Source organism: Oryctolagus cuniculus, chromosome 18, assembly GCF_051225735.1.
Source record: "Oryctolagus cuniculus isolate XC-2025 breed Fujian yellow rabbit chromosome 18, ASM5122573v1, whole genome shotgun sequence".
NCBI lineage: Eukaryota > Metazoa > Chordata > Mammalia > Lagomorpha > Leporidae > Oryctolagus > Oryctolagus cuniculus.
The window spans coordinates 49,241,465-49,384,541 of record NC_142884.1 but is presented as its reverse complement, the minus strand read 5'-3'; the positions used below and the strand labels follow the sequence as shown (position 1 = coordinate 49,384,541).

The following is a 143,077-nucleotide window of genomic DNA, read 5'->3' as shown; positions in this document are numbered from 1 at the left end:
AACCAAGCTTATACCTACATAGCGATCTCAGATCGACACACGCGGAACAGAAGACCACGTGACCTGACAAAGTAATTACTGTTGTTCCTCTTAACAGACTTGAGGGTTGTGATGTCTGTTCAGACTCAGGGTGCATTTTCCTATTACGCAGATGTAAAGTAGAATGTCAAATGACAAAGGAGAGGCAGGCTGGACAGGCGGGGGCCAGACCCCAGCACAATGCCACTCAGGGAATGACCATGCACATCACACAGGCCTGGAGTTGGGAGGCTGTGAAGCTGGCCCACAGCTGCCCAGCTCAGTACACCAATTCCTGAAAAGCCTGCCCCACAGTGGCCCCGCACACACGATGAGTTCTCTGGGACTCAGGCCAAGACCAGGACCGCCACAACCATCTTGACCCTGAGTGACCTTGGAAACATACCCTCCACTCCAGTGTACCCAGATCAAACTCTGGGCACCCTCAGCAAAGGGCAGTTTCTCCACTTTTACAAGCAAGATATGAACCAGGGCTGGCAACTCAGAATTCCTGCAGAAGGCTTTCCTGGCCTGGTCCCACCCTCAAAAGATGATTGACAACACTGAATGAAAACTTCGTTGTCAAGACAGGGTGGGGTATAGGGTTGGCATCGAGGCTCAGCAGGTTAAGCCCCCACCTGCCATGCTACCATCGCATACGGGTGTCAGTTTGAGTCCCAGCGGCTCCATTCCTGATCCAGCTCCCTGCTGATGCACTGGGAAAGCAGTAGTAGATGGCTCAACTGCTTGAGACCCTGCAGCCACGTGGGAAGTCGGATGGAATTCCTGGCTCCTGGCTTCTGTCTGGCCCAGCCCTGGGTGTTGAGGTCATTTGGGGAGTGAACCAGCAGAAGGAAGATCAATTCTCTCTCCCTCTCCTCTCTCTCCCTCTCTCCTTTCTCCCTCTCTCTTCTCTCCCTCTCTCCCTCTCTCCCTCTCTCCTTTCTCCCTCTCTCCCTCTCTCTTCTCTCCCTCTCTCCTTTCTCCCTCTCTCCCTCTCTCTTCTCTCCCTCTCTCCCTCTCTCTTCTCTCCCTCTCTCCCTCTCTCTTCTCTCCCTCTCTCCCTCTCTCCTTTCTCCCTCTCTCCCTCTCTCTTCTCTCCCTCTCTCCCTCTCTCTTCTCTCCCTCTCTCCCTCTCTCTTCTCTCCCTCTCTCTCCTCTCTCCCTCTCTCCCTCTCTCCATCTCTCCCTCTCTCCCTCTCTCCATCTCTCCCTCTCTCCCTCATTCTGCCTTTCAAATATATAAATGAACAATTTTTAAAAAGAAAGAAAAGTGGAGCAGAAATGTGCACCTTGTTCCTCTGGTTCAAAACCTCGGCTGAAGGTCACATCGCACATCGTTCTGCATTCTTGACATTGGAGGTCTTGTCAGCTACTCATCCCTAAGAGAAAGTCTAAGTCTTCCACCTGGCCCACAAGGCTCCTTCCAGCCAGGGCCCTGGCTGTCTTCCAGGTGCTCTGTCACCCTCTCCTCTGCTCACAGCCCAGCTGTAGCCACACAGGTTCTCCTAATTCCTCCCCCATGCATGAGTGGCGGCCTCTACCTGCAAGGCTCTTTCTCTTCCTCTTTGCTTGGAGAAATCTGCTTGCTCAGCTCTCAATGCTGGTACCTCTGACCTTACAGCCCCAGCAGGAACCCCTGGTACATGCTTCCCATTCCAGTCCCGGCGTCATTCCTGCCTCTCCATATCCCCTGCTGGACTCTAAGCTGCTAACGCCCTAGGCCAGGTCTTGCACACCAGCCTCTGGGTGACTGGCTGGGCATTCGGGTCTCACCAGAAAAGATCCCAGGGGTTACCTTGATTCCCCTGCATGGTTCCCAGTGCCCTGAGAGGTAAAGGCCCCCACTTCTCTGGCAGGTGTTTGGGGGTCTGGGAGCCTGGAGGGCTGCGGCTGAAGCTGCCTCAGCTCTGTGTTGGAGAACATTAACAGAAAGCACTGTAGTCACTTCCTAAGGCTGTCTTGCTGTGCCTGAGCAAGGGCCGACAGAGCAGCGCCACACACTGATACATTTTAGAACCCTTTACTGCCAGCGGATGAGAGTGGGCTCATGCCCCAAAGAACTCTCGACTCCGAGGTCCAAAGCAACAGGGTTTATAAAGGCAAAGGCCGCAAAATCGGGAGGGGAATACATTGTTTCTAGGATCAGGGGGAATACATGGATACCAGGGTCAGGCTAACCTAAAGCCTATGCGAAACTAACATCAATTATAAATTCACAATACCAGATACAATCTTAACTATTTCAATTATAATCTTGACATTAACCTGGGTATTGGTTTAAATCATATGTAGGACATAGACAAATTACATTTGTATCATTAACTCAGGTGCAGCCTATCGGCTTCCAAGCTTGAGCGATCATGCTAGGGGGTTTCTATGCTTTGCCAGGTATGATGTAGTGGACTGCTATTGTCTGAGTGTTTAGATCATAGTTTCAGATCAGAGTCTCATGATTAGGGTGGGGAAGAATTGTCTTCCCAGAATGGAGACTCAAGTGCTCCAAAATGGAGTCCCTATTGTCAAGGTGTAACTTCAGCCTGACGAAGGACCTCAAACGTTTGGCTTCAATCTACTGAAGTGTGTTCTCTTACATTACCAGAGGCAAGGTGTGAGGTCAGGCTGTCGACAGGGCCCTGCTCCCTCTGCAAGCCGTCAGGGAGCCCCTCCTCTCTTCTCCCAGCTCCGGGTCTAAAGGCAATCCCTGGCATCCCCTGGTTTGCTGGAGCATTGCTCTGGCCTTGGCCACTGTCATCACAGTCATCCTCACTCCGGGCAAGGCTGTGTCCTAACTCCTGTCTTCCTAGAAGGACACTGGGCAGGTTGCATTACAGCCCACCTCATCTCACATGAGCTCATTACATCTACAAAGACCTTGTTTGTTTTCTTTTAGATTTATTTATTTAGTCACACAGAGAGAGGAGAGGCAGAGAGAGAGAGAGAGAGAGGTCTTCCATGAGATGGTTCACTCCCCAACTGGCTGCAATGGCTGGAGCTGCACTGATCCAAAGCCTGGAGCCAGGAGCTTCTTCGAGGTCTCCCACGCGGGTGCAGGGGCCCAAGGACTTGGGCCATCTTCTACTGCTTTCCCAGGCCATAGCAGAGAGCTGGATTGGAAGTGGAGCAGCCAAGTCTCAAACCAGCGCCCATATGGGATGCTGGCTTCAGGCCAGGGCACCAACCTGCTGCACCACAGCAGCAGACACTGTTCAGCCCACAAGTACCAAGATTCTTTTTACATCCAGCCATGGCCTCTTCCACGCTGAGAAATGACCCCAGAGACAAAACTGATGAAGATGCCATCACGAGTGGCCCAAATCCAAGAAGGTTCTTTGGCCAACCCTGGTCAACCCAGATGCCCAATAAGGGACAAATGTAAACGCAACAGGCTGCTCGCCCGTGTCTGAGTATTTCCTGTCTAACGCTGTTCTAGCATCCCAAGTACACCAGACACTCCCGTCCTATCTGCAAGTGGGTGGGTATTTATTAGCTCAGGCCCCAAGAGCTGTCATTTTCTCTCTCTCTCTTTTTTTTTTTTTTTTTTTTTTTTTGACAGGCAGAGTTAGACAGTGAGAGAGAGAGAGAGAGAGAAAGGTCTTCTTTCCGTTGGTTCACCCCCTAAATGGCCACTACAGCCGGCACTGCACTGATCTGAAGCCAGGAGCCAGGTGCTTCTCCTGGTCTCCCATGCGGGTGAAGGGCCCAAGCACTTGGGCCATCCTCCACTGCACTCCCTGGCCACAGCAGAGAGCTGGACAGGAAGAGGAGCAACCAGGACAGAATCCGGTGCCCCAACTGGGACTAGAACCCGGGGTGCCGGCGCCGCAGGCGGAGGATTAGCCAAGTGATCCGCGGTGCCGGCCTTCTCTTTTCTGAAGAAGAATACCTATAGTGAGCTGCTCCAGATGTGGGCCCAAAGCTTTCTGGTGGCTTACTGGGCTGAGATAAAAGACCCTTGTCCCCTGGTGGTGTCACAGTTGGGTGTGATCTTTTCTGATGGGGTACAGCCCCGCCCTAAGACCAATCCATTCAGCTCAGAGAATAGAATAATATTAGATACTTTTTTCTACTGCATTAATTATGATAAAGAGGAAATAGTAGATTTCTGTTGGAACAGACTTCTGAGTGGATGCTGGGGACAGTGAGAAGCTGCAACTCAGCTTTCCTTTATCATTCAAGGGGAAACAAAAGTAACCTATTTGATTCAAGTTTTAGAAGATAGGTTACTGTCTAACTCTGCCTGTCAAAAAAAAAATAGGCTTATACCCCCCCCCCCCAGTTCATTAAGGGATCCCATTTGACAAGACTGAAATGCACGATTGTTCTGAAAGAGGCAATGAATGCACACCAGGAGTTGTCACCAGGACCACCAGCACCCAGCACCTAGCGAGCACTCACTGCAGCCCATCCCCCACCCACCTGCCACTCACGCTGCACGAAGAGCCTCACTGGCCCATGCCCCGAACCAGCCAGGGAGCTTCTGTGCATCTCTCCTGGGCTGTTCAATGGAGGTGGGTGAGCACAGCTTCTCTCCCAACCTCCCTGTCCCAGCTCTGCCCCTCTCCACACATCTTTAAAACCAGTATCCCAGGATATCAGGAGAATCCAGGCAAGAAGCCCACGGAGCTCAGAGATCCTCGGGAGAAGAACGTACATGACACCCATCCAAGTCTCTGGATGTTCTAAAGCTCAGCTAATAGTGTCAGCCTTAAAGGAAATACACTTGTCGAGGATGTAACACTTCCCAGGGTTTTCTTACTATACACTCTCAGTCTCTCCCTGCCTTACATGTACACTCGCTCACACAGAGAGAGAGAGAGAGGGGAGGGAGAGAGGGAGAGAATAGCTGGATCTGGGGTGACCCTCACAAATGTTGGTGAGATAATTTTCCCAATTCTCAGATGAGGAAACTGGGCCTGGGGAGGGTGCGAAAGGTGGCAGTGATGACAGTGAAGGGTGAACGCTGAGACGGGGACCCAAGGAGCCTCTCTTTACAAGCCGGCCTGGAGGAAGGTGAGTGGAGACAAAATGGGCTGTGGGACGGGGCCCTGCCTCCCGGAGTCCTTCCGGTGCCCCTGCCCTCTGCAGCCTCTTCTGGGCACAACCTCCCACCCCCAAAATGCTCAGACGTCCTGGCCCCACGCCTGGTGATCAAGCTCCCTGGGAATAAACAAGGCTCTTCCTCCCACCCCTGGAACACTCCATCTCCCCTCTCTATCTCTCGGTGCCAGCCCCACCCCAGGGCGCCCTGCGTCAGAGCTGCCAGGCACTGGGGCTGGCTGACCTCCGCAGGAACTCATCCATAAATGCACAAACAATGGCTCAGGAAGTGTGGGCTTTGATGTGGCTCGAGGGCGGGGGCTCCATCCAAGGTCACATCGCCCCCTGCGTGCTCACTGGTTCAGCAGCCTCTCCTAGCTCCTCTCCTCTCTGCAAGCCCCTGTGCAGCGGGCAAAGCCTTGAGGAGAGTTTCCTCTTGGGGATGCAGGAGCTGAGGTTTAGGACAGGTAGGCGAGGATGAGAGCTGACCTGGGCATTAGGGGAGTCGTACGCCTAGGCTGGCCCTGCCCCAGAGCCGGAAGCAAGTGGTCACTGGGTCTCACAGGCCCTCACCGGCCTCACTTCCTCATTTGTAAAGAGGACTCTTGCTTCTTTAAGGCAAGTCTAGGTCCAAAATGGTAACTTCTTTTGGATGGTACTTTGAGAACCATAAAACACACACACACACACACACACACACACACCACACACACAGAACAGGAGATGGCATTGGGTGCAGCACCCAAGCTCCCACTTGGAAATGCACACATTGCACATGGGAGCGAGTGGGTGCCTAGGTTCGAGTCTCAGCTCAGCTCCTGGTTCCAGCCTCCTGCTAATGTGCACCGGGAGGCAGAAGGTGAAGGCTTAAGTAGTTGAATCTCTACCACCCACACAGGAGACCTGGAGTAAGTTCCCTGCTCCTGACCCAGCCTGGCCAAGTTCCAGCCATCACAGGCATACAAGGAGTGAGCCAGATGATAGGAACGATCTCTCTCTTAAATAAATTAAAAAAAAAAAAAAAAACCTGAAGGGCTGATGCTGTGGCATAGTAGGCTAAGCCTCCGCCTGAAGTGCTGGCATCCTACAGGGCCTCTGGTTAGTGTCCTGGCTGATCCTCTTCCAATCCATCTCTCTGCTAATGGCCTGGGAAAGAAGCAGAAGATGGCCCAAGTGCCTGGGCCCTTGCACCCACGTGGGAGACCTGGCAGAAGCTCCTGGCTCCTGGCTTTGGATCAGCCCAGCTCCAGCTATTGAGGCCATTTGAGGAGTGAACCAGCAGATGGAAGATCTCTCTGTCTCTCTCTGTCTTTCCCTCTCTCTGCCTATAACTCTGTCTCTCAAACAAATACATAACTCTTTAAAAATAAATAAAAATGGAAACAAAACATTTTGGCCTCATTATTTGATGACCTAGTAAATCAAAGAGTGAATGAATGAAGACGAAGCTTGGATATGTTTACGAGTGCACCTGAGCTAGAAAACAAAGCCGTTCCCCAGAAGGTCCTCTGTGGCCCAGGAGCCATCGTGCAGACAGCACCCATTGTCTGGGTCCTCTCCTCTGAGCCACTTCTGGACGGCGTTGAAGTCCGCTTCTGACCTTGTTAGCAAGGTGCCTGGCGCAGGCACAGCAGGGTGAGGATGGGGAGAAGTGGTCTTGGCACTTTTGCAGGCAGCTTTCCCATAGCTTGGGATTCTGCTTAAACAAAGAACCATATTGCCTTTGGGAAAAGCGATAGCAATTCCTTTGCAGCATTTTCTGCCGTTCGATTTTTCACCAAGAAGCTTTGGAGTCGGCAGTGCCGAGTGATTCATTTGCCCAGAAACATCACGGCAAGGGCGGGTAGGTAAAGAGAGGCCTGCAAACATGGCAGAATTTAGGTGAAAAGGGACGCGCCACCTGTAAAAACAAACCAACGCAGGAGGATGGGGCGGGCGGGTGATGAAACAAATGTTGCATTTTATTTCAGATCGAATCTATTTTCTGAGAAAACACAAGAAATTATCTGTACCAGAAATCTGATTTTGCCTTCCAAACTTTTTCCTGTCCATTTTATTTCAACTTTGGCAAATGACTTGTTTTCCTCCAGCCTGTGAGTCTGAAAGTGACCCCAAAGAGAGCGAAATGACTTCAGGACACCCCATCAGTATGAGGCACAAGGCCTGTGTTCACCTCGCAACAGAAGTGGCTTTTCTCTAAGAATTATGCTCAGCTCAGAGATTTTGCTGCACTGATCTCCATATAATTTGGAGTAGCTTCCAGCTTGAAACACTGACAACAGATAGATGAGTCCAAGAAATTTAGGAGGAAAAATGTGCAGTTTTTATTACGAATGCTTCTTCCACTGAAGCAAATTTTGTGTGGAATATATTGAGGGGAAACTTCTCCTATAGAGAAGCGGACTAAAATTCAGCCGCGCTGATGCAAGGAGATGACCAGAAAAGGCTCACTGCCCCAGCTCCTCACGTTATTCCTCAGTTCACCCGCTTTCCGCCTCCCTCTCAGACGCACTCACCCTGACTGGCTGCCCGGCGGAGGAGGGGCCAGCAGGTAACGAGGCCAGCGTCTGGGTAAGTCAGCGCCAGCAGTGCATCCTGGGGTGGGAGGATGCACGGCAGGTGCGTTCTGGGCCGGAGGGGCTCTGGTTCTTCATCGGCGCAGCGGGCCTTGCGTTCACTTTTCATTCCCACTCTCGGCTGTGGGGAACAGTCAGGAGACTTCTTCCGCCTCCTCTTTACTCTCCCACTCTCTAACCCACTGACACAACAGGCCGAAGCTTGGTGTACTGTGGACAAGGCTGTCCCTGCTAGCTGGAACCGCCAAGGGCAGGAAGCACTACTTTCTATCTTTTTGGTTTTCTTTAATCATTACCTATGCCAGTGTGTTGAAGTGTTCCCTATATTTCCTCCTAGAAGAGTCTTAGTTTCAAGTTTTTCCTCTTTCTAGGGGCTGGTGCTATGGCGTAGTAGGCTAAGCCTCTGCCTGCGGCACCAGAATCCCATATGGGCACTGGTTCATGTCCCTGATGATCCTCTTCTGGTTCAGCTCTCTGCTATGGTCTGGGAAAGCAGTGGAAGATGGTCCAAATGCTTGGGCCCCTGCGCCCATGGGGGAGACCCAGAATAAGTTCCTGGCTCCTGGCTTTGGACTGGCTCAGCTGCAGCTGTTGTGGCCATTTGGAGAGTGAACCAGTGGATAGAAAACCTTTCTGTCTCTCCTTCTCTCTGTCTGTAACTCCATCTCTCAAATAAAGAAATAAAAACTTTATTTATTTTCTAGTAATTTAAAAAGCAGAGCGAGAGAAAGAGAGAGATCTTCCATCCACTGGTTCACTCCCCAAATGGCCACAATGGCCAGAACTGGGCTAGGCTGAAGCCAGGAGCCAGGAGCCAGGAGCATTGCCTGGGTCTCCCATGTGGGTGCAGAAGCCCAAGCACTTAGACCATCTTCAGCTGCTTTCCTAGGTGCACATTGCGCTGCTTTCCTGGGTGCATCAGCAGGGAGCTGGATCGGAAGTGGAGCAGCTGGGACATGAACCAGTGCTCACGTGGGATGTGGGTGTTGCAGGCAGAGGCTTTGCTCACTGCACCACACACCAGCCCCCAGGAGGCAGAGCTTTCTCCCACACTCACTCTGTGATGCTTGAAACTGGGTGAAAAGCTGCCTTGTGAGTCTTCCAACCACAGAAAACAAGTAGACACAGGTACTGAATTTATAGGAAATGGAAGGAGAATGAAGAAGATAATTGTTAGATTAGGTTCAACACTTCTCATGGTGTTGTAGAAAGAGGTTAGCACTGAAACACTGAAGGGATCAAGAATAGGGCCTCTCACAACAGGTAAAAGGGTGCAAGGAAAGGACACTGTTTCAGGGCATCTAATTGGCTGCCTTGTTCAAGAGAGCAGTTTATTAATCTTTAGGCCTTTCTGAGACAATAGGACTTATGTGGTTTTTCTGCTATTAAATTAGGCAAATTTCCTGTTTTCCTGGAAATGTTACCAACTGCAATATATTTCAGAATCCAAGCATTAAATATCACTCTGCTTGGGTTCTGAGTTACAACCACTAACCACAGTTCACAAGGCCCTCCCCACGCTTAGCTCTCCCTCACTCCTAGGCTCTCTCTGACTTGGTCAGGCTGAAGTGTGTATAGTACCTAGACCACTAGGCCCCCTTGGCTCTCACTTCTGCTTTAACCTTGCTACTGCAGGCTTTCAGACTCAGCTGGGATTTTGCTTCTTTTAGGAAAAATTTCCAGGCCTCTCTCATGAGATTTAGTAAACTGTGTGTCCCTGGAGCACTCAAAGCATGCTGGGAATGACCTGAATTCTAAGGATGAAGGAAAGAGCACAGTCATATTAAGCTAATTTGAGGAGGGATTCATAAAGGGTCTACCTCACCAAGGTGTGTGCCTGATATAGGGACACGACATGGGGTAGTACAGTCCTCTGGGGTAAGTACCAGTGAAGGCCACTACCACCCTTAGGCCCTAAGGGATAAGGAGAGAAAGCAGTTATCAGAATCTTGGTAGGAGAGTCGGGGGCGGGGGGGAAAGAGAGAAAGAGTGAGAGGGAGAAAGAGAGAGAGAGAGAGAGAGATTCCTTGAAAGGAGCAGTGGTTTTGAACAAAGGGATATAATCAGCCTGAGAAGAACACTACAGAGAGGAAGCTAGTGGGAAAAATATTTGGACTTCATGCTCCTCCCTCCCTCTGGTCTCCCGGTTCTGCACACTGACTGGACCCAACAGGACATAGGAGGGCAAGGGGCATATCCTCTACACAGGTCAACCTCCCAGGGCAGAGAACAATTCAAGTAGAAAGACAGATTACATACAGGGAAGCTAGAGTGCACATGACAACTAACTTCTTTTGCAAAACAATGGAGGCAGGAAGACAATGGAAATGATATGTTTAAAGTTGTGCAAAAAACTGTCAGCCCAGAAGTTTATAGTCAGTGAAGCTATATCTCAAAACTGATGGCCAAATAGATTTTTACATCGACAAAGAGAATTTTTCACAAGCAGAACTGCATTAAAAGGATTGCTAAATGAACGCAGCTTGGGAGGAAATGACACCATATGGAAGTGCGTAGCTACAGGAAGGATAAATATGCAGGCAAGTATTCAAATGAATACAGAAATATGCACTTATAGTTTTCCTCTATTTATTCAAAGGCATAAGATTATTTTATGTTGTTGAAGTAGAAATTGATCTCTTTATTGGCAACATAGTGTTTGAGGAAGCTCCAGGTTTAGAAACTTTAGAGACATAGAAGATCGGGTGCCAAAATGCAAATGGAATTCCAGGCCAATATTACACAAAGAACAAGGGTGACTCAAGTGTGATCAACAAGGCAGACAACAAGATGGACTCTAGGCCAGTTCTAGATTCCAAACTAAATAGTAATGACAATTAAAAATCACTCACAAAGTCCTAATCAAGATCAGGAGTAAGGGAGATGGGCATTTGTCCCAGTGGTTTAGACACCCATGTCCCACATCAGAGTGCCCAGCTTCTCCTGGTTATACCTTCTGCTAATGTGAGGGTCCTGGGAGGCAGCAGTGGTGGCTCAAGTAGTTGTGTTCCCACCACTCATGTGGGAGACCTGGACTGTGTTTGTGGCTCTAGGCCTTGACCTCCAACCTATGACAACTGCAGGCATTTGGAGAGAAAAACAAAGGAAGATCAGGAGTGCATCTAGTATGCAATGAGATTCCCAGTCCAGTCTGGGCAGACACTCATGAGGACCCCAGGGCAGTTAGGGTTTCTACATTGAACAGGTAGTGCATGACACATGATTCTTCAGCACAAGCATCATAAAAGGAGCTGCTGGACTTACAATAATACAGAGGCAATATCAGTATAATGCACAGAAAGTGGGAGGTGTGGAATTATGTTAAAATAACATTCTAAATGGAACTATAAAGTTTAAAATTCCTACAGTGCCACATAAATTTTGGTAAGTTGTGGAACGCAAGCCCTTCAGCAACTGCCAAAAAATAATGCAAAGAAATAATAAAAATTCAATTGATGGAGCAAAATGAAATCCTAAAAAGATACTAATTTAATCTAAAAGAAGACAGAATACAAAGAAAACTGGCAAAAGTGGAACTAAATCCAAGTATGTCAATAATTATACTACATGCAAAGGGACTAACTAGTCAAATGAAAAGACAGAGAATGTCAGAATGAGTAAGAAAACAAGATCCAATTATATATCTATAAGACACATACCTTAAATACAAAGACATGGAGGACCAGCATTGTGGCATAGTGGATAAAATTACTACCTGCAATGCTGAAATCCCATATGGACACCAGTTCGTTCCCTGGTTGTGCCCCTTCCAATTGAACTCCTTGCTAATGGCCTGAGGAAGCAGTGGGAGATGATCCAAGTGCTTGGGGTCCCGTCACCCACATGGGAGAGCTAGAAGAAGCTCCTGGCTCCTGGCTTCTGCATGGCCCAGTCCCAGCCATTCCAGCCATCAAGGGAGTGAACCTGATGGCTGATAGAAGACAGACAGAAGATAGATGAGAGATAGAAGATAGTTCTCTCTTTCTCTCTCTCTCTCTTTCTGTCCCACTATCTCTTGCTGTAATTCTGCCTTTCAAATAAATAACTAAATATTTTTAAAAGTATTAATTAAACAGATACAGAGGCATATATAGGCTAAATGATGGGAAAACATTTACAATGCAATAAATAATCAACAGTAATCCAAAGTGGCTGTGTTAGTATCAGGAAAAGATAGCCTTATGGTGGGCACTTGGCACAGTGGTTAAGATGCCCACAATCCCATGGGGCCACCGCTGTGGCATAGCGGGTAAAAGCTGCCGCCTGCAGCACCGGCATCCCAATATGGGCGCTGATTCGTGACCCAGCTGCCTCACTTCTGATCCAGCTCTCTGCTATGGCCTGGGAAAGCAGTAGAAGATGGTCCAAGGGCCGTACCAGCATAGGAGACCCCAGAAGAAGCCCCACGGAAGAAGCTCCTGGCTCCTGGCTTCAGATCCGCCTAGCTCTGACTGTTACAGCCATCTGGGGAGTGAATCAGTGGAGGAAGACCTCTCTCTCTCTCTCTCTGCCTCTCTCTCTCTGCCTCTCTGTAACTCTGCCTTTCAAATAAATTAATAAATCTTAAAGAAACAAAAAGAGCTGCCCACATCCCATATGCTAGTGCCTGGGTTCAAGTCTTGGCTCCCTTCTGATTCCAGATTCCTGCTTATGTGCACTCTGGAGGCAGCAGGTGACAGCTAAAGTGGTTGGGAGTCCTGCCACTCACAGGGGAGGCTTGGAATGGGTTCTGGGCTCCTGGCTTCAGCTTCAGCTTTTGAGGGTATTTAGGGAGTGAACCAGTGAATGGAAGCTCGATCTCCCTCTCCCTCTTTCTCTTCCATTTAAATAAACATAATTAAATAAGTACATAATTTGAATATATATAGACTTGAAGAAGAAAAGTATTCCCAGAAGAGAAATTAGAAAACACTGGATTCACAGTACCAGCTGGAAAGGACCCAGTGGACTTGAGTTGACAATAATCATGACGTCCCTTGGCTTTAATCCTTACAAAGAAAGAGACCTGAAGCCACGTGGTGTTAGCCAATTTGCTTTTCTATTATTCTGTTCTTTGTTCCTGCTCAAGCTACCTTCTAAAAACTGGCTGTGCTGTTACTCCCAACAGAGAAGCTTCCTTTTTGTGTGTATATATACACAAATGGCTAATAAAAGCCAGTTGGATCTTTAAGCTTATTTGGTTGAAATTTTGTCTTGGACAGAAATGAAGGAAGGTTTAAAAATCAGTGATGTAGGAAATCATGTAAAGCACCTAGAAAAAGTATAAGCAAACAAAAACCTTAACCAGAAAAAAGATAATAAAGAATGCAAATCAAATTAAAAAATAAGCAGCAATTAACAAAGTCAAGATAAATAAAGCTGTTAATCTCGTCAATTTAAAAAAACTATTACATATTTAATAAAAATAACCTAGCAAGACTGATAAACATTGAGGATGCGATTTATCAATATTAGGATTAAGAGAGAAGCTACCACCTAGGCTGTACACACATCAAATGAATTACACTGGGATAATATGAACAACTTTACTGCAGTAAATGCACCAACTTCGATGAAATCAACAATTTCCTTCAAAATGTAATTAAAAATATTGATACCTCTGAGTGTTAGCAAGACCATTAAGCCATCAGAGGTGCTAGCCATTGCTGATGGTGACATAAGTTGGTACAGCTACTTTGGGGAAAAGTTTTGTAATTTCCTATTAAGCTAAACCTGCAGGTACTCCATGGACTAGCCTTTCTGTTTCCAGACATTTTCTCAAGAAATAAAAATATACACCCACTGAAAGACTTGTACATATAAAAGATTTATTCATTTGAAAGGCAGAGTACCTCTTGTTTTCCTTTTATGGAACTTCAGCACCTATGTCATTACTGCTTTAAAAAAGTTTGTCTTGGGCCAGTGCTGTGGCATAGCGGGTAAAGCCGACACCTGCAGTGCCGGCATCCCATGTGGGCGCCGGTTAGAGTCCCAGCTGCTTCTCTTCCGATCCAGCTCTCTCTGCTATGGCCTGGGAAAGCAGTGGAAGATGGCCCAAGTCCTTGGGCCCCTGCACCTACGTGAGAGACCCAGAAGAAGCTCCTGGCTCCTGGCTTCGGATTGGTGCAGCTCCAGCTGTTATGGCCATCTGGGGAGTGAACTAGCGGATAGAAGACCTCTCTGTCTCTGCCTCTCCTTCTCTCTTTGTGTAACTCTTTCAAATAAAATAAATAAATCTTTGAAAAAAAAAGTTTGTCTTTTCCACTAGCCATGTGGCCCTGAGGATAAGGACTGCTAGCCGTGTCCCCCACAGTACCCCTGGTACCCACAGCCAGGACTTGCGCCAAGTAGGTGACCCGCAAACACTTGCTGATGAATTTAGACAAATGAAGAAGGTAAGCAGAGTAAAATGGGACCCTTTTGGTGAGCTTGTTGCTAGTCTATTGATCTGCTTCCTTATCCTTGTGTGATTTTATTCTCTATTACTATGACTTTGTAGTAAGCTATTGTATCTGATGTGGCAAATTCCCCTATACTGAACACATGAAACTTGTCATTTTCTCGGAACCTCTTGACCATTATCAGTCTTTTGATACGCACTTGAAAGTTTCTGAGCTTCTTTTTCCAAAGATTTATTTATTCATTTATTTAAAAGTCAGAGAGACAGAGAGAGAGGAAGAGACAGAGGTCTTCCACCCACTGGTTCACTCCCTAGATAGCCACAGCAGTCAGGTCTGGGCCAGGCCAAAGCCAAGAGCCAGGAACTCCAACCTTGGCTCCCGTGTGGCTGGCAGGAGCCCAAGCACTGGAGCCATCTCCCGCTGCTTTGCCAGGCCTGTCAGTAAGGAGCTGAATCAGAAGCACAGTAGCCCAGACTCAGACCAGCACTCCTGTATGGGATTCCGCCATCACAAACGGCACCTTAACCTGAGCTGGCTGGCTGGGCCACGATCTATCTGCTCATGGTTTCTTAGAATCTGCATATCGGCTCTATACCCGCCCCACCCAGCCACCCACACCCATGGCGCACACCACAGCAGGGTTATTATAATTGCCTGGAATTTATGTAACTACTGAGGGGGAAATTTATGTGTTTATCATATGAAGTCAGCCTATAAATTCAATCTGTTCTCCCTATTCTTTCTTCTTAGTCATTATTGGATATATTTTGAGTTTCATAATTTTGTCAGTAAAATTTTGTGAATCTATTTGAGACTTATTCTCATGTGTCTTTCTTCGTTTAAAAAAAAGTTTATTTATTTAGTTTTAAAAGGACCTGTTCCTGAACACGTGGCTCTCTTTCTCCCTGACCCCGTCTCTGTCTCTCTATCTCTCTCTTACACTCTCCTTCTTCCTCTTTTCCTTCTTCGCCCCTTCCCTCCAGTCTGTCGGGTTTCCCCCAATAAATTCTTTCCCTTAAAAAAAAAGATTTATTTATTTATTTGAAAGGTAGGGTTACAGAGAGGTAGAAGCAGAGAGAGAGAGAGGTCTTCCATCCACTGGTTCACTCCCTAGATGGCTGCAATGGCAGGAGCTGCGCCGATCCAAAGCCAGGAGCCAAGAGCTTCTTCGAAGTCTCCCAGGTGAGTGCAGGGGCCCAAGGACTTGCGCCATCTTCCACTATTTTCCCAGGCCATAGCGAGAGCATGGATCAAAAGTGGAGCAGCTGGGACTCGAAACGGCACCCATACGGGATGCCAGCACCAGAGGCGGTGTGGCTTTATTCCCTACACCACAGTGCCAGCCCCCACGTGTCTTTCTTTTAAACACTTCATTTTCCAGTGGTTGATTACCAGTGTGTAGGAAGGCAATTTATAAATAGCAATCTTGCAACTTCGCTAATTCATTCCCACACTTTTTCTGTAGGTTCTCAGGTTGGGTTTGAACCTTTTATTTTCCTTCTCCCACCCCTGATAGTTCTTGTCTTCTTGTGCCTGCTAAGACTTCTGCTATAGTGGTGACTGGGAACAGGAACGACAGACCGTCTTGTCTTCTTTTGGGAGTGACACTTTCCTTCCAGACTTGTGAATCTTAAACACTCAATATAGAACCGCATCAGCATCACAGTATCTGATTAAATCATAAGAAATAATTTAAAAACTCTGAAGGAGAAGGAAGTCTACCACAGTTACTCTTCATTTACTGTCTTCTTCTCTTCATGTCCCAAACTTTCTTTGTAATTGTTTTCTTTTTTTAACTTTTATTTAATAAATATAAATTTCCAAAGTACAGCTTTTGATTACAGTGGCTTCCCCCCATAACTTCCCTCCCACTCGTGACCCTCCCATAATCCCGCTCTCTCTCCCATTCCATGCATGCACATCAAGATTCATTTTTAATTATCTTTATACACAGAAGATCAATTTAGTATATATTAAGTAAAGATTTCAACAGTTTGCACCCACACAGAAATCCAAAGTGTAAAGTACTAGTTTGAGTACTAGTTATAGCATTAATTTACATTGTACAGCACACTAAGGACAAAGATCCTACATGAGGAATAAGTGCACAGTGACTCCTGTTGATGACTTAACAAATTGACGCTCTTGTTTATGGCGTCAGTAATCACCCTAGGCTCTTGTCATGTTTGAGTTTGCCAACTTATTGCTTTCTTTATGTTTAGAGAACTTCCATTAGCCACTCTTTTAGGGAAGGTGTGCTAAGAATAAATCCTTAGTTTTCCCCTACCTGAAAGCACCCTGATCTCCCCTCCTTCGCAGAGGACATCCTGTTTGGATTTAGAGTGTGAGTTGATGGTTCTATTCTCTCAGTGCTTGAAGAACTTGTCGCTTCCTTTTGCCCTTCATGGTTCTCATGAGAAAATCACAATTATCTGAATTGTCCTCTCCGAGCCCATAAGTAAGGTAGCACTTTCTTCTTGCTGCTTCTAAGATTTTTCTTTTGTGTCTAGACACAGACGTTTGGCTGTTATATCTCGATATATATTTCTTTGTTTTTTTGTTTTTTTGTTTTTTTTTTTGAGGAGGGGGGATGGTTTATCAAGCTTCTTGAATCCGTATTTCCCCCCATATTTGGGAAGTTCTCGGTCATTATTTCTTAGAGAACTTTTATGGCATCATCCTCCTTCTCGGCTCTGTCTGGGGCATGATCAGTGTTAGAGGTTGTGCTGTTCCTCCTTAGGTCCACGCTTCTCTGATGAGCCAGTTGCTATCATCTATCTTCCAACTTGCTGGCTCCTTCCTCTGTCCCTGCCAATCACTGAGCTTTTGATTTTTGTTACTGTAATTTTCAGTTCTAAAATTTCCATTTGCTTCTTCTATTTTTTTTGCTTAGGCTTTTTTTATTTTTTATTTGTTTCAAATATATCTGTAATTTTCCCTTGCAGCATTTTTATGATGGTTGCTTTAAACATTTGCCAGATAATTCTGACACCTTTGTCATCTTGGTGTCTCTCCGTCGGTTTGCTGTCGTTCTGGTTCTTGGCACGGTGGGTGATTGTCTCCTAAAGCCTACCTGTTGTCTCATTCATTTCTGTCCTGGTCTTTGTCCATTTTCCTGCTTTATTTGGGTTGATTAAGTTATCTCTTCTTTCTCAATTTGGATGTTTATCTTATTACTATTTGACCTTCCTTAGTTGAACATAAACAACAAAAAAATTGTAATAAATTCTGAATCCAAGAGATTCATATCTATCAGCTCTAGGACATTGTTACCAATTAGTGCTTCAAATAACGTCTTTCCAGGCCCAGTAGAATGTACTTGAAATATCCTCATCCCATTCTATTTTTTACTTTCTTTTTTTTTTACATTTTTTTCTCTTTGTATGAATCTTTCTGGATAGTTTTTCAAAAATTTGTTATCAGTTTTCCAAATCTTTTTTTTTTAAAGATTTATTTACTTGAGAGGCAGAGTTACAGACAGAGGGAGAGACAGAGAGAAAGGTCTTCTATCCACTGGTTCACTCCCCAGACAGCTGCAACAGCCAGAGCTGGGCCTATCCAAAGTCAGGAGCCAGAAGTTTCTTCCAGGTCTCCCACCCAGGTGCAGGGGCCCAAACACTTAGGCCATCTTCCACTGCTTTCCCAGGCCATCAGCAGGAAGCTGAATTGGAAGTGGAGCAGCTGGGACTTGAACTGGTGCCTAAATGGGATGCCAGCGCCGTAGGCAGACACTTAACCTATTACACTACAGCACCAGCCCCCCAATTTTTTTTAAAGCTGTGTCAATATTTACAGTATTTAGTATAACATATTGTTTAATATTTGAAGCTCTATTTCTTTTTCTTTTTTTTACGATTTTATTTATTTATTTGACAGGTAGAGTTATAGACAGTGAGAGAGAGAGAGAGAGACAGAGAGAAAGGTCTTCCTTCCATTGGTTCACTCCCTAAATGGTCGCAATGGCCGGAGCTGCGCTGATCCGAAGCCAGGAGCCAGGTGCTTCTTCCTGGTCTCCCATGAGGGCACAGGGACCCAAGTACTTGGGCAACCTTCTACTGCTTTCTCAGGCCATAGCAGAAAGCTGGACCGGGAAGAGGTGCAACCGGGACTAGAACTGGCGCCCATGTGGGATGCCGGCGCTGCAGGTGGAGGATTAACCTAGTGCACCATGGTGCCAGTCCCTGAAGCTCTATTTTTAAAAATTGTTTCAAATATGCTTTTTCTATGGTGTTATGTCCATTTCTCGTATTTTCATCTTTTATTTCCTTAAACATGTAAAATTTTGTTTCAATGTTTATATCTAAGAATTCTGTAATCCAAATATTCTCTTCCTGTTGTTTGTTTATGTTGATTCTCATTTTAATTTTATTTATTCATTTACTTGAGAAGCGAAGAGACAGAGAGGGGGAGTCCCAGCCACCTGTAACAGCCAGGGCTGGGTCAGGCCAATGTTGGGAGCTAGGAACCCAATCCAAGTCTCCCATATGGGTGGGGGACACAGCCACTTGAGCCATCACCTGCTGCCTTCCAGGGCGAGTTTTAGCAAGCAGCTAGAACCAGGAACAGAGCTGAGACTTGAACCTCAGCACTTTGGAGTGGGATGAGGGCATCCCAGTCTGCATCTTGACCACCACGCCAGAGCTTTGGCTTGGCTAGGCTTTACTGGGTAACCCAGCATAAGTCAGGTTGAAGATAAGTCCCACCAGAGAAAAAGCACATGTGCTTTTCTTTTTTGTAGAATATCCCCATTAATTTTGTTTTTAGCTCTCATTGTGGGGTTCCAGACCTTGTCAAACTTCAAAGACCATGGAAGCCAAGTCTGTGACCTAACATACTTGAATATATGTGAGTGTGTGTGTTAGGGGTGGTTACAGCTCTTCCTTCTACCTAGGATGGAATCACTAATACTGGACTGGCCCTCCTGCCATCAAATACTATTGAAATGAACAAAATACACAAAACAACTATTCTCAGACTTTGAGGCAATAGGTAACACAAGACTTGGATCCTAAGAGAAGGCAACCGGATGAGGTGAGCCAATGACCACTCTGGCTTTCTGTTTAACAGAGAAGCTTCCAGACTGTTTTGTAGGGTGGTACAGCCCAGGGAGAACACAGAAGGTCACTGTGCTAAGGAGACAGAGACTGGGACCTGGGGAGGCTGAGCTGGTTGGAAGGGTGGGGAATGAAAAAGAAAGTTGTTTACAGAAAGAGATATAGAACCCCTGAAGTCTTGGTTGACTCTTGTGTTAGATTGAACTGTGTCTCCTTCCCTAATCCCCACAGAGTAATTTGTTGAAACTCTAACCCTGAATGACTGTATTTGGAGTTAGGTCCTGTAGGGCAGTAATTAAGGTCAAATAAGTTCATAAAGACCAGAGCACTAATGAGATAGGTCTGATGTCTTCAGAGTAAGAGGAAGACTCCAGCAAGTTCTCCCCCAACATCCACCTCTCTCGTGCTTTCTACACACACACACACACACACACACACACGGAGGACACAATGAAAGAGAGGACACAATGAAAAGGCAGTCGGTCGTCCACACAACTTCAGAAGGATCCACCTCTGATGGCACAGCACTCTGGGCCTCCTAGTTGCGCACTGTGAGACAACACGTGTTGCTTGCTTAGGCCACCAGCTCTACGGTATTTCGTTATGGCAGACCAAGCAAATGCAACTGCTAAACTGCACGTGCTCAGGGCAAGACTGCATGAGGCCAAATAAAGGACATCTAATGAGGAAGGGGAAAAACTCCTGAAGAAAGAAAGAACAAGTACAGGAAACATTGTGAGCTGAAAAACTCGTGGAGGAGTCACAAGACTGGGGCAGCTGTGATTTCTGAACAACCAGGGAGACCTTGGTGAATAACCAGGACATTCAAAAGAGACCCAAAAAAAGGCCACATTTTAGACATAATGGTTATCTAAACCAAGAGTAAAGAACACTGTAGACCCTTTATTTTCTTTTTTTTTTATTTGACAGGTTGAGTAGACAAGGAGAGAGAGAGACAGAGAGAAAGGTCTTCCTTCCGTTGGCTCCCTTCCCAAATGGCTGCCACAGCCGGCGCTGCGCCGATCCAAAGCCAGGAGCCGGCAGCTTCTTCCTGGTCTCCTGTGTGGGTGCAGGGGCCCAAGCATTTGGGCCATCCTCCACTGCCCTCCCAGGCCACAGCAGAGAGCTGGACTAGAAGAGGAGCAGCCGGGACCAGAACCTGGCACCCATATGCGATGCTGGCGACGCAGGGGGAGGATTAACCAAGTGAGCCACAGTGCTGGCCCAGACCCTTGCAAACAGTGATAACAATAATTCAAAACAAGCCTCAAAAGAACCAGGCTGATTTGCAAGTAAATTAACCACCTGGCAAAATAAAACTCACCACTTTATAATGCTGACAGTCAAATCTAGACACTAAATAAAATAATATCTAACTCCAGTACACCAAGCAAAATCGTTGGATCTCTGAAAGAAATATGAGCCATAACCAGGAGAAAAGTCAGTTGATACAAATAGAAATGAGAGTTTATGAAACAGGAAGCAAAGATTTTAAAAGTACAATCACAAATATACAACAGAAATTTAAGGTATCTGGGAATATACAAGGAAGCAATAGGGATCCTCATTAGCTGAAGAGGAACTGTGAGCAGCACCAAGTGAAAACTCTAGAAGCACAAGACAGAATTTGAAGTGAAGCATTTATACTGTAAAAGCAACAATCTGTGGGCTTGATGAAGGAACAGTGGAATTGATCAAATCTGGAGTACACAGAGAAATGAAATTTGAAAAAGATGAACAGCTGGGGCCAGTACTGTGGTAAAGCCACTGTCTGCACTGCCAGCAACCCATATGGATGCCTGTTCAAGTCCCAGCTGCTCCACTTCCCATTCAGCTCTCTGCTGTGGCCTGGGAAAGCAGTGGAAGGTGGCCCAAGTCCTTGGGCCCTCGAACCCATGTGAGAGACCCGGAAGAAGCTCCTTGTTCCTTGCTTGGGATCAGCTCAGCTCTGGCCATTGCAGCCATTTGGAGAGTGAACCAGTGGATGGAAAACTTTTCCCTCTCTCTTTCTTCCTCTGCCTCTGTCTCTCTGTAACTCTTACAAGTAAACAAATAAAACATTTTTTTAAAAGAAAAAGATGTACAGAGACTTAGTGACCTATGGGACATCCATGTGGTCTAAGATATATTTAATGAAAGGGAGAAATAGGAAAGATTAGGAGCAGAAAAGCTACATGGAGAAATAATGGCTGAAAATTTTCCAAATTTGGTGGAAATGCTAAACCTACTGATTCAAAAAATTCCATAAAGCCTGAAAGGATAACTATAAAGAAAATCACACCAAGAAAATCTAACAAAATTTCTCAAGATCAACAATAAAAATAAAAATGTTCAAATATAAATGATAAAGATGTATGATATACAAGAGAATTCTGAGAACTATTGCTGACTTCTCATCAGAGACAATAAAAGAAAGAAGACAATGGAATCTTCAAAGTACTGAAAAGAAAAACAAACCTAGAATTCTTATAAAGCAAAAATATTCTTCAAAAATTAAGGCAAAAATAAAGATATATTTAGACAGAAGAAAGTTGGACAATTTATTTTCAGGAGACTTATACTATACAAATTGTTCAATTAAGTTCTTTAGAAGGGAGAAAATTAATGGAAAAAAGAAATGAAGAGCACCAGGAGCAGTAAATATGCAGATAAATATAAAATACCTTTTTTCCTGAAATTCTTACTTTCTCTTAAAGGTAAATGACTATTAAAGCAAAACTGATCAACATGTCTTGTGAAGTTTAAACACACATGATTATGACAATAACATAAATAATGGGTTGAGGTAAAATCAAAGTATATTGTAAGGGTCACATGTATAAAAAGTATACATGTATAAAAAGTATACATGTGGCTGGTGCCGTGGCTCACTAGGCTAATCCTCCGCCTTGTGGCGCCGGCACACCGGGTTCTAGTCCCGGTTGGGGCGCCGGATTCTGTCCCGGTTGCCCCTCTTCCAGGCCAGCTCTCTGCTGTGGCCAGGGAGTGCAGTGGAAGATGGCCCAGGTGCTTGGGCCTTGCACCCCATGGGAGACCAGGAGAAGCACCTGGCTCCTGGCTCCTGCCATCGGATCAGCGTGGTGCGCCGGCCGCAGCGCGCCGGCCGCAGCGGCCATTGGAGGGTGAACCAACGGCAAAGGAAGACCTTTCTCTCGTCTCTCTCTCTCACTGTCCACTCTGCCTGTCAAAAAATAAAAAAAAATAAAAAAAGTATACACGTACATTTTTATACACATACATTTTTATACACGTACCTTTTTTATACATGTATAAAAAGTATACTATAATTTGAAGGTAGGCTGTATTAAGTTAAAGATAAACATTATAAGCTCTAGACTAGCCATTAAAAACAAATATATTAGAGCTAATAAGCTAAAAAATATGAAATAGCATTTTTAGAAATTGGTCTATCAAAAAAATTCAGAAAAAAGTTCAGACATGGAACATAAAATGAAACTCAAGGTGGTAGACTCAAACCCTACCAAATCTATCAATCATTACAGTAAATTGAACAGGAATAGGAGTTCTAGTTAAAAGACACTTTCACACCTCATAAAAAAATCAGTGTCCAAAAAAAAAAATCAATGTCCAAATGGCATACAAATGTTCATCTTAGATACATAGTCCAGCTCTCTGCTGTGGCCCAGGAAGGCAGTGGAGGATGGTCCAAGTCCTTGGGCCCTGCACCTGCATGGGAGACCAGGAGAAGCACCTGGCTCCTGGCTTTGGATTGGCATAGTTCCGGCCACAGCAGCCATTTGGGGGTGAACCAACGGAAGGAAGACCTTTCTCTCGGTCTCTTTCTCACTGTCCACTCTGCCTGTCAAAAATAAATTAAAAAAAAGAAAGAAAAGAAAGACAGAGATTTAAAGGAAAAAGATGCAAAAAGATTAACCATAGAAATGTTAATCATAAGAAAATGGCATTGAGTGGCTACATTAATAACAGGATAAGGAATGTTACTAAAACTAAAGAGGAATATTTTAACGATTCAAGGGTCCATCCACAAGATTGTATAAAAAGTATAAATGGTTGCAGTATAAATGTCAGAGTGTCAAACTGACAGCTGATCAAACACACTTACAGTTGGGAATGCCAAAATCCCTCTTCCAATAATCATAGCACTATTTCACCAAAAACAAACAAAAATAATAAGGAAGGGTATGGAGGAGTTACATAGCACTACTAACCAACTGGAACTAACATACATGAACAGAACCTTACACATCCTCTTCAAGGGTACACATTCACCAGGCCACAAAACGAACTGCAAGACATTTAAAATAACTGAAACAAAAAAAGAAATTATGGGAAATTTCCCCACCCAACCTAAAATCCAAGGAAGACAAAAAAAATTTCCTTGTTGTCTTTGCCAGAGATGGATTTTTCCAGTTCACTCTGAGGGTGTAGCCCTTCTAAAGTCTGCCTTTTCTCCCCTGAGATCCTGGTTTGGACTCCCACTTTATACAAAAGCCCCGTCTCCCGTCTCCCCTAGCTGCCTCTTCGTCGCCGAGATGGACAGGCGTGACGGACGCCCCCACAGTCCAGCTGTGCCGCTCGCTTTTCACTCTTGGCCATTGGTGAGCTCCCTCAGTCCCTCGCCGCTCATCCGTGCTTTTCAAAATGCGTTTTTGATTCTGTGCTCAGCATTCTGGGGGTTTTGTGGTCAGAGGGTTCTCAGCTGATCCAGTTGCCATGATTCTGGAACTTTACGTCTGTCATATAATTCTTTGGTTATTTTACGGGTTCAAGTTACACCGGCCTAATAAAGTTCCCTTATTTGGAGCCCGATAGCCTTGGGTTTGAATTGCAGCCCTACTGTTCGCCGGTTATATAACTCTGCATGAGTGATAACACATAGAAATTCTCTGAGTCTGGGCTTGTGGATGAGGTTTAGGGATCAGGATTCCAGGTTTTGCAGTTTGCTATAAAGATTATTTCTAGTCTTACATGAGAGAAGGCATGATCAGCAAAAGATAATGTTATCGTTATCCACGCACTCATCAACTACTGAGTGCTCATTTTGTGTTGGGAACACAACACTAGGAACAACAACAAATATAGGAGCAAGCAGCAAACGTCAGCTAAGTTTAAGTGCAACGGCAAGGCGGGGAGTGCATTGAGAGCGTCTGTAGAAACACAGTGGGACTTTCTGCTTGGGGATGGGAATTTCTGTTTGTTGATGTGACAGTTGATTTAACATCTGAAGGAAACTGAAAATGTTCTAAAATTAGACTGTGTGGCTGGCGCTGCGGCTCACTAGGCTAATCCTCTGCCTTGCGGTGCCGGCACACCGGGTTCTAGTCCCGGTCGGGGCACTGGATTCTGTCCCAGTTGCCCCTCTTCCAGGCCAGCTCTCTGCTGTGGCCAGGGAGTGCAGTGGAAGATGGCCCAAGTGCTTGGGCCCTGCACCCCATGGGAGACCAGGAGAAGTACCTGGCTCCTGCCATCGGATCAGCGCGATGCGCCGGCCGCAGCAGCCATTGGAGGGTGAACCAACGGCAAAAAAGGAAGACCTTTCTCTCTATCTCTCTCACTGTCCACTCTGCCTGTCAAAAAATATATAAAAATAAAATAAAATTAGACTGTGGTGCTGCTTATCCAACTCTGCGACACTGGAAGTGAGTGAACTGTACGTATGTGAATTCTATCTCCATGAAGGTGTTTTTTAACAAGTCTGAATGAAGAAGAGAAAGTCCAGTGAAAAGCACGGGGTAAAAATTTCTAGCGCAGGGAAGGCAGTGCGAGGACTCCGAGGCTGGACCGGGCTTCGGTGAGTGTGAGGAGGAGCAAGCTGCGATGCTGGGGCTCCGCGCCGGGCGGGCTGTGCACGGGCCAGGTCCAGACCCGCGGGAGCCCCAGCACGCAGCACTCTGTCGGCCATCTTGAATAGTTTTGATTTTATCCCAATTGCAATGGGTGGCCTTTGAAAAAATCCAATTGCAGAAGTGATATCTGGCTTCTGATTTGATCACCATGCTTCCTGTCAGGCAAGGGAATTACCAGAAAGGGAGAGGAGCAAATGAGCCATTCCATAATAGCCGGAAGCATGGTCGGACGGATTTCAATTCTGACTCGGCCCGCAGTTTCCTCAAAATCTACCTTATTGAATACACTCGTTTGCTTATCTGAGACGAGATGCGGCTGAAAGGCCACCGCAGCAGAGGGACCCACGAGAAGTAGAGTTCATTGTCCGTCACTAGCCACAGAAGAAAAACGCATCGGAAGTTCATCTCACTGTTGCTTTTCAGACCCTCTGGTTAAGGAGAGGGGAAGGTTTCCGTGCCTTCAGCCAGCCTACCGCTGGCCACCAGGCGTGTCACCTTCACTGGACTGTGGCTCGCCCAGCCTCCCCACCTCAGTCAACTCAGAGCTTTCCTGAAGCACCTGTGTCTCTGTCGCACGTCAAGCATCAAGTCAAAACGTGATCTCTAGAACCCACAAGCAGGAAAACACAGGGCAGTTATATAAATGATTAAAAGTCTGGGCTTTTTGGAATTAGACACAATTTGGTTTAATTCTAAACTTTGATATTTCATGACTGACTTTAGGACAGCCCTACCTTTTGTTCAGTTAAATTAGGGACAAAAATAGGTGTGTTTCATTGAGTGGTCAAGTCGATGCCTGCAAATCACTTAGCACCAATGCCTGATACTATAAGCACTCTAAATAGGCAGGGATTTTTATGATTGTTGCTTATTCTAATAATAAACTCATTACTTTTACAAAGGGAAAAGTAAGTATTTTTAAACGTTGAAATCTATTTACGTTTAAATGACATGAACCTGTTAACCACTACATGAAGTTAAAATTACCATATTCTATATAATCTAGGGTATCAATTTTTTTCTGTAATAAAATTAGTTAAAAACAAATTTAATATGTATATAGTCTTTAAGGAGTTTTTAACCTGAAACTCAGAAAGTATAAATAAGTCTTTTAGCAAACTATTCCTAACCATGAAGTACTACAGAGTATTGAGTTGGATATTTTTTTTTTTTTTGACAGGACAGTGAGAGAGAGAAACAGAGAGAAAGGTCTTCCTTTTTTGCCATTGGTTCACCCTCCAATGGCCGCCGTGGCAGGTGTGCTGCGGCCGGCGCACCGCGCTGATCCAATGGCAGGAGCCAGGTACTTATCCTGGTTTCCCATGGTGTGCAGGGCCCAAATACTTGGGCCATCCTCCACTGTACTCCCTGGCCACAGCAGAGAGCTGGCCTGGAAGAGGGGCAACTGGGACAGAATCCAGTGCCCCGGCCGGGACTAGAACCCGGTGTGCCGGCGCCGCAAGGCGGAGGATTAGCCTAGTGAGCCGTGGCGCCGGCCTGAGTTGGATGTTTTTAAGAGTCCCAAAATGGGGGCTGGTGCTATGGTGTAGCGGGTAAAGCTGCCACCTATAGTGCCAGCATCCCATATGGGCACTGGTTCAAGTCCCAGATGTTACACTTCTGATCCAGTTCTCTGCCATGGCCTGGGAAAGCAGTAGATGGCCCAAGTCCTTGGGCCCCTGCACCTGCATGGGAGACCCTGTGGAAGCTCCTGGCTTCCTATCACAGCAGCTCCGGCCATTGCGGCCAACTGGGGAGTGAAACAGAAAGACCTCTCTCTCTCTCTGCTTCTCATCCTCTGTGTAACTCTTTCAAATAAATAAATAAATCTTTAAAAAAAAAGAGTCCCAAAATGAAAATAAGCTCTTATGTACAATATTAGAAGGATGACTACACATAGCATGTTTTAGGTACATTTTTAAAAATTTCCACTCATGACAGAATGTAATATATAACATATAATGTAATAATATAATTATAATATTATACTATACTCAAGTATATCTCAAGTATTATATAATATATGATAATATAATATAATAATAATGTATATTGGAAGACATTAAAGTGAAAAATTAGGATACAAAAGTACATGTACAAGCACACTGTTATTTCAAAAATAATACCTACAAAAAGGTAATGACAGCTGATTTGGGATGGCAGAAGTAAACATGATTTTCTTTTGTTTGCTCTCTTCTCTACTTTTTATGTTCTTTTGCATGCATAGATTCTTTTATAATAATGATAAGGAAATGATAAAGTTAACACGCTATTAAAAACTGCAAGCTAAGTGTCAAAATGCAATGGAGACAATTTGTTAGAACCTCAGTAATCCTTACACAGACACTTGGAAAGTTTCCTGAGAATAATGGTTATACAGAAACCAGAGTTACCTTAAGTGGGGTTATTACCAGGTTATTTACCAAAGTTTGGGATAAGAAGATTGGCTGTGTATCAAGAACTCTGTGAGGGCCTTTGCCTCTCTCAAGCCATCACTTAGCACTTACTTATTCCTCTGATATTACAATTTAACTGGTCAACTGGAAGTTTCACCCAAGTAAGCAGAAAAGGGAAAACAATCCAACCAAGATCATGTATGCCTGCTTTCTTGGGGAATGGCTCTTTATTAGTATCTTTCTTTTTTTTTTTTTTTTTAATATTTCCTTTGTTTTTTTGAGAGGCAGAGTTAACAGAAAGAGGCAGAGACAGAGAGAGAAAGAGAGATCTTCCATGTGCTGGTTCACTCCCCAGACGGCCACAATGGCCAGAGCTGGGCCAATCTGAAACGAGGAGCCATGAGCTTTATCAGGGTCTCCTACGTAGGTGCAGGGCCCCAAGCACTTGAGCCGCCTTCCACTGCTTTCCCAGGCCATAGCAGAGAGCTGGATCGGAAGTGGAGCAGACAGGACAAAAACCAGTGCCCATACAGGATACAGGCGCCCATATAGGATGCCGGTGCCGCGGGCAGAGACTTAGCCCAGTACACCACAGCGCCAGCCCCTTTGTTAGTATCTTTCGATCCTCTAGTGACTGTGAAATACAGTCCATCTGTTCCAACACAGGCAGTGCCTCTGCACTGGAGCAACCACTGGTTGCCTTCAATTGGCCACCTTGCGTTTGGAATACTCTCAAGTGTTTGGAATACTCTCAAGTATTTGGAACACTCCTGAGTCTGGGGCCCACATAGCTTGACTGTTGTGCCTCCTACCGAGAGCACACCATGTGTCTTCTCCCTGGAAGGCAGTCTCCTTTAAAGCCCCATCAGAGGCTGTCACTCAGTCTTCCCATAGAGAATTCAACACACACTCATCATGTCGGTATCCTTCTGCTTTGATGGAAATTTGTATGGCTTATAGGTTTTAGGACCTAGTATTTCTCACTTCAAAGAGTAACCCTTAGGGCCAGCAGTGTGGCATAGTGGGTAAAAGCCACTGCCTGCAGTGCTGGTAACCCACATGGATGCCGGTTCAAATCTTGGTTGTTCCACTTCCAATGCAGCTCCCTGCTAATGCATCTGGGGAATCAGTGGAAGATGGCCCAAGCACTCGGGTCCCTACTACCCCTGAGGGAGACCCAGATGGTGTTTCTGGCCTCTGGTTTGGCCTGGCCAAGCCCTCACCATTTGGGGCCATTTGGGGAGTGAACCAGCAGATGGAAGGTCTCTCTGTCTCTCTCTGTCTCTCTGTGTGTGTATGCCTCTGTTTCTCTGTAACTTTGCCTTTCAAAAAAATATTTTTTTTAAAAAAAAAGAGTAACTCTTTTCCAAAATCATTATATAAAAACACATTGCTTTTAACTGATTTAATGAAATTGGATTCCTTACTTTAAATCTTAAAAGGATAAAATCTTTGAAAGAGATCTTTGCTAGCGGGCTATGTAAGCAGAGACCTAGTCTATAGTTAATATTAATGATCATGATTTTTGAAACCAGTCCAGAGTTAAATCCTTTAAGAATAATAATTATGGCTATTTTGGTTAAAATCTGAGTTTTTCATTAGAGTCAAATCATGTCTGACATTTCATAAAGCTAAAATGCAAACAAAAAATGATGAATCATGTTCATAAATATGCAAACTTTTACTCACGCCATGATATTAAAAAGGTAGATTATATCTGAGACTGAATGGCAAAACAGGAATTTTTTAATTGCCAAGAATTTTATGTAGCAAGTTTGTTTATTTGGTAACATAAACATAAAATAGGAATCCTACATTTACAGAAGTGGAATTACAGAATATAAAATATTATTTTACAACAGGAAAACAATGGGATCATTTTCAACAGTCTCATAGAGAGCCTTTAATTTGCAATGCTACTCTCTCATGATTAACAGGATTAATATGTGGGTTTTCTGTGATTAAAAATAAGTCAAGGTACCTGAGTTTCACATACATTCACCACACATGGTAGACAGTGTAATAAAGATATGCTGTCCGAGTTACTGAAGTTCCTGTTTTAGCTCATTTTACCCTTTACCTAAATAGCTTGTAGATATATAAAACAGCCACTAACTACATTAACTTAGAGATGAACTTCTCTGGTGTTCAATTATCCAAACGCACATGCACCTATTCAATGAGAAAACAAGAGTGCTTACTGCGTAAGACTAACTGGGAGTCATGACTTTGGACAAAATATAAATTCTAACACCTCTCATGAGACTTGTCAACTTTAAAACCCTAACTCATGGGGGATCATCAATAAATACACTGAGAAACACAGCCAAAACAGTTTGGTTTCAGTCTGAATTCAGAATGTGAACCAACTTTTTTTTTTTTTCTTTTTGGTACATTACATGAACCAATCGGTTCTCTGTCCAAAATCTCAAATATGAATGATATTAATAACTTGAATGTGTGAGATTCAATAAAAATGGCACTTCAGGGAAATTATTGCTTGACCTAAAGGGAAAATGTTGCTGTTGTGACTCACTGGGCATAAAGCTTGGTTTTATATGAATAAGGCGGGTTATTTGCGGTCTTAGCTTTCGGTGATATTTTACAACCTTTTGTATTTTCCATGCAGATCCTTCAGACAATCTCTAAAATTAGAGAGGACACTTAACAGAATAAAACCTCCACCTGAATGGTAAAATATATTAATTCGACTATTATATAAATAGAACAAATCTGATTCACTTATTGGGCAAGCGCTACCTTCTGAGCCATGTAACTCAAATTAGATTCAACTCGGTGGCAAACAATTCATTTTCTCATTAGGCAATCAGTGTTACCTTCAATAAGGCAATTCCCATTTAGCCTCCGGCCACAGCTGTTGTCCTTAAATCAAAATTCTAAAACTTTAGATCATGGAAAGGACATGATTGCCCCAGCGGGTGGTTAAAGGAATCCACGCTAGAGGTACATGCTAATGGCGACAGGAGTTCTTAAGAAGTCCCAGCTGATTAACAGAGCTCTCTCTTCCCAGATTCAGGGACCCAAGACATTGAAATTTACATGGGCAAGTGCAACTGTGAAGTAAAGGTGTAAAAGTTCCACAACCCTCCTCAACTCTTCATTCGTACTTCTAGAATGGGGAGGCACTGGAAATAACAGAATATCATTGTTTCTAGGACAGTAGGTAAAGAAGCATGTATATATTTTTAAATCCTTTCGAGTATTGATTAATGCTCACCAATACTAAGACCCTTGTATTCTTTTGGATATGCAAATTAAACTTGCAAACCCATAAAAACATCCAGCAGTTATCACTAGTATGTTCATCAGTAAAGCACAATGTAATACCAAAGAAAGGGAATATGACTGGATTTATGCACATTAATATAAAGGTATCTTTGGTAAGAAAGTCTATGGTTTTTATATAAAAAAGCTTTTCCATTTTACCCATCACTACCCAGTAAGCACATTAAAAACACCACCAGTGAGTCCTGCACAGCGCCCGGGGACAGCCAGGACAGCTCCCCTCCTGGGGACTGAGCTGCGTTCAGTCCTCCTTCTTGTCCGAGGCACTCTCCGCGCGGTCTTCAGGGCTGACTCTATTACTTGCCATGGAGGGAGCTGTCTGGGCTTCTTTGGGTAAGGAGAACACATGGCACGTCTGGAGGTCCAGGTATGTGGTAAATATCTTAGCATATTCTGGGTGCTTCAGGGCAAAACTTTTAAACTCCTCTAGAAAGGCAGAAAAAAAAATTGAGGTGAATCTTCTTTCGGCATAATGTACATAAACAAATAAGCTTAATACAATTATTGTGGGATCAGAGCAGTCAGTGGCTTAGTGGGTAAAGCCACCGCCTGTGGCACCAGTATCCCATATGGGCACCAGTTCAAGTCCCGGCTGCTCCATTCCATTCTAGCTCCCTGCTAATGCACCTGGAAAAGCAGAGGATGGCCCAAGTGCTTGGGACCCTGCACCCATGTACGTGGAAGACCTGGAAGAAGCTCCTGGTGCCTGGGTATGGACTGGCTCCTGGCTTTGGATCAGTCCAGCTCCAGCTGTTGTGGCCATTTGGGGAGTGAACCAGCAGACAGAAGATTCTCTCTCTCCCCGTAACTCTGTCTTTCACATAAATAAAAAATAAATCTTTAAAAAGTAATAATAATATAATTATTGCAAAATTCTGTAAATCAACTCACAAACATTGCTGGTGAGTCTATAAATTGTACAGCACTTTAGAAGACAGCTTTCCCATTATTTAATTCACTTGAAGAGATGTATATTTTATGGCTTATTAATTCTATTTCGAGCTAGTTATCCTAGCGAAATCTGTGCATGTGGTGTTCTATAAGACATGTATGAGAACGTTCATGGCAACATTATTCATAATTAGTAAAAAAAAAAAAGGAACTCCGAAGTGTATCACCAATAGAAGTGAATTAAATAAATTGTAGCACATTCGTGGACATAATGCTGTATAGCAATGAAAATGAAGAAAGCCATTTGGCAATCATGTGAATGAATCTTAAAGTCATAATGGTGAGTGAAAAATCTAGATACAAAAGAACACGTCATGTAAGTTCAAAAGCTTAGACACACCAAAATACAATATTTAAAGGTATATAATCTTGTGGTGGAATGTAAAGCAATGCCAGGCAGTGATTCCTCTTCATTTTGATTTTTCTAACAGGTGCATGTCTTTCTTTGGAAGGTCTACTGACAGAGAGGGAGAAGGAAGGGGAGGAGAAGGGAGATGGGAAAGCTTCAGTCCTCAAATGCCGGCTGCAGCGGGGGCTGGGCCAGGCCGAAGCCAGATGCCTCTGCAGTGCATTAGCTGAAAGTAGGTGGGCAGTGTGGTAACCAGGACGTACACCAGGCACTCTGACGTGGGCTGCAGTGGCTTAACTCACTGTGCCAGAGATCCTGCTGAAGGCTCCCCCTCCTCTGAGAGCGAGGAAGGGGTCCCAGCTGGGAAGGGCCACGCAGGGCTCTTTGGGCTTCTGAAAAGCTCTCTTCCCTGACCTCAAGGATAATTACATAGGTGCTCATTTCATCAAACTGCACTGTGCTGTGTGTTTATGTATTGTTGTTCTTCAGTAACTAAAAATGGTGTAAAAGAAAATTCTATTACCCAGGACTTTCTATTACTGGCTTTTAAGCCTATGGGGAAACGCAGCCTGGAAAAGCCGAGACCTGACCTACAATCAGCAACAGCCAGGAAAGTGTACAATATCCAGCAATCAGGTCACAAGAGCTCTGGATAGAGGACTTCTTTTTACCTATAGTGGTTTTCTTCCTTTTATTTATTTATTTTCATTTCTTTGAAAGTCAGAGAGAGAGAGAGAGAGATTTTATTTGCTGGTTCACTCCCCAATGCCTACAACAGTCAGGACTGGGCCAGGCTGAAGCCAGGAGCCTAGAACTCAATTCGGGTCTCCCATGTGGGTGGTGTGGGTGGCAGGGACCCAAGTACCTGATCTATCATTTGCTGCCTCCCAGAGTGTGCATTAACAGGAACCTAAAGTTGGGGGCAGAGCCAGGATTCAGACCCAGGCACTCCAATATGGGGTGTGGCCATTTTAACTACTAGGCCAAATGCCCATTCATATCTGTACTTTTAAAACAATCCTGCATAACCAACAGTCTGCTTCACAGAACATTACCCAAACCAACAACTCTGGCAAATAAACACAGGTCTTAGTGATGACCTAGTCAGGATTGAGCCTGAATCACTCCTTTCAACCATGACTATTTTAAGGATGGGGACACAGCATGTGTAAGGGACTTCTAAGAGCCAGGAGCGGCCGGCGCCGCGGCTCACTAGGCTAATCCTCCGCCTAGCAGCGCCGGCACACCGGGTTCTAGTCCCGGTCGGGGCGCCGGATTCTGTCCTGGTTGCCCCTCTTCCAGGCCAGCTCTCTGCTGTAGCCAGGGAGTGCAGTGGAGGATGGCCCAAGTGCTTGGGCCCTGCACCCCATGGGAGACCAGGATAAGTACCTGGCTCCTGCCATCGGATCAGCGCAGTGCGCCGGCCGCAGCAGCCATTGGAGGGTGAACCAACGGCAAAAGGAAGACCTTTCTCTCTGTCTCTCTCTCTCTCACTGTCCACTCTGCCTGCAAAAAAAAAAAAAAAAAAAGAGCCAGGAGCATAGAGCTGATCCACTGAGGCCAAGAACTTCGATGCCAGCACGTGCACTTGCTCCAGAAGATCGTGACCCTCTGTGGGGATGTCAGTGGAATCAGAGAGGACCTTGTTTCCAGAAGTGCCGTGAATTGACTAGAAGTGGAATTGGGGCATTACATTTGCTAATGAAAAACCAAGAAAGAGAACAACTTAAGGATCGCATTTAAACAATGTAAACAGTCATAGTCGTGACACATGTCAGAGCATGTTTTTAAAATGCAATTACACTTCAACATTCCTGCAAAAAAATAAAGCGAAGGTTACAACATTGAGGAAGGGGAGACAGCCTGTGCTATAAAGAAAAGGATTGAGCTCAAAAACAAAGCAGGGATCACTAAAAATTACTTACGTTAACAGGTGAGATTATGGCCACCTACCAATCATTTTTAGCACTAGTTTCCATTAAAACGGTTGTTATAAGTAGTTTTTCAAAATGTGATAGTTCAGAGTAACAGAAGTCTCACTTATGAAAGGAAATGGTTAGAGAAGAATTAGTGCACATGGGTTCAAGACCTGCAAGTTTGATCCCAGTATATACATGCGTAGTTCCCCATTTGATCCTTTCTATTTATTTTTTTCAAAGATAAACTCAATAGATGAGGGCCTTAGGCACTCAATTATCTAAGACAGAATAGAAGGCAGCCAAGACTATAGTAATTAAAAACATAGAGTAAGAGAAATATGTGATCTACTTTCTCTGTCCCAGGAAAGTCAACACACTCAAACACTTTGAACACCATAAGGAAAAAGTAATTAAAGAGGAAGCCCTCTCCAGCCTGGGGGAAAGACTGGGGAAGATAAGCCAGCCTGATGTCTAGGACCACATCAAAACTATGGCAGGGAACAATTACCTAGGCCTCTCCACGGAGATGTGTTTCTAATGGCTGCTCCATGAAACACAGGGACACCAATCTGCCAGCCTGCAGTACTGTGCAATACTGCTTTACTGTGTGGGTTCCAGCTATGAGGAGAGAGGACGATCACAGCTGGGAGGCCCTGCCACTCTGCAGGAGGGCTCCATCCATGGTTGTCCCTATCACACAGGGCTTGCTACCAAGATGGCAGGAGACCATGAGTGTGGACACTAACATAGGCCACTAACAGTACACATTAATAGATGGGCTAGCAGCTATTACTGTGGGGACCTTGGTTCATGTTTCTCAATTGGTGCTACAACCCGGCTTGTTCCACCTGCTCAGATGTGCCTGGCTACATGGAGAACAGGAAGAAAAAGGCCCTCACAGAGGGACCAGCAGACATGAGAGGCACTGAGGTACAGCCTCTCAGCCCAACTGTCTTGCATTTGAACCTGACTCTGATATTATTTAGCTGGATGGTCTTAGGAAGTTATTTAAGTTCTCTGTATCTCAGAAAAATAATAATAATTAAGAACATTGATTAAATAGGTTTGTTGTGCAGAATAAATGAGTTAATATCGTTAACATGTTCAGAAGAGTACCCAGCAAATAAGTCCTTCATATTGGCTTCATGTACTAGTACTATTACACTACTGTTATTAGGCTCATTTACACTACTTCTATTTTTAATGTAATTAGTCAAGGAAAATAACTATTTTCTAGGAGAGTCAAGCCACATTCCTTTTAGACTGATTCAAGGTCAAGTTGCCTACTCACCATAGGAAATAGAATCTCCATGGGCAATTTCCTTGAAGAGACCAGAAACATCCAGGTCAGGCACTCCAAGAGAAGCCTGGAGAATGGTGGAAAATTCTTCCTCTGTTATGTAGCCATCTTCATCAACATCAAAGAGCTGTTGGATAAAACACACGTATAATTAGCCTCCTTGGGGCAACAATGGTCCGGGATATTCTTAGGGGAAAAAAAAACTCTTTAATAATTCGAATTTGTTTAAGATTTTATTTATTTATTTATTTGAGAGGTAGAGTTATTGACAGAGAGAGGGAGAGACAGACAGACAGACAGACACACACACACACACACAGAGAGAGAGCGCGCGCGTAATCTTCCATCTGCTGGTTCATTCCCCAAATGGCCGCAATGGCCAGAGCTGGGCCAACCTGAAGTCAAGAGCCAGGAGCTTCTTCTGGGTCTCCCATGTGGGTGCAGGGTCCCAAGGACTTGGGCCATCTTTTACTGCTATCCCAATCCATAGCAGAGAGCTGGATCAGAAGAAGACACAAACAGGCGCCCATATGGGATGCTGGTGCAGCAAGCAGAGGCTTAGCCCACTAACCCACAGCACTGGCCCCAATAATTCAAACATTTGCTATGCCTGAGGCTGGGGATATACAGTTAAAGAAATTTTGGTTTCTGCTACTCTTACCACACTGAAATTTTAGTGATGGAAAGAGACATAATTAAAACAGGGGCTTTCAGTCCCAAAGGGACAAATGCCATATGTTATCCCTGATCTGTAATAACTAACAGAGCACCTAAAAGGAAACATGTAAAAGTGAAATTGACATTTTGAAAAGCAATGACTTGAACAGCCCTTGTCCTCTCTGATGAGGAACAGTTTTATTATTATTATTATTATTTCTTTCTTGATACCATTCGTTGAACTCTTTACCTAACATAGAATTAATCATATTGTATAAAGTCAAATGAAAAATAGATCTTGGTTAAAAATAAGAGTGGGAATAAGAGAGGGAGGAGGAAGTTTATAATTGTAAAATCGCATAATTCTGCATATGTTTCTATGGACTTACTACTAAGTGTAAAGTTTAAAAACTTACCAGGGGACCCCAATTCCATTCAGCTGGGCAGTAAAAATGCCACCTTAAGTGTTAAAGTGATCATGTATATAGGATTAAGTGTTAAAGGGATCATATAAATAAGATCAAGTGTCTGGTAATAATAATAGATAGAATTAAGCCGGCGCCGTGGCTCAATAGGCTAATCCTCCGCCTAGCAGCGCCGGCACACTGGGTTCTAGTCCCGGTCGGGGTGCCGGATTCTTTCCCAGTTGCCCCTTTCCAGGCCAGCTCTCTGCTGTGGCCCGGGAAGGCAGTGGAGGATGGCCCAAGTCCTTGGGCCCTGTACCCCATGGGAGACCAGGAGAAGCACCTGGCTCCTGTCTTCAGATCAGCGCGGTGTGCCTGCCGTGGCGCGCCAGCCGTGGCGGCCATTGGAGGGTGAAACAATGGCAAAAGGAAGACCTTTCTCTCTGTCTCTCTCTCACTATCCACTCTGTCTGTCAAAAAAAAAAAAAAAAAAAAAAAAAAAAAAAAAAAAAAAAAGAATTAAAAAGGAGACAATGATCCAACATGGGAAGCAGTCCACACAGCAGACTCATAGAATGACAATCCTTTAAAAGCACTCTGACCTCTGAATCAGCCATTAAGGCATTCTGGTCTGGCTGAAGAGCCCATGGGAACATTTCAGGTATGGAAAGCCAGGATACTGTGGAGAAAAAAAAATCCTACATGAAGGATCTCCGTGAGACTCCAGTAGCAAGAAGAGGCCATCAAAGAAGGGTGTACTTTTCTCTGAAGGGAGGAGAGAACTTCCACTTTGCTTATGGCCTTGCCTAAAAACTGACAGAGACTGTGGACTCAAAACACTTCCATTGCCTGGGCAGTTCATGTCAAGAACCTCGGGTGATCACTGACGTCATACATAAGAGTGCTAATAGTTAAATTAACAGCAGGAGTCACTGTGCACTTACTTCCCATGCAGAACTTCTGTCCTAAATGAGTTGTATTGAGAAATTTAACTGTAAAACTTGCTCTCAAACAGTTTTTATACTTTGTGTGTGCAGGTGTGCCAACAGTTGTAATCTTTACTTAGTATAGAGTTGGTCTTCTGTGTACAAAGTTAATTGAAAACGAGTCTTAATGGAGAGTGGGACTGAGAATGGGAGAGGGAGGAGGAGGTGGGGAGGGTGTGGAGGTGGGAGGGTGAGTATGGTGGGAAGAATAACTATATTCCTAAAGATATACTCATGAAATTTATATTCATTAAATACAAGGTTAAAAAATACAATAGCTGAGAAGGTGGACTTAAGATTCTTCAGGGGCAACTATGCGATCATTAAGTATACTGAAAACAGATTTTGTAAAAGTTAGGAGTGGGAAAGCAAGAGGGAGGGGGAGGAAGGTTTGGAGCATGGACAGGAGGGAGGGGAGGAAGTGCCACTGTGTTCCAAGTCTGTATATATGACCTTATGTATACAGACTTATATAACCTTATGTAACTTAAATAAAAATTAAAATAAAATAAAACAGGGGCTTTAACATAGTAATTTCGCAGGGACATGAGGGCAGAGTGAGGAATCCTACCCAGCGAGGTCAGAGAAGCTGACATTTGAGTTGGGTGGTGGAACGTGAAGCTATGTTCTCAGAATATACAAGGAGTGGCAGGTGATTGCCTGGGTTCAAGTTAGGACAGTAAGGGATAAGCAGATATCAGACCATGGGAGAGACACAAGGGTATCTCAGAAAACTCATGAAAAATGGAATGAAAAATAAGCTCCGGGCTGGGCACTTAGCTTAATAAGTAAGATGCCGGCTTCCCACACCTGGGTGCTTAGGTTCAGTTCCTGACTTTAGCTCCCAGCCAATACAGACCATAGCGGGCAGCAGTGCTGGCTTAAGTAACTGGATTCCTGCCACCCATGGGAGAGACCTGGGCTGTGTTCCTGGCTCCTGGCTTCAGTCCCAGCCCAGCCCCAGTCCACTCTTGGCCCTGGCTGTTGTATTTGGGGCATAAACCAGCAGATGGGAGTGCTGTCTCTCTCTCCCTCTTTCTCTCTCCCTCTGCCTTTCAAATTAAAAAGGATAAGAGTAATAAAAGATGTTCTTTCTTCTTCCCCTAGGGAGTGTCTAGTTTCACGTATTTTAAAAAAACAGCTTATTTTGGCATAGGAACTTTTTAACATCCATGCATAGTTTTTCCGTCATATACACCACGGACTCCTTAAAGTCTCTCATACAATGCCTCACTTAGTCCTGTAAGATAATGTGGGGGGTAGCGTGATCATACATGAAGTCAGGGAATCCTCTGAAGCAGTGTTGAGGAGGAGGTTTGGGGGAGGAGGCTGATAAGATGAAAGGCAGGAAAATCAGTTGAGAGTCTGGAGTAGAGAAGCAGGAAGGACAAAAAGTTGCAGAATTTATAAGCAAGCGAAGACAGGACTTACATAAGAGGAAACAAAGTGATGGAAAGGAGGAAGCCAAGAGACTGGGGTTCTCTAGCTTGGACGAGTGGGGGAAAGCCGGGCATGTTAACCAAGAATGGGAAAACAGAATGAGATCATGACCTGGACTTGGATGGGTTAATCTGAGTGACAGGTGCCAGCAGGAAGGGATTCAGGTATCCGTTTGGGAGGCTGGTGGGGCCCGAGATAAGAGGCTGGTAAGAATGGAAGCTGTGCATGTCTTTGAGCTCATCAGTAAAGAATGTACCAAGGAAGGCGAAGCCCTGGGAACAGCGAGAGTGGGACAGGACAGGAGCAAGGAACCGGCAGAAGACAGGAGCCGCAGGAAAAAATAGCATGCATCTTGGAAACCGAGGGAGGGTTTTCAGGAAAGACAAGGAGATTCTGAAGGTGATAACGGGCAAGGAATGAAATGCCAGAGCAGGGCGACAAGAAGGAAAACGGTGTGCTGGGTCTTGACGACCTCGGTAAACAGCCCCAGGCAGCCGGAAGCCAGCTGACAGCACAGGCCCGGCCTCTGTATGTGCCTCGGACTTCCGACAGTGGCAGCCAGGGCCCCGTCACACCTTCAGGGCTGCGTCTGGGGCTTTGGTGGCTCTCACTTCTGTATGAGCTCCTTCCGCCTGGTCCATCCTGCAGGCTTTCATCTCCTCTCCTTTGCCACAGCCGCCTGCCCCACATCACCCCTCTCACCAGACTCCCCAGTCTCCCCCACTTCCTCATCACTCCAACAGTCCCCTGCTTACAGAGCTCCCGGTTCAGAGGAAAACCTCACCATCTGGGCTCTGGCACAAAGTGCAACACCCCCTCTCCTCTGGGGGATGGTATCTCCTCACTGCACAGAACAACGCGGGACCCTCGATCAAAACACCCTGCCTTCCCCATCAAGTGCATGGCCCAGGACGTGTGGACTGACCCTGGCAGCTGAATTGTGAACACAGTCAGAGTTTTCTCAACTGCGGGGCCCAAGGGGAAATACAGGGCAGCTCCTGCAGCCAGGCCCCCTGGAGCTGCCTGGGGTCCTAGTCTCCCCTTGAGCCTCCCGCCCAGCCTTACAACCAATTCCACTTTGCTGTCAGTTGACCAGAGTTGGCCCTATGGCTCTCAACTCTAATAGTCCACCTCTAAAAGGCAGAAATGAGATAAAAGAGGAAGTCCTGGGCCGGCGCTGGGGCTCACTGGGTTAATCCTCTGCCTGTGGCGCCGGCATCCCATATGGGCACTGGGTTCTAGTCCCGGTTGCTCCTCTTCCAGTCCAGATCTCTGCTGTGGCCTGGGAAGGCAGTGGAGGATGGCCCAAGTGCTTGGGCCCCTGCACCTGCATGGGAGACCAGGAGGAAGCTCCTGGCTTCGGATGGCGCAGTGCACCAGCCGTAGCGGCCATTTCAGGGGTGAACCAATGGAAGGAAGACCTTTCTCTCTGTCTCTCTCTCTCTCACTGTCTATATCTCTACCTGTCAAATTAAAAAAAAAAAAAAAAAAAAAGGAAGAGGAAGTGCTACCCAGATAAAAGGCTCTGAAAAGGATGCTATGTGTAAAAGGCCTCTGTTAAATGAAAAACAAAAGTATGGAAAAATATTTAAAACGTAAAACACCTGAAAGGAGGGGTAAAAAATAGCTAATATGAAGCCTGGCCCTTGCCTTACCAAAAACAGAGCTAATTATAGGCTTAAGTCCTCCTTCCTTCCCTCTTCCATCCCCAGACCAAGGTCTAGGCCAGATAAAAATCTCAGGATTTCTCTAAAAACAGCAATTACTGTGATTAAGGGAGAAATTTTCTATCAGGTCTTTCATTGGTAAACCCAAAGTGAGCGTTTCTCCAAGTAAGCTTGTAATTACACATAGGATCCCAAAGCAGCAACAGAAGTATCTGGATTGGAATGAGTTAGCTATGTGTGTAATTTTTGGTTTTATGATGAGTGAGTCTATGAAAGCTGCAAGTTTTCAGCTTTGGTAAAACTTCTGACCTTGCCTTGTGACCATCTGCTAAGCATCAACCACTTGGGTTCTTTCTAGGCCCAGCAGTTAACTCAGTTTACAGCAATCAGAAATAAGAAAGGCACCCTTTTATAGGGATGGAACACGTGAGAATTCCTGGGGCTGTCCGTGGGGACCGCTAAGACATGAGAAAGGACATTGGGGGAAGAGTCTTTGTAATAACAGAGGGGAAAGCACGTGCTGGGGTCACAGTGGGATAACCTTCTCCAGAGAGTCGGGAAGAGGACGGTGGGAGAGGGAAACAGAGAAGATCCTTGGCTCTCGGGGTGGATGGGGCAGGAGACTTGGCACTCGACAGAAATCAGATGCACAGCAGAGCAAGACAAGCAGGGAGATCAAGACTCGGTGTTAGGCCGGCGCCGAGGCTCACTAGGCTAATCCTCCGCCTGCGGCACCAGCACACCGGGTTCTAGTCCTGGTTGGGGCGCCGGATTCTGTCCCGGTTGCCCCTCTTCCAGGCCAGCTCTCTGCTGTGGCCCTGGAGTGCAGTGGAGGATGGCCCAAGTGCTTGGGCCCTGCACCCACATGGGAGACCAGGAGAAGCACCTGGCTTCTGGCTTCAGATCAGCGCGGTGCGCCAGCCGCAGTAGCCATTGGAGAGTGAACCAATGGCAAAGGAAGACCTTTCTCTCTGTCTCTCTCTCTTTCTCATTGTCCACTCTGCCTGTCCAAAAAAAAAAAAAAAGACTCGGTTCTTCTTGGGAGCTGCTCATGCAGGCACAGAATCCCTAGGGCGCATCGTATTTAAAAATGAGCCGAAGCACTTTCCCACTCAGAACTGAAAACTCCCTGTGGGAAATGCATTCTCCCTCTCCTTTTGCACCTGTGTGCGTGGAGTGGACTCATTTGCTCCCAACCTGGATCCTGGGTTGCTCTGAAAATGCAGGAGAGAACTTCAAAAAGGTCAAGGAAATGTGTGTCGTCTTTTAATTCCATTTTTCCATGAACTTTTGAGGCCCTTGAAAGTGTAACACTGCAGGGAGAGTCCCAGGGCGGAAGCTCGGGACATTTGTGGTGGTGTTCACCTAACACTACGGGGACAAAACAACTTCCCCCAGGAAAATACCCCTCGAAATACTGGCACACAGAATGAGAAAACAAGGATAGTTAGAACTTTCCAGATAGTGGGGCAGGAGGAACAGTGACAGGTGCTGCTTGTTTTAATCAACCATGCTATGTGGCTTCAAATTGGGAAAGCTAAAAAGAAATACCGTTTTAAGTTCATTTGCCAAAATCGCTGCTCTTCGATCTGTTAACCAGGCCTCTTTCAAAGACTTTTTGCTTAAATGGATGTGTGTGTTTTTTTCTTTCTCAGTAGCAACAGCTTTGATCGAATTACGCCCCTGTATCTGTCACAGCAGATCTATAGACTTGTCTGAGAGATTCACTGGTTTCCGAATAACGCGCTTCAGAGTCAACCCGAGATGCTTGCGTGGGGCTGCCAGTACCTTGAATGCCACCTGGATGATCTCCTCCGTGTTGGCAGGGTTGCACAAGACAGCCAGGCCGATCACATACTCGCGGAAGTCGATGCTACCGTCGTTGTTCTGCGGAAGGATGGGAGGCGTCAGTCTGGAGGAGCTACTGGTCATCACACCCCAGGGCGAGGCTCGGGTGCAGCTGGGCCCTATGCACGGAGCCTGCCGGGAGAAAGCCTCCCGCTGAGACGGAACAGCGAGCAAGTGGCCCACCTGTTTTCGATTCAGAAGGCAATATAATGAGAATGCATTTTCTGTTGCACAATAAATACAAACATTTATCACTGAAGGCATTTAGAGTGGCCCCATGGCACCCAGGGTGGGTTCCTGCGTTGATGGTAGCCCCTCGGGGAGGCAGGACCCAGGACTTTCATCTGCACTGGGCCTGAAGCATTAGTGAGGGTCCTGTCACAGGGCCAATACCAGAGGGTCCTTGAGGGTCCTAAAGGGTCACCAAGCGACGCTGTGCATGTAGGAAATGGGAGGGAAAGGCATGATCACAGCAAAATTCTTCCAGGCTCAATCTGCAGTAAAGCCAGGAGCAATGAGGCAAACCTGGGATCCCGGCCCCAGAAGACCCCACACTTGGAAGCCAGTGGAAAGGAAACGTAAGCAGCGGGAACACACTAAGGAGGCACCTCACCCGGGCAGCAGACGGGAAGGGCTTGGGACACAGCCTTCTCTACACGTGAACTGCTCACCTAGACAGGAACACCAGGAGGATGAAAATGTGGACAGACAGCTCAAGAAAGAGAAGGGAGGGAGGGAGGCATAAGGCAGAGAGCCTGGGCAGACCGAAGCAAGAGAGAACAGAGAGAGCTAAGGAAAGGAGAGGGGGAGAAGAGGAGAAAGGGAAAATAAGGATGGAGACAGGGAGGGAGGGAGGGAGAGAACTATAAACAGGTACTGCATCATCCGCGCAGGCTGTAGGATCATCTCGGCAGCCACATCTTCAAGTGATACCTTCCCAGCTAAACCATGAACCAACACCAACAATGCCACTGCAGTCCTGGACAGACTGACACACGACAGCTGGCGTCACCGAGTGCGCTCTTCCGCTGTGACTAAGGATCTCCACTCCAGTCCCCGAGAGGCCCTTCCAGCCAGGGCTGCTGTCTGTGTGCAGCAGCATGGGATTCAGAGTGCCCAGCACCCACACAGGCACTCAGAAACCCAAAACCCAAATGCCTGCATGCAGCACTCTGGGCCCACAGAATCCTCACTCTGGAACGCAGCGGTGAGCATTCCTCGCAGGGAGCCCATGGCTGGGCTGCGAAGTCTCTCAGTGGTGGGCGGCTTTTCCAAGCATATCAGCCTCTCAAAGCAGCCATGAGCCAGAATGTGAAGGGTCATGTTCACCGTATCCCCCGCCCTAACTGCAGGGCAGGAGCCAAGCCGAGTCGTGGCTTCACCTCACTTCCAAGGCTCTCAGGATTCCCCCAGGTGCAGGGTTTGCTTTGGAGACAAGAAAGGTCGCCTGACTTCGGTTTCTGCCTGGATGCCAGCCCATAATAGAATATTTTTAATCTTTTCTTTCATCAGCTTTATTACCACTTACATTCAACTGAATGCATCCATTTCAAGAGCACAGTTTGCTGTGTTTTGACAACTGTATACGCCAGCGCAATCACTACAATCAATAGCTACATTGCACTGCCCAGCAGTTTCAGAAAAGGCAGTGTTTCAAGGGACATCATTTTCTTTTCTTTCCTTTTTTTTTTTTTTTTTTTTTTGACAGGAAGAGTTAGTGAGAGAGAGAGAGACAGAGAGACAGGTCTCCCCTCCGTTGGTTCACCCCCAAATGGCTGCTACGGCCAGAGCTACGCCAATCCGAAGCCAGGAGCCAGGTGCTTCTCCTGGTCTCCCATGCGGGTGCAGGGCCCAAGCACTTGAGCCATTCTCCACTGCACTCCCGGGCCACAGCAGAGAGCTGGCCTGGAAGAGGAGCAAGCGGGACAGAATCCGGCGCCCCAGCTGGGACTAGAACCCGGGGTGCCGGTGCCGCAGGTGGAGGATTAGCCTAGTGAGCCGTGGCGCCGGCCAAGGGGCATCATTTTCTCTTGTGCCACTACCATTTAGTTTTCTGCACCATGGCCTGACTGCTCAACACAGATATCTTCTGCAATTGCCGTGTGGAAGTCTTGAATAGAAGTTGAATAGAAATGGAAATGTAACAGTTCCTTAATGTTACTATGAGTCACAGAACAAGGTGACGGTCTGGGCCTTAAATTTCTTAAAAAAAAAAAAATTTATTTATTTATTTGAAAGAACAACACGGGAGAGACTAAATGTAAAATTAAATTCAATTTGAATTAACTTTAATTAAACATAACATTTAACCTAAAATTAAACATAACAATATAATTCTGAAAGTTCTTCAGTATCAATAGGCATATTAAATATCAGTAGTTGGCCGGCGCCGCGGCTCACTAGGCTAATCCTCCGCCTTGCGGTGCTGGCACACCAGGTTCTAGTCCCGGTCGGGGCGCCGGATTCTGTCCCGGTTGCCCCTCTTCCAGGCCAGCTCTCTGCTGTGGCCAGGGAGTGCAGTGGAGGATGGCCCAGGTGCTTGGGCCCTGCACCCCATGGGAGACCAGGAAAAGCACCTGGCTCCTGGCTCCTGCCATCGGATCAGCCATTGGAGGGTGAACCAACGGCAAAGGAAGACCTTTCTCTCTGTCTCTCTCTCTCACTGTCCACTCTGCCTGTCTAAATAAATAAATAAATAAATATTAGTAGCCTCCCAATGCCTCCACAGAATTTTGTTAAAGATTTATTTATTTATTTGAAAGGCAGATTGATAGAGAGAGCGCGATCTTCCATCTACTGGTTCCCTCCCCAAGTGGCTGTGATAGCCAGGTCTGGACTAGGCGGAAGCCAGCAGCCAGGAACTCCATCCGGGTCTCCCACGTGAGTGCAGGGGCCCAAGCAGTTGGGCCAGCCTCTGCTGCTTTCCCAGGCCCATTAGCAAGGAGCTGGACCAGAAGAAGCAGAGCGGCTGGAACCCAAACCAGTGTTCCAACACGGGACGCCGGGGTGGCGGACATCAGCTTAGCCCACGGGGACACAATGCCAGCCCCCCACAGGCTGCTTTTAAGTTCCCACTATGGGTAGTCGTGCAGTAACACTGAGATTTCTGACTGGGATTGCTATGTAAACAAACTTTTAAAAATACTCAATATATCTTAAAAATACTTTTCAGACGCCTTACACATTTTGTTTCTGGTTTGCCGTTTGGAGCACATTTTCTCCTGCTTTTACAAGTTACAGAATTTAGGGGATTATACCAAGATAAAGTTACTTTCCTTTCTTATTTTTTTAAAGATTTATTTATTTATTTGAAAGGCAGCGTTACAGAGAGAAAGGGAGACAGAGAGAGAGAGATCTTCTATTCGTTGGTTCAGTCCCATATGGTGCAATGGCCAGGACTGGGCCAGGCCAAAGCCAGGAGGCAGGAGCTTCAGTGGAGTCCCACATGCGGGTACAGGGACTCATGCACTTGGGCCACCTTCTACTGCTTTCTCAGGTCATAGCAGAGAGCTGGATCAGAAGTGGAGCAGCCGGGACTCAAACGGCACCCATATGGGATGCCGGCACTGCAGGCAGCGGCTTTACCCACTACACCACAGCACCAGCCCCTCTCTCCTTTCTTTACCTTCTCTTGCTGTAACTCTGCCTTTTAAATAAATAAATCTTAAAAAAAAAGACCTTCATCTTGGCTACAAGTACGATTCCATACAGAAATGGATATATTTTTAAGACTGTCAAGTGGGGTTGGCATTGAGACTTACTGGGTTAAACCACTGCCTGTGATGCCAACATCCCATATGGACATCAGTTCAAGTCCTGGCTGCTCCACTTCTGATCCAGCTCCCTACTACAGCCTAGGAAAAGCAGCAGAGGATGGCCCAAGTGCTTGGGCCCCTGCCCCTCAATGTGGGAGACCAGATGAAGCTCCTGGCTCCTGGCTTAGGCCTGAGTCAGCGCTGGCCACTGTGGCTATCTGGGGAGTGAACAAAATGGATGGAAGACCTCTCTCCATTTCTCCTTCTCTCTCTGTAGCTCTTTCAAAATAAAGAAGTAAATCTTTTTTAAAAAGCTGTCAAGTAAATCCTTTTATACTGAAAATGTGCCTTGAAAACATCAAATATTGGATGAAAATAAGAAATTCAATCACTTTTTAGTCCACTAATTCTAGACAGGGCCAAAGATTTGGCAACTTGGAAAAGTCCAGGGCTTGGACTGGATTTTCGCTCTTCTACTCTGGCGACTGGGGTTATTTACACAAGCGTTGTACAAATCCAGGAGAGGAACTTGGGTCACTTCAGGATGCTCTCTCGCGAGCCTGATGGCAGCGAAGCCTAAAAGCAGGGAATCCCTCCTAGCAGCCCTCCTGTGAGATGCCTGCTAACCTTGATGGAGGGCGCAGTGTGCGGAGCAACAGCACTGTTCTTTCCACAGCCGTCCTGCAGAAAGGTTGAACTAGCAACTTCATCTCAGGCCGTCCTGGCAGCTTCCCCTCTCCGCTAGCCTCCCCCACCCCAGGCTCGTGGTAAAACAGGGAGGCTGATGCAGACATATGCACTTGCTGGCAGCAGCCTCGTGCTCATACAGCCATACCTGAGCTAAGCAGCACTCTCCCCACCCCCAGGTTCAATTCCAAGTCCCTCGAGGAGAGTGGTTGTGAGGGCTGTGCCTGGCTCAGGTCCGAATCACATGTGTGTGGAGCTTCCTAAACATTATGTGCTGGAGACCAGGAGGGAACACGGAGGACGAATTCCACTGGAGCTTTCTAGCAGGCAGCTGGAGGGCTATTCACAGGCTGGATACCTCATTCCCATAGTTACAATGAGTTAAAAGAGGAAGGAAAAACTTATTTCCAAGCTCAGGAGGACTCCCCAAAGTAGCCTGGGATGGAGGGGATGCATTCGCCACCAGAGAAACAGAAGGGGTAGCAGGCAGGTGAACTGCGTCCTTGCAAACGCAGCCTCGCCAGCTGGGTCCGCTCGCACTGCCATTCTGGATTCTCTTGCTCATGAAAACTGGAAAGCCAAACCAAGGGCTCTACCCAGACTGGCACGACGACTCCAGCTTCGGGGCAGGGCCTTAGGCTTCTCTCTTTCTTTTCCTGGAGTCTGCTACACTGACTCTTCTGTTGGGCCTGAGTTTCTGCTGAGATAGATTTGACAAATACTGGGAGATGATTTGGAGAGCAGCCAAAGAGTGTTGGGCACCAGGTTAAGCTGCCACCTGCAACACAAACAACCCATACGGGTGCCAGTTGGAGTCCAAGCTGTTCCACTTCTGATCCAGCTCACTGTTAACAGCCTGGAAAAGCAGTGGAAGATGGCCCAAGTGTTTGGGCCCTGCACCCACGTGGGAGATCCAAAAGAAACTCCTGGCTTTGACCTGGCCCAGCCCTGGCTGTTGCAGCCATCTGGGAACTGAACCAGTAGATGGTAGACCTCTCTCTCTCTCTCTCTCTTTCAAATACATACATACATACATAAATACATACATACATACATCTTTAATAAATGAATAAGTACAAAAATAAAGCAAGCTTGCGCCGCGGCTCACTAGGCTAATCCTCCGCCTTGCGGCGCCGGCACACCGGGTTCTAGTCCCGGTTGCCCCTCTTCCAGGCCAGCTCTCTGCTGTGGCCTGGGTGTGCAGTGGAGGATGGCCCAAGTGCTTGGGCCCTGCACCCCATGGGAGACCAGGAGAAGTACCTGGCTCCTGCCATCGGATCAGCGCGGTGCGCCGGCCACAGTGCACCGGCCGCAGCGCGCCGGCCGCAGTGGCCATTGGAGGGTGAACCAACGGCAAAGGAAGACCTTTCTCTCTGTCTCTCTCTCTCACTGTCCACTCTGCCTGTCAAAAAATAAAAATAAATAAATAAATAAATAAAGCAGCCGAGGCTGTCATCAGATCACCAGGGGAGCTTCAGGACTGTTTCTCTCTGGGCCCTGCCTGTGGGGAGTCTCATTTGCCTCACTGAAGTGGGACCCAGGTGTCGGCATGGCTGAAGAGCTGGCTTGCTGATACTACACTGCAGCCAGGGCCGAGAGCCACTGAAATAAAGACTCGCTTTATATTACACTGCACTGATTGCTATGTGTATGTTTTCAATCTTTGTTTTACTTTTCCTTACCTGCCCACAGTTTTCCAAGATGAGCACAAAAATTTTCCTTGCTCTAAGGCAGGACAAGATAGGACACGAGCTGGCTGACACCAGCTGGGCACGCCTGATTTTGTAGGAAGCATGAATGATTCATGAAGACAGCCAATGGCATTCTGAATTAAAGGTATACCATTTTCCGCCCCCAATGCCCTCAATCCTCTTTACAAATATAGCAAAACAAAATTACAATATGCTTATTTTACTAGAGAAACACAATCAAAGAATTCTGGAATTTTAAATAGTTATGCCACCATCTTAAAAAGTGCTGCCCTTATATAAAATTGCTTTATTTCACATTTCTGAGCCTGTTTCTATGTAAATATTCTTTCTGGAAAGCACTTTTTTTTAACATAATAGAAAGACCAGATGTGAAATTATGAGAAAAACAGACTCTGAACCTCTCTCTTCACCCTTTGAAAGGGAAAAACTGATCTCCTCATTGCTTTCTTAACTTATTCCAAGGTTTACATTTTGAAATTTTTTTAAACAATAACAATGATAGCATTCTTATCCGTGGAGTTCATTCACTAAACAAGCAGCAACCCTTAAGTCTACTCCCTTGGAACGCACTCCTCCCCATCCCATGTAGAAATAAGTCCATACAAACCCAGTATCTGAGAAAGACGACACAGCAACCCTCGGCACAATTTTCATGGAAAAAAACAACGTGTTTTAATGAAAGCAGGAAAGGTGCCCACGATCAGAAATACGTAGGGGTGTGAAACAGCTCGACAGGAAACAGCAGCTGGTGGACAGGTACCAGCAGTGTGGACGGCGAGGCTCTGAGCGAGTGTCCTGACTTTGCAGCGCCCCCTTCAGGAATACATGGTCAGCTGCAGCCATTCTTGGACGGACACCTGAATCAGGCCATCCGCGTCTCTGTCCAGAGCCTTGAAGGCACGGAACATGGCATCGAGGCGGACGAGGCAGCTGATGAAGTCGTTGAAATCCATGCCCCCGTCCTCATCCGCGTAGCGGCGGACCATCATCCGGTAGAGCTGATCGTTCAGCTGGAAGCCGGCTGCCTGCAGCGCCTCCCGCAGCTGAGAACTTCGCAGAGACCCGGAGTGGTCCCTGTCGTACTGCTTGAAAACACACTGCCACTTCTTGACGTTGTTCCACAGGTACTTGAATTCTTCGAAGCCCAGCTTCCCGTTCGCGTCGTTGTCCATGACCGATACGATGCTCCGGCAGGAGTCGAGACTGAAGCCGTCGGTCTTCAGGTCCTTGTGCTTAGAGAGGACTTTGTTGAGAATATTCATCAGGTCAGTGGCACCCACCTCCATGTCCGGTCCGGCCAGCTGTGCAAACTGTCGCCGAAACCGCCTCACTTCCTCGCTCTCCGAGGCCTCCACGTTCGTGAAATGCGTCTGCGGGGGAGGCGGCTCTGGGGTGTACTGAGCTGCAGCCTCACTGATGAAGTTCACAATGCCTCCGACTATCCCTCCGAGGCCGCTGCTGCCTCCTCCTCCTCCTCCTCCTCCTGCTCCTGCTCCTCGGCCTCCTCGCTGTCCACCTCCGCCAAGAAGGCCTCCCAGAGCTTCTCCAAGGCCTCGATCTGCCCCTTCCAGGAGGGCCTTTGCAAGAAACATGGTTTCTGTTCGGTGTGCAAATGCAACAGCTGCAGAGGGCTCGGAGACAGTAATTGAGGAGAGCGTAAACAGAGCCCGAGCCGCTGCATGTGGAAGAACTGGCTTTTCTGTACCCGCTCATACCACACCACGCCCCAAGACGGGAGGTGAGGGTTCCTGAATCCCACGAGGTCCTAGCACCTGCCGTGTTTTAGGGGCCTCAGCAAAACTGCTCTCCACTCTTCTAGACAAGTATTCATAAATAACCTATGTACGATTATGAAACGTTAAAGTAAAAATTTAAACCAGGAAACACGAAATTCTACATGTCCATCTGTCATGGATTTCTTAGTTCTCCCAGCCCTTGAGAGATGACAGTCAGTTTCCTAACAGGAAGAGGTAAGGGACTCAAGTGAACCGTGAATCTCTTGTGTCAAGGTTTATTTTATTTATTTGAAAGGCAGCATTACAGAGAGAGAGGGAGAGACACAGAGAGACCAGTCTTCCATCTGTAGGTTCATTCCCTAGATGGCAGCTAAGCCGGGGCTATGCCAGGCCGAAGCCAGGAACTCCATCTGGGTTTCCCACATGGTGGCAGGGTTCCAGGTACTTGGGCCATCTTTGGCTGCCTTTCCAGGCACATTAGCAGGGAGCTGGGTCACAAATGGAGCAGTCAGGACTCAGTCGGCGGCACCCATAGGGGATGCTGGCATTGCAGGCGGCAGCTTAACCTGCTGTGCCACAATGCTGGCCCCAAACCATGAATTTTTTTCTAAGGAATATTTATTATTACTGTGTAACTGAAAATGTCTTGGCTCCTGGAAAAATATTTACCCAATCCTTTACTTTTAAACCCATGTTCTTAAGAAAACACAGGGAGCCAGTGCTGTGGCATAGTGGGTTAAGCTGCGATGCCTGCATCTCATATAGGTGCCAGTTCCGAGTTCTGGCTGCTCCACTTCCAATCTAGCTCCCTGCTAATGTACCTGGGAAAGCAGCAGAAGATGGCCCTAGGACCTGGGACTCTGCCACCCATGTGGGAGACCTGGATGAAGCTCCTGGCTCCTGGCTTTGGCCTGGCCCAGCTCCAGCTGTTGTAGCCATTTGGGAAGTGAATCAGCAGATGGAAAATCTCTCTCTCTCTCTTCCTCTCCCTCTCTCTAATTCTGTGTATCAAGTAATAAATAAATCTCAAAAGAAAAAAATAGAAAAAACCCTGGAAAGGAGATTGTTAAAATTCAAGGTCCCTGGGTCCCTGACTCCGTGGATCCATGACTGATCTAGCTGGAATCTGTTTTGTAAATACTCATATAGAAGAAGAAACAGGCTGAAATATATAGCTCAAGAATCTCGCCAACAGTGCACATCTCTGTCACAGCACCCGGATCAGAAAACAGAACAGCAGCACTCAGGCGCCTCTCTCCCAAGGGTAACTGCTGTCCTCACAACTAACACCATAGATTCATTTTTGCATCTTAAATAAATCCCTGAATATATAATATATTGTTCTTTTTGAATGCTAAACCCTGATAATGTTTTAAAATTGTAATAAAATGTATATAAAAGTCACCATCTTAACCATTTGTGAGTGTACAGCTCAGTGGCTTTGCGATGTCTGCATTCCTACCACTTCCCATCGTCAGAACCTTGCATTTTCCCAAACTGAAACTGCACGCATTGAACAGCAACTCCCAGTTTTCTCAGGATCGTTTTGGCTATTCGAGGTTCCTTGAAATTCCACATGCATTTTAGGATGGATTTTTCTATTTTTGTGAAAACACTGTTGAGATTTAATCTGTAGACTGTTTTGGGTACTACTGACATCTTAACAATATTAAGTCTTCTAATCCATGAACATGGGATACTTTTCCATTTATTTATATTTTCTTCAACTTCTATCAGCAATGTTTTATAGCATTCAGTGTACAGGTCTTTTTTAAAAAATTCCTTTATTCATTCATTCATTTGTTTAAAAAAACAGAGAGAGAGAGAGATTCTTCCATCTACTGGTGCACTCCCTAAATGCCCACAACAGCCACAGCTGAGTCAGGTCAAAACAAGGAGACCAGAACTCAGTCCAGGTCTTCCATGTGAGGGGAGGGACTCGCTTGAGGGACTCACTCAGGGACTCACCTGAGCCATCATCTGCTGCTTCCCAGGAAGGAGAAATTCTCAGCAGAGCTGGGACTTGAACCTAGGCACTCTGATATGGGTGCAGGCTTCCCAAGCAGTTTCTTAACTGCCCCAAATGCCCACCTCACTGTACAAGTATTTAGCCTCCTTCATTAAGTGTATTCCTAAATATTTTATTCTATTTGATGCCATTGTAATACAATTGCTTTTTCAATTTTTGTTTCAGGTTGTTAGTGTATAGAAATGCAACTGACATTGTGTATTGATTTTATATCCTGCAACTTTGCTAAATTTAAATCTATTTACTAGTTCTAACAACTTGGGTTTGTTTGGGTTTTTCTTGAGTATGATCATGTCATCCATGAACAGAGATAACTGTACTTCTTCCTTTTCAATTCTTGTAACTTTTTACTTCTTTTTCTTGCTTAACTGTTCTGGCTAAGGAGACTTCCAGTATTATGTTGAATAGAGGTAGCGAAAGCAGACATCCTGGTCTTGTTCCTGATCTTACAGGAAAAACTTTTAGTCTTTACCAGTGAGTATGTTGTTCACCACGGGTTTTTCATATATGGTGCTTGTTATGTCGAGGCACTTCCCTTCTATTCCTAGTTTGTTGAGTGTTTTCATGAAAAGGTACTGAATTTTGTCAAATGTGTGCTCTGTATCAGTTGAAATGATCAAGTGATTTCCACCCCCGCCCCATTCTTCTAATGTGGTATATTACCCTGATTGCTTTTCATATAGTAAACCACCCTAGCATGATAAGAATAAATCCTTCTTGATCTTGGTATATATAATCTTTTCCTTTATTATCAAAAATTTTAATTACTTGCTTGGAAGGCAGAAAGAAAGAGAGCTAGAGGGGGAGTTAGTTTCCATCTGTTGGTTCACTCACCAAATGCCTGCATGGCTGCAGTTGTGTCATGAATGAAGCCAGGAGCTGGAAACACAATGCAGGGCTCCCACGTGGGCGAAGAATTTCAATTCCTGGAGCCATCACCGCTGTTGAGGATCTGTATCAGCAGGAAGTTGGAGTCAGGAGCCAGAGCTGGGAATTCAACCCAGGGACTCTGATGTGGGACATGGGCATCTTAACCACGAGGCTAAATGGACACTCCTTCTAACGCGCTGTTGAATTTTGTTTGCCGGTATGTTGTTGGAGATTTTGCATCAACATTCGGTTTTCTTTTCCTATATTATCTTTATCTGACTTTTGTGTCAGGGAAAAGCTGGCCTCAGAGTATGAGATGGGAAGTGCTTTTTCTCTTTAATTTTGTGGAAGAGTGTGAGAAAGGCTGGTGTTAATTCTTCTTTAAATGTTTGGTAGAATTCACTAATGAAGCCATTGGGTTCTTTTGGTCCCTCATTCAATCTCCCTGCTAGGTCAGATTTTTTTTTTTCTTTATGATTCAGTTCAGGAGATAGTGTATTTTTGTGAATTTGTCCATTTCATCTAGGTGATCCAATTTGATGGCAGACAACTCTCCAGGGTGCTCACTTTCACTTGTTTTTATTTCTGTAAAATTGTTATTTATATCTCCTCTTTCATTTCTGTTTCATGTGTCTGGCTCCCCCCCCCCCATACTGCATTTGTGAGATTTGATTTCACATTTTTAATAATTGTCTTCAGAAGTCAGTCTGTGACGAGTCATCTCAGAGAATACTTCGAGAAGCTCTCCGCTTGACCCTAGGTTGAGTCAGAGTACCAGTCTTTCAGAAATTCGCTATTGGTGACCTCAGGAAAAGGTGGTCTGGTCTTCATGAATAAACTATTATGTCATCTAGCACTTGGAGTTTCAAGTTCAAATCTATAAGACGATAATAATGGCATCTTCTATGCCTACAATAAAGTGATTTAATCTGATGATGCTATGTCAGGACTTGAACTCAGTGCCTAGGATACAACAGGATTGTGGTTCTCAAGGATCAAGAAGACTCACAGAAAACTGGTTGTAATTATAATCTGAAGCCTATGTCCACATTTCTACTAATACTAACTCATTACATCTGCATACAATATGCTTTGGTATTTAGCTTCTGCAGAGTTCCTCTGGAATTTATAAAAGTATTCCCAATAAAGAAAGAAAAACTCTGGGACCGGTGCCGTGGCACGGCTGGTTAAGCTGTGGCCTCCAGCGCCAGCATCCCATGTGGGCACCAATTCAAGTCCCAGCTGCTCTGCTTCCGATCCCGCTCCCTACTCAAGTGCCTGGGAAAGCAGTGGAAGATGGCCCAAGTCTCTGGGCCCCTGGACCCATGTGGGAGACCTGGAAGAAGCTCCTGGCTCTGGCCTGGCTGTTGAGGCTATTTGGGGAGTGAAGCAGCGGATGGAAGATCTCTCTTTCTGTCTCACCCCTCTCTGTAATTCTATCTTACAAACAAACAAACAAACCAAGAAAGGAAGGAAGGAAGAGAGAAAGAGAGAGAGAAAGAGAGAGAGAGAGAAAGAGAGAGAGAGAAAGAGAGAAAAAGAGAGAAAGAGAGAGAGAAAGAGAAAGAGAGAGAAAGAGAGAGAGAGAAAGAGAGAAAGAGAGAAAGAGAGAGAGAAAGAGAGAGAAAGAGAGAGAGAAAGAGAAAGAGAGAGAAAGAGAAAGAGAGAGAGAGAAAGAGAGAGAGAGAAAGAGAGAAAGAGAGAGAAAGAGAAAGAGAGAAAGAGAGAGAGAAAGAGAGAAAGAAAAAGAGAGAGAAAAAGAAAGAGAGAGAAAGAGAAAGAGAGAGAGAGAGAAAGAAAGAGAGAGAAAGAGAGAAAGAGAGAGAAAAAGAGAGAGAGAGAAAGAGAGAGAAAGAGAGAGAGAAAGAGAGAGAGAAAGAAAGAGAGAGAAATAAATAAATAAACAAAGAAATAAAGAAATCCAGGCTCAGAGGGTTAAGCGTGTAATTCGAGCCCACAGGCCAGTCCCACGTATGTATTATCAAACCAGTATGGGCTCCAAAAGGGGAGCAGTGACTTCCGCTGAGGCAAAGGCAAGGGGAGCATTTACTTAGAGAAGAGCTTGTGTGTCGGCCTGACCACCGCTGCCAGGCTCTCCGCGAGACAAGGGGTGTAAAGGGATAACAGAACAGAATGAGAGGTGCTGGTGGAGAGAGTGTCCTCAAGAGGCAGTGGGTAGGTGGGTAGGTGGGTAGGACACCGTGCGGACGTCTCCTGCCGGGGCGACGGGAGATCAGAGAACCGGCGAGGTGGAATCCCACTGCCACGGCCACGCAGCAGACTCCCTCTCACAGGCGAGTGCAGGAGCGGAAGGACAGGTATCTTCTGCAGCCACGCAGAAAGAGTCCCACGAAAAGACTGTCTTGCTTTTAGGGGATCTGGCCTCAGATTTAGATTTAAATCCATTCATACAAGCTCCTCCCAGAGGAACCAGCATGGGCTTTGTTTTTCTAATATTGCGAATTAACTTGATAGCATCCACTGTCATATGAAATGTGCCTCCTTATGCCCATCTGAAGTGGTTTATTTGCTGCAGTTCAAATCCAATTGCTTTCATTTATTTTCTGTGAAGATGAAGGGCATTTGGGGAACAGTTTCTCATAAGCCATCATAGAACAAAAGACTGTTATTAGATTAACGAGGCCCATTTTCTCTGGGATATTTAATTCCCTACGGCTAATTATTAGACATTAATAGCAACCTTAGTTCCTGTCTAGGGGAACTCTGCTGGCCAGGCCTGGAGAAAAAAGGCAAGAGAAGAAGAAGCCACACCTGGTGGAAAGTATCACCTCCACCTGGGTGGGGGGGCTGGCGAGGGGGAGAGTTGTTGAACTTAAAAAGTAAACAATGACACGCAAACGTTATCAGCAACATTACTCACAAGAACTCCAAAGTAGAAGCAACCTACATGTCCACCACTGGGTGCAGAGATAAACAAAATGTGATCTAGCCATAGAAAGGAATAGGCTCCATCTATGAATCGGGGTGAATTACTGACACCTGCTACAACTGAGTGCGCCTAAAAACACTATAGTAAGTCAAAGACCCCAGAAATAAAAGCCCATATATTGAGTGACTCCAATGATATGAAAAATCTAGAAAAGGAAACTCTAGGTGAACCTAGGTGAATTAATGATACATAAAAAGATGTGTCTAGAAACTTATACTTAAAAGAACAGTCAACAGTGACCATTTGTACTAGAAAGAGCACTGAACTAGGAATTTTATGAACCACAGAGTTGGCTGCGTGGCTCTGAGCAGGTAACTTTCTCTCTTGGCTGGCAGCCTTCTAGAAAAAAGAGGAGGATGGACAATTTGACACCAAACGTCCCCTTAGCTTTACAAGTCTGAGTGTAGATGTTCAGTGCCATGGAACAGTGAGAGCGGCCCCATTCTTAGGTAGTGCTCAGTTTTCTCCTGGCGCCTAAGCCTTTTCATGCCATACTTGTGTATTCATGTAATTGTTCTTTATCTTGGGTCTGGTTCCACAACCTTTAAAGACAGGATGACTCACCCTTAGCCCCATTTGACACGTTATCTGGTTTTCCCAGTCCTGCTAATTGCAACCTATCCCGCCCGCCCCTCACTTTTCCAAACAGAATTCCCAGGTGAGGGGACTGAACAGAAGCGTGACCACGCCCACCGCAGGCACAGCTCTCGCCCAGCTGCACTGTGGTGGGGACCAGACCTTCCTAACTGCTGATAAGAATGTCACACAGATGAAATCAGAAGCCTTTCTCAGCTCCATAGAGAGACTATCTGTTTATCCTTGTCCTCTCCGACTGTCACTCCATCACAGGGGAAGTGAAATTGCTCTGACACAATTTGTTTTTCACAAAGCCCCATTCTTGACGTCCCTGTGCCCCTGGAGGAGGCCAGATTGCTCACTTACTCCAGTAAAAAAGTTACGTTTTGGGGTTGGGGCTGTGGCACAGTGGGTTAAAGCCCTGGCCTGCAGCACTGGCATCCCGCATGGGCACCAGTTCAAGACCTGGCTGCTCCACTTCCAATCCAGCTCCCTGCTAATGCACCTGGGAAAGCAGTGGAGGATCACCTAAGTGCTTGTGCCCCTGCAGCCACGTGGGAGAGTCAGAAGAAGCACCTGGCTCCTGGCTTCTGCCTGGTCCAGCTCTGGCTGTTGCAGCCATTTGGGGAGTGAACCAGCAGATGAAAGACCTCTCTCTCTGTCTTTGCCTCTACCTCTCTCTGTAACTATTTCAAATAAATAAAATAAATCTTTTTTTAAAAAAGTTGGGTTTTAATTGCTGCAGTCTCCTGTTTCCTCTGTTCGCCTCCCAGGAATCCTTGCACTGAGAGACCAAAAATAAAGCAGATAATCCCCATGTCTCAATGGGTAGTTCTAATGTACCAACGCTCAGAGAAAGTGCTGTGATTGAAACAGGGGAGCGAAGTCCATCGGAGAACTGAAGCAGGAAATACTAAGACAAAGAAAACTATCAAACGCTCAGGACAACTTGTACAGCGGAACGGAAAAGTTCATCTGTCTGCCTATAAAATTACAGCCCTTTCCTGCAAATTTGGTCACTTACAGAATGGATTTCAGATAACAAATCCGACTTCACTAGGACTGGAATCAAGATGAACATTGTACAGCTGAACTCAGAAATACTGCCAGCTCTCAGCCCTGAACTGGGCCTGTAGAGGATGGAGTCGATGCCGCTCACTTCCAACCACTGCAGCCACCTCGGGTCCTCTCCTCCCTCAGCCTGGGAATGTCTGCTCCTGCAGCACCCGCCTCTCCAACAGGAAGAGGCAAACAGGGATGCTTGTTATTCCTGGCGTTCAGGATTTACACTTGAACCAATACCAAGAACAGGGCAGACAGGAAGAACCTGGGATAAAGAAACACAGGCGTTCCACATAATGTGAAACGGTAATAAAAGATCTACAGAAGTTTACAATGGCCGAAAAGGCTACCTTGCCAAAGTGCTAAAGTGTACACAAACCTTTCCCATCCAATATGTAAACAAAGTCCATAGAAATGCTCAGAACAGAGTACTCCAGAGAAGCAAAACTGGGAAGAGCCACACTCATTTTTTTTAACAGAGTGAAAATATTAACCATCCACCTACATTTTGCAAGGCAAGGACCCACTAGGTGCGGAACAGTACTGGTGGGGAGAGTGCGCGAGCCCGTGGCGGAGCACAGCCGAGGGATGGGCATCGGATGGCCCTGGTGCTTTTCCTTTCATCTGTGAAGACGATGGCACACAACTTGTGAGCACTGTGGTTACCAGAAAAAGGGCACCGACTGGTGCCTCCTCGCACGGGGTGCCAAGGGTAAGAAAAAGGGGTGCAGAAGAGAGAGGAGATAGAATACAGACTCGAAGCCACACCGTCTCCTCTGTTCTGCACTCCTTTTTCGTACAGTGGCAGAATATTAACAGTAGACACAGAGATCAGTCAAGAATAATCATAGCAATTCCCTTTAAATCAGATGTGGAGCATCCCACCAATTAAGACAGCTGTCACTACACACGCTGCCTACGATTCTTCAATTGAAGGACTACCTCAATTCGGTCCTCAAACCTGCCAGCACGCTTTGCTTTCGTTAGCTTAGGAAACATAGCAGGAACCAGCAACTGACAGCTGGGGGGGCCCAACCAGCACCTGTTTTGTAAATAAAGTTTTACTGGGACACAGCCATGCCCATTCTTCTACATGCTGTCCATGTACGGTGGCAGAGATGAACAGTTGCAACAGAGAGCGTAGGGCCTGCATAGTGAAAAATAGCTCCTATCTGGCTCTTACAGAAAAAGGCTCCCAGCTCTGCCAGGAGAGCCTTCTTGCTGTCACGGTAGTAGTGTCAGATACAGCATCCAGCTGCCTGGATCGTGAGATGCAGTGTGGGAGAGTCGTAACTCACTGGGAGTCAGAAGAAAGCGGCAGGTGACTGGGCGTATGGGCAAGCTAGCAATTAACACTATGGTCCCACTGAGCTCTTTGAAGCCTTTTTCTCATAGGTTCACAAGAGGCTGCTATCAAGGGGTACACAATTCAGCTCCACAACCATTCTGAAGGAGAACAACGATGCTGCTAAAACATCGTATCAGTTTAAAAATGACTTAAATATGTCTGGCCTAGCCAGTGCCATTTTGTCTCCTTAAATGTCTTTAAGTCCCTTCAAATATGCTAATGATTTCAATTATGCATACAAAAAGTGTTGAGAAGCCATTGTTTAAACCACTGTTTCGGGTCAGGTCCCCCACTCTACATCTGGACAGTTGACTAAGCCCCAGTTAACCTCTGATGCAAAGAGCTCAGGACCCGTCCACAGAAACAGAGAAGCTGAATCAAACCCAAAGATGAAAGGTCTTTCCCCGACAAGGATGGGAATTTTTCAGAGGAAATGCCCCAAACCAGTGAACCGTGCCATGCTTTGGTGATGAACACGACAGTTCTACCAGACCGTCAAACCGTCTGCTCTCGGAGAATCTGAGGAACTTATTAGAAGAAGGTAACAGCATCGATTTTTTTTTTTTTTTTTAGGACAAGTTGAAACAAACCCATTATGAAGTTTTTGTAAACTAGCCAAGGATACAGGCGGGAAGGAAGAGTAAGGGGAGGGTAGAGAGATATTGAGCTGTTCCTTCCAGGCTCCAAGTTCCAACCACAGACTGCATTCGACTTGGGGAAAGACTGAGAATAGAAAAGGAGGGAGGCCGGCGCCGTGGCTCACTAGGCTAATCCTCTGCCTTGCGGCGCCGGCACACCGGGTTCTAGTCCCAGTCGGGGTGCCGGATTCTGTCCCGGTTGCCCCTCTTCCAGGCCAGCTCTCTGCTGTGGCCAGGGAGTGCAGTGGAGGATGGCCCAAGTGCTTGGGCCCTGCACCCCATGGGAGACCAGGAGAAGCACCTGGCTCCTGCCTACGGATCAGCGTGGCGCACCAGCCGCAGCACGCCAGCCCGGCCAGTGCGGCCATTGGAGGGTGAACCAACGGCAAAAGGAAGACCTTTGTCTCTCTCTCTCTCTCTGTCTCTCTCTCTCTTACTGTCCACTCTGCCTGTCAAAAAAAAAAAAAAAAAAAAAAAAGGAGGGGAGAGGGGAGGAGGATTTTGCAGGCAAGAATTTACAGCTGCTGAAGGAGCAACAGGAACACCCGCCCTTTCTCTTTCCCACCCTCCCTCTTCCACCCCTCAACCTGCATCAAGCCTTGCGTTTAGCAAGATAAGCTGCTGGGAAAGCGAGCTTGGTGGCTGAGCTCCCTGGCCTTCCGGAGGGAAAGCTTCCTGGCTGAGTCACCTACAGGGATGGGGCAAACAAGCCTAGCCTGGAAGGATGCGCCCCAGGCCTGGCAACAAGTGCACAATCCAGCTCCGCAAAACCAAACCAGGCAGATCTTCACAGGCACAGACGTGCAGGTGTGCCGGGGAGGGGTGGGGAGAGAGACACAGAGAGAGAGAGAGAGGAGGAAGGAAAGGAGTATCAAGCATTACTTGTTAGTTCCTCAGACTATCTTCTTGACCCTCCAGCATGTTGGAGACCAAAAGGAAAGCACTTGAAAGGCCAGTGTATGGTTTCCACCTGAAGCTAGGTCGCACCATACAAAACAGTAAGGAGAACTCCAAGTTCTGAATGATCTGTGCACCTGTCAAAGCACTCCGTGCACAAATGTGATGGACCAAACAGGCTGCAGTTTTCACAGTGTCCTGACTAGGTGCCTGGGGCCACTGCCTCCTCCAGTTCAGGGTGAGTCACCCCAGCTGCCTGGTGGTTGACACTCCTCCTTCCTGTGCCACAGAAGCAAGGGGCAAGCTGGCAGGTGCCATCCACCACGGAAAGACGGAACCCGTGTCATCACAATTCTGTCCTTGCTAGTTATGACAGTTTGCTACCTGAAGGACAGGGCGGTCTCTATAGGTTTTTTTTTTTTTTTCTTAATTTTGATTAAAAATCATGGTGAGCACAGAATCTAAGATGTGCTATGAAACCCCACCTTGTCCCTCTTTCATGTCCTTTTCCATTTCTCCACCTCCTGCCCTTGTTTGTGGGTCCCTTCCAAACTCCCTCTCATCACCAGTCCTAAATATGAAGATATTCCATTTAAAATTACTTGCACAGGAGGATGCTATAAGAATCTCACAGATGGACCAGTCACCGTACAAGAGACAGGTACCTCAAATTTCCCAGCTGGCCCAGCTACATCCGATATCTGCCTCCTCCCTTCCCCTGAAGCTTCCTTGCACTTCATGGAGGTAACTGTGGCCTCGATGTCTGTTTCACGCGGGACAGACTGCCTGCTGCAAGGAGCCCAGGAGAGAGGCCCACGCGCTGCCTGCAGAGGGCTGCTTCACGGCGTCGTGCCAAAGGATGGGTCCTCCAGATCACAGAACAAGTTACCAGGAACACTGGTGTGCTCTGGGGGGTGGGGGGAGAGGAAGGGCCCTGTTCTGGTTTCTGTCATCAGGCCATAATTTCTTTGTAAAATATCTTTTCCTGGTGGATAATGGGAACTGGGGTTCCTGGTGCTAGCCAAGATGGAATAAGCCCAGTTTAGTCTCTCCCTCTCTCTCTCCAGATTAGTAGACTCCTTCATCACACCATGAAAAGCAGAGCTATCTCAGGACAAAATACCACGGCAGGAGGGCGGGTGAGGAAAGACAATGACACAGCATTTGACATATGAGGGCCCTCGCCTGGTGCAGCAGGGTAAACTGCCACTTGCAACACCAGCATCCAGCTTGGAGTGCCAATGAGAGCCCTGGCTGCTCTGCTTCTGATCCAGCTCTCTGCTAATGCACCTGGGAAAGCAACTGAGGACTGCCCAAGTGCCTGGACTCCTGCCAACCCACATGGCAGATCTAGAGGGAGGTTCTGGCTCCTGGCTCTGGGCTGGCCCATCCTTGGTTGTTGTGGCCATTTGAGGGAGTGAACCAGCAGATGGAGGCTCTCTCTCCTCCCCCTGCCATAAATAAATACATCTTTAAAAAAAAAAAGTTCATGGGAAATGTATAATATAAAAAAAAAAACACTATGAGTGGATTTCAAAAAATTTTGCATCAAAATAAACTTATCTTCTAATTCCATTTTCCAGAAACTTATTGAAGTCCCCCTGTACAATTAAAATGTTTCTCAGAAATGAATGCAAATCCAGGCATCTTCAGATAATGGAAAATAGAGCTCGCATTCCTAAACATTGACGCAAGTGAAATGAAAACCCACATTAATACAGAAACACACAGGGATGTTAGATTATAGCTATATTCAAAGCTGCCCCCAATTAGACACAAACCCAATGTCCCTCAACTGGGTAAGAGCTTACATTACATTCATACAATGGCATACTACTTAGGAATCAAGGGGAGTACATTATTGAGAGGTCTAGCATCTACATCTCAAATGCATTATGGTAAGTTAAGAAGCCAGCCTCCAAAGACTGTCAACCATCTGATCCCAGGCATCTGGAAAAGCGAGACAGGGTGGAGAACAGATCAGTGATTTTCAGGAGTTAAAGGTGCGGGAAGAGCATTAAGGGAATTTTTATTTTTATTTTTTCAGCACATGTTGTGTATTTGGAATGTAGTATTAGCCAAGAGAGACTCTTTAGCCTCTGAGACTTTAGCCTCTATGAGATGCTTGGTTCTGTGCCTCTTCTTTAGAAGTCACAGAAGTATAATGAAAAGAAACGAATGCATTTTTCTACCAATTTTATATATTAAAAAATTAAAGTAGGTGATCTATTTTTCCTAAGAAAACTTTTTGACAATTCAGTGATCTCACTGCATGTTCATAAGCAGCAAACCACATCCCCAGTACGATGGCAGAGACCGGATTTTAATTGAAACCTCGGTTCTAAAACATCTTTGAAATAAAATCTATTTGGTTTTCACATGTTTTGGGGCAAGTTCAAAAGCCTTCAGAAAAGACTATCACCACCCAGGTCATCAATGTAAAAGTTTCGATACAAAGTCTCCAATTTTACCAACTCTTAAGTAAACTCTCCCAATTCCCTATTACAAATATGGCTATATGCTTACAATATATTTCTAACCTGATATTTGAAATAAACATTATCATACATGTTACGTTACATACACACACACACAAGGGAAAAACAAAATCATGCGGTTAGCCCATAGCTTTAGTCTTGAATCTCCTAACACTGACCTATAAAGTTTTTCAAATGCCTGCCATATTGATTTCTGCTCTGTGGGAACATGCAAGGTAAAAACGTTAGAGATTAAATTTTAACATACCCTGTCAAAGAGTGCAAAAAGTTGTCTCAAGACATCTGAAACGGGCAACTTTAAATATTCTGCAAATTCTTCGATTCCAATTCGTCCTCCTTTTGAGGAACTGGCAATAGATGCATATTCATCCAAATGCTTGCGAATACCATCCCAATCCAATCTAAACAAAGAAGAAATGCAGGTCATCCACTGCTCACAGGTCTCAGGGACATCCTATGCACATTGTTTTATTAATGTGCTGGAGGAAAAAGCATTTTAAGTGGTAACTTTGCAAAGCAGAATAAAATAGGTAGTGAGAAGTACATACAGAACATGTAGGCAAGCATTTCATTATTTAAAGGACAGTAGTATAACCAACAATTATTCCAAATATCTGAGAGAAAGAAAAGTCAGTGAGAAGAATAACAATGTACTGGAATAACAGTGACTCATGAAAAACCTTAAGAAAGCAAATTTTAACCTAACCATTACGTAATAAATCAATCGTATTTAGTCACTTATTACAAAAGAAATTACAGCTCTTTCCGTAAAGGGGCTTCCAAACTGATGACAAGTTCATGTCTCACAACGTTGTGATGGGAGATTCATTAGGCTCAATACATTTGCTCCAAGTTTAGCCATAAAAATCAAGGTGATAAAACACTGGAACTTACACTTTAGCTTACACCACATCCTGTCTTTGCCATGTGAAATTAAACAAGCAAACTAACTTGCTGAATTATCCACAGTCAGCAACTTTATAAACTTGTCAAATCTAAAGAATATTCTGTCCATAGTATCAAAACAGATGCATTTTTTGTTATCTGGAATATATAAGTAACATGTTCTATAGTGGGTATCAAACATTGAACTTGAACTCTGACATAGTAACTGGTTCTGCAGTTCCTTCCCAAGAAAGATGCCAAGATCTATTAAATCAATAAATTCTTGGAGCCAGTGTTGTGGCACAGCAGGTTAAGCTGCTGCCTACAACACCAGCATCCCATAGGAACACTGGTTCAAGTCCCAGCTGCTCCACTTCTGTTCCAGCTCCCTGCTAATACACTCAGAAAGCAGTGGGAGATGGCCCAAATGCTTGGGCCCCCACACCCATGAGGGAGACAGGGATGGGGTTTCAGGCTCCTGGCTCTGGCCTGCCTAGACCCAGCCATTGTGGCCATTTGGGGAGTGAACCAGCAGATGGAAGATTCATTTTCTGTATATACATAACTGCCTTTCAAGTAAATGCATAAATCTTTTTTAAAGAAAATCAATAGGGTCTGCCATTGTGGCATAGCTGGTTAAGCTGCCACCGCAGTGCCAGCATCCCATATGGGCATCTGCTCAAGTCCCAGCTGCTCTACTTCTGCACCAGCTCCTTGCTAATGTGCCTGGGCAAGCAGTGGAAGATGACCCAAGTGCTTGGGCCCCTGCCCCCATGTGGGAGGCTCGAAGAAGCTCCTGGCTCCTGGCTTCCGTCTGACGCCCAGCCATTGCAGTCATATGGAAAGTGAACCAGTGGATGGAAGACCTTTTTCTGTAACTCTGCCTTTCAAATAGATAAAATAAATCTGTATCAATCAACAAATAAGTTTTAAAAATCAATAAATTCTGTTTAGGATCAGGTTCCACCTTTTATACGAGATAGGTCAAAGAGAATATTCCAACTGGTTTAAACTAGATCATAAAAGCACACAGAAAGTTTTTACCTCTTTTTTTTTTTTTTTTTTAAGGCAAATCTAGGTTAAGTAGTCACCAGTCAGTGATGGTCAGAACTGCTACTAGACAGGTCAGTAGGGCGTGTTCACGTTTCCCCCGGGGGGCTCGGCACCATGTGCCAGCATCAGCCAAGACGCCCTCCTCCCGGGATGGCTGGGCTGGCAGTTCGGGTCGGTGGGGATCACGTCCCTCCCAGCCCTGGCTCTGAGTTAACTGTTGCTGAAAACACAGAATTGGGTGGATAAAATCGAAGACCAGTTTGCATCCCTGGCTCTCCTGATGTGGGTTCTAGAGCTGAGCACCGACAGTGAGAGAAGCAGAAACACGGAGGACGCCTTGGAAAGCCCAGTGACTGCCACGCACACTCACTTCAGTTTTCGACTAATTTTCGTGAATTCCACCAGCCCGGCTTCCATGGGCAGCGTCAGCTGTCCGGCCGAAATCATCAGCCTGCAGTCTTCGTAGGTGTGGTCTGTGACCGGTATCCCCAGCGCTCTGAAAACAGGGAGAAGCACAGCGAAACGCGAGGTTTCATAAAGCAATGATTTTTCTCCCAGGAGGCCTGAGGTTCCCAACAAATCACAGTAAGTGGAAGAGCACTAAGGACTTTTTAGACCAGTAGCTGTGGCTTTTCTAGCTAGAGCCCTGTCTGCTCCTTCACAGACTCACTAGGCTCAGTTCCGTCCTCTGTATCTGCACACATTTACCTGCTTAGCTGATAGCTTTAACTAGAAGAGCCCAACAGTGGGAAGTAATCAGAACCCTCAGGCTCAAGTCCCGCTGTGTTTTACAAGATGTGGAGCTGCCAGCACTTAGCTACGGCCTCCCTTTCTGTACATAGGAGTCACTCCCCTTCCTGGGGTTACTGTAAGGACGGCAGGGGACCCCTGGACAGATAGATGGCATCTCAAGTGAGCAATCTATCCAAACCGCTAGCTACTGTGTTTCTCCAGCTGTTACAACTAACAATCACTTTCTTGCTACACACAATTTTCTAAAAATGTCAAAGCAAATTGATAATAAGCTGATATTTCTTCCTCAAAGGACAGTGGAACTCCGACTGCCTACCTCACTACTGCTCAGAGACAGAAAGACAGGGAACTAGATTTGGAAAAAATATATATGAATAAGAATTGAAAAAGAGGAAAACTTGTGGAGTACATGAAATAAATTTCTGAACGATTCCTCTTCACTAAGATTTTATGCACAAATATTTAGTGGAAATCATAAAGTTATGACTTCAACTGTATTTGATTTTATTGAAGGAATATTTGATTTTGAATAATGCTTTCAGAATAAAATGCTGAGTTCTGTCTAAAACATTTTTATAGGCTATTTTTAATTAATTAATTTTAAAGATCTATTTATTTATTTGAGAAGCACAGAGAAAGAGAGAGACAGACAGCTCTTCCCTGCTGATCCACTCCCGAAGTATGTGCAACAGCCCGAGCTGGGCCTGAGCCAAGACAGAAGCCAGGTGTCCTACGTGCACAGCAGGGACCAAACTCCTTCAGTCATCACCTGCTCTCTGCCAGGGTGTGCACTAGCAGGAAGCTGGACTCGAGAGCGGAGAGGGACTGAAACCCAGCACTCTGTACAGGACACCAGCACCCTAACCGTGGCCCCACCCCATACATAGGCTGTTTTGGATGAAATATTTTGGTGTAAGAATATACTCAGGAAATCACACTGATAAGGAGGACAGCATAATAGCTCAGGGCCTGGCTTTGGTAACAGGACATGCAAGGTTGAGACCCAGCCCATCAGAAGCTACAACAATTCGGGGCAAACTACTTAACTTTCCTGGGTCTCTCTCCTGACTCACGGAGCTGCTGCGAGGATAATCTTAGGTGACACAGGCAAAGGGCCTAGCACACACTTTGTAACCACCACCCCTTACATCTATCTCGCTCTTCAACATTTTTAAAAGCTTCGATCATGTAGTATCCTCCTTGAATCTCATAATAGAAACCTCAGGAGCCAGTGCTGTGGCATAGCAGGTAAAGCCACTGCCTGCAGTACCAGCATCCTATATGGGCGCTGGTTGGAGTCCCAGCTGCTCCACTCCTGATCCAGCTCTCTGCTACAGCCTGGGAAAGCAGTGGGAAATCCCCTGCACCCACGTAGGGGACCTGGAGGAAGCTCCAGGCTCCTGGCTTCAGATCGGCCCAGCTCCCCCCTCCTTCTCTCTCTCTCTCTCTGTCTCCCTCTGTGTAGCTCTGCCTTTCAAATGAATAAATAAATGTTTAAAAAAATAATCAAAACCACGACAAGGGCAAGGTAATGAGGTTGGTTCCCACGTCACGTGTGAGAAGAAGGAACCTAGCAGGGGACAGCTAATCACGGTCTCTTTTCCTTTTTATGTAAGGCCTTTAGGCCTCAACATCTGCAAATTCTGTTTTTAGGAAGCCAAGATGGCTGACGTAAATTTTCTCAGTGCCTACCTTTTGGATCTGAGCTGGTATGAAAACATAAGAAAGAAAAAATAGTATAAAAGCAAAATTTGGAGCTGATCTAGAAACTAGATCAACAAGCACAGCTGGTTATACTTGGTAAGAGACTCTTTTTGCTGAACATTTAAATATTGTTTTTAAAGATTTTATTTATTTATTTGACAGGTAGAATTACAGACAGTGAGAGAGAGAGAGAGACAGAGAGAAAGGTCTTCCTTCCGTTGGTTCACTCCCCAAATGGCCGCTATGGCCGGAGCTATGCTGATCCGAAGCCAGGAGCCAGGTGCTTTTCCTGGTCTCCCACGTGGGTGCAGGGGCCCAAGCACTTGGGCCATCCTCCACTGCCCTCCCGGGCCACAACAGAGAGCTGGACTGGAAGAGGAGCAGCCGGGACTAGAACTGGAACCCATATGGGATGCCGGTGCCACAGGTGGAGGATTAACCTAGTGCACCACGGCACTGGCCCCTAAATATTTATTTTTTAAAAAATGAATTGATTCTGCTAAGAATGTTAAGATACATGTTGGAAGAAGCATGCATATATTTGTAAATAAATCTGGCAGTAAAGCCAGAGTCCGTCTGAAGGCCAATTCAGAGTTCCTACTGGATCCGTCCTAAGAGAATAAACATTGCTGCTGCCCTGTTAGCTCCAAACTGGCTCCTGGGGTGACTGTGGGTGCTGCAGCCCACGGAGTGTGTGCACACCGGCGGTGCTCTGAGGCTGCCCGGGTGGAGGGAGGTACAGTATAACGCATTCTCCCGTGGCAAGCCGGGGTGATCCAGCTAGTTGGAAGAGGTGCCAGCTAAAATGCCCTACGTGCAGGAAATGATTGACCTTAGGTTTTGCACTTTCTAAAACTTACACTTACAGCCATCCCTTCCAGGAGTAACTTTTCTGTGTCTCTGTGCATCTTGTTCCCTTCCTGCCCTGTATAGAAGACTATCCCGTATGGAGTCTCCTATATGGAGACTACAGGTGGGCCAGAGCCGGACCCCCAAGACCACCACCAGGCCGTCTCACGGTGAGGGGTCAGCTTGGAGAGCCCACCTTGCAGAAGGCACTGACTGATCTCTTCCGGTCAGCCAAGGACTCTCCTCCATCTTTGGGGCAGCCAGCGGGGGAACTATTTCTAGCCTTACTGATCGTGTCCCTGGTGCATCATTGTACTTACCAAAATGAGCTGGGGACTGACACCCCTCAGGGGAAACAGAAAGCCTTAAAACTATGTTAAGTGACGTCTACCCACCATTTTCATACTATTTACTGGTTATAATTGTATGCAGACACTTACTCAGCCATTAAGTTCCGGACTCTACTGGCAAAAAGCACAGGATCACTTTTTTCTTCATCGCTTGGGACTTGCACAGGCATGAACTGGAAGACAAACAGACCTCGGCATCACAACTCTTGGGCCTCAGACGGTAGAAGCAGGGAAATCCATGTACGAGCTCGCCAGCAACAGGCCCCGCCCCCTGCCTCTCCAGAGCACAGGCGGCACATGTGACGCAAGGCACAGGGGCTTGGACTCAGGGCTCCTGGGTCTGCATCCCTTAGTCTCACTGAACGGGCTCCTCAGCTCCAAAGGGGGGCTCGGGCTGCCCGCTTCCCTGCCTGTTGTCAGGGCGAAGGGGGCCAAGGTCTGGAGTTCCGGAAGCTGCAAAGCTGGAGCTAAGACCTCCTTCTCGGAGCTGCACTTCCCACCCCTTCACATGAACACGCCCCTTTTATCCTTTCCCTCTCTCCTTCATATCCATGTAGCAACCGTATTTGTATTAGTTGATCAAACTTGGTATTTTGTCATTTCTTCTGTTAAAAAAAAAAAACTTTTTTTTTTTTTTTTGATAGGCAGAGTGGACAGTGAGAGAGAGAGAGACAGAGAGAAAGGTCTTCCTTTGCCGTTGGTTCACCCTCCAATGGCCGCTGCGGCCTGCGCACTGCGCTGATCCGATGGCAGGAGCCAGGTGCTTCTCCTGGTCTCCCATGGGGTGCAGGGCCCAAGCACTTGGGCCATCCTCCACTGCACTCCCTAGCCACAGCAGAGAGCTGGCCTGGAAGAGGGGCAACCGGGACAGAATCCAGCGCCCCGACCGGGACTAGAACCTGGTGTGCCGGCGCCGCTAGGGGGAGGATTAGCCTAGTGAGCCATGGCGCTGGCAAAACTTTATCATTTTAATTTTACTTCTTCTCCACCTGAAAGTCTGTGATACTTCATTTGTACCATCCTTGTCTTTATAGTTTTCTTACCCAAAAAGGTTTTGGTGCCATATTAAAGTCATTAAATATTTTTTTGAGCATCTACCACACACCAGGCAAGATTAATAGGACCTTCCTCTTGCCTAAATAAGATCCATGTTTTTTTAACTATTTAGTTTATTTGAAAGGGCGGGGGGAGAGAATAAGAAAGAGAGAGAGAATGAGAGAGAGAGAGACATCCCATCCACTCATTCGTTCCCCAAATGCCCACTGGGGCTGGGCCAGGCAGAAGCCAGGAAGCAGGAACTCCACACAGGTCTTCTGCCTAGGGGGCACAGAATCCAATATTGGGCCATCACTTGTTCCCAGCTTCTTCTTAAGATTTATTTCATTTATTTGAAAGGCAAAGTTACAGAGGCAGAGAAAGGGAGGTCTTCCATCAGATGGTTCCCTCTCCAAATGGCTGCAATGGCCGGAGCTGGGCTGATCCAATACGGAGCCAGGAACCAGGAGCCAGGAGCTTTGCCGGGTCTCCCACACCAGTGCAGGGGCCCAAGCGCTTGGGCCATATTCTACTGTTTTCCCAGGCCACAGCAGAGAGCTGGATCAGAAGTGGAGCAGCCAGGATTTGAACCAGCACCCATGTGGGATGCTGGCACTGCAGGGAGTGGCTGTACTGGCTATGCCACAGCACCGGCCCCGCCAACAGCTTCTGTTTGTTGGATTACAACTATGGCCCAGGTACCATGCTGGGTGCTTTATATGTATTATTTCATTGTGTTAATTCTTCCTCTCTTTTTGTTGAAAGGAATTGGAGTTCACAAAGATGAGAGACTTGCTCAAAGGCCTATGGCTCAGATCTGTTTGTCAAATACCGCTGAGGCATCTCTTCTGCACTGGGCACTGCACTAAGCCCTGAAGCCTGGCAATGAGACCCCTGCCCTCAGGAAGTTCCCTATGCAAGGGGGCACAAGTTCATGGTACAATGAGCGAAATCCACCAGTAACTCACCATTCATTAAGCACCTACTGTGTGCTGGGTACTTGGGCTTTACACCATTAACTCTGTCAACAATTCCTTGGGGCAAGGTCTACTTTATCCATCTGATAAAGAATGTGGCTTGCAGAGGTTGAACAATAACAATATAGCCACAGCCAACACACCAGTGGCAGGGCCTCAATCTGAATGACAAAGAAAGATGTGCTTAACGAAGCCCCACTTTTTCAAAGGGACCTGTGTTTCAAATCCTGCTAAGATGCCCATGGGCTTTGGTGACTCAGAGATGAAGTTTAGGTAAGGGAGTGGCAGGACCAGGTCTAAGTATTTTTTTTTCTTTTTTAAATTTTATTTATTTGAGAAACAGAGAGAGAGAGAGAAAGAGAGAGGGCTCCCAATCACTACCCGAATATCAGAACAGCAGGGGCTGAGCCCGGGGCCAGAGCCAGGATCTGGAAAATCAAATCCTGTCTCCCATATGGGTGGCAGGAACCCATGAGTGATCACCCGTGGCCTCCCAGGGCCTGCAGTGGCAGGAGCCAGAGCTGGGCATCCGGGCACTGCAACGTGGGATGCAGGGGTCTTCACGCTGGGCCAAATGCCCACGCCTGGGTGGGGAGGGGACATGCGAAGAAGAAGTGGCTAAAAGCACACAGAAAGCCCAGACGGTCCTTTAAGACCCAGAATGAGGGAGTGAGGAAGGGGAGGAAGGCGGCGACACGAGCGGCGTGTGTAGCACAAGTGTGTAGGAATGAGGGAATAACGTGCTGTCACTGAACTGTCACGCTGACCGTTTATTAACTTCCTCTGCAAGGGGACAAGGGCACGCTGCAGGGAAAGCACCTGGCTTGGGCCGCTGGCGAGGCTCTGTCGTGACTCTGGGAAAGTCCTTTAGCTTCTGCGGACTCAGCTCCCTCTCCTGCCAACCGAAAAACCTGGACTTGGTGGTCTCCAAGGTCCTCTCCCATTGGAATTCTAGGTGTGGTTCTCCAGCATCCAGCTACTCTTTAAGATGGAGAAATAAACTAAGCCACCACCAGGGGTCGCCACGTCACTTATAGATCCAGAACCATAAACCACCTCTGTAAATAAGTATTTAAAAGTTCCCTCTATCCTCACCTGGTAACATTTCTTATATTTGCTTAATAAGAAGTCCAAAAAAGAAAACTAAATTAAAATCAATTTTCATAAAATAGCATAAACAATTGAAGTTTTAAATTGCCACAGAATTCTGTATTTTTTAAATAAGTGACCACTTGGATGGACACTTGTTTAAAAAACACTGGATGTGGGTTTTTTTTTTTTTTTTTCAGAAAAGCACATTCTGAAAACCCTGGAAAAGAAATTGCTGCTACACTGTTACCCAAACATAATACAGTGAACTATGGGTTTGGTTTCTATTCATGCACGGACCATTTTTCATAAAATGACTTCTAGTAACTCTCACATTGGCATGGCATTTTATTCACGAGGGAAAAAATTCCACTGAGAATACACAATAATTAGCAGGTTAGATTTGACACACCTAGGCCTTGGCAGTCCCAAGTCTCCTTCGAAATCAATGGAAATTCTAATTACAAAAAAAAAAAAAAAAGTTACCTCTTCTAGGATAAACTGGGCCCTCCACGTCCCATTTCCATTGTGCACAAAGCCAGTAAAGGCTCACGTGTGACAGACCCTGAGCTTGGAAACGAAGATGACCCATGGGACCCCGGCTGCCCGCGTCCGTGCTCGCCTCTGACACACATGTGAGCAGCCAGGGCCCTCGGGGTCCCACGTGCTCTCTTCTGCCTCCCTCTGCTCTCGCTGTCCCCCAGCCTCACTGTGACTTCACGGCCCCTTCACCTGGTCACAGACTTGGGCCTCGGCTCCACCGCAGTCATGGAAACACACACCTGGCGCTGATCTCCTGGGAGTCAGATTCCCATCACAGTGCCTTCACGGGCCCCTCACTTGGCTTGCATAGGCTCTCACAGCCCAGGGCCACCTGAGGACCTGCTGTTCCCTCTTGATCCGTTCCCTTTCTGCAACAAGCGCTTGCTGACCTACCCAGGCCTCCCGGAGCAGCCCCGCTGTCAGCCAGAAGCTCTCGTTGCCACCATGCCCATAAACAGTGCCAATCACAAGCGCTTGGTCACCTCTCCTGACCCTGCCTTCCCGCTCCTGCTGGAGACCGCTGAGGGATGCCAAAGAAAGCCAGGCAGCCTCCACGCTGTTCAAGTTGCAATTCCACCTCGCCCGCACACCGCTGGCCCAAGCACGGCTCACTCCCAACGGCAGGAAGAAGACAGCCGGCACCGGCTCCTTCTCACCGCACGGGAGACTGGCTCCCCAGAGCCAACCCTTCTCCGCCAAACACTCTATTCCTCTACCGTGTTTTCCTCTGCACCATCCCGCCCCCAGATGAGGACTGGAATAACAGACATATTTGTCTCTTTGGTTCCATCTCCTCTTGGCCTTGAAGGTCACACAAGAAAAAGTCAAAAGTCCTCAGCCTATGATTTAAGGCCACCACTAACCAGAACTAGAACTTTCCATAAATGTCCAGTACCAGCCGCTGGCTTAGTCATTGTTCCTTGACCACATCAAGTACATTCCTTCTACAAAATAAGTGACGCTGAGCCAGAGAGGGCCGACGAGCGACGGCTCTGCAATCGTCTCCTTCTCTCCTTCGTAACGGAAAAGGGTCTCAAAAGGTCAATCCAACGACTGCGCAGCTCGAGTTCTCCTGTGGTTCTCTGTTCACAGAGATCAAATGCAAATAAAGGAGATATTTATGACTGATGCTTGCTGCTTCCTTCCCAAAACAGAAACATCTAGGTGGGGAAGGCAGTACACATCGAACTTGTACCACGTTCCAGAAGGCACCCAGATGCCCGTTTCGAAGGGGAGAACTTAGGCTTAGAGAGAGTGAAGTCATTTTCTCAAGCACATCAAGGTAGGTAGAGACAGAACTGAAACCAAAACTCCAGATAATGCTCTTCTGCATTATTATTAATTTACTTGAAAGGCCCAGTTACAAGGAGTGAGGGAGGGAGGGAGATTGATGGATCTTCCATCTGTGGGTTCACTCCCCAAATGGCTGCAAAGGCCGGGGCTGAGCCAAGCAGAAGCCAGGAGCCTGGAACTTCATCCAAGTCTCCCATGTGCGTGCAGGGACTCAAACACTTGGGCCATCTTCCACTTCTTTCCCAGGCACAGTATCAGGGAACTGGATCAGAAGTGGAGCAGCTGCGACTTGAACAGGTGCCCATATGGGATGCCGGCACGGCAGAGGCAGCCTAACCACTGCACCACAGCACTGGCCTCAGATGGCACTCTTTTTATAACACCCCACTTCTCTGCCAGCACTTACAAATACCAGAATTCTACCTGTGCCTAGAAGAAATTACCTTTGTTTATAAAGTATATATGTGGTGTGCACACGTGTGTGAAAAGATATGTATTTGCACGTGGGAAGTTTTCATTTTCAATTCACAATTAGAAATAATTTTAGTGTATCTGGATACTTAAATAAACCATACAAAGGTATATGATCCTTCAAGTAATTAGATGTCTGAAGATTTTTAAAAGTGATACATATATATATATATGTTAATAGGTACTGATTTAACATTCATTATTAATTATAATACTTTCCTAAATCATAAAATCTTTTAAAAGAAAAAAAAAAAAACCCTTTCTAGATTTAAGATAATGAACTGTCCACCATGGAGTATGTTAGGTCTAATGCTAGCCATGAGAATCTCACCATAAGCTTCTTAAAAGAATTTTCCTAAAGCAAAACCAGTCTATATCCCTAAAGATAGAACGTGCTTATGTACAAATTGTGTACTGGGAGGCTTCTGAAGTCAACTCACTTTGAATGCAAACTGAGATGATACCCAGCCTAGGGAGAAAGACACTGACTGGACAGCCAGTTTTCATTCATAAACTAGCTGCTGCCCACGTGGTGCTAAATAGTCTGACTTAGCACATGTTCCCTCTCATGAGATAAACAAGCAGATTCCCAATTTACATCCTATTTCGCAGTGTTTCCTAGGCCAGCGAGCTCATTCCCGGCACCCTGGGCCATATGCTGTCCAGGCGCGCTTGTAAAGCAGCCGTTTGGTCAAGCTCCTTCAGGCACTAACATCACTTGAGGACGCAAGAGTGACTCACGGAAGCCCCGCTCTGCAGATGCACGCCTGCATCGCTGCTCCCGGATGCCGGGGGCCAGTTACGCAGGGCACGCGGTTTGGAACTGACTGCATTTTTCAGACCCAAGAGTCAAGAACATAATAAGCTTTCCAAAAAGAAGTCTTTACTTCGGGGAATCGGAGTGGGATGAGGAAAGCGGTGAGGAAATGCTTGTGAATATGATATTCATTAAATTTTAGATACCTAAGCTCTTGCTAATCAAAGAGTCTGGGAGTCGTTATGATTGAGGGGAGGCTTGTGAAAGTCAAGGGCACAGCAGCTGACGTGCTGGAACGTCCTGTGACTCACAGGAGCAGGAGGGCCTAACAGGGCCCTTTAATAATTCAGTCTATTTTAAAAACTATAAAACTAATACTACATTCTTGAACAATACATCTTGAATTAGGTTTACTTAATATTCAAGAAGACCTAAAACAAGTTCAAGATAATCACAAGATCGTCCAACAGTTTTAAAGGTGGGAAAAAAAAAGTGAGGGTAATGCTTCCAATTGCCAGACAATTGCAACTGGAGACTGCGAACCACATTCTGCTCAGCGCACTGGCGGAGAGGCTGCAGCTCCCGAGGCAGTGCCTGGCCCCTCAAAGCCCCAAGCCAGCGTGTGAGCTTCCTTAGAGGCGGAAGGTTGCTGAGACATAGTTTTCGCTATATCTGAATGGTGGGGAGTTGAAATATTCCAATATCATGAAGTAGTTGGGAGGCCCCCAGGTGAAAGGTAGCATCTTAAATCTAAAAGAAATACAATTAAAATCAGAACACTAAATCTCAAGTCTACAAATTCCCTCCCTCTCACCCTACGCCACAATCCCAGGACCTCAAATCCCTCCCGACTCAGCTACTGTCCGCTGGCGGAGAGCCACTGCGCTTGTGAAGCTTTGGAACAAAGGGCATATTCTTTTCTTCGCCCCAGAATATTATCCAAGCAGGTCCCAGAACCAGCTGGAGAATGCAAACACTGTCATTTCAAAAAGAAAGGAAGAAACGCGTGACGCAGAGAGGAAATATAACGGCAGTCAGAGCTCAAACATGAGGACTTTGCATACTTGTGTTGGAATGCAGTTTGCCCACTGAGAGACACATGTGCCAGACGGCGACATACAGCTCTGTGTGCATCTGCACGTATCTGGGGCTAAGATCTTGTTTCGGCTGCACAGGTGTAAAATTAGAGGAAAGAGGGGTGTGTGTGTGTGTGTGTGTGTGTGGGAGAGAGAGAGAGAGAGATGGAGGGAGAGAGGGAGGAAGAGAGAGGAGGGGTGAGAGAGAGAGAGAGAGAAGGGGGGAGGGAGGGTGAGAGAGAGAGAGACAGAGAGAGGGGGAGAGAGAGAGGTTTTCCAGATTTGTATGGCTGTTCTAAGTATGGGTTTTCTTGGTGTTTGGAAAAAGAGACCAGGGTTACTTGACTCGAGTGAGCAGCTATTGAAAGGAGGGGCAGGGGCTGGCATTGCTGTGTAGTGAGTGTGGCGCCGGCATCCCACATGGGCGCTAGTTCAAATCCTGGCTGCTCCACTTCCAATCCAGATCCCTGCTGATGCACCTGGGAAGGCAGCAGAAGATGGCCCAAGTGCTTGGGTCCTTGCACCCACATGGGAGACCCAGAGGATTCTCCTGGCTCCTGGTTTCCAATCGGTTGCAGCCATCTGGGGAGTGAACCAATGGATGGAAGACCTCTCTCACTCTCTCTCTCTCTCTCTCTCTCTCTCTCTCACCATATCCAGAGCTCAGGGCCATTCTACTCCCATTCAGCAACTAAAAACAGTTCTGGAGCCAACCTGCAGCATCTTAAAAATCTGGGCAGAGTTTTCAGAATGTTCCAACTTCTCCTCCACAGCCCACCTGCTGCTGCAACTCACACTGAAAGAGCTCCTGGGAGTGGCAGTAGGGGCTGCCTCCCAGATATGACGGCCCCAGGCTTGCCACGTGCACAAGGATTCCATAGTGAGGCTCTGACCTCGGTGCCTCCCTCCCCGAGGCAGGCTGCACCGCTCAGCTTCCGTAGCATACACACACAAACACACTCTTCAAGGAGCTGGGGGACGGCCAGCCACCATCACCTGCTTTTTTAGGGTGTGAAAGCACATCACTGGGTTCTGCAGAGGTCAGCAGTAGGGAAGGAAAGGGATGGGAACGGGGTGTGACTCTGGCCAGCCACGGTGCTTAGTTTCCAGTTGGAAGTTCCCAGGAGTTAGAGGTGTTTCCTAACATGATGCTCAGAGACTTGGATTCAGGTACACAAGTTGTCAAAGACCAGGAGTTATTTTTATTTTATTGGTAAATTTATTTGCAAGACAAAGAAAAAAGAGAGACAGATGGATAAAGGTCTTCTATCCATTGGTCTGCTCCCCAAATGTCCATAATTACAAGGGCTTGACAGGACCTGACCCAGAACCCTGGAACTCAATCCAAACTCTCCTATGTGGGTGGCAGGGACCCAACTACTTAAGCCAGCACCTGCTGACCCTCAGGGAGCACATTAGCAGGAAGAGGGAATCAGGAGAAGATAACGGCACTGGGACCCAAGTTCTCCGCCATGGGAAGTGGATGCCCAAGTGCAGTCTTAACCAAGGACCAAGTGCCCACACCAAGAGCGTATTTTAAAGGTGGCAGACATTTGAGTCTGGTCTTTAGGCTGGAAATTTGAGGCCAAATCCCAGGTTTCCAGGACACATTCTGAATGACTTACCTCAACTTCTACCTTTGTGAAGGGCTGGCAGAAGGTCAGTACGCACAGCTGGAGGCTGGAGAGAAAAAAGAGAGGGCTGTCCATGGAGAGTAATCAAAGCATCATTTAGCATCAGTCACCAGTCCTTTCTGAACACATGAGCACCACCCCCAGCATACTCCAGGTATTATTTTTCATTTAGAAATGCTACCCTGCAGCTACAGTACTTCTTGGGTTTAGAACTATTCCTGACATTCAAAAGCTAAACCACGAAATGCAATAACAAATATGTGTTGTGCATCGGAGCCACGCAAACCTCAGATGTGAGGTTTCCCTGACAACACCAACTCACGTGCCTAAATCCCTAGGGAAATGACCCAGGGCCACAGTTTAAAGTATATAACTGTATTTTAGGAAAACTCCTGAGTAGAATATCAGGTTTCTAAACTCTTTTCATATGTGCACGCACACACACACATGCACAAACACACAAAATTAGTGACAGCTTCCTTGAAAGCAGCAATGTGATAAATTGTTCTGGGGTGGGCCTGTGGCCCAGTGGCTTAAGCTCCCGCATGGAACACCCTCTTGCCACCTCAGAGGGCCTGGTTTGAGTCCCAGCTACTCCACTTCTGATCCAGCTTCCTGCTAATGCAATTCCTGGGAGGCAGCAGGTGATGGTTCAAGTATTTGGATCTCTGCCCACCGTATCAGAGACCCAGATGGAGTTCAGGGCTCTGGCTTTGGTCTAGCTCAGCCATAGCTGATGCAGGTATTTGGGGAGTGAACCAGCGAACAGAGGATCTCTCTCTGTCTCTCTGTCCTCCACATAAAATGAAAATAAATAATTTTAAAAATTGTCCCAGATATGAATAAGTGTTTTGAGTTCTATGGAAATCTTTTGGGAGGTTTCAAAACTTCATTGCAAAGTAAGACAAAGGCTCTCGTTCAAAGTAGCTGACCAACCCTCTCGGAGATAATTTCTGACGTGGAGGCTTGCAGTTGCAGCCTCCAGCACATATCTGCACTCTGGATACAATTTCTGTGGGAGTTGATTGCTGGTTTAGTCTCATCAGAGTCGGCCCAGAAATCGGGCAGAGTGGAGCAGACTCCATGCGCAGGGCAACAGCTAATCAACCTTCCTTTGGTTGTTACTCAGAAAGTAAAACTTGATTTATCTGTAAAAACTATCTGAAGGGACACTTGAGGAAGTTAAGAGTTTAAACAAGGAAGTTAGTTAAAAGGAGGAATTTAGGAAATAGATTTATCACTTACGTAATTAATTATAAATTGTTAATATGAAAGGGCAAAGTCTTTTACAATCTATAAACTCCAAAGTCTATTTATATTATCTACCATAAAATAGTTTTTAAATTATTTAAAGAGATAGATATTCTATTCTGAAAACTCTAAGTGTTGTTGAAAAAAAAAAACCTCCAAAACTACCCATGAGATTTTATTAAACTGTCTTATCCACACTACACACCAAAGCAGGTATCTTCAGGAAGAGGAGACGGGGAATAATCTAAGAGAAGAGGCAGGGGTGGAAAAGCTGTTTTCTATCAGTCTAAAAAGTGTTGGGTTTGTGAAGTTTCTTCCGCAGAATTTACATCCAGAGTGGCATGGAAGCAAGGGCAATTGAGAAATCTGGTCTACAAGTAACAGACACGGGGTGGGCGCCATGGCGGAGCGGGTAAAACCGCCGCCTGCAACACCAGCATCCCATGTGGGCACCGGTTCGAGTCCCAGCTGCTCCACTTCTGGTCCAGCTCCCTGCTAACGGCCTAAGATAGCAGTGGAAGACGGTCCCTGTGTTTGTGCCCGGCCTCACCCCGGCCACTGGGGCCATTTGAGGAGTGAACTGGCGGATGGAAGACCTCTCTCTGTCTCTCCCTGTGTGTGTGTGTGTGGGGGGGGGGGGGGTCTATAACTCTCACTTGCAAATAAATAAGTCCATCCTAAAAAAAAAAAAAAGCAAAGTAACAGACACAGCACTGACACCAACATTAAGTATAGCAGAAGACAAAGCCAGAGATGAGACTTGGCACAGGGAAGTACAAGACGGCACCGCACAAAACAAAACCGTGGATTTTGAAGATTTCGTGTGTGTTTATGTGCCTAAGCAATCTCTGCCTCTCAGCATACTTTTGTCTCCCGTTCTCCGTGTTCTCTCCGCCGCTTTTCCTTTCCCTTTATCACACATTTCCCAGGTAGAAGCCGAGATGAAGGAAACCACTCTAGTTCCTACCCCGACACCCCTTCCAGGGTGCCTTCTCCTTGACCTCCACATCTCCCCAGACTGCTGCACACAGATAGATAGACAGATGATAGATATAGATAGATGATATATAGACAGATAGATGATAGATAATAGATAGATATAGACAGACAAATTGATAGATGATAGATATGGATAGATAGCAATAGATAGATGATGGATAGATAGTGATAGGTGGTAGATAGATGATAGATATAGATAGATGATAGATAGGTAGATAGATAGGTGATATATAGATAGATAGATGATAGATAATGGATAGATGATAGATTGATAGTGATAGATGGATGATAGATGATAGTGATATATAGATAGATGATAGATAGTGATAGATGATAGATGGATGATAGATAGATGATAGAGATAGATAGATAGATGATAGAAAGTTAGCTATCAATCATACTTACTGTAGCCCAAGTCACTGTCTCTGTAGGAGCTTACCTGTCAAGGGGCCCACCGCATGACACATCCCGGGGAGTATAAATCTGCCACCCACCTGAGTCATGGGCCCTTCTTTCTCTAAAATGCTCTCAGAATACTTGTGTTTCCTAATTCTCCTTTGTATTAAAGACTGAAAACTAGGATTACAAGACCAGTGGACATGAAACATGTATCCCAGCCTATTGAATGAGTTGCTTTCCTGGAGTTAAAGATGATGTACTGTCCAGACAGCCTTTCCAATTCACGTTCTTGTTGGTGTTGTCTGCTTAACTGCTACTACCAAGGACTGAAGCCTAACAGGAATATAAATGTTTTGCAAGTGTCAACATTTATTCCATCGGCCCATCTATTCTGATTTAAATGTACTGGGGCAAAGCAATTCACACACACAAATGGAGAAATTATGCAGTATTTTTAATCTGACTTTCAGCAGTTGGTTGGATTATGTAAAAGCCATCTAAAGAAGCCCAGCGTAGGCTGGGAGGCTGGGAGGATTTCCTGTTACACAGTGCCAGGCGGCCGCCCTCTCTGTCCATCAGCAGTGCCCTGAGAGCTCGGTACTCCATAGAGGAAGACTGGCCAGCCCCCAGGAAAGTCCTCAGCCGCAGTGTTTCATGGGCCATCACCGACCCTCAGAAAGGTTCATGCTCATCCAGGCGGCACGAAACCAAAGATCGTGAGAAAAAGTCAAGATCCCACGTGCAAGGCTGATGTCACTCTTAAGCGAAGCTGAATAACGAAGCTGTTCTCTCTTTCCTCTTTCTAGTTCTTACAGAAACCGCTGACCCCATGCTTTCAAAATCCGACAGCAGAACTGAAAGCCTCATTAGCTGTTCCCCCTCCTATCAGGCCCTTCATGACTATTTCAGGCCGTCCTACTAAATTGTTCTCAACCACGCAAACCCAGATATAAAATCAGGATGGAGACATTAATGCTCAATCTGCAACGGAAGTGAAACTACAAAATTACAGCTAAGGATGACGCTAAATAACCACGTCCCTGGACTAGTCCTGACTGGTGAACACACACCTGACACGCACTTGAACATGACACAGGACCAGAATTCTGCACGTAGGAGACACATGGAGACAGTGACTCTGCAGAGACTCACCAGCTACAGGATTTCAAACTGATCAGGAATCTTTACTTTTAGAAAAACAAGGTTTTTTCAAAACAACAATAAAGAGGACTACACGATCTTCCTTTTTCTTCACTCACATAGCATTCAAATAAACTAGTAACAGCCATTGAGCAACTCACAATGTATATCCTTGCCACGTCCACGTCACGGTATCCTACAACAACAAAGTATTTAAGTTGTTAGTCCAGAGGGAAAGGATCTCAGAAAGCAAAGATCTTAATATTAGGATTTATGTACATTTCCTTTGAAATTAAAAGCAACATTTTGAAAATTAAAATATGCATATTGTTATTATTATTTAAAGATTTATTAATTTATTTGAAAGGCAGAGCTACACAGAGGCACAGGCAGAGAGAGAGAGAGAGAGAGAGAGAGGAAGAGAGAGGTCTTCCATCCACTGGTTCACTCCCCAGTTGGCTGCAACAGCCGGAGCTGCACCAATCCGAAGCCAGGAGCCAGGAGCTTCTTCTGGGCCCCCCACGCAGATGCTTTCCCAGGCCACAGCAAAGAGCTGGATTGGAAGGGAAGCAGCCGGGACTCGAACTGGCACCCATAGGGGATGTCAGCACTGCAGGTGGCGGCTTTACCCGCTACGCCATAGCACCAGCCCTGCATATTATTATTATTAAGAACAGTGAACTGGTATAAAAAATTCTTGGATTATATATCCACAGAGCAAATATTCATCTTTTTTATATCCCCATCTATCTTTTGATGAAACAAGTTCTGAATTTTTTGGAAAACTATTATACATGCTCAGTTTGTTTTTTCCTGATATGAACATATCTGAATATCAATTTGCTTCCAAAGAAAAAGAAAATAGAATTTATCTGTTTTCAAAAAAAAAAAGGTTGTTTGGTAGAAAAGATTAAAGTAGTGCAGTGTGACATCTGAGTAGATGATAGATTCAAACCTATAGGCAGAGAAGTACAATGAGTAAAACTTAATAGATTTTAATTCTTTTTTTTTAATCCATAGATGTCCAGCCCCTTGGGACTGGCACTGTGGCATAACAGGTAAAGCCACTGTCTGCAGCACCAGCATCCCATGTGGGCGCCTGTTCGAGTCCCAGCTGCTTCACTTCCGATCCAGCTCCCTGCTGTGGCCTGGGAAGGCACCAGAGGATGGCTCAAGTGCTTGGGCCCCTGCACCCATGTGGAAGACCCAGAAGATGCTCCTGGCTCCTGGTTTTGGATTGGCCCAGCTCCAGTTGTTGCAGCCATTTGGGGAGTGAACCAGTGGATGGAAGACTTCTCTCTCTCTCTCTCTCTGTCTCTCTCTGTAACTCTGCCTTTCAAATAAATCAAGAAAGAAAGAAAGAAAGAAAGAAAGAAAGAAAGAAAGAAAGAAAGAAAACCAGCCACTAAATAGAAAGTTGAATTGATCAAGAGTTCTTAAATATCACAGATAGCTAATAAATTAGGTAGCATATAAATTCCTCATAAAGAATGTTCCTCTAAGAACCAAAAGTCTTTGTTTAGGAAAAGGGTTGTAAAATCAATATCCAGAATCCGGCTGAAAAGCCCATGAGAGTATTTGAGGCATGGAAAGCCAAGATACTGTGGCAAAAAAAAAAAAAAGAAAAGAAATGACCTAAATGAAAGATCTCTGCAAGTGAGATCCCAGTGGAAAGAACAGGTCATCAAAGAAGGAGGTACCTTTCTCTGAAGGGAGGAGAGAACTTCCACTTTGACTATAACCTTGTCTAAATATGATCAGAGTCGGCGAACTCAAAAGGCTTCCATAGCCTTGGCAACTCATGACAAGAGCCTAGGGAGATTATTGACACCATAAACAAGAGTGTCAATTTGTTAAGTCAACAACAGGAGTCACTGTGCACTTGCGCCTCATGTAGGATCTCTGTCCTTAATGTGCTGTACATTGTGATTTAATGCTATAACTAGTACTCAAACAGTATTTTTCACTTTGTGTTTCTATGTGGGTGCAAACTGTTGAACGCTTTACTTAATATATGCTAAATTGATCTTATGTATATAAAGATCATTGAAAATGAATCTTGATGTGAATGGAAGGGGAGAGGGAGCGGGAAAGGGGAAGGTTGCAGGTGGGAGGGAAGTTATGGGCGGGGAGCCATTGTAATCCATAAGCTGTACTTTGGAAATTTATATTCATTAAATAAAAGTTAAAAAAAATCAATATTCAGAGATGACAATGTACCTGGCTGAAGCAGAGACCACTTTCCTGAACCAACTGTGGACTTTTTGTAGGGTGCCAAGTGCTTTTCTGGTATATTCTGGTATGTTCTAGGCTCCTTGCCAAGGGCCACACAGCAGAGAAGGACTGAGCAGCTCCCAGATGTCTCCTCCTGCTTCCACCCCACCACCAGGCATCACCTCTGACGGCAAAGTCTCCGGCGAGGCTTAGTGAGAATCCTAAATTTCTCCACTCCAGCCTAACTGAGGTCCTACACCTGAGACTTACTGACCCCACCCCAGTGACGACAGAGACTAAGGAACGTCTTCCTACGGCTTAGTAATAGCACAACAATGTTCAACACCTGTGCACAAATGGGTGCTTATCTTGCAAATGTTTAAAAACTAGACATAGTGAGCGCAATGAGTCTGCTTCTGCCATGTATCTGCAACTATCAAGAGGGGCCTGGAGGCCCGGCACTGTGTGGAATGTGAGCAGTTCTTCCCGCAGTAAAATATTCTCCTTACCAGCTTGTTTGGGTACCTCAGGAGGACTGGCTGCACTGGAACCCCAGGGATGAAGGCTCCTAGAACCACATGGAAAGCTTATGATGCGGCTTTCGTGTGAAGAAAAGTGTTACAATAAAGAAAAAATTCATAATAAACACAGTTTGAGTATACATAACAGAAATTATTTGCTAAACTTGAGTAAATTTTTAGTATTTGCCAAAATGAGCAATTTTAACATTAAGAAATAGTTAAGCAAAATGTTAAATGCTGCGCCTAATTCACTTAAAATATTTACATCTTTATTAACAAAGCGTCTTCGACAGACCATGGAAATGGCTATTATGAAAGTACTATGCATGGATTTTAAATTTTTTGCACCAAAATAAACTTTATCTTTTAATTCTGTTTTTCCACAAACTTTCTGAAGTACCTTCATATTCCTCCATATGTTTTCATTTCTAAAATACCTATTATTCAACAGGATAAACAAAATCTATGACAAAAATCAAGAGGATATAAGAATATCTACATGAGATCAAATGCATGAAGCAAGAAGAACTGCCCCTGAGCTGAGCATTCCAGCAGCTGACACAAAAACATGTTCCAGTGTTACGAGTTACAGCCCAAGCGGCACTCAGGACTGAGTTCTTAACCATAAACAGAAGTGAACCTTTGAAGATATTATAATGACAATAAAATACGGTATCCTATTTAGTGACACTGGATTCCAGGTGTCTGGGAGAGTTCTTTGGAGGAAAATTAAAATGTCATGTTTCAGTGCAACACACACAGGTACACACACATGCGCGTGCACACACATGCATGCGTGCACACACACACGCGCACGCACACACACACACAAGGTGCAGGGGACTCTACCAGGAAGAAAGGGTAATGATACGCAAAGAGAAAGCAAAATTGTTTTGTGGATTAAACACTTTTTATACAAAAAGAAGAAATTCTCAGAGCAAAATAAAGAGTTGCTGTTTCTACTACTATCCAAGGTTTGAGAAATCTTCCACACTACTTTGTTACAATACGTAATTTAATTTATCTCACCTGGTTTAAAAGTAATCAAACAGGAACGATTAGTACAAGTGCCTTCTGGGAAAACTAGTATCTTGAGAGAAAAGAAATAGATTTAATATTTCAGGCTAGTTAATAGATTATCTCTTTACTTGCTTTCTTACAATTTCATAAGCAGCTGTGAACACTTAAAAAGCAGAAATGAAATACAAGGCTAACACTTGAGTCTCACACAAACTATAAACAGATTATTCTATCTTTCCCTAAAAAGAAGCATGGTCTGACTACCAATAAGATAATCAGAGAAATGGACTTCACTTTGAATAAAGAATATACTTAGTGATGAGACAAACAATCTGAATAACCAAAAGTCATGGTCAAGGTTACATCAGGCTCTGCCGAATGCTGCTGCCACACATCCTGAACCAGATCCTGTCCCACTTCTTCACTCCCACTTTCCTATTAAATGATTCTCACTCCCATAACATACAGTTCAGGGATGCCTTGAGGACAAAGACAGAAACACAATGTGCTTAATGCTCCTTGGAATTAGCTGACATATGGAATACAACTTAATGTCTTTTTTTTTTTTTTTTTGAGGAAATGTTTTTAGCTCTTAATAGACGTCTTTACATCTTCCGTGTAAAAGATATACAGTACAGATAGTTTCTCCATTAAATAAATAACAGCTTGATTTTCTGAAACCTTTAAATCAGCCATGAGCCAACTGCTAAGTATATAAAATAAAAAAGAAAATCCCTGTACTCAGAGCAGTTAGTGACACATGTTTTATAATAATTTTCTGTGGAAATTCTACAGCTACGCTTCTAACAACAAATGAATACAGAGAATCATAAATTCTCAGGGCTGGGAGAGGCATTAAGAGTCCCGGAACATTCTCCAGTGCTTGAATTCTTTCTACAATATCCCCCCCAAGTGGTTGCTCAGCCAATACCTAAACATTCTAGAAAAGGATTCTAAATCAGACCATTCTATCTCCACACACAGAAGTTCTTCTTCGACATGAGCGAAATGAGCTAAAGTCTTTCCCTGTACATCCTGCGTACCAATCCTAGATGTATTCCTCGGATCCAAAGAGAGAAAGCAAATCCTCACTGTAAATGCTGGCTCTTCCCAATCGTTTTTCCTGGTTCTCATACTCTCCCTGGTACTTCATATCTACATGGCACCTGAGGCAGAAGCTCCCTACCAGACGGCGAGGCTGTGAGGGATCACTTGTTTTCAACTGGGTCAAGATGGAGGAATACTGACCAGGATCACCCCAGGCTGACTATGCAGGAAGTATCGCCTCTCGCTCACCCTCAGATGTATTCCCGGAAGGGAACAGCGAGGCAGTCAAGTCTGCAGGGGCTCTACAGGGGATTCTGAAACGCCCACTGACCAAGAAAGCACTACCTACATACCTGAGTACTTCAGGCAAGATTAAAGTTATTGCTCACTTTTTCAGTAGGCAGTAGGTCTACTATATTGGTTTTTTTTTTGTTTTTTTGTTTTTTTTTTTTTTTTACAGGCAGAGTGGAGTGAGAGAGAGAGAGACAGAGAGAAAGGTCTTCCTTTTGCCATTGGTTCACCCTCCAATTGGAGGCCGCCGCAGCTGGCGTGCTGCAGCTGGCGCATTGCGTTGATCCAAAGCCAGGAGCCAGGTGCTTCTCCTGGTCTCCCATGAGGGTGCAGGGCCCAAGCACTTGGCCATCCTCCACTGCACTCCCTGGCCACAGCAGAGAGCTGGCCTGGAAGAGGGGCAACCAGGACAGAATCTGGCGCCCCGACCGGGACTAGAACCCGGTGTGCCGGGGCCGCAGGCGGAGGATTAGCCTAGTGAGCCATGGCGCCGGCCAACTATATTGTTGAGTATAATTGAGCTTTAGTATCTCATGCACTAAATTATATGATTATTCATAATTTAATGGTAATTAAAGTCACAGGCAGAGGATCATATTTTATGACACAAGGTAAAGAAATCATTTAAAGAGGTCAGAGAATAAAAAAGAACGATACACTCAAGTCCACAGAGTATCTCACAAGAAAGAGGACTACATAATACTCACTGCTCCATTTATGATGGTTACATCTGTCACACTAAAACTACCTAGGATAGGGCGATCCAAATGAGTGGGTCTAGAGATGTACAGTAAACCCTCAATCTATTTAAAAGGCCGTCTCCTGCCCCATTACCTGGGGCCACTGCCCTTCTGATGTTGCTCGTTTTCTTATTTCGTTGATTGTGTTTTTTCTGGAATCCGGATCCACACGAGATACCAACACTGGCTGCACAGCCCGTAACAGTCCTTTAAAACAAACATAAAGTCACAACCAAGTCTTTTCAGCTAACACCACCACAGCAATAACACTGGATAAATCATAAAACAAATTTTATGGGAAATTATAGTGACAGCAAATCAAAGGAAAACATTTTAAATAAAATCAAATTTTATTTAAATAAATAAATAGTTTAATATTTAAATAAATAAATAAATAAAAATTTTAAACAAGTTTACAAGAACTTAGCTTCTAATTTTGGGAGAAGAGGTGGATATTTATGCTTAAAATATTTCATTGATTTAATAGAAGAAAGCAGCAAGAATAGAAGAGAAGCAAACGCAAGCTCCTCCCTCAACATTACACCTCTGTGCCACACTGCAAGATCACCTTGTTTTATTATAGAAATACCACAGAAACAGATTACCCAACTTCACTGTAAACATGAGTAGAGGGAAGTTCTTGCTCATTTCATTAAAATTTTCAACACATCAGTCTTCTAAGAGGATAGCTTCCTAGCACATGCAAAAGAAACCTCAATGTAGCAAAAATCTGTTGCAATACAAAGCATGCCAGCTTCATCAAAAAACAAACAAAAATTCAGCGCCTTGGGGTGGACGCTGTGGTCAGGCAGGTTAAGCCTCCGCTGGGGACACCCACATGCCATGTCAGAGTGCTGGTGTGAGGACGAGCTGCTCCTGGTTCCCATGCAGCTCCCTGTGCATGCGTCCTGGGAGGCAGCAGATGATGGCTCACGTGCTTGGGCCCCTGCCACCCATGTGGGAGACCCAATAGAGTTCCAGGCTCCTGGCTTCAGCCTGGCCCAATCCTGGCTGCTGTGGGCATACGGGGAGTGAGCCAGTGGATGGAAGAATTCTCTCTCTACATTTCAACTACATAAAAATAAAGGTAACCATTAAGAAAAGGTGCAGTGCTTAGCTGCATGACAGAGGCACACGAACTACTGTCACTTCTCCAAGGCAGCAAGGCAGCAACACGCAACCCCCACAGCCACGCTCTCGTCACTCGGTGCCTGCAGTACCCTCGGACGACTGGGACCAGTTACTCGGAGACGGATTCCTCAGGGTGAGGAATCAGCATCTGGTGGGAAAAACACGTCGCTTGCTTCCTTACTTTTTATGGCAGGAAGCACTTACTGTATGTACACGCAGGTCCCTTACGGACATGGTGGGGGTGGGGGGATAGTAATGAAGGAAGCAGAGTGAAGAGAAAAGACTTGATATATTTATCACCTAATACCCTACAGAAAAATGCATGAAACAGCATGCAACCTGTGTTGCCACAGATCCCTTGGTTAAGCTCTCTCACTCTCTGTCTCTCTCTCTCTCTCTCAAAAATCAAGCGTGTTTAGTTTTTGAAAGCCAACCTTTCTGGAAATATACGAGAACAGAAAGACAAGATGGGGGATGGTGATAAAGACGAGTTTTTAAAGGAGTTATGAAGCTACAGGTGGGCAAGTCTCTAGTCTTGCTCATCAGTTCATTCTTTCAAGATCAATAGTACCTCATTAAAATAAGGAAATACAAGTGAAATGATTTATGATTGTTTTCACTTAAAGCACGTGCATGAAAATGTGTTGCCAATGTTGCAAGTACTTACTGCCAACCAGAGGGGTCTGTGCATTCTCATTTCGAGACACCAAAGACGGTAACCCAGCTACAACACAAGCGATGCCGTCGAAGAATGTTGAATGAGGGGCCACGACAAAAATGGGCGCTTCCAAAGGACTCGCAATCCTTCCTTTCACAGAAACTACAAATCCCATCGAGAAGAACATGGCATGACCCAGAAACTTCAAAGCTCGCTGAGCAATTTTCCTTGAAAATAAATATTAAAAAGACATAATTAGCTGTGCTCATTGAAGCCAGCAGCAGAACTTGAGTCTAAAATACAGTAAGACCAACACATGCCAGAGCATCTCATTGTAAAATACGAGCTCAGAAGAGTAGCATGGCCGGCGCCATGGCCCAACAGGCTAATCCTCCACCTGCGGCTCTGGCACACGGGATTCTAGTCCCGGTCGGGGCACTGGATTCTGTCCCAGTCGCTCCTCTTCCAGTACAGCTCTCTGCTGTGGCCCGGGAGTGCAGTGGAGGATGGCCAAGTGCTTGGGCCCTGCACCCCATGGGAGACCAGAAGCACCTGGCTCCTGGCTTCGGATCAGCGTGGTGCGCCAGCCACAGCAGCCACTGGGGGGTGAACCAATGGAAAAGGAAGACCTTTCTCTCTGTCTCTCTCTCTCACTGTCCACTCTGCCTGTCAAAATAAAATAAAAATAAAAAAAAGAAGAGTAGCTGACACTTTCAGGAAGCGTTTTCTACCAGGTGCCAGCACTATTCTAGATGCTTTCCACGTGTTTATCTCTTTAATCTCCAGCCTAATCTGATGAGCTAGGTATGACTTCTTCTTAGTTCCATTTTACAGATGAAGAAACTGAAACATGGAGAAGTAAAATGATTTGCCCAGGGATGTGTGGCTAAAGAGCAGCTCCGTTATTTTGTGACTGTAAAGGGATTGAGAAAAGAATCGTCCACACATACTCCCCCACTGAGACAGCCCACTCAGTACTGGCCTTCAAAGTGGTCATCTCGGGGCCGGCGCCGCGGCTCACTAGGCTAATCCTCCGCCTAGCGGCGCCGGCACACCGGGTTCTAGTCCCGGTTGGGGCGCCGGATTCTGTCCCGGTTGCCCCTCTTCCAGGCCAGCCCTCTGCTGTGGCCAGGGAGTGCAGTGGAGGATGGCCCAGGTGCTTGGGCCCTGCACCCCATGGGAGACCAGGAAAAGCACCTGGCTCCTGGCTCCTGCCATCGGATCAGCGCGGTGCGCTGGCCGCAGCACGCCGGCCGCGGCGGCCATTGGAGGGTGAACCAACGGCAAAGGAAGACCTTTCTCTCTGTCTCTCTCTCTCACTGTCCACTCTGCCTGTCAAAAAAAAATAAAATAAATAAAAATAAAAAAAAAAACAAAGTGGTCATCTCGGGAATCTACACTGGGGTAATAAATAACAAGGCCAGTGTCTCCAAATTCTTTCAGAACCCTCACACGGCAATTAGCCATCATTCAGAATCTTAAGAAGGCAATGTATCGGCTCAGTTGCTTGCAATAGTAATTAACCTAAGTACAGAAACTCTTTAAAAAGAGTCTGTCATTAAGGATTACTTAATTCATCTAACTGTGCCAGGAACTGGAGGGGACACGCAAGACAAGATCCAGACCTTGACCCTGAACAGCTCAGCTGCGCAGAGAAACAACAACACATTTCCCACAAGGGCAAGCGCAGGATGGCTAGCTCAGCCCATGAACCAGCACGCAGCTCTTCTCGAAAAACCAAAGATGTGTTGACCACTCATGAGGTATCTAAGGAGAGCTTTAAAAAACGACCTTCCTGCCTAATTCTCTCAACGTTCCCGCAGTCACAGAGTGAGGAGCTGTTAGGAAGAGGGCATTTCTGTGACTTCTATTTCACAGCAAGGAGAAGTGGGACACAGAAAAACAGAGTGCTTTTCCAGAGGGCACAGAGAATTGTATTCCCCGACTTTCCCTTAAACTTAGAGATGCAGTCTCAATTCACAGAAGGACAGGGAGGGCGCCCCTGCACGGAAGTCACACACCTCTCGGTTTTCATCTAGCGTGATGTAACTTCTGACAACTATGTTTCAAAATAGCCCATCTTCAGAGCCACTCAAAGCCTGGTGCCACATAATAACTTCAACACGAGCTGTCTGAGAGGAGATAAAGATACCAATTGAATTGACAAAAGCAAACCTTCCCTTTCTAGCATTTATTAAATCTATTTTATAGATGATTAGACTATTCCTTCCATTACCCTAGGTTTTCACAAGCCACTAACAACGCAAACCAAAGAGGTAATTTAAAAGGAATTTGTGGGTTGTGAAAAACATCTCTTGAAGTGTTGTTTTATGCAACGCAACCTTGAGTTATAAAACAAAGAAGTGCAATGGGCAAGGGTGGAGGCTTCTCTGGGGCATTTCCACCACTGGATTCATTTCCACTTCAAACTAGCCCTGTGTTTGATATTGATATTTGTTCATTAGAACTTGAACCGAACAGCAATCTAAATCTCTCCTAAAGAGTCTCTGGAACAGTGTTTCTCAGAAATTTCAGAGGACGTCTCCACATTTGAGATTTGGATGAAAGGAACACACCCTCACGTATGAAAAAAACATCGCAGACAATTTTCAGAGAGTTCAACAGTGCCCTGAAATCCATCTGTGGATCTGGGACCCAGGAGGTCTGCATTAACAGGCCCCACTTTCAGAACACACAGATGGCAATCATTTGGTTCTGTCCAACAGAAGTGAACTTTTACGGGGAGCTGCATTAATGCACAGTTTCTTCTCTAATACCATCCTTATCACATGATGCTTGAGAAGTAATTCCATTCTGACTCAAAGCTAATGGTTTTTGAAAAGCTAGGTTATTTGAATAATTATATCGTAAGTTCTAATAATCATTAATTAATAAAGGATAACGGAGTCGACCCAGCTAGTGACACCAGTGCAGAAAGCATGTTCTTACTGCAGAGGGACAAGAGCAAATGTGAAAACTGGGAGAGCAAAAGAAAGCAAAGGACCTGACAGTTGCAATGGTTTCCAGGATGTTACCCGGGTTATGTTCAAGAACCAGAGATGTATTACTTCCGGGGCACAGCAGAAGAAACATTTTATCATTAGGAAATGACAACTCACAAGGTTATCACAATGTGCTTTGGTGGTAGTTTCTACATAGGCTAAATTAACACCAGTTTCATCCAAGAATCAAAGTAAATGATTACAACTGAGTGGTTAACAATTAGATAAAACTACTGGTCACTGGCTAAACTATGCCGAATCCTTTTTGTAATCTCGATTTGCCTAATACTTGAACATAACTTTTGATTTACCTAATATCTGGATATAACTTTCTTACCTCCTCCAACCAGTCATTGGGTGGGTCAGCTTCTCAGGACAGCACACTGTTGCAATCGCAGCAAATGGCCAGGCCAGCAACAGAATTATCCCCACTAGTAAGACACGAAGTGGAAGTAGGATAATTCCAAGAATGCAAATCTGAAAGTAAAAGCAGATGAATGGACACTTTCAATATGTCACCATCGGAAGGTTTCTATACTATTCATGCATTTACTCAAGGATGGACTGAACACTCCTGTACCAGACAAAGATTTAAGCACAAAGAAAAATAAGACATTATACCTGACCTTACACAGCATACTATGTGCATAAGGAGCAGTGAAGAAAATCACATGCCACCTTGATCACTGTGACACTGAGAGTGAACCAAGGATGCTGGGGAAACTGTGCCCGACTCCACAACCAGGACAGCTTCCTGGGAGAGCTGCAGCCTGAGCAGTCCCGCAGGGTGAGCAGGTGCTGGCAAGGTGAGAGGGGAAACTCCTTTTAGAGAGCTAGCAGCAGAAGTAAGAGGCATTAGAATGTGAAGAGGCTAACGCACTGCTTTATGTAGCAGCCAGCCCTTTCCGATCACAGCAGTAAGGAGAGGGAAGAGAAGAGAGTAACAGTGAAATCAGTAAGAATGAAAGTACATAGGGCCGGCGCCGTGGCTCACTGGGCTAATCCTCCGCCTGTGGCACCGGCATCCCATATGGGCGCCAGGTTCTAGTCCCAGTTGCTTCTCTTCCAGGCCAGCTCTCTGCTGTGGCCCGGGAGTGCAGTGGAGGATGGCCCAAGTGCTTGGGCCCTGCACCCCATGGGAGACCAGGAGGAAGCACCTGGCTCCTGGCTTCGGATTGGTGTAGTTCCGGCCGTATCGGCCATTTTGGGGGTGAACCAAGGGGAGGAAGATCTTTCTCTATCTTGCTAACTCTATATGTCAAATAAAAAAAGAATGAAAAGTACATAAACAAGAATAGCAATGCTTACTATGTACCAGCCACTCAAAGCACTTAACATGTAGTAACTTATTTACTTCTAACAAACCTACATTGTTTTACCCAGAAGAAATGAGGGGCACAGGACATAAACTAAACTGCTTAAATCATACTATAAGTTAGTGGAAGAGCCAGGATTTGAACCCAGCTTGGTTATAAAGACTTGGCTCCTTGGCCGGTGCCACGACTCACTAGGCTAATCCTCCGCATTGCGGCACCGGCACACGGGGTTTTAGTCCGGGTCGGGGCGCCGGATTCTGTCCCGGTTGCCCCTCTTCCAGGCCAGCTCTCTGCTGTGGCCAGACAGTGCAGTGGAGGATGGCCCAAGTGCTTGGGCCCTGCACCCCATGGGAGACCAGGATAAGTACCTGGCTCCTGCCATCGGATCAGCGCAGTGCACCAGCCGCAGCAGCCACTGGGGGGTGAATCAATGGCAAAGGAAGACCTTTCTCTCTGTCTCTCTCTCTCACTGTCCACTCTGCCTGTCAAAAAATAAAAAAAAAAGAAAAGAAAAAAGAAAGACTTGGCTCCTAATCCTTGTACCACACTGCCTTTTAGGTGAAGGAAATTCTCCTTCCACATAACATGTTGTCCTATTTTGGAATCCAACTAACACTGTTTGAACAGTGCCACCCCCTGCTGCCTATACTGGCCCATGCAGATAATTTATCAAAAAAAAAAAAAAAAAAAAGGCAAAAACACAATGACATTTCAACAAGTTCATGGAAAATAGAATTAAAAGAAAAATTTATTTTGGTGAAATAATTTTTTAATCCACATAGCTTTTTCATAAAACACATTCTCCGTGAATTTTTTGAGGCACCCTCGTATTCCAGTTGTCTGAAATCTGTTAAATTACTTGTACACACTTGTGTTTGAGATAAAAATTACATACAAAAAAGTATACAAATTTTGAGAGTACAATTTATTCAGCTTTGAGAAATGTAAAGAATGTAACAACCACCCCAATCAAGATACAGAATACGTGCGTCACTCTAGAAAGCCACTTTGTGTCTCTTCCCGGCAATACCTATGCTCCTAGGCGACCAGTGCTGGACTTCCAGCACCACAGCCTGGCTTTATCTGTTCAAGAATGCCTCATAAACAGAATCAAACATTATGCATTCTTGTGCATCCAGCTCCTTCCATGTCACATAATTTTTAAAATCCAATCATGTTGTCACATATGTCAGCAATTCATTCTCCTTGATGGCGCAGTAAGAGGATTCTTTAAAACAGTTCATGAAGAATGCAATTAAAAGTTTATTTTGTTGCAAAAAATGTGAAAGCCATACAAATGAGTATCAGCCCACTGTTTCACCACATAAGAATTTGCTTATTGATTCTCCTGTTGATGAACATTTTCGTTGTTTTCAGTTGTGGGCTAATAAGAATAAAGTCTCTATAAACATTCTTCCATAAGCCTCTCTCTGGATATATGTTGTAATTTCTCTTAGCCAGATACCTAGGAATGCAATTGCTGGATCACAGATGTTATTTTACAAGAAACTTCCATACAGTTTTCCAAAGTGGCTGTTATCATTGTATTTTATTGTGTTTGGTTTTTTACTTACTTATTTGAGAAGCAGAGAAAGAAGAAGAGATAGAGAAGCAGAAAAAGGGAGAGAAAGGGCTCCCATCCTCTGGTTGACTCCCTAAACTCCCACAGAGACTCAGGTTGGGCCAGGGCAGGAACTAAGAACTCAACCCAGGTCTCCCATGTTGGTGGCAGAGAGTCAATTACTGTCACCTAGGTTCTGAGTTAGCAGGAAGCCAAAATCAGGACTCAAAGCCAGGTACTGACCCAGGTACTCCAGTGCATGATGAGAGTGTCTTAACTGCTAAGCTAAATGCCTGCCCATATTGCATCACTTTCAAGTATCATTGGCAATGTATGAGAAATTGAGTTGCTGTCGATCTTGCCAACAACTGGTATTGGTAGTCTTTTATAAATGTCACCTTTAATGTAATCCTGGATGCATTTGGGTACAGGCCTGTTGTTTTGCTATTTCTTTTCCATTTAAATTCCTATAATGCCTCCTTAGCCATACCTTTTTATAAATTTATAAATTATTCATGTATTAATTTTTATTTGATAAGCAGAGAGACAGACAGACAGCAATCTCTTAGCTGCTGGTTCACATCCTAAATGCCCCCAATAAGCAAGAAGTAGGTAAGGCCAAAGCCAGGAGCCAGGAGTCCAGTCCAGGTCTCCCATGTCAGTTGCAGGGATCCAACTACTTGAGTAAGCACACACTGCCTCCCAGGGTGCGCGTTAGCAGGAAGCTGGAGTCAAGAGCACAGCCAGTAGCTGACACCGGCACTCTGACATGGGAGGTGGCTGCTGCCCACAGTGTCCTCAGCACTGTGCCAAATGCTGGGCCTTAAGCAGCTCCCCACACACATCCACACTTTTTGTAATTTCGGTCAGCAGTTGCTGTGAGGATTATAACGTGTGTCCTTGACATACAACAACCGACTCCAAACTAATACTACGTCACATCACACAGCATAAAGAAAAGCAGTAAACTCCACCTCCCATCTCCAGTATCATTTGGTTTTATAACTACATTGCATACATGTAAGCTAAAAATTATGATATTATAATTTTTGTATGAAATGATGACATTTTCTAGTTATTTGACTAAATTAAGATGATAGGAAAAGGGACATTACTTTCTCTTTCCATATTTAATAATTCCAGTGTTCTTCATTCTTTCTTGTATATCCAGTTCTTAATCTGGTGTCATTTTCTTACAACCTGAAAAATTTCCTATACTATTTCTCACATGCAAGTCTGACAATAGATTCCCTCCATTTTTTACTTACCTGAAAATACTTTCATTGGCCCTTAATTCGTGAAGTATATTTTCCCTGGACATAGAATTCTGGGTTGACAGCTGAACTGGGTTGTCTTTTTGATTGCTGAATAGCTCCTTCATATATTTTCAACACTATACCCTTATCAGATGCATAATTTATAATTATATTTATAATATATAATTTATTTGAATTTATTTATTACATTTATAATTTATAATTATTTTATCCCATTCTATAGGTTGTCTTTTCAACTTCTTGGTAGTATACTTTGAAGCATAAAGTTTTTAATTATGATGATGTTCAATTAATTCTTTCTTTGGTTGCTTGTGCCTTTGCTGTCTACCTAGGAAACCACTGTCTAATTCAAGGTCATGACGATTTACACCTTTTTTATATATATATTTTTAGTTTCAGCTCTTACATTTAGGATTTTGATCCATGTGGGGTTAATTTGTGTGAAGGGAGGAGTCACTCATTCTCTTGCACATGTCAATCCAGTTGTCCCAGACTATTTGCTGAAAAGGTTGTTCTTTCCTCACTGAACTATCTCGGCTTCCTTGTGGAAAATCAGTGGCCATAGACATAGGGTTTGCTTCTGGAATCTTTGCTCTGTTCCACTGATCTCTGTGTAAATCCTTGTACCAGTGTAACACAGCCAATCACAGCTGCTTTGTAGGAAGTTTTGAAACTGGTAAGTTTGAATCCTCCAATTTTGTTCTTTTTCAAGACTCTTTGGTATTTGAAGCCACTTACACTTCATATAAATTTTAGAATCAACTTGTCCCTTTGTGCAAAAAACATCAGCTGATATTTTGATAGGTATTCTATCGCATTTGGTGATCAAGCTGGGGAATATTAGTTAAGTCTTTCAGTCCACCAATGTGGGCTGTCTTTCCAGTTATTTAGTTCTTTTCTAATTTCTTTTAATGACTTCTTTTGTTCTAAGTGTACAAGTCTTGTAACTCTTTTGTTAAAATGTATTATTTTTGATGCTAGGGTAAACTGAACTGTTTCTTCCATTTCATTTTCAGCCTGTTGCTTCTGCAAAGAAATACAGTTATTTCTGTAGCCTAATTACCTTTGCTAGAGGCAATAATAATTACATATTCTTTTTTCTTACTGTGATTTAGTTTTTCTTGGAGGTTCCCTACATATTGCCTTCTTAACTTACACTAATTTAGCTTGCATAATATCAAATTAACGTCAATAGTGGACAAAACTGGCCTCTTAACAACTCCCTTCCCCCTCTACAAGTATTTGCTATTATTATCATAAAAATTACATCTTTATACATTGCATGTCTACCAACATAGATTTATATTCATTGCATTATGTTGTTGTTTTTGAAATCAAATAGAAGAAAAAATATTTACAAACAACAAACGAATTTTACACTATCTTCTTTTTCTTTTTAAGATTGATTTATTTATTTGAAAGGCAGAGTTACAGAGAGGCAGAGGCAGACAGAGAGAGGTCTTCCACCTGCTGGTTCACTCCCCAAATGGCCACAATGGCCAGAACTGGGCTGATCTGACACCAGGAGCCAGGAGCTTCTTCCCACGCAGGTGCAGGGACCCAAGCACCAGCCGCTACTCTGTCTTCTGTACCTACCAATGTAATCCCCTGTACCAGTGCTCTTTGTTTATACAGACCTAATCAGTGTCTAGCATCGTTTCATTCAGCCTGGACTCCTGTTAGTATTTCTTCTAGGTCACATGTGTTCCTGACAAATACAGATTTTGTTCATCTCTGCTTCCTTTCCTCAGGACAGTTTTCCAACTATACAACTCTTTGTTCTCACTGTTTATGCTTTCAGCACTTTGAAGATGCCACCCAATGCCTTTTGGCTTCCACTGTTCAAACTGAGCAGTCATCCTTTAATCTTACTGAGGATCACTGGTACATGGAGTTGCTTCTGTTTTCCTGATTTTCTCCTTCTCTTTGGCTTCCAAACTTTGATTCAGCTATCTCCAGATGCAGGTGTCTTTAAATTCATTCCATGTGGAATTTCTTGAGCTTTTTGGCATGCAGATTAATGCTGTTCACCAAATTCAGCAGGTTTTCTGATATTTCTTAAAAAAAAATGCCCTTCCCCTTTCTTGTGGGGCTTCCATTAGGAATATTTTGGTGCACACAACAGCATCCACACTCTCTGAGACTGCTCATTTTCATCTTCTTCCTATTCCTCAAGCTGGATAATCTCACTTGGCCTCTACTGAAGTTTGCGGATTCTTTTTCTGCTTGATCTAGTCTGCTACTGGGCCTCTCCAGTGAGTTTTTCATTTCAGCTACGATACTTTTCAACTCCAGATTTTTTTTTTTTTTTTTTTTTTTTTTGCAGGTGGAGTTAGACAGTGAGAGAGAAAGAGAGAGAGAAAGGTCTTCCTTCTGTTGGTTCACCCTCCAATGGCAGCTACGGGACTGTGCTGCGCCTATCTGAAGCCAGGAACCAAGTGCTTCCTCCTGGTCTCCCATGGGGTGCAGGGCCCAAGGACCTGGGCCATCCTCCACTGCACTCCCTGGCCACAGCAGAGAGCTGGACTGGAAGAGGGGCAACCGGGACAGAATCCGGGGTGCCGGCACTGCAGGTGGAGGGGATTAGCCTAGTGAGCTGTGGCACCGGCCTCAACTCCAGAATTTTAAGTTGCTTCTTTTTAAAGATTTATTTGAAAGAGTTATAGAGAAAGAGGGAGAGAAAGAGAGAGAGAGAGAGAGAGAATCATCCATCTGTTGACTCACTCCCCAGATGGCCACAATGGCCAGGGCTTGGCCAGGCCAAAGCCAGGAGCCAAGAGCTTCTTCCAGGTCTACTATGTGTGTAGCAGGGGCCCAAGCACTTGGGCCCTCTTCTGCTGCTTTCCTAAGGCCATTAGCAAGGAGCTGCATTGGAAGTGGAGCAGCCGGGACATGAACTGGTGCCCATATGGGATGCCGGCATCGTAAGCAGTGCCTTTACCTACTATGCCACAATGATGGCCTCCTTTTAAATGTTTTTAAAGATTCATTCATTTATTGAGAGAGGGAAAAGAGAAAGAAAGAGAGGGAGGGAGGGAGAGAGAAATCTGTCATGTACTAGTTCATTCCCAAAATGGCCACAACAGCCAGGGCTGGGACAGGCTGAAGCCAGGAGTCAGGAACTCCATCCTTCTCCCATAGAAATGGCAGGGGCCCAAGCACTTGGGCCATCACCCTCTGCTTTCCCAGTTGCATTAGCAGGAAGCTAATCTGAAGCAGCACAGCCAGGCATCAAACCGGCAATACAACATTGGTGTCAGTGTCACCAGTGGTGACTTAACTTGTACCACAATGCCAGCCCTCAAGTTGTTTCTTTTTTAAGAAAAAAATTTTTTATTCGTATTCTCTCTGCTAAGACATCATCTCATGCTTTCCTTTCGTACTTTCCATATGAGTTCCTTTAGTTCTGTGAACATATTTAAAATATATGATTTATACAGCCTTTATAGAGTACTTTCAAAATTAGGGCTTCATCAGGGAAAATTTGTATCAATTGCTTGCTTTATATTTATGGGCCTTACTTTATTCTCTACATAACTTGCGATTCTCTTATAATGACACTGAACTTTTTGATTTTTAAAGATTTATTTGTTTATTTGAAAGGCAGAGTTACACAGAGGCAAAAGCAGAGGCAGAAAGGGAGAGGTCTTCCATGCACTGGTTCACTGCTCAAATGGCCGCAATGGCCGGAGCTGAGCCCATCCGAAGCCAGGAGCCAGGAACTTCTTCCGGGTCTCCCCGATGAGGGCAGGGGCCCAAGGACTTCCCAGGCCATAGCAGAGAGCAGAAGTGCAGCAGCCGGGTCTCGAACCGGCACCCATATGGGATGCCAGCACTGCAGGCGGTGGCTTTACCAGCTATGCCACAGTGTTGGCCCCAAGACTGAACTTTTTTTTTTTTTTTTTTTTTTTTTTTTTTGGACAGGAAGAGTTAGACAGTGAGAGAGAGACAGAGAGAAAGGTCTTCCTTCCGTTGGTTCATCCCCCAAATGGCTGCTAGAGCCCGCGTGCTGCGCCAATCCGAAGCCAGGAGCCAGGTGCTTCCTCCTGGTCTCCCATGCGGGTGCAGGGCCCAAGCACTTGGGCCATCCTCCACTGCCTTCCTGGGCCACAGCAGAGAGCTGGACTGGAAGAGGAGCAACTGAACTTTTTAAACACTATAACATAGCAACTCTGAAATGTAATACCCTTTGGCCTACCAGGGTTTGCTATGGTTTCTGTTTTTATTTATTTAGTGCCTTTTATGAACAAATTCTGTGAAGTTTTTATTCTTTGTCATGTGTAATTACTGAATTTTCTAAACAGTTAGCTTAGTATTCAGCTAATGATCAGATAGGGATCCCCTTAAGAGACTGGAGCCAATTAGTTTCCTGGTGTTTGCAAAGGGTCTCTGTGTGCATGTGGGCTCTTCTTCAACTCAGCCTGTGCCTTAGCCTCCAGTTCCTGCATGTGCAGAACCTAGAGGTTAATGAGAGGCGGGGCTTGGGGCAACACAAGCATTTTCAGAGCATGTGTACAGCCTCTGGCATGCAGAGTTCTAGGTGACTGAGTGATATTCTAGACCCCCGGTGATATGTCAGTTATGCCAGCGCTTCTCAAAGCCCTCCATGGACATTTCATCTCCTGCCTGTTTCCACTCAAGTTTCCTGGTTAGGCTGTTCTTTGCTCTAGCTGTTACTCATTGCCTCAGGCAGCTGTGATGTAAAGAAATTGCTTCTGATTGTTTTCAAAAACAATCTGAAAAAGGCTATTTGCATTGGGTAAGCTCCCAAGGCAGGCTAAGTAAAGAGAGCCTTGAAAATGTGGTATTTCGGCCGGCACCGCGGCTCACTTGGCTAATCCTCCACCTGCGGCACCGGCACACCAGGTTCTAGTCCCGGTCGGGGCGCCAGATTCTGTCCTGGTTGCTCCTCTTCTAGTCCAGCTCTCTGCTGTGGCCTGGGAAGGCAGTGGAGGATGGCCCAAGTCCTTGGGCCCTGCACCTGCATGGGAGACCAGGAGGAAGCACCTGGCTCCTGGCTTCGTATCGGTGCAGCACGCCAGCCGTAGCAGCCATTTAGGGGGGTGAACCAATGGAAGGAAGACCTTTCTCTCTGCCTCTCTCTGTTTAACTCTGACTTTCAAATAAATAAACAAATAATTAAAAAAAAAAAAGAAAATGTGGTATTCCAAGCAGCCACCAGAAGATCCAATAATGGACAATTCTTGGGGATGGCGCTTTGAAGGAGCCCACTGCTAGACTTCCCCCTTTACTGGATGCCAGGTGCTGGTTTCTGCTATAACCAAGGGACCCTGGTTTTCAAGGATACGAATGAGCTGCGGAGAGAGAATGGGAGCAGGGGAAGTAACCTTTCACGACGCTTACTGTTCCCACCGGAAGTCAGCACTTTTTCTTGAATAAATGCTATTTAGGTTGCTGAAAACTTATGGTTAATTTTCAGAGCTGTGCAAAATTGATTCTGAAAATTTAGTTATATTTAAATTTTTAAAAATTCTTGCCAGAGTTCTCACCGCTTTTATCCAGAAAATGATTTTTATCTTTAAATTTTTTTTTAAATTATTTATTTGGAAGGCAGAGTGAAAGAAAGGGAAAGAAAGAGAGAGACAGAAAGATATCTTCCATCTGCTGGCTCTCTCCCCAGATGGCCACAACAGCTGTGGCTAGGCCAAGCTGAAGCCAGGAACTCCATGTGAGTCTCCCACATTGGTGGAGGGGGCCCAAGTATTTGGGCCATCTTCCACAGCTTTTCCGGGTATACTCGCAGGGAGCTGGATCAGAAGTGGAGCATCAGGAACTCAAACTGCTGTTCATATGGGATGTCAGCAGCATTGCAACCAAGTACACCACATGCAGGCCCAAAAAATAATTTCTAAGGCTCTTATCTTGATGTGGACAGGAAGGGAGCGTGTGAGCAGAGAGGAGCTGAAAGACTGACAGCAGCAAGCTGCCAAGCCCCACAATGCACACACCCCACCTCTTCCAGACCGATCCAACATGGCTGTAGACTCAGCACACTTACTCCCCATCATGCACCTGGGCCTCATTTCCCATCATGCCATGAGACGCCATGATGATCGTGTGTATGCTGCAGCCCCATGACACCTCCAGGAGTCGCCCTCCCACCCAACAAAGGGATAAGGAAGTGAGTGACACTCAAGCACCACCCAGAGTCCACCCCCTTTGGATAACCAACTATGGCATCACCCCAGTCCTGCAAAGGCACGACCCCAGCTTTGGTGGGGGCAGCAGCTCTTCCCTCCTCATAAAGAGAGGCTGCCTGCACTCACGTTTGAGTGTGTACTATCCCTCTAAATAAATGCTGCTTTCTTGTTCACTTTCCCGTCTCCTCCCTGAATTCTTCCACGTGTGGGGACAAGCGCCCAGAACAAGCCCAGCTGGGGAATCGTTGCCCACAGGTGTCTTTGCTGAGGTCTGATCATCTCTATTTTTTTTCACGCTGCTTTTCAGTCTGAATGATTCTGATGACCTTTTCAGGTTCACTTCCACCACTGCCAATGTGCTGTTAAGCCCATCCAGGGAATGTTTTATTCCCGGCATAATTCCTTTCAGTGTCAGGACGTCCACTTGGTTCTCTTTTACATTTTCTATTTCTCAGCTAAGGCCCTTCCAGCTGTGTTCTTACTGGGACACTCTTTTCCTTTATGACCCTGAACACGTTTATAACAGATGCTCTAAGTGTCACCTGCAAATCCCTACAACAGGGTGGCATTTTAGGTTCTATTTTTATTATTTGTATTTCTGTGAATTTCTAGTATGGTTTTATGTGGGCCATTTTGCATGGTACTCCAGGTTCTGCCATCTGCCTCTGAAAGAGTGTCGCCTTCCCTAGCAGGTAGGTAAAACATTGACTCATTACCTCCACCTTGTGACTTGTGAGGGAAAATCTGGTTGATGTTTGCCCTTAGTCTCAGACCGAAGCCTTAGTCCTGACAGAGCTTTTCATCTGGACATCACCTGTGCGAGGGTCCAAGAAAAAGCCTGCAGTGTCTACTCGGGCCTCTGACTCGGTCTTATTCTAACTGTGCCTCCCCTGGGGCAGTCGCCAGTTGAAAGGTCCGTTCCCCGGCTTTGTCCTAGCGGTGGCTTTCTTCCTGGGTTCTCCAAGGTTCCTTTGCCGATACAGAGTTCAGGCATCAGCCACGGATTAGAGAGGCGCTGTGTGTCAGGTGCAGTCTCTCCCATGCTGGGATTTCCTCCTTCAATTTCCAGTCACTCTTACTGCCCTTACTTCTCCTCTGCTATCTCAGGCCAGTGAGACCGAGGCTTTCCCGTCATCCCCTCCCAGGATGTGAAGTAAGAACCCTCAGCGGGAATAGGCAGGACTAGTCTCTCAAGGAAGAGAAAGCCTCCTGCACTGTCTTGTTCTGTTGTGTCTAGTGCCTTCACATAGTGTGTGTGTGTGTGTGTGTGTGTGTGAGAGAGAGAGAGAGAGGGAGAGGTGTGTGTGTGTGAGAAAGGTGTGTGTGTGTGAGAGAGAGAGAGAGAGAGGTGTGTTGTGAGAGAGAGGTGTGTTGTGAGAGAGAGGTGTGTGTGTGTGAGAGAGAGAGGTGTGTGTGTGTGAGAGAGAGAGGTGTGTGTGTGTGTGTGTGAGAGAGAGGTGTGTGTGTGTGAGAGAGAGAGGTGTGTGTGTGTGAGAGAGAGAGGTGTGTATGTGAGAGAGACCGAGAGAGGTGTGTGTGTGTGAGAGAGACAGAGAGAGGTGTGTGTGTGTGTGTGTGTGTGTGAGAGAGAGAGGTGTGTGTGAGAGACAGAGAGACTGTGCATACTGACCAGGATTTATAATTGTTGACTGTGGAAAGGTTTACCTGATTTCAGCTACTCACCATTCCAGGGAACAAAGCTGGCCCAGTTAAATGATTCTGACTCATAAATATCATAAAATTTTGCTATCACTCTATCTCCTACAAAACAAATAGGTAGGGCCGGCGCCGCGGCTCACTAGGCTAATCCTCCGCCTGCGGCGCTGGCACCCCAGGTTCTAGTCCTGGTTGGGGCGCCAGATTCTGTACCGGTTGCTCCTCTTGCAGTCCAGCTCTCTGCTGTGGCCCGGGAGTGCAGTGGAGGATGGCCCAGGTCCTTGGGCCCTGCACCCGCATGGGAGACCAGGGGGAAACACCTGGCTCCTGGCTTCAGATTGGAGCAGCGTGCAAGCTGTATAACCATTTGAGGGGTGAACCAACAGAAGGAAGACCTTTCTCTCTGTCTCTCTCTCTCTGACTGTCTAACTCTGCCTGTCCAAAAAAAAAAAAAAAAAAAAGGTATAAAGTAAGACAAACAGGAGCTCCAGAACTATTATATAGAAGGGATTTGGGATCTAGGAAATGGAAGCTCTGTGTACATGGTAAGCACACCGCTTTAAATGAATGTATGTTTATTTGGAGTGGGTGGTGTGACGGAGACTTGGGGAACCGTATCAGGGAGATCAGATGACGAAAGTTCCCCATTCACTCTGGCAGACCATTGCCCAAGTTTTCTGAAAAGTCTTACAGCTAGAAGACCAAGAAATAGTATTGACAATAAGCAAGAACCATAGCATAGATCCTGAAGAAAGAGTTGGAGTGAGATTAAAGTAAGGTATATTAAAAAATAATAATAAAGTAAGGTATATTTATATTCACTGTGAACAACCAGTATGGATGCTAGCCGAACAAGTTGTCAGATGTTGGGCAACTTATTTTCTGTGACATCTTTAAGGCTTGCTACAAGTAACAGTACTTATCAGTAATTCCAAGGAGACTGACAATCTATGAGGACTCTGCATCATGTTTCCTTTTGGTTCTATGCCATCTCTGTAGGGAAGCATTCCCTTGGGGTTATGCCTAGGTTTTCCTTCATAGCACTTACTGAACATGGAATTAGATATCCTGTTTTTTTAACCTTCTCAATGGAATGTAAGCTTTAGATGGGTAGGGTCCTAGTTCTCTTGTTCACTGCTATATTCCTAGAGATTAGCACTTGTGAACTATATTGCAGGCTTTCAACAAATATGACATTCAACTTAAATAATGCCACAATTACAAGCAAACACCCATTTCAACTCTATATTCTATCAAGGACCTGAAAGCCAGGCTACAGGCTACTTCTTTTTTCCCACACCCCAAGGTAACAGATCCTTAAATTGTAAAAAAAAAAAAAAAAAAAAATCCAAAGAAAAGGGACACAAAGTAGGAGATGCAAAAACTGACAACAGTGCTTAAGCCAGATGCCAGATATGGGCCACCATTTAAGACTGAACGGAGCGGGTTGGAATGGGCGGGTGGTTAGCCCAGCTGTTAAGACACCTGCATCCCACATCAGAATGCCTGGGTGTAGTGCAGCTCCCTGCCAATGCAGGCCTTGGAAGGGCGCGGTGATGGCCTAAGTCTCTGAGCTCCTGCCACCCACCCCCAGGGGAGAGCCGGATTTATTTCCCAGCTCCCAGCTGTGGCCTGAGCCAGCCCAGTTCCGGCTGAGGCAGGCACTGAGAGTAAAGGAGCTCTTTCTTTTTGTGTCTGTCTCTCAAATAAATAAAATCTTAAAATAAATGTATTCTGAATTAATCATTGCAAGTCACACTCAGGGGAAAGTGTGCCCATCTTTTAAAGTGGAGAATGCAGGCATCATTGCTTTGCAACCAGGCTGATTCAAATGTGCCTCTGACCCACTCCATTCAAGCTATAGGAACCTTCTTGGTTTCTAAATACCTTTTTTGAAATACACAGACCATTCAAACCATTGACATCTCTTTGGTTTATCAGGTCTATTTGGATTGTTTTTAATTTAACACCCAGAATGTTCAATTACATTCAATCCAAGTAGAAAATTTTAAATACAGTATACAACTTGTAGGTAACAAGTAGCACAAAAAGATGATCTGTATTAAGATCAGCAAACGATACCAGGTTTTTCACACATTAGCTCAATTGTAAGCCTCCTTTGAGGTATTATATTACAATTTACATAACAATAACCTCTCTGTAGTTCAGAGAGGTTAAGTGACTTGGGTCAAAGTCACACAATTAATAATGACCAGGTGTTTTGTGTAGGAGTCCTGAGTTTTCCATAATCCCATAGCTCTCATGAGTTATGGGAATGAGCTCTCCAAACAGTCCCAGGCCAGGTGGAAAAAACAGTTTACCGTAGGTGTTACCCAAACACGTATACACATGCCACTCTAGTCCTCCCTCCCAAATATGAAGCCAAATAGATGGCCATACTTTTAAGAGTGAGTGATCTGACCAGATCAGGCTAAATTTACTCTTGGACGATGGTCAATGTCCAAGTTAGAAGTGTTTCGGAAGTTCCCAGACTCAACGGGAACATCTATCTATTTACAGACATGAAGGTCAAATTGTTTAAGCTTTCGGTTTCTTACCAGCCCGTGGGTCACAGAAGGCCAGCAAAAGCATTTGGGCTGGCCTCGCCAAGACAGTGCAGGAGGGACACAAAATTCAATGCATCCGCAGCAGGTTCACTTTTTTTTTTTTTTAATTTTTTTTGACAGGTAGAGTTATAGACAGTAAGAGGGAGAGACAGAGAGAAAGGTCTTCCTTCCGTTGGTTCACCCCCCAAATGGCCGCTATGGCTGGCGCTGCGCCGACCTGAAGCCAGGAGCCAGGTGCTTTTTCCTGGTCTCCCATGTGGGTGCAGGTGCCCAGGCACTTGGGCCATCCTCCACTGCCTTCCCGAACCACAGCAGAGAGCTGGAATGGAAGAGGACCAATCGGGACTAGAACCCGGTGCCCATATGGGGTGCTGGCACCACAAGGCGGAGGATTAACCAAGTGAGCCATGGTGCCAGCCCCCATCACTTTTAAGTTGTTCATTTTTATGGCCCTCCTTAGAAAAAAGGCTCCAGGCCCCGCAAGAGGCTCTGGTTGCCATATTCCACATCTTCTTGCTCTCACATCCTTCTTCAGACACCCCCCCGACCCCTTCCTCTAGCCCCCACTGGTCTTAGCTCTGCAGGCAGAGGCCGTGCCCAAGTTCTACTCTATCAAATCCAAAGTAAAGCAGTGTGCGACGCAGACCAGAAACATCAAAACCACTCTTCCTCTTGCAGGCTGCACAGGACAGATGCGGTCCCCCACCCCCAGCACCAACTCCACTGAGGAGGAAGTTGGCAGAGAGCCTGCGACTGCTCGCTGAAGGAAAAGGAACTTGCTTTGCGTCCGGGGCCGTCTTCACCAGTGGTAGCCACCACTCGGGGCTACTTCTCAGCCTTGAATCCCCACAGGTGCAGACCGGCACAGGACCAAAGGCCGCTGAACACCTTCCGGCTCACAGCCCATTCCTGGGCTTCGGATTCTCTAGCCTCAATGCCTGTGCTCAGAAGATCATTCCAGCTTTACCTGTTCTATTTCCAGACCTGGGCTCTCTGCCGTCTTCACTCCACCCCTCCCAAGCTGACTCCTCTCCTTCCCTGAACCAAAAATAAATAAATAAATAAGACTTCTCGAACCCCACCCTACTGGGCTAGGTCTGCATCTGCAACCCACTACACGCGCGCACGAGCGCAAGAGCTCAAGTTCAAGTTTCCGGCAGGTTCATCGCCCCTTCCCGGGCACTGGACGTCTCGGCCACCGCCCTGGCTCCGCCCCTCGTGTTTGGGATCCTGCTCGCAGGTGGCCTGCCCCGCATCCTCCAGGTATCTCCGCCGGCGTCAGACTCCCAGCCCCTGCGATGCCCGCAGCTCCCAGATCCACAGCTCCTGCCTCCGACTCCCGCCCCCCTCAGACGCACGCCCCTCACCTGGATCCGCCTCGCCGCGCCGATCCGCGTTTGCTGCACGAAGGGGTTGGGCACTGGCGGCGGGAAGAAGGACGCCTGGCGGGGCACCATGGGTGGCCGCAGCCCCGCCTCCCCGGCGCCCGGCACGGTGGCCGCCACTGCTGCCGCCTCGGCGCACCGGTTCATGGTGGAACCGGCCGTCGGATCCGAGCAAAGCCACAGGGACAGAGCGCGCAAGGCAGAGTCCCAGCCCGAGGCGCCGCTCCGGGGCCTCTGCGCAGGCGCCGGTTACCTAGATGCCGGCAGCTGTCGCCCCGCCCCCAGGCTCTAGCTCCACCCTTTTACTTATCTGACTCCTCCTCCTCGGCTATATAGCTCCGCCCCCCTTGGAGGTGAATGCTTTTGCCTGGGACCAATGTCAAACCAAGCATCCCTAAGACTCCGAAGAGAGCCACTGAGGCCGTTCTCAGCTTTAGGACCAGGCAGACTGGATTTCCAATGCATTTTACTGGTTCTGCGATGCTAGCCAAGTGGCCATCTCCATGGACCTCCCCACCTCCTTTAGCAGATGGTAATAAACACAACTGGGATAAACACAGCTGGATCCAGCCACGCCAGGAGCATCCACTCCCCCTGAATTCCTGCATCCTGGATTCGTGTTACCAGTGCTTGATTTCAAGTGTGCTTTGTCAGGGAGCAAACCAGTTCGAGCTGGGTGTGCATTGTTTAGGAGTGGGAGTCCTCATATAGAAACTGGTGCAGGAGTGGGATCTGTCCCCCTCAAAACCTATGGACCGACGGGGGCGCACAGAGGCGCTTGAGCTGCTGTTCCAAGAAGGCAGACCAACAGCTGTGAGGAACCTGGCCCAAAAAAGGGAAGCGACTGTGGCGGGGGCTCCATTGCAGCCGGAGGAAGTCAGGGGCTTGTCTGGACCTACACAGATGGCAGAGGGGGGAGGGGCGCAGGAGCGGACCTGCCCAGAGTGAAAGGACAGGGAACAATCTGTCAGCAGGCAAGTGGCCAGGATGACAATCTGAGGCTGGAGCCTAAGACGGCTGCTCCCCCAAACTTACCCATCGCAGAATCTCCCAACCCTCCTGGACAGATGGGTGGTCTTGAGTTAAGTCTCTGAACCCCTCCGAGGAACGGCAGATTACCCCCTACACCATAGGGTTGTCGCGAGGAGTAAATAAACTAACACATGCACAGTGTAGAAAAGCACTCGACACGGCACCTTTTAATTCTCCTAACAGAGAACCTCAATAATATAATAATATTGTAGTCAGGATGGAAGCTTCCAGTCGGGGCTGGCAGACCATGCAGAAAGGCTGTCACTCAAGAACTTGAGCCGGTGGGCAGGCCAGCAGGAGAGAGAAGGCGATTGGGGACCCCACCAAAGTCACCTCCAGAGAGACGTGTCCATTCCTCACTCCTGTCTCCACCAGCCTCACCAGAAGGGGCCTGAGGCAACAGGCTATGCAACCTCAGAGCTGGCAGGGGTCTCTGAAAACCAACCACCCCCAGGCCTGGAGCAGCCCCTGCAGGATTTCCGTACGGGAGGGGATCAGGAGTGGGTAGTCTGGGAGGAAGGTGCAGGTGCTCACCCGCTCAGAGTGGCTGTTTACAAAGCAAGCACACTGTTTCTCCCCTGGGTGTGTCTATTGCGGGTGGCTGGGGCACGGCGGGGATGTGTTGCTGATGAAGGTTCTGGAGTACGTGGCTCCTCCTCTAGGTCATCCTTTGCCCTTGACCTAGACCCTGTCACCTAATAGCTGTAGGATCCTGAGCAAATCACTTCTCTCTGGGTCTCGCTAAGGCTCAGCTCGTACCCACCTCTTTCGGTGGCTGTACTGGCGGTGGCTGTTGTTAGCAGCAGCAGCGTAAGAACTGGTGTTGTGGAGGAAGAAACTGAGTCAGAGAGAAAGCAGAACTTGGGCAGTCACAGAACTGCTGCTGTCTTAGGGCTCCAGGGCTCGCTCAATCGTAAGGGACAAAGGGACTCGGGCCAACACACCTGCACCTGTGGCTCCCTTGCTAGTTAGCTTGGCAGCTCTGACCTTCTAGCAAGCATCACTTGTGTCCTGCAGGAAGCAGAGTCGGACGTTGTAAGTTTCTTCTTTGTGGGGCTATGGCAGCTCTTGGCTAACACGGATGCAAACACTGCCACTCAGCTGGTGTCTTTATTCACACCTGTTGACATTTCCCACAGGGAACGGTTGAAGGGACAGTGGGGAGGGCGGAGCAGGGAGCCATGACTGGATTTTCCTCCATCCAGTGGAGGCAGCGACTGGGCAGAGTGAACAAGGGAGCTTCGCTAGGCGGGCTGCGCTGCACCGTGCAGTGACTTCAGATGACCTGAGTCCTTGTGTCAGGAAATGCAGTTTCCAAGTGGAAAAATAAACAACAAAGTGCATACAAAGCAAACTGCTAACGCAAGGGAGGCTCTAAGGCAGCCAGCAGTGAGAAGCCAGGTGTCTGGGGTGGCCACCTGGCCGTGCCCTTATCCCACTGCCCCATGCCAGGCTGTCGGGCCACCAGTGCCCTGCTGAGATAGTCCCTGTTGGCTCCGAGGGTGCCGTGAGCCACCGAAGGATGTGGAGGGAGATGAGTCTCAAGTGTGGCAGCACCAGGGCAGCCCAAGGCAGGGCCGCATTGTAAAACCAAAGTATCTCTTTGGGGGTGGCTCTGAGGGTTGACGGGATTGGAGGGGAAGGGGCACCGGGGAGGAAAACAGCCAGCACCTTTCCTTGGGCACAGGGTAGAGCCGCTCTCTGGAATCTTAGATTATCAGGTGGGGGTGAGAAGGCTGATTAACTACGGAAGTGCAGGTGCGGCGGCCAGGCCCCCGGGCCCGGCTCAGCAGCCCAGCCAGTCCGTCTTGATGCTTCCAACCTTCACGCTCTTCAGACTTTGGTTCTCGAGCTTCAGGTAATAAGTGCCCTTGAAGAAGTAGCTGTGACCTGAACACAGAAAGGAGAGAGTCTGTGACCACCCCATACCGACAGAGGGGAGGGGGCACAGAAGGTTCTAGAATGTCTGTCTGGTGTAAGCAAGAAGCCTTTAAACCGGAAGAGACCCTTCCAGGGTTCGAGGAAAGGAAATGGTGTGGAAGGAAGGCCTCTCGGTCCCTGCGTGCGCACCTCTAACTGGGAGCTAACTTAGCGCTGGTATTGACTGTAATGACAGCGGCCTCCGGTCACACCGGCATCAGAGTAAACACTTTCCATGTCCCAGAGATGGCAAACCAGAAGGCTGCCGGCCCTCCGGGGCCCACAGATGGCTTTTACTTGGTTCACACACTTTGTTTTGTCTTTTAATTCTGATTAAGCTGCCAATATGTAAACAGCTACAAAATCACATGAAACAAGGGTTTCTGGCTTCTTTTAAACATTAACTAGAGTATCTCACAACCCTGGGCCCCGATCCTTACAGGCCAGCAACTAGGAAACAGAGGCCCCCTGCAAATGAGCCATGCGCTCTCTGGGTCACCACAGATGCCACCACTCCCTACCGCCTGCTTTCCTCACTAGTGCTGCCCGCCCGGCCTGTGGAGGCTTTGCCATGTGCGACTCCCGACTCACATGGTCCCACTGACTTCTTTGAAAGCCCTGGTACCCAGATGTTTATCCTTGAACGTAATCCTTAACCTCGCACCTGACTGTGCATTGCTTTCTCTTGCACAGGTGAGATCTGGAGCCACGGGAGCTTTGGACTATGTGCGTGCCCTATGGCAGGGCCTCAAAAAACCTTTGTGGCATTGAGCTGACATCTCTTGTAAACAGCTGAACTCGACTCATTTCCAGGGCCCTGGAGAGCTCACAGAGCCCTCCTTGGGAACACGGTTTCCGACTGCCCCTCCCAGCCTTGTTGACACTGGATGCGCTTCGTTCACCAAGGGATCAGGGAGCACCAGTCGGGTGGGGGATTCCTGGCAAGTGATCAGGATAGAGTGGCTTGCATAGCACAGCGCATCCTTCTGCTAACGGGTGCCCTCCGGCAAAAAGCAAAGGAGCCAGGATCAGACCCCAGCATGGAGCGAGGGCACGGGCCCATGCTCCCCGCCCCCTTGTCAGGGCCCCTCCCCTCCCGGCCCTGGCTCCGGGCCCTGCAGCTGTGAGGGGCCCTGCTGCCCAGGAGCCCGGCAGAGGGAGCAGAGGTCGGGGGTCTGGACTCCTGCCCAGCACTGGCTGAAGGGCTTGGTTTGTTTCCCCGGGCCGCGGCATGGCTGCCCTGCACAATGAGGGCGTGTGTGCTTTGCGAGGGTCTGTGGCCAGGCTCGGCGCAGGGGTCCTAGAGAGCAGGGAGGGGCTTGGCTGCTTACCGCTGCCCTGCAGGTCCACCACAGCATCCAGGTGATCGGGGATGGCGTTCCAGGCATCCGCGATGAGCCGAGGGAAGCCAGGGTCCATCTTCTTCTTCACCTCATTGTATCTGTAACAAACCGGACATGCTGAGCCAGCCAGGCCTCTCCGTGGGCCAGGCGGCCCCCACCTCAGTCCTTCAGGGAGGCAGCCAGCGGTCACGGGAGGACAGGGAGTCAGACCTGGATCTGAATCCCAACTCCACTTACTGATGTCATGACTTTGGACGATGCCATAAAAACAATGTTAACACAGCTTTTAACACTGACCACACACTGGCTGGTGTGTCAATCACTGTCCATACACCTTCTCACTCAATCCTGTCAACAGTCTAATGACAGTTACCACTGTCATCCTCATCTCACAGACCAGAGACTTACAAAGCACTCCCGGCTTCTAAGTGGTAGTCCAAGCCAGACCTGTCTGGCTCCAGGGCTGTAAGTTGCTCTTGAAACCTCAATTGTACCAGCTGTAAAATGGGATTGTATTTAATATAACGCATGTAAAATAGGGTCTAGCCTGTGTGTGGTCTTTAAGAAGCATTTGGGAAATGCTAGTTTCCTTCCCAACTCTGACCCCTGCTGTATTCTGAGGAGCCCTGGATCAGGAGCCCCAAGGCCGGGGACCTGCTCCACGGGTCTTGGACTCCGTCACTTAGATCTGCTCCTTCATCTATCAAGCAGAACCGACAGTCACGTCCTGGGAGACGACCGCGCTCGCAGAGTGAGGTTACAGTGCGGGAGGTGGCTGTGAGCCCAAAGCCTATGTGTCACAGGGCGTCGCAGCTGCAGCTGTCAGGGTGCACAGCCACTCGGGGCCCCACCTTCAATGCCGGTGAATACCTGGGGCACCCGCTGGCAGCTTCTTCTCCTTGGCCAGCTCTGCCTCTGTCTTTTCGACTTTCTGAAAAACGTTTTTAATGAATGCTGCTGTCATTTTGATTTCTGCACCACTCCACTTAAACTCAATGGACTCACTGTTCTGCAAATACTTAACGAGCGCCCAGTGTGGACCTGCCAAGTTCAAGTTTCCGAGGCGCTGATTTTCTGGACAGATCTGTGTTTGAATTCCATCTTGGTGGCTCCGAGCCTTCCTCGACAGTGCTGCTAGCTGGCTCTCTGCTTCTCTACGGAAGCCTCAGTTCTCCACGGAGTCTCACACCAGCCTCCCCTTCCATAGGCTCCTTCCACTGGGGTTCTATGCCTCTGCCCATCACCCCCAAGAACTGCCAGAGACCTTCCTGAATGCCGGCTACATCACAAGACTGTTTCTTGCAAAACCTAACATACTTCCTCGTGACCTGTGTTACCAAAGCCAAGTTCCCCAGCTCAGTGTCCACGCCCCCTCCCCCGACCTCTCGGTCCAGCCCCTACAGTCAGGATGGCTCAGATACAGGCGCCTCACGTTGGAACTCATCCCCATTTCTCATTCTGCTCCCACAAGGTGGAGAGTACAAGAATCAACCCCTCTGGGGCTAGGGTTTGGCGCAATGGTTGACATACTGCAGGGGGCACGGGCATCCCACATCACAGCGCCAGTTCCAGTCCTGTTTCTGCTTCTGGTTCCAACTTCCTGCTCTTCACACCCTGGGAGGCAGCAGGTGATGGCTCAACCCTGCCACCCATGTGGGAGAACCCGGATGAAGTGCCAGGCTCCCGGCTTTGGCCTGGCCCACCCCTGGCTGCTGTAGGCATTTTGGGGGAGTGAACCAGTGGATGGAAGATCTGCCTGACTTTGTCTCTCTGCCTTTCAAACAAATAAGTAAAAACGAAAACTAAAGAACCAACCCCACTTTTTGGCTGGAGAAACTGAGGTTCATGAACTAATTTGCTTCCAACATCTTTACGTCCAGGAGGAACTCAGCAGTGCAACATCATAGAGCTGGCTCTGCAGGGGCCACGGCCTTCACTCTCCTCCACCCCCATCATCCCCTGGTCAGAGCCCCACTCGCTGACGTACTGTTTTGAACAGGTTCCCTGTAACGCTTGGGACTTGTCTGCAGCTGTAGGAGACGCGGGGTGGGGCAGGTGTCAGGAACACACACACGTGGGTCCCAGCTTCCGCACAGCTGTATCTCGCTGCCACTCAAGCCTCGATTGCAACACTTGGAAAATGGGGCTAACAACCTGCCACTCTACGTGAGCAATGCAGGGGGCTTGCACAGGCTCAGGCCCACGACTGCCCGCATCAGTTCCCGCCTTCACTGTTTCATTCTCGTTCCTTCACAGTTCCCCAGCAGCCAGCCAAGTGCCTGGTGGACAGCGCACACAGAAGGCATATTTGTGGGTTGAGTGGAATCTGAGCTCTCCCTGGCACGCCGGCGGTAGCGGCTCACCATCTCTCTCCATACCACGACAGTGTCTCAAGCTCATAAACCCGCTCTCCTTGGGGGAGAGAGCCGTCTGCTGTGGCAGCCCTGCCCAGGGCCTGAGCCAGGCCCCTGCATCGTCCTGCCTCTTCTAAGGGCGTCTCTCGGAGAGTCCTGTGTAGGGCGGGCTGTCCCTCCTGGACCCTGCCTTGAAGACGAGGGCTCCTCACTAACATTAGGACTGAGAAGGACCTAACCGCCCAGAAACCCAGCGAGGCGCCGCCCGAGCTGGTGTGTGCCTGAGTGTGTCCCTGTATGTGTGCTTGTGCTTGTGCGTGTGTGTACTGCACTCACGTCCACACACGGACTCGTCTCTCCTGCATGTCTGCATCTGCAGAGCGCATGGCGAGAGCAGGACTGTGAACGTCTTTCTGACAGCGAGGTTCAAAGACGCCAGGGCTCTCCCAATCCGAGTGCCTGTCGCCAGCCATGTGAGACTGTGAGACTGGGGGGTTCGGGCCAGCCACCCTGAGTTGCCACTCGCAGTCCCCGCCTGTGCTGGGGAGGAGGCAAGCAGAGGGCCCTGTCTGTGGTTTCCTGGCTGACTGTTTGCTTTCTCGAGATAGCAATCAGCTGAGCTAGCCTAGAGCCTTAGCAAGAGGTCTGGAATTCCACCCTGCCACTGGCAGGCCCGGGACAGAAGCAGCGCCTGACTGCAGGGCAGCTGCTGGCGGGGGCGGGGAGCCGAGCGAAGGCGGAGAGGAGAGAGGCCTTGGGAAGGAAGCGAGCTTTTTCCAGGAGGGGCAGACAAAGGCATCAGGGCAGGGCGTGCCCTGTTAGTTACAGTTCTGGGTAGGGAGCAGACGCAGAGGCAGCCACTGAAGGAACTCAGGGCCACTATGAGGAAGGGGAGGGAAAGACCCCAAACGGTTTGTGCACCAATCACTCCTTCCCTGCGACAGACAACCCAGCGGGTACAGGGAAGGGGGCACTGCATTGGAAGACCCGGCCGAATCCAGGCTCTGTGCCAACACCTGTATCTATAAATAACTTAGAATAAGTTATTTCAATTAAAGTTGCAGTGAGTTATTAAAATATGCGATTTAATTTCTCCGGACCTTGGTTTCCTCACATGGACAGTGGGAAGAATTACGACCCAGCTTCTATGTGTGGGACGCCTCCTACAGATCGGGCCTGGACATCGCACCCCTAGGCACCTTGCCTCTGACCTTGGCCTCTCGGAACTGGACTCTTGCTTTTCGGTGACCTGGAGCACAGGGCCACCTGCACCTGCCAGTCTGTGTCCACAGCGACTGAGCCTGCGCAGGTGGACCAGAGGATGCCTACTGCTGCTTTGGGTACTGGCTCCTGTCTTTTTTTTTTTTTTTTTTTTGGCTCCTATCTTTGCATTTCACCCTCTGCCACCCCTGCCTCCTCTACTCCATCTCTTGAGACCCCTGTTACCCCAGATACAGTGCACGTGAAGACGGGCTTGTTCTCTGGGAGCCAGAATAACAGGGTTCAGATCCCAGCCTGTCACTACATGGCTGTGTCACTTCACGCTAGTTACTCAACCTTTCTGAACCCAAGTTTCTACATCTTAAAAACTGGGATAATAACAATCACGCCCATCTCCTAGAGCCCCGGGACTAGCTTCTGACTCATGAAGTCAGTCCTGGCAATTATTTTTATTTCTCTCTTTCTCAAGGAGTCACCCCAAAATGTGAACGTGGGCCAGATGGATATGGCTCGATCAAAAGACTTCTGAGAAGGTGGAGGGGTTGCAAGCACAACCATACAGCAGCAGTGGCTACCAGGCAGGGCCATGCTCTGGTGACTTTCTGCAGCCCCGGCAGGTTGGTGACCAGAGAGGGGGCCTCCGTGGCCCACCAACCTCTGAACCCGACCCTGGAGACCTGGCAGCTGCACCCTTGTCCTCACCTCCAGAACTTGTCTCCAGCAAAGATGTACGTCTTCTTGTTCTTGCTCCAGTTGAAGGCCGCGTCTACTCGCTGGACATCGGGGGGCAGCCCGAGGCTGGTCAGAGGCTTGGGGTACCCTCGCTCCAGGGTGCTGGCTGAATACACCCAGTATTCATTGCCTGCAGTGGAGGCAAAGGATGCGTCGGTCGGTGGCTGCTGCTGAAATCCCCGCTCCAGCCTGTCCCCCACACACCTGCCACCGCCCCGACCTGTGCCGCTCAGAGGCCCTCCCTGGGGCCGTCCTCAGCAGGGCACGGCTCTCAGCTCCCATCCGGGTCTGGTATCCAGAATCAGGTCCCACACACAGTTGATCAGAGAGGGTGCCAAGCCAATGCGGGGAGATCCAGCCCAGGCAAACGCCACACCTGCCATGAGGAGGCGCCTTGGCCTCATCTGCACAGGGTGTCCCGTGAGCCAGCAGCTGCCCGCCCAGGACCCTGGATCACCACCGGGGGGGGGGGGGATGGAAGCTGCCTGGGACACTAAGCACCGCAGCCCAGGCTGAGCCTCCAGCAGCTTGAGGAAGCCCCCCGTACCCCACCTCAGACCACCTGGGGACCCCCTCGGTGCCCCCTCATAGTCCACACTGCAGTCCCTGCTGACAGCCTGGCTGGCTGTCACCCCCAAGGTGCCTGTGAGCCACAGCAGGGCGCAGCCCAGCACATGGTAGACGCTCAAACACCAGCTATGTACCCTGCCTCGATGCCTTCCCACTTCCGGAGACTCATTCGACTCTCACTTACCTAATATTTTGCTTTCAATGAGTTCCTTTTGAAATCTTCTAGAAGGAAACTTATTTTTAAATATTTCTTTTGATTGTCTACCTCTCATTTACTGAATGATAAATTTCCTCCCTGGTGTGAAATGACCATGCAATCGTAACTAACTACCTCGCATAAAACAAGTTTCTGTTAAATACAAATGAAAATAGGGGCTGGTGTTATGGTGCAAAGGGCTAAGTTGCCACCTACAACACCAGCATCCTGTATCAGAGCGCCGGCTTGCGTCCTGACTGTTCCACTTCTGATCCAGCTCCCTGTCCAACGTGCCTGGAGAGGCAGCAAAAGATGGCCCAGGTCCTTGGGCCCCTGCCACCCACGTGGGAGACCCGGATGGAGCTCTGGACTCTGGCTTTAGCTCAGACCAGCCTTGGTTCATTGAGGCCATGTTGGGAGCACGCCAGCAGATAGAAGATCTCTCTCTCTCTCTCTCTCTGTCAGCTACCTTTTAAATACATAAAGAATTTTTTTAAATTTTCAAAAATAAAAATCAGTTTTAAAATTTCTCACTTAAGCTTGCTGCCTGTCAGAGACTGCAGCACTAACCAGGTGCAAGGGACGCGTGCACACGCATGACACTGATTTCGTTTCCCTTCTGGGACAGGACTCGGAAGGGCTGACGGAAGACTAACAAGAAGCCGAGGTTTGCACTGATGCCGAGTGCCAGAACCAGTCTCCCAGGTGACGCCCATGTTTGGGGGGCTGGGATCAGAGAATGGATGTGCCAAGAGGGAGCCCCCCCAGGGGCACGGGGCACGTGGTCTGAGGCGGGGTGGGGAGCCCCGGTGCGCCGTGGGACCCTCCCCGCACACCTGCAAAGAACACGGCCTTCTCCTCCTGGGGGGCCTCGTACACAGCGTCGATCTTCTCCGGGAGCTCAGGCCAGAAGGTGGCCACCAGCAGGGGTCCCATGGGCTTGTCACCCGGTGTCACCGTCCGCCAAATGAACCTGGGGCCAGACAGGGAGGTCGGAAGCCACGCCTTGCGTCACTCTGCAGCTCTAATCGCACACGCCCCTGAAGCCCACCCCAAACCATCCCAACGAGTGGAAATGAAATAAATCAGACCAAATCCAGTGGTAATTCCACAATGGGAGGGGAGGGGACATCGAATGAGGGTTGGAGAACGAGCAGAGTCCCCTCTACCTGTCAGGCTGAGAAGCGACCCCCTTTTGCTCTCCTCCTCGCCTCCTCCAGGAAGACTTCCCTGACTACCTCTGTCCATACCCAGGCTTCTCAAAATCATCAACACTAAGTGCATGGAACAGCAAGGTTTATTTGTATTTCCCCTCCTGTTCAATTAGAAGCCAACTCAGGCAGGAAATAGGGCCCCTAAGGTATTTCCTGAATTGAAATGGAATAGACAGATGCACTCTGGCAAGAGTAAGAGCGATTACTTCTTCTTTTTTATTTATTTTTGACAGGCAGAGTGGACAGTGAGAGAGAGAGAGACAGAGAGAAAGGTCTTCCTTTTGCCGTTGGTTCACCCTCCAATGGCCGCTGCGGCCGGCGCACTGCGGCCGGTGCACTGCGCTGATCCGATGGCAGGAGCCAGGTACTTATCCTGGTCTCCCATGGGGTGCAGGGCCCAAGCACTTGGGCCATCCTCCACTGCACTCCCTGGCCACAGCAGAGAGCTGGCCTGGAAGAGGGGCAACCAGGACAGAATCCGGCGTCCCGACTGGGACTAGAACCTGGTGTGCCAGCGCCGCAAGGCGGAGGATTAGCCTAGTGAGCCGCGGCGCCGGCCAAGAGCGATTACTTCTTGAGGCTGAGCACTTTCCGTGCCTTGTAATTTAATCTCACAGAGAATCCCGTGCACTCTCGATCTCTCTCCAGCATCGACTCCCGTTTCCTGGCGGCCTTCCTTACACAGAGCCCCAACTCTTGCTCCATCCCTCCCCTCCCCAGCCCCCACCCCGTGAGCCCAATCCCGGTCCTAGGAGTAGACCCCAATCAGTCCAAGCCACTGGTGCTCCAAGTGTGGTCCCCGAGCCAGCAGCATCAGCACCACCTGCGGACTGGTTAGAAAGGCCGATTACTGAGTTCAACCTGGGGTCTACAGCTCAGCCTCTCTGAGCTCAGGGCCCCAAATCTGTGCTTTAATGAGCCTTCCAGATGATTCTAACACAGGAGAAAGTCTGAGAACTACTGCTTTGAGCCAATCGGAGCTTAGAATTCTCTGGTACCTGTTAACTGATTGAGCAGTTGCCATACGATTCCAGTTGGCATGATGAGATTGGAGCTAGCCTGGTGCATCACATCTGGGGAGCTGTGCAGGGGCAAAGGCTCCTCCCTCTCCCTCTCCCCCTCCCTCTCCTCCCACACCCCTCTCTGCAGGATGTGAACAGGGAAGCCTGTAGCCCCGGTTATCATCGGCAGCCATCGTGTGACCAAGAGGGGATCTGGTTTTGCAATGAAACCGATGCCAAGGCAAGATATGAAGTCACAAAGCCTCCTGTGCCCCTGAAAAGGGCCTTTCCTCTGGACTTTGTACCCTGCAAGAGCGACTTCTCTCCACCGTTTAAGCTGCTCGCGTTTTCTCTCGCTGCTTGCGGTGACACACTCTGGTACGGGAAACTGTCAAGATCTCCCTTTGGGCAAAGGAAGCTGACAGAGGCTAAGGCATTGCCAGGATTCCAATCCAGACCTGACTGCAACGTCCAGGTTGAATCATCCTGTGGCACTGTCCTTGTCCCGCCACGGCCTAACACCAAGTTGTGCACACCATCAGTGCTGAAATATTTACAGATTCCTCCGATGAGTGCATTAAACATTCATCAAAATCCCTTTGAAAGAAGTTGTGATATGACAGGTGCCCGTTCTAGCTCCCCGCCTCACAGATCCGTGCACGTGGTCAAGGCTTCCTTCGTGGGAAGTGCTCCAGGCTAAACAGACTCCTGGGCAGTGGGGCCCCAGCTTACTTCTTCCTCATCTCCATATCAGGGCTGCGGGGCAGACTGACAGCTGTTATTACACAGCTTGATTTGAGCATTCCAGGCCCGATGGAACCTCACTTTTCCCGCGTTTTGACTCTCACCTCCCTCTGCACCCCTGCCATCACCCCATTGGCCAGCAGACCCCGTGAAGGGCAGGGCACCTGCACTCCACACCTGGAGCGGAGGAGGCCCCTCCCAAGTCCGTGGACTATCCTCCAGCCTCCCAGGCTCTGCGACCCTCCCCCTGGAAGCCATGAACATTGGTGTCGCGAAGGCTTTCTCTGCACCCTCCCAACCTGTCACTCCCACTACTGTACATGTGTGTGGGAGGCTTGCTTCCCCACTAACGGACCCACCCGAATGCTGGGAAGCCCTCCTGGCCTGGGATGTGGCCACATAAGCCTTTTGCCAATGCCTCTGTGCTCACTTTGCTTGCATTCTGCATGGATGACTGCCAGTTTCCTCTGCCTCTGCTTCCCATACCACACTGGTGATGGGCACCGGGATCATTGGGGGAATTTGCAAAATGCAGATTCCTGGGACTCACACCCCAGGGATTCCAGCCACAGGGCCCTGACCTGGGGACAGAAGCCAACACCTTTATCACTCACATTTGACTTGGCCCATGCACCTGCCTTTGAGAACACTGTTCTAGACATTAAGTCGCCTCTCTAGCCCCAGCACGCCATCCTCCCTCCCACAGCTCCACAGCTCGTAAAGGCCTTGGCAGAGGGGACACCAAATAATTATCGGTTGATAATATAATGTGAGTACACTGACTCAGCGCCAGGCACGATTCCAAGTACTAAGCTTGTCTAATCCTCAGAGCCCTATGAGATAGCTGGAACACTGGCCCCATTTTATAGTTGAAGAAACCCAGATACAAAGAAAAAAAAGGTACGTCATTAACTTGTCTATGATCAAGCAAGTGAAATATTCTAACTCAGATGGCCTGGCTCCAGGACCAGCTTCTCAAACGCTACACTCCATCATCGGATGGCTGGATGACCAGTAGACGGATGAGTAAGCAGATGGACGATGGCAGGATGACCTGATGGACCCTTTAATGCAGTCCTGGACACTGCCTGCCATTCCCCAGGGGCCTAGGGCAGTGGGAGGAGTCTCAACTCTTGGTCAGCTGAGAAGAAACCTCTATCTATAGCATGCGAGATACTGTGTCCCTCTGTCCTGTGGTCACTCGCTCCCCGTACGTGCAGCAATCTGGCCCTGCGAGGTTAAGGCCGTTCCAGGAGAAGGCCTGTGGTAGACTGGATTATGATTCCCAATGCTCCCTTGCACGGCTACTTTGGAATTGTGCATCCATGCTTGTGGCCATGCGATTTTGCCAGGGCCACCCTTAAAGCAGGTCCTGGGCTAGGCTGTGTGATTGGCTTCAGTCCATGGAATATGCTCAGACGTGATGTGAGCGAAGGCTTTCAATGCGCTTGTGTGCTTGGATTTGGCTTCTCGCACCCTGTAATTTACCACAAGTAGCTGCTAACTCACCTCGGGAGAACGGACAGCGTGCAAAGCACACCTGACTCTGAACTGTGGCTGGAAGCAAGACCCCTGGTAAATCCACAGACCACAGGGGAGCTAAAGAAATGCCTGGGCAGCGAGCCACCGAGATCGGGAGCTTGGTGGCACAACACTGTCCACTAGCGGTCATTCTGCGGGGCCTCCAGTTGGGGGGCGGGGCAGGGAGACGAGAACAGTGGTACAGGAAGCTCCCGCACTCACCGGTCCTTGAAGAAGAAGATCTCCCCACGGATCTGAGCGATGCCATCGAAGACGATGTCCTGTGTGCAGATCTCAGGAGTGACAGGTCCCAGCGTAGGCGTGGGGCCGGTGCCAGCGTCCGTGCCAGCGTCGGGAGAGGCCCCTGGGGGAGGACACCTGGCCGTAGGCTCTCCCCAGCTCCAGCACTTCTCCCCACCAGAGTGAGCCCCCAGGGCTGCCCACCCAAGCCTGCTAAGGGTCATCGCCTTCTGGCCTTAGTGCGAGCCCCGCAGAAATAAAGGTGTCTGTGCTTGGAGAGAGGAGAGTGAACAGAAACCAGAACTCTCCGTGGACCTCCGCTGGGTCAGTCCTCACTCCAGCCCCGAGAGCTGGTTGCCATATGATTCCCACTTCACAGGTGAGGAAGCTGAGCCCCAGAGAAGTTGAGTCTCTTGCCCAAGGAGTCACACCCAAAGCTCTGTTCTCATGCCCACAGGGGGCCACTCGTGCGCCCAGCATGACGGCCGGCGATTTCTCAAGGGTCAGTTCCTGCACTCCCCTGCCGCCCAGCCACATGAGGACACGGACTCAGAGGGGTGAGCATCTGCTCGCTGTCTTGCAGCTGCTGAGCAGGAAGGGGCAGCACTTGAGCCCAGCGCCTCTTCCTCCAGCTCCTGGGTTCTTTCTCAAAGCCCGCGAGCCTCAAACGTCATTGGTCTGGCACAACCTGCCCCGTGTTGGCCTGGCCCGGGGACCACCAGGGTCTTTTTATATATTGCATCTATTTCTTAATGGGCTGCCATTTTAAACTTTAGCCTTACTGCAAGTGCAAGGAACAGAGTTCCCTGGTTTCAAGTATGACATTTCTATGACACGGTAAAAGCACATTTTGAAAACTAGAAACTTTCTCCCCTGCATCATTCAGGTTACTCCCCAGGCTGGAAAACTGTGCCCTGACCTTAAGCAACTCTCCTGGATTCCAGACATCGTGACCTTGGGTCAAGATCATCACCTTCCTGGGCTCTCAGCGGCAGCTTTGGCCAAGCAGCCCCCTGGAGCACTGCCCCGACGCTCCAGGAGCGAGGTCCCCCTCCACCACCCATCCTTGGCTGCAGCAGTCCCGCCCGGACAGATGGGACCTCACTGCTTCCCACGCTCGGGGCCGCCCTCCCAGGCCCTGCTCAGGGGCCTCAAGCTGAACTTTACCGTAGAGCTCTTGAATGCCCTTGATGTCGTCCTGTGACAGGCGGAAGTTCTTCGTGTAGGTGTAAATGGGCGCCATCAGGGCCCCGGGGTCCTGGGAGTGCTCCAGCCCCATGGCGTGGCCAAACTCATGGGCTGCCACGAGGAACAGGCTGTAACCTGGGGGGCGCAGCAGGGGTGGGAGGGGGAGGGAAGAGACACTGGAGTCAGGAACTGGTTCTGGCAAAAGAGACTTCCGGGGACAGCTCTGCCACGGGGTCTAGACGTTTCCTTCTCCCAAGAATTCTGGGATAGCAGATGCAGCCTGCTGCTTTCCGGTGCAATCATCCAGAGACCCCTGGCCCCTTCCCAGCGTGCGCTTCTCACATGCTACAGAGAAGAGGACGAGCAGACCGGCAACCCCCACACTGAAGGCCCCCCTCTTGGCGTCTCTCTGTGAAGACTGGGGGCCGGGACTGCTGCACGGGGTCTGCCAAGAAGAGGCTGGGAGAGTGGAGAGAGGCCGCCCCCGCGGCTCTGCCGAGTCCGTCCCTGGGCAAGCCGTCAAAGCTCTCCCAGATGGAGCGGCCGCCTCTCAGCTGCGGGCTCAGCCAGTGCTCAAAGCCCGTGTCACATCCTCTTGTGGGTGGGGTTGTGGCCGCTGCAAAAGGTTAAGTTCAGATCTTCACCCTGGCTGCGTGTGAATCTGAGCTTATTTGGAAACCGGGCCTCTGCAGATGTGAGGAAGAAGGAAATTCGGAGGAGGTGCTCCTGGAGTACAGAGCACCCTATACTGAGGCCAGCACAGCCAGCGTCCTTACAGGGAGAGGGAAGAGACAGAGAGGGGGCGGGCCATGCAAGGACAGGGACAGACGTGAGGGGAGCAGCTTTCAGAGGGCACATGCCCCCCCGGCACCTTGATGTTAGACTTGTAGCCTCTTGTTTCAAGTGACCGATTTGTGGCATTGCGTCATGGCAGCCCCAGGCGACTGATACTGAACCCAGGGGAGCCGAAACCAGTCAGTGCTGGCTCGTCCACTCTGGGAGAGAAGGCCGCAGTGGAGCAGGTGAAATTATCATCCGTCCTAGCGTGTCATTTTGCAAGGGATAAGACAAACTCCTCTGGCCCACCTCTGCCGCTTGCCAAGTTCCAGCAATAAATAAATGCCACTAACATGATAAGGACCAAAGGCTGACAGACCCTGGACCAGCCCTCTCCCCCCAGGCCATCACGGACCATCAGACAGCTTTGCCCCCAGTGACCCTGGGCCCCGCAGGCTGGAGTGCACCAGTGGCCCAAGCACTCTGCCCCCAGGACTGATGGCCCCCTAGGATCATGGGCTGTCTCTGGCCGCTCTATACTGCAGCCCGAGTCCTGGAGGGCAGAGAGTTGTCCCTGCGTCCTCAGCACCCGTCACTGATAAGGACCTTAGCAAAGGATGGTGCTGATGAGGCAGGGAGGGCCACAGGAGTCTCCGGACTGGGGTGGGGGGGCAGGCCTTGGGCCACGCCCCCTTCCCTCTTCTCTGCTGCCCACCCAGTCCCTTGCAGGCTATCTCTTTATTTCAGTGGAGCTGTCTCTCGGGAGCCAGCACCACCCAGAGGCAGGGCCGGCTGTGCTGGAGCTCAGGCGTCTATGGGTAGCAGCAGCCATGCCTGGCAGGGGTGGAGGCGGAAGCGGGCGCAGGCACGGATGCCTTATCTTGGAGGCTGGGTCTCTGCTGAGATGGGCGGGGCCTAAGCAGGAAACCTATCTCTGCCCAAGTTGGGGGACGAGGGAAGGTGGTGCCTGCTTGAAACGGGACCCCAGGGAGGTCTCCAGCTCTGGCGAGCATTTCTGCCCGGTGGACAGGGCCTCATACCTTGGTCAGGGCAGAAGCCCCACTTGCGGTCATCGTCGTAGTTGGTTGAGGTCGCGCACCACATCTTGCCATCACTGCGGCCGGCGCTGGTACAGCTCTCATACTTGTTGCCCAGGAAGGTGAAGGGGAAGACACAGGGGGCGCCTTCCGAGTTCCCGCCAATAGTAGACATGGCTGTGGGGAGAGGGACACGGGGGAGGGGGCAGAAGGGTCTGAGGCCACCGCCAGGAAGCAGTGACCAAGCTACACCCAGCACTCGCTCCACCCCGGGCACTGCACCAAGTGCTTCACTCATATCCCACCCCTTCAACACCCAGTAACCCTGTGCAGGGGACAGCGACGTAACCCCATGTCCTGCATAGGGGGGACGGAGAGATGAGGATGCCTACTGGGCAGGCACCTGTGGGAAGGGTCACACCCAGGCGGGTCCCAGAGCTTCCATCACCAGCTTCCCATGGGCGGGGCAGAGGGGCCAGAGGTCAAGGAGGCGGTGCCAGGCTGATGGTGGCAACACCCTGCCCTAGATGGTGCACCTCCCCCCAGCCCAGGCAGGGTCCCGCAGAGACCAGTCTCTGTATCGGCTTCATAAAGCAGGTGCTCAGCAAATACTGGAAGAGAGGGTGGAGGGAGCGGGAGTGCTGAATGGCAAACAGAGCAGAACGCGGCAATACGGGCTGGGAAAGAGGGAGAGGACAGCCCTGGTCAGGAGGCCACAGAGCTGACATCTTGGTGTCACCTGACCTCTAACGCCCAATGTGTGTTCTGAGTTTGGCCGACGCCAGCCCAGCTCCAGGCATTCTGCCCAGCACCACTGTCACGGGAAGGGAGCCCGGCGGCGGAGGGGGGCATTTGTGTGCAGGGCCAGGCAGCAGCACCCACCAGTCTCGGGGCAGAAGCCATACTTCTTGTCGCGGTCGTAGTCCTCGGTGGTGCCGCACCAGCGGTAGCCGTCGGTGCGGCCTTCCGTGGTGCAGCTGCTGTAGGATGTGCCTTGGAAGCGGAACGGGAACTTGCAGGGCTGCCCATCGGCGTTGCCACCCATGGTGAACAGGGCTGGGTGTGGGGAGACAGGGGGAAGACGCTGTTGAGAGGGAGACGCCTGCGCGGCACAGGGCTGGCCAGCCGCCCACCTGCAGCTTCACACCCGTGAAGTCGAAGGTTAAGATATAAGGAGTCTCCGAACACTTCACGGAAAAGATATGAAAAAACTAAGTGTGGATTTCAAACATTTCTGCTCCAAGATAAACTCACCTTTTAGTTCCATTTTTCCGTGAACTTTTTGACGTGCTCTTGTATTACAACCGTCTCTACTCTTCGATAAAGAGCTACTCCTTGGAGCTCCTGCCTCCCTGGCCAGCCCAGTCCATGGACACCAGCCATGAACTGGTTAACACTTGGTACCCAAGAGACCTCCGGTTCCTGCCCCAGTCCCAAGGGCCCTGTCCATTCTGCCTGCTCGACACCTATACCGTGTGGACTGCTGAATACACTGCCTGTGGTGGGCAGGACACAAGGGTTCCTTCCCATTTCATGGACAAAGACACTGAGGCTTTGGTTCTAGGAGGCGGCTGTGGTCCCATAATTGTAAGACTTGGATGAGGATCATAACTAAAAATGATAAACCAATGGCAATCTCTCCCTCAATCCCTCTCTTATCACCCACATAAACACTCACACACTCACACATACACACATTTACACATACACACACTCACACGTACACACATACACATACATGCATACACATATTCACACATATTCACACATACACACTCACACATACACACATTTACACATACACACACATTCACACATACACACACATACATACACTTATTCACACATACACATTCACACACACACATTCACACACACATTCATACATACACACGTTCACACACATTCAAACATACACATGTTCACACACACATACACACATACACATACACACGTTCACACACACATTCACACACACATTCACACATACACATGCTCACACACATTCATACATACACATTCACACATACACACGTACACACACATACACACATTCACACACGTACACACATACACATTCACACATACATGCACACATACACACATTCACACACACATCTACACACATACACACATTCACACAAATACATTCACACATATACACACGTTCACACACACATACACACATTCGCAGATACACATTCACACACACACGCACACATACACATACACACACATTAGCACACACACACATGAATACACACACACAGAGCTTCCCCTCCTTTCCGTCCTGAAACCCTGGGTGGCCCTGCTGCAGTCCCTGTGGGAGGCAGAGGGTGAGAGGAGAAGAGAGGGAGGGGGAGGTGATCTCCGGCCATCTTTAATCTATAATCCAGGATGCTATTCTAACCTCACCAAGATGGGGGCCAGGACCTGAGAGCTGACGAAGAGAGAGGGATTCGTCGTCTGGACTTGTCTGTCTTGGGTCCTCCTGCTCCCCCATCCCCTCATCCACCCCAAAGCTACAAAATGGTGTGTCTTTGCAACTGCCAACTAGCAAAACCACAAGTGCGTAACAAGGACCATCTGTGCACCACAGCGCCAGAGGTGACCTCACCAGCCCCCGTTAACTCCACCATGGCCAGAATGCAGCCCAGTCCCTGGCCTCTGGGGCCCCCATCTGACTGAGCCCTTCTGCATCCAAGAAACCTTGTCCTGCAATGTCAGAAACAGTGGGCCCTGGAGAAGAGGCAGAACTGAGTTCAGACACCAGGGTGGTCTCAGAGTGGGGGAAAGGCAGTGTTCACTTGGCCCGAGGCCAGCCCTCTACCTCTGTTCTCCCCTCAGTTGTATTTCTACCACCAGGGAGCCCCTCTCTCCTCTTGGACCACCCCCAGCAAGGATTGCCAGAATCAGACGCTGACTCAGCAGTCAGGAGGGCCTGAGTCACGAGAAACTCTGCCCCACGACGCAGACACGTGCATGCTGTGCGTACTTGTACCTGGCTAAAGACCAAGCCGATGGCTTATGTCCAAGACAGGGAGAAACCCTTCCCAAACTTATGAAACACAGCTGTTAGACCTTCTACTGAAAAGACACTCTGTTGCAAGCAGAGGGGCTGGCTCATGGAAGGGTTAAGGGCACCTGAATCCCTACTGGGAAATGCAAGATACAGAAAATGCTTTTATTTAAAACTTTCTGACTTACTAATGGTCAATGGCTTGAACTCTTACCTAATACGAAATTTAGTTTTTGTAATAAAAGCATAAGCAGGAAGACAATTAACAGCTATGTTTCTTTCCTTCCTTTAAGATGTTTGGTGTTTAGTTCAGGGTCAAAAAGAGATTCACAAACATGTGCAATTATCACCCAAAATACGAAGAGTCTTTATAAAGGCTCAACTGTCTGTAAGATGAGAAAGAAGGTAACACTTAGAAACAGTGTTAGATTTACTCCTATTTTCCCCGAATTTCCTGGGCTTTTGATCTAAATTCATCAAATATGATGACTAGATTAAGAAGTTACACATACTTTTTATGATTTGTGATTATGAAGTATGTCAAGGATATTTTTCAAAAGATTGAGTATGCATAATACAATTATTACTACTTTTTAAAACTTTTGCCCTTATATGGCTTCAAAATCTTTAAAAATTTTAATTCTCAAACACTGACACACACACACACAAAAATACTAAGTGAAGCCAAATGCCTGTGTGGACAGAGATGCAGACACAAGTGTGATAGAGTGAAGGGACAGAAAGACAGCTGGAGAGAAGCAGATGGCACGGTCCTGCTTCTCTCTCACACATACACACTCACACAAGCACTCATGAGCAGAGTTGGCATCAGGACCAGGGAAGGAGCGACGGCTGACACTGGTTGGAATGCCCACGCCAGGTTGGATACCAGGATGGTATGAGTCCCACCTCCCCCTCCCATTTCAAGGTTTTCCATCCATCACCAAGTTTCTCCTCATGCCCTTGAGCCCTCAATCTTCAGAGTGGTTCTAGAGAACCACTAGCCATTTTAATAGTTCTCAATTTAATTCTAATATAGGTTATAAAAAAATAATCACCACTTCAAACCTGTGGCTTCACAAATAGTTCTGCTAATGGTGATACATTTTAAAAATTGAATTGATTTAATAAAACTATTACATAAATAGTAGTTCTGGTGAGAGAGACAGGGATGGCTCACTTCAGGGCTATGGAGCCTTAATAAGGGAAATCGAGCCACTGGTTGACTGACAGTGCCAGTCCTGGTGAGAGTAGAGCCAGGGGTATAGTGGGAAACTCAACAAGGCTTGAGGCCTGTGTAGAAAGCCTGGGGCCAGGGCAGATGCTCACCTTCATGGGGGCAGAAGCCGTACTTGCCATCCTTCTCAAAGTTGTAGGTGGTGGAGCACCAGAGGAAGCCATCGCTGCGACCGGTGTCTGTGCAGCTGGTGTACTCCTTGCCATTGAACAGGAAGGGGAACTTGCAGTACTCCCCATCGGCATTGCCATACTTCACACGGACCACTGGGGGCGACACACGGGGTGAGGGTTGGATGCTCCAGACCTTTCTCTGGACACTGGGATTCTGACTCACTGAGGTGCCTGACCTCCCTGCCCTCCCATCTCCAGGATCCCACCGATGTAGACAGAGGTGCTCAGCACTGTCAGAGAAGCCATAGTCCTTGTTGCTAGGTGACAGGGAGACTTGCAGGGGACCGGAGAGGAGGTCTGGGGCATGTGGAGGTCCCTTTCTTACCTTGACCTTCTCCCAGGGTCCACAGCTCATCATCATCAAAGTGGGAATCTCCCCCAACACCAGTGCCCGGAGCAAAGGCATGAGCCAGGAGCCCGTCCTTGCCGTCAAACGGGTATCCGTCTCCATGCTCTGCAATACACACTGGCTCTCAGCGCCCACACCTCCCTTTGGTGTGGAGCCCTTTAGTGCACCTAGAACATGTTCCTTTCCCCCGTACCCTGGGTTTACCCACAACAGAAAACAAAACAGGAAGTCAGGAGAGATTTGTTGACCTGGGTGTTATCAAACCATGGTCTACACTACCCTTTGAAATTCACAGGCCACCTGGTGTGCATCCCACCTTCACCCACTGTCTACACCACCATCAATGACCCCACCCATGCCCCCAGGCTGCCATAAGGTGTCCTTGCCACTTCCCCTCATTGTCCCTTGAGTTTACAGTGGCTCCTCGCCTGGCAGCATTGCCCTCCTAACCATACCCCTACCTTCACATCATACGATCCCCAAGATCAGTAACACCAAATCCCTGTGCCTATTTTGCGACCAAGAGGTCCACACTGCCTACTCTCACGTCCACCTTATTCTCTGTGCCATGTCCTTGACCTTCCTTAATCCACCACTCGGTGTCACACACAAGCTCCCTCCATCTCCATGCCGCTGCCAGTGTTCACACCACCAAGCCACCGCCAAGCCTTCACCCCGAGTTCTAGTCTCCTGGGTCTTGGTCTACACTGTCCCATGGTCTGCTCTGTTCTGGAAGCTACAGCTCCTCAGGATGCACCACCAGTATCCAGCAGAATTTCCTGCGATGGCAGCCATAGTGTCTATGCACCAGCCTCTTGTGCTAGCATGACCAAGAGACTGAGTCTTCGTGTTTGCTACAAAGCATGCCTGTGTTTCAATAGTCATATTACCTATTGGCTAGCGGGCTGGACAAGACAGTGGACTGCTGACCTCAGGTCTGCATTGCTTCCAGGTTACTGCATGCCACATCCTTGCCCTCACATCCAGTCTCTGCAGCATGTTGGTCTGCCCCATCCACACCAGCTCCAGTGTCTACATCTCCCACTCTCCAAGCTAAGCTGCCTCTAGATGCCTCTCTAATCTACACGCTAACCCCCATACCAGCCCCTTGTCCGCCTACCCCAGCGGCCAAAGTTGATCATGATGTCAGCTTCTCCATCGTGGATTCGAGAAAACCGCAGCGGGGTCACGTTACTCCAGACTTGGAAGGCGCGCGCGAAGGCATCATCCACTGTTTCCGGGTCGAGGTCAGGCGTGTAGCCGATGATCCTGGAGGTGGCAGAAATGCATGTTGGCGTGTGTGCATATGTGCAAGTGTGTGCACAAGTGTGCATGCGTGTGTAGGCACATGAGGGTGCACAAGTGTGTGAATGCAAATGTGTGCATGTATGTGTGTGCATGTGTGTAAGTGTGTGTGTGTGTATGCATACTGAGCAGAGTTCACTGACACAACAGCCCTCCCACAGGGTCTTGAGTTCCAGACCAGCCAACAGGTGCAGGTCCTGTCTCAGGAGATTTATCTCCCACTTCAGGCTGGGGGAACAGGGACATAAATAGTGCATTATGGGACACACAGCCAGAACCTCATCCTTGGAATCTAGCACCAGCTGTACAGAGCAGAGCTCTCAGCCTAATTAGCAACCAATTAAAACCACTCTATAAAATAAAACATCAATTAGCAAGCCACCATCAAGTTCCCTCTGCCTGTGCCAGCCACCCAGTGACAGGCATTTATAACACTCTTGCTGTGTACCGAAGGCTACAGAAACCCTTTCCATCCATGTTCTCCCCAACCCTATGAGGAACGGCTCTGTGAGCCCCATTTTGGGGACTGCAAAGTCGACACTCAGATCACAGAGAAGTGAGAGCCCAATGCCCTGTGGCGTTCAAATGTGATACCCAAGTCCAGGTCTCACTCCATTGGCTGAGAACTCTGCTTGAAACTTCCCCAGGTGTCAAGCTCCCCACAGGTCCCTCACGGAGCCCCCAAGACGACTGTGTGTCCCTGAGCCCCCCGGCCCTGGCTGCCCCAGCCCTGCCCTGGCACCTGTATGTGATCTGATTCTTGTCCCACTTGGGCTTGCGGGGGAAGAAGTTATAGTTGGCCACATCCGGGTTGCCGCAGCGCGGCTTCCGCATGGTCTCGATGGTGCTCTGGTCCAGTTCACCTGTCTGGGGCAGCCCGAAGAACTTCTGCATCTTCTTGAGGGTGTCCTTCAGCACGAACAGGTTGCAACTGTCCTTGGGGCAGCCGTAGAAGGTGTTCAGGTATTGCTGGAAGAAACAAGCACCCCAGGGCGAGGAGTTATGTTAGGATAGCTCAGCAGTGACCGTGGCAGGGAGCACCCACCCTCGGGGGACAGACAGGACCTAATCCAGGGCTCCCGGAGCTCTGGGGGCAGTCCTCAGTTCTCAGACCGGCTCCTCACCCACTAGCTGAAGAACAGCTCTAGAGGGCACAGCTACGACCTGGCATTGCTGGGCGCTCACGACGGGCCCTGGCATCCACGTTGTGAACTCACTCAATGCTCACAGCAACTCCATACTGTAGACCCTTCCTCTACCTCCACCATCTCATTTACTCACTTAACAGAGACTTAGGGACATGTCCCTCCTTTCTCAGAAAAAAGGAAAAAGATTTATTTTTATTTATTTGAAAGACACAGTAATGGAAGGAGGGGGGAGAGAGAAAGAGAGAGAGGGAGAGAGAGATCTTTCATCCACTGATTCACTCCCCAAATGGTCACATTGGCTGAGGCTGGGCCAGGCCAAAGCCAGGAGCCCAGAACTCCATCCCAGGCTCCCACATGGGTGGCAGGAGCCCAAGCATTTGGGCCATCTTCCATTGCTTTCCCAGGTGCATTAGCAGGGAGCTGGATCAGAAGCGGAGCAGCTGGGACTTCAACTGGTGCTCTGACATGGGACGCCAGGGTCAAAGCTTAACCCTCTATGCTACAATGCTGGCCCCTGTTTCTTATAAAGAGATCAAGGGCCATGTGCATGGATGGGCTCTGGTAGCAGACAGAACTGGGTTCAAATCCTGGAATGCCATTGCCAAAAAGAAAACAGTCTTGTCTTTCAGGGATCTGCCCAGACGGAGGCCACAACCAGAGCCTGTGGAGGTTCAGGGACCCTCCAACTCACTGCTTAATTCAATGCATCCTTTTTTAAAAGGACTTATTTATTTATTTGAAAATCACAGTTACTGAGAGCAAGGGAAAGACACAGAAAGATCTTCCATCCACTGGTTCACTCCCCAGACAGACAGAATGTCTGGGGCTGAGCCAGGCTGCAGCCAGGAGCCAAGAGCTTTATCCAGGTCTCCCATGTGGGTGCAGGCTTCTGCTGCTTTTCCCAGGCCATTAGCAGGGAGTTGGATGGGAAGTGGAGCAGTCAGGACACAAACCGGCGCCCGTATGCATTACAGGCGGCGGCTTTACCTGCTTTGCCACAGTGCCAGCTCTTCTGCGAATGCTTTTTGACACCTATCACATGCCAAGTTCTGTGCTACAGTTGGGAATAAACTGATGTACTAGACAGAACTTTCTAGACTCTATGGTTCAAATCCCAAGGCAGGGGATCTGATGGTCGGAGATAAATGCAAAAGTTACTGTGGTAAGTGCTGTACTGGAGTGGCAAAAGGAGCCAGGAGGTCTGATGACAATGGCCCTGATCTTACTGGGCGTGGTCAGGAGGGCACAACAATGACTTAATTGTAATAGTGGCTAGTGCTTATTGAGGCCCAACCACAGTCCAGCAGTGGAGACGGCCTCTCCTGTGCCTGCAGATGAGGAAACTGAGATTACCAGGCCAGTTGGTCCCTACACAACCTGAAGCCAGGGGGTCTTAATTCCACGCCCCCTCCCCAAGCAATGCCTCGGGCAATATGGACACCTAGACTGCAGAGGGTGACTCCAGCAGCTACATCCACTCCAGCTTTCAGCCGCTTTAAAAAAAAAAGTAGCTCCCTAAGGAAGTCCCCCAATCCATCCACCCAGAGGAGGGTGCAGTTGCTGGGGGAGCAGGGAAGGGCTGGTGTCACACCCCCATCCCGAAGGAAGCAGTTTCCATGGCGACAAGAGGACACCGGTCTCCTGTGAGGCACAGATTGGGAGGCGCAGGACGCACGGAAGGTAGGTTTTCAGCATGGCCGAGGCAGCAGGGACTCAGATACTCTGTCAGCTGGAGGGAGCATCTCCAGGGGTCCGCGACCTGGGCCGCTCACAGGGTCAAGGGCAATGCCTGGCCTCCCGGCTCCGCTTATGCAACGCGGTGGCCAGGGAGCCCCCGGAGCCAGGCGCGCGCGCTCGCAAAACAACATCGGAGCCGCAGCTCGGGAGCCAGGCCAGGAGGGAGGGCTCGCTGGCCGCTCTCCGACCCGAGCGGGGCTCCATCCGCCCCCGCCCCACGCGCCGGGGCCTCTGGCGCCCGCCCCTCCCTCCGCCCGCCTGGTCAGGGCTCTCGGTCCTCCGACCCCTTGGAGCAGTTCGAGGAAACTTTCCGAGCCCCAGGCCTGGCCCCTTCTGGCCAAGGTGTCCATGAAGCCTGGCGACAAAGATGCGCCCAAACGCCGGATTCCTAGCGGAGCGGTCCCCTCGAGCTGTCTGGCTAAGGCCCCTTTCCAGACGGGTGCCAGCCGCTCCCAGAAGCATGCCAAGCCCGTCTTTGGCCATCCTCACGTGTGCAAAAGTTTACCCGAACTGTCTGCCAAAGGCGCCCCTTTCCAAAAAAGGTCCCCGTTGGCAAAAGAAACACCTTTAGTTGCTTGTCGCAGGCCTACGGTGACGCTTGCGTCTCAAAGCCGATTAAAAGCCCGCCCCACCCCCCTCCCCGGCCACCCCCGCCCCAAACTACAAGACAAAGTCCCCCTTATTCGCAAAGCGAGCCCTTCACCGCCATTTCTCGCCCCCATGCGTCCTGGCGGTTGCCAAGTCGCTGATCAAAGCCGCCCCAGGGTTTGCAAAACAGATCTCCGCAATCGCTTGCCAAGGACCCCCCAAGCTGCGTGCCGGCCCCTCCCCCACGCCGCGTGCCCAGTCCGGGGAGGGGGGGCGGGGGCGGCCCCCATCCTCCGTTTCGGAAAGTTCGACTCAACTTGGCTCCTCGAGGACAGCGCCGCAACTCACCACCGCCAGCTCTTTGTCCGTTTTGGGGGCGACATCGCCGGGGAATTTGATGACGGGAGACGGCGGGGCGGTGGCGCGGCCCAGCAGGCAGCCCAGGACGCAGAGCGCCCGCAGGAAGCCGGCGAGCGCGCCCCGGGCCCCTAGCGCCTCCATCGCTGCGCTCCCGGGCCCCCGCGTCGAGCGGGGGTCGCTGGCTCCGGGACGGGCGGCCGCGTCGCCGCCTGGCTGGCGCCGGCTTCGCAGCACAACGCTGCGTGCTGGGGGTCCGCGGGCTCGATCGCCTAGACTGTGCCGGGCTCAGCGGCTCATGGTCCGGCTCCGCGTCCCAGCCCGCGCCGCTGCCGCCTGCTCTCGCAGGTCCCGGCGATCCCTTTGTATATTTAAAGCCCAGATGCGTAGCCTCCAGGCACCGCCGGAGGAAGTCTGGATGCGGCGGAAACAGGGCGGGCAGCCGCCAGATGTGGCCGGCTGGGCTGGGAGGGCGCTGGCAGCCCGGGGCGGGGGGAGGGGGCGCACTCGGGCCCGCCCCTCTCCGCCCCACCCCCCACTCGCCGCCCTCCTCTTTTTTCCTTTCTCCACCCCTTTCCCCCGCCGCAGCTGGCTCCACCAGGCCTGGGCGACCACCTTCGGGGCGCGACCTCTCTCCTGACTCCAGGCGTGCAGCCCGAGGACCCCCCGCTGGCGAACATCTGGCGCCGCCGTCGCGCGAGGCCCCGGAGCTCCTGAGTTTGGAGAGCAGCTGTGCTTGGAGCGGTGCGGGAGCCCCAGGCCCGGGGGGCGTGGGTCAGAGGTGGGAAGGGGTGATGAGAAACGGATTTCAGATGTTTGGAGCTGGAGAGCGAGAACGCACTGCCATGGAAAGAGATGGAAACAGTTGGAGAGGAGACCTCCGGCTCCCTCCTCCCTCCCCCACGTCTCTCTTCTCTCCTTTGTAGGATTTGGGAGGCTTGCTTGACCTCAGACACCGTGCTGGGTTCACCATGGGCAGCATGCAGTCAGGGTCCCTGTCCCCAGGAAGAAACGCCCCCTCCCTCGTTATCAGCCAAACCTGATGCTCTGCTCCTGAGGCCAGCAGACCAAACAGGGACCCCAGGGGATGGTGGGAGAAAGCTGGCGCTCATCCTGCTAGGCTCCTGGATGGGGCTCCAAGTGCCAGACCCCCCAACAGTCTGGCAGGCCAGGGCTTCCAAAGGTGAAAATACGGGTCAGGGTCACAGGCCACAGGTTACAGGGTCTGCAGATGGTCCTTTCTCCGCTCCGCAGGTGGTGAGCTGAGCTGGAGAGAGTTTGGAGTCTCAAGGGGCCATCTTCAGGTTCCAACCAGTCAGGGCCATGTGCCTGGCGTCAGATTTACATGTGAACGGGAAGGGGGCCAAGTGTGGGTCCCGTGACTCTGATTCATGGCTGAGGGTGTCGTTCAGGTTAGCTCAGCTCCAGCCCAGCCCGCATTATCTTTGTGCACACACGCACTGTCTCAGTATTTACCGCCTCTTTCAATCCACACTCTTGGTGCGTGGTTGAGGGAAAAACTTCAGGGGAAAAAGGGTGTGCGTGCGTGTGTGTGCGTGCGCGTGTGCATTGTGCGTGTGTGGGTGTGTGCATGTGTGTCTGCATGCATGTGCTTGTGTGTGTGTTCACTGTCTCAGGAAGGATAATTAAATATGGGAAAACTGTGATGGGCGACTCGGGAGGGCTTCCTGGAAGTGACTTCCCAGCTGAGACCTGAAGAGCTAAAGGGGTGAGTGCTGGGTGGGTGGTTGGGGGGTGGGGTTCCAGCAGGATCTGGGGAGCCACACAAAGGCCTAGACGCAAGGATGTCCCCTGGGCCTAGAAGGGTGGGGCTGGAAGGGTCAGCAGGGGTCAAGGTCATGGGCAGGAAGAGTGAGGAGCAAGCTGCCCATGGACGTCATCACAGTGATGCATCTGGACTTGATCGGGGGTGCCTGGAAAAGCGTCTGCCACATGGGGTCTCTGCGCTTCGGACATGCACAGGCTTGCCTGGGCCAGCTGGACGCCTCCTCCAGGGAAGAACCTGGCCCCGGGGGAGGGAGTAGCCCCAGGGGGACGCCTCAGCCATTTTGGGGAGGGCAGGCCTGAGGTCAGCTGGGGGAGGGGCTGCCTGCTGGCCCAGGCCCCTTTGGCTGGGGCCCAGGTCCTGTGGATAGTGAGAGCCAAGCTGGAGCGCCGAGAGCCAGGAGAGAGAATGGAAAAACTTGTCTCAGTCAAGCAGGGGTTGCAAACGCGTGGCCTGCGGGCTGATTCCGGCCTGAACAGCATTTTGAAATTTAGGAAACTTCAAGTAAAAATCCGACTTTCTGGTTTTCTTTGAGACATTCCAGAAGCTCTGGCGAGCCGGGGGCCAGTTTGGGCAGCACACAGCTGAAGCTGAGCAGTGGCTGCGCCCGGCGGGTGAGGCATGTGCTTTGTCTTGCCACAGTCCTCACCACTCTCTATTGCCTTGCATGGGACTCACTTCACTCACTTCCGCTTGTTTCCATTGCTTGCCCAGCTTGGGTGTTAACCTCTCCTGGAAAGCCTTAGTAAGATGTTGGGGTCCAAGCAGCATAGCTTTGGGGCTCCTCTGGCAGAGGGGAGCTTTGCTGCTCCTCTTCACTGCCATTGTCGATGCGGGCATTCCAAAGTCACTGGCATCTACGGTAGGCGCTTGAGGCCTGTCTGGAGACAGGAACAGCTGCAGCGAGAGGGCGGCTTCTGTGCGCAGCATAGCGGCGGCAGGGGTCAGCTGTAGCTCTAGCGACAATGCGTTCATGGGTGAGGCACAGCTCCAGGCTCCTGTGCACATCTCAGATCGCCCTGCCCCTGCCTGGGTGAGCAATCCCCAGCGTCCCGGGTTGACCTGGCAAAGCCACGGGATGAAGGCCAGGAGACCCTCTGCTGATTCTCAAGTGGAAACCAGATCCTCTCATCATCCGCCACTGAGAGCTGGGGACACGCCTCACCGTCTTCCGGCCAGGCCCAATAGACGTGTTCAAGGGCTGTAGAGTGGCCACTTGTGCCCCCGCGGAGGCAGAGGTGGGAGTGACCCGGCTCCGAGGCACCAGAGGCCAGAGCGGGCAAGGCAGGACGCTTCCCCCCGAGGCTCCAGAGGGGGCACGCCCTGCGGCCACGTGGCTTTGGACTTGCAGCTTCCGGAACGATGAGACATTGGCTTCCTGTGATTCTGAGCCGCTCAGTGGTGGTGCGTGGCGCTGTGTTAGGGCAGAGCTGCGAGATCACACAGGCTGCGGCTGGAGGGGATCGTGGTGTGGCGAGCGTTTGCTCAGGAAAGCTGCAGTGAACTCCAGGAACAGCAGCCTGGAGATGGGGTTTGTGTTGGAGAAGAGACAGAAGCGATACGCAAGACACCGTGGGTGAGAAGACAGGGCCGCCCGTGCCAGCCCAAGCCCCCAGCTTCCTGCTTTCAACAGGTGCCCTCAGTTTTCTTCTTGGGACTCGTTTTCATCCAGCTCTAGGTCTGGGGTCTATGGATGCGGCCTCCCTCCCGGCTGCACAGTGGCCATGCGACCCCAGCCTGGCGGGGCCGGGACACTTGGGGCAGCAGCAGCCCGAGAGGGGTTTGTGAGCTCCCTGGAGCCAGGAGCTCCACCCCGGGGAGCAGGCTCGTGGCAGGTGCACGGGCCGGGCCGGCACTTAGACATTCAGCTGTAAACGGAGCTGATGGGACGTAAGGGGGGGTACCCCTGAGAGACAGTGGCCCCTGGAGCCTGCAGCCACGGCAAAGCCAGCAGAGCCCAGACTCCAGCCCTGCCTGGTGCAGGGGCGGGAGGGAGGAGGGCCTGAGGCCTGCGGGTACCCTGGCTGTGCACACTCACGTACCAGCCAACACCGCCCCCTTCTGTGCCAACCCAGCACTGCCACGAGCTCCACTTCCCATCATGCACCAGACACCGTAACACCAATAGAGATCACGGCATACCCCAGAGCCCCGCCCCTAACTCCATCTCCTTTGAATATCCAATTAGGTCCTGCCTTGATCATCACCCCAAATCTTTTTTTTTTAAATATACACTTTCCTAATGACTCATGATGTTGAATGTCCTTTTTAAAGATTTACTTATTTGTTCAAAAGTCAGAGTTTATTACTTATTTATTCAAAAGATAGAGCCGGGGTGGGGGAGGATCTTTCATCCGCTGGTTCACTCCCCAGATGGCTGCAATGGCCAGAGCTGGGCCAATCTGAAGCCAGGAGCCAGCAGCTTCTTCCGGGCCTCTCATGCAGGTGCAGGGGCCCAAGCACTTCACCATCTTCCACTGCTTTCCCAGGCCATAGCAGGGACCTGGATCAGAAGTGGAGCAGCCAGGACTTGAATCGGTGCCCACGTAGGATGCCGGCATCCACGCAATGGCTTTACCTGCTCTGCCACCCCGTGGCCCCACACCCCAAATCCTATCGGAGCCCTGAGGGTGCCCGCACTCCCGCCTGGGTGTGTACTATCTGTTGCGTTTCCATCAGTCTTGCCTTCCTAGCCCCCTTTCCCTGTGTCTCCTTGAATTCTTTCGCCTGTGGAGGCAGGAGCCTGGACTGAGCCGGCCCAGGGGTCTCTCTCCCCTCTGCGACACACCCACAGCCAGATGTGTCTTGAATGTTCCAACTTGGGGACCCGTAACTGCCCTCCTGGAGCCCGGAGTTCAGTTTCCTTTTGTTCTGGCTTCGATCTGTTTGCATCTGTAGCCTACAAGGCACCCACAGCAAGAGGTACCTGTTGAGAAGCCGGGGCCAGTGAGACCCTCGGCCTGGGGTCCCTGCCCTCCTGGTCTTGCCTCCGCCTCCCTGTCCCATGGGCCCAGGAGTGTTCGGGGACTCACAGCACTTGAGGAGCGGAGGCGGGGCTCTGGCCGGGGCCCAGGGCACCCCAGGCAGCCGCGGGGTCCTTGCAGGGTGCCCCGTGCCCCAGCCCTGGCTCAGGCCCGTGGATTGGTCCATGCAGAGGCTCTGAAGGCCCGACCCCTCCTTGCCCAGCCCGGAGCAGATGGCTGCGTGGATAAGTCCGAGTGCAGCACAGCTTACTGAGAAGGGGATTAATCCAGGGTGTGTGGGTGCGGGGCCCCAGAAGCCGAGAGGTAGCTGGCAGGCTCCTGGGCCTGGAGTCGCGGGGCTGGCAGGGGGTCTGCAGGTCCCTGGGTTCCTGGGGCAAAGGGATGGCCCACAGGCACCAGAGAATAAACACGCTCACTCCGGTCTCTCTCCCTGGGCTGCAGGTTGGCTGTACTCAGACCAAAGCTGGAGCACAGGAGCCCCGGGTGGGGCAGTGTGAGGTGAGGCTGGGAGGTGGAGGGCACTGGGCGGTGGGGAGGGAGTTTTAGGGGACCCAGCTCTGACGTCCTCCCCAGCGCTCTGGGCCTGGCTCTGTAAACTCAGCCACACCGGCATTCTCTGCTCCTGAGAGATGGCAGCTTCCAGAAACTTCTTTCGATAAAGAACCTGTCTGTTCAGCTGCCGCGGGTGCAGGGCTGAGCTGGCAGCCTGCAGCTGTGGGGCCCTGGGCTTTGCACAGACACCTTTGACCTTCGGGTCACACCCCAAGTACCATCGCGAGGTGGGCACCGGTGCCTGGCCGACCCATCAGGCCTCCTCCCGGGGCAGTCTTGCTCCAGAGCTCCCCCTCCGGGCAGCTGTGCCTTTGCAGAGCTGGAGGCCTGAGATTCCCCCAGTTTCTTTCTCAGGCCTTACCTCTGCCTCCCCAGCTTCTCAGACTCCCAGCTGCATCAGAGTGCGTTGAGACCCTGCGGACACGACCACTCCTGTTTGATTTGCACTCACTGCTCCTTAGTCCCGCAAGCCTTACTGTCTTTCATTCCATTTTTTTTTTAAAGATTTATTTATTTACTCGAGAGAGTTACAGAGAGAAGGAGACACAGAGAGAGGTCTTCCATCCACTGGTTCATTCCCCAGATGGCCGCAACAGCCAGAGATATGCTGATCAGAAGCAGGATCCAGGAGCTTCTTCCAGGTCTCCCACATGGGTGCAGGGGTCCAAGCACCAGGGCCATCTTCCACTGCTTTCCCAGGCCATAGCAAAGAGTTGGATTGGAAGTGGAGCAGCCGGGACTAGAACCAGCGCCCATATGGGATGCTGGTGCTGCAGGCAGAGGCTTAACCTACTGTGCCACAGCACTGGCCCCTTATTTCATTTTTTAAATTTTTATTATTTTATTTACTTGGAAGGCAGGGAGAGTGAGCTAGAGATGCAGGTGGAGAGACTGAGAGACTTCTCATTTGCTGGTTCACTCCCCAAACATACACGCAACAGCTGGCCCTGGGCTGGGACAAAACCCGGAGCCAGGAACTCAGTCCAGGCCTCTCACATGGGTAGCGGGGACCTAAGTGCCACAGCCATCCCCTGCTGCCTCCCAGCACGCACACACACACACACACACACACACACGGGAAGCTGGACTCAGAATGGAGCTGGGACTTGAACCCAGGCACTCTGATATGGGATGCGGATGCCCCAAGCATTGTCCTTAGTGCTTGGCCAAACACCTGCCCCCTTCCCATTTCGTTGGTCTCAGCGCACCTGCCATCCTTGACTGTCCATCCACTTAAACACTTTGTCCCTATGTGACTTGTTCCTTTACCAACTCGTTGGGGTGCTGGCTGCATCTCTGCTCCTACAACAGGGGATTGCACGCGGCAGGTGTTCAACAAACACTGATGGAGGGAGTCAGTGCTTGAATGCAAGAGTGCTTTCCCCTGGATGCCGGGAGAGCAGCCCTGTTTGCAGAGATGGGGAAGGAGACGTGGGAGGAAGCCCCGCAACAGCACCGGGTGTCCAGCTGGGCTGGGCAGGTGGTGGGTCGGCTGCCTCGGTCCTCAGGGGCTCTCCCAGCTCAGGAACTCTGCCCAAGAGTTTTCCTGTCTGCCCCAGGGAGGCAGAGAGAGGACAAGACCACAGGAGACTTTGGGGAGTCTCAGCGCAGGGTTGTCCATTTGTAGCTGCATCAAGAGGAACCTGGGTAGACTCCAGATGGGACTTCCAGCAGCAGAGAGAAGGCATGGAGCCCTAAAGGGGCCATAAAGTAGCCCAGACTTCTGCTTCCCCGGGGACCTCAGGGAACATAGGCACGACACCGTCGGGTGGCTGGGGGGACACCAGGGCCTCACGTCTGTGGGAAGATCCTGGCTTTTGTCCCTGGTGACTGCCTGCCCCGAGGCTCCGCCCCTACCCACTGCGCCTCTGGCTGGGATCGCCAGGGCAGGCCACTGTGCCAGGAGGCTCCACTGCCTTTGCCCGTTCTTCTGTGGATGCTCAGTGTCCCCCAGGTGGCCACACTGCCGTCCCGTGTGTATGATTCAGGCTGGTGGGAGCCTTGCACCTTCCACACCCTGACGCTGGGTCCCAGGGTGGGGACTGGAGTCTGCCAACAGGTTCTGCCTCCGTGGAGGGTAGCATGGCATGACAGCTGCCTGGGAGTGGAGCTGGGAGCAGAAGACACAGCCCTGGGGATGCTTTGACCCTGGATCCAGCCTTACCTGAAAGTGTCCTTGCTGGATTTTCTAGTTCCATGAGCCCTAGCTGTCCTTGCTCCAATCTGAGAAACAGTCCTGGTTTTTATACCTAAAAGCACAGTGAGGAGCGGCCATGAGGGCTAGGAGAGGCCCCGAGCTGCTCGCCCAGGACAGGACCCAGCCCCCGGGCGAGGGAAGGTGAGGAGGGTGAGTCAGCTGCAGCCGGTCCCGGCCTGCCGGTTAGCATGCCACCAAGCCAGGCGCGGAATCCCCCGGGGCCACGGCCCTGCCGGGAAGAGTGGACACCACCTATGGCTGGCTGGGGCAGCAAGGTCAAGGCTGCACCTGCCTTCCCAGTGGAGACACTCTGAAGGTGTTTCCTTGCAACGTGGGGCTTGGCCTTCCTTAACACAGCCTGAGGGTGGCCTGGCTTCTCCTGCGGCCTCATCTTGCTCCCTTCCCGACCTGACCCTGGGAGCACCCGACCTGACCCCAGGAGCACCCTAGCCAGCACCCTGCTCACTGCCCGGCATCCCAGCCCAGGAGCAGGACGAGGGGACAGGAGTGGTTGCTCCTCTGGGTGGGGTGGGACTGGGGACCCGGGTTCTCCAGGCCTGTGTGGTGTGCAAGGTAGGGGCTGCTAATATGAGAGCCATGAGTGAGCCAGGGCTGCGGGATCTGAGTGGTGGGCCCAGTGGAGCTCCCTGCCTCATGGCCATGAACCCAGGTGGGGGTAGGGGTGGGGGCAGACTGCCCGCCAGGCACCAGCAGCCATGGAGGTCAGAGGTGTTCCTCTGCAGCAGGTGCAATGGCCAGCAGCCCTGTTATAATCATTCACAAAATTTAAAATTAGTTTATTTGAGAGGGAGGAAGAGAGTAAGAGGGAGAGGGAGAGGGAGAGGGAGAGCGAGAGCGAGAACAAGAGCGAGA

General features: G+C 48.4%; 3 protein-coding genes and 1 long non-coding RNA gene across 8 annotated transcripts; 1 reads left to right on the top strand and 3 right to left on the bottom strand.

The window, feature by feature from the left end:
• Positions 1 to 23,463: 23,463 nt before the first annotated feature.
• Positions 23,464 to 42,378, top strand: LOC138846390 (uncharacterized). The gene is made up of 2 exons (XR_011383868.2): positions 23,464 to 23,648; positions 41,927 to 42,378. It is a non-coding gene; the product is annotated as an uncharacterized LOC138846390 (long non-coding RNA).
• LPCAT2 (lysophosphatidylcholine acyltransferase 2) lies at positions 29,053 to 108,145 on the bottom strand. 5 transcript variants are annotated; one of them, XM_002711523.6, is made up of 14 exons: positions 107,665 to 108,145; positions 92,097 to 92,236; positions 88,767 to 88,984; positions 87,063 to 87,175; positions 84,900 to 84,960; positions 83,859 to 83,917; positions 81,297 to 81,331; positions 77,338 to 77,392; positions 68,562 to 68,644; positions 65,186 to 65,311; positions 63,125 to 63,278; positions 42,060 to 42,158; positions 35,109 to 35,244; positions 29,053 to 31,024 (listed from the first exon to the last, which is right to left on the bottom strand). In XM_002711523.6, the coding sequence occupies exons 1-14, from the start codon at positions 107,827 to 107,829 to the stop codon at positions 30,840 to 30,842; spliced, it is 1,629 nt and encodes a 542-aa protein (XP_002711569.1). In that variant the 5' UTR covers positions 107,830 to 108,145; the 3' UTR covers positions 29,053 to 30,839. The 5 variants fall into 5 exon arrangements, with proteins under 5 accessions (XP_002711569.1, XP_069918032.1, XP_089175862.1 ...); XM_070061931.2 differs by having other exon boundaries at positions 42,060 to 42,302; positions 107,665 to 107,927; XM_089319736.1 differs by lacking the exon at positions 107,665 to 108,145 and adding an exon at positions 92,386 to 92,515 and having other exon boundaries at positions 42,060 to 42,302.
• Positions 48,921 to 49,972, bottom strand: CAPNS2 (calpain small subunit 2). The gene has a single exon (XM_002711524.6). It carries the CDS (start codon positions 49,863 to 49,865, stop codon positions 49,089 to 49,091), a length of 777 nt encoding a protein of 258 aa, XP_002711570.3. The 5' UTR covers positions 49,866 to 49,972; the 3' UTR covers positions 48,921 to 49,088.
• Positions 108,146 to 109,812: 1,667 nt separating the features above from the next.
• MMP2 (matrix metallopeptidase 2) lies at positions 109,813 to 134,829 on the bottom strand. The gene is given in 13 exon segments (NM_001082209.1): positions 109,813 to 110,604; positions 111,966 to 112,075; positions 116,255 to 116,414; positions 117,887 to 118,023; positions 121,753 to 121,894; positions 122,938 to 123,093; positions 124,776 to 124,949; positions 125,655 to 125,828; positions 129,121 to 129,294; positions 129,527 to 129,655; positions 130,671 to 130,819; positions 131,598 to 131,824; positions 134,677 to 134,829. Coding segments are annotated over 13 exon segments (1,989 nt in total). The 3' UTR covers positions 109,813 to 110,500.
• Between the last annotated feature and the right edge of the window lie 8,248 nt (positions 134,830 to 143,077).

What these genes read in the sequence shown, in the direction of transcription:
- CAPNS2 (XM_002711524.6), bottom strand. Translation starts at nt 49,865, where the DNA reads ATGTTTCTTGCAAAGGCCCTCCTGGAAGGGGCAGATCGAGGCCTTGGA.
- LPCAT2 (XM_070061931.2), bottom strand. Translation starts at nt 107,829, where the DNA reads ATGAACCGGTGCGCCGAGGCGGCAGCAGTGGCGGCCACCGTGCCGGGC. An exon ending in CCAATGACTGGTTGGAGGAG is followed by an intron (nt 88,985 to 92,096) that starts GTAAGAAAGTTA and finishes TTTATTTTCAAG; the next exon opens with GAAAATTGCTCAGCGAGCTT. An exon ending in TCATCCAGGTGGCATTCAAG is followed by an intron (nt 35,245 to 42,059) that starts GTACTGGCAGCC and finishes TTTATCCAACAG; the next exon opens with CTCTTTGATGTTGATGAAGA.